This window comes from Pelobates fuscus, chromosome 13 (genome assembly GCF_036172605.1).
Source record: "Pelobates fuscus isolate aPelFus1 chromosome 13, aPelFus1.pri, whole genome shotgun sequence".
Taxonomy (NCBI): Eukaryota; Metazoa; Chordata; class Amphibia; order Anura; family Pelobatidae; genus Pelobates; species Pelobates fuscus.
The window spans coordinates 8,633,995-8,761,766 of NC_086329.1; the positions used below are offsets into that span (position 1 = coordinate 8,633,995).

Consider the following 127,772-nt stretch of genomic DNA (forward strand, 5'->3'; position numbering starts at 1 on the left):
GTATATCAGCACCCAGCTCATGTTGGGCGCAGTAATTACCCAGGCACATCTTCAGCAAGAGAGGAAGAGGAGAGAGTGGGTATACACATATACAACTGGATGCAGCTCATTAATGACACCCCCCACACCCAAAAGTCCTACATTAGCACAGATTTAATCTCAGACAACTTTAAACATCCATCAGCACCAGCTATTTAACATACCTTCCAAAAAGTTGAGGTATTTACTACAAGATGTAAATCGAAGTATGTGAAAGAACCTCATAGAATTCAAAAAGTACTCAGTAGTGTAATAATGGCTGTGATCAGGGCATCTAGATCGGGTCATTCCATGCTTGTGTAAGAGCTGTAAAGGTCTGATTCCAGTAACTGCACAGCATATCGTTGGTCCTGCATAGACAGAATTTTAGTTTAACAAGTTCAAATGAAGTATTGTGTTAAGTTATATCTGCATTGTTTTCTGTTGTAATGAAGACCACCTCTTACGGTTGACTTCTGGCAAAACATAGACTTTTGCAAAAGTCTATTTTAATTAACATTAGCAGAATACCAAGTTTCACAGTCCAAATTGTCGTGACTACTAGACTTGGGAAAATATTTATATGAGCATGTTCATTTGAAGATAATCCCTTTTGATCGCCGAACTAATCGATACCAAACAGTTTTACTTGTACAGGTAAGGTCGATGTTTGGAGATTCAGAATTGAATTGAAATTTTTGAATAATTATTTTAAAATTGGTTAACTCGGCCCATATAATAATGTGATCTATAAACACATTTAGTGCATTCCCTTTATTTTCCATTGTATTGCTCGCAATATTTACATGTAATGCTGCAGGTTTTCTGTGTCTCCAGCCAAATATAGCATTTATGATTCTGGCTGCTTGCTCCTTGACTGGGGGGCCTGTAGTTTGCATTATGTTTTCTCACCCTTATTGCACTCAGCCTGGATTTTTTGAAAGTAAGTCAGTTAATTTTACAGTAGAATGACTTTAAATGTTCTTTATGTCCAGATATTTTGTGCCTGTCACATCTAGATTTAGTGTAGGCAACCTTCCGCATTTCATGTAATGCTGGCAAAGCATCAGGGGAGATGTATTCCTCTGGAGTGCTAAAGGATGCCTACCCCTGTGTTAGACTATATTGGTATTAGTGATTGTTTAAGCTTATTCAGCTTAAAACGGAATGCCCCCTCCCCCTCCTTTCTTTCTTTGCGTGGAGGGAGGGAACAGCTCAAACTGAACGCCTGCCATTTCTTGATTTCCTATTCATGCTGGTAGGACTGATCAATAAATATCTTTGGTCTCAAAAAGTATATATAAAACAAATATATAAGCAACCCTCACCCAAGTGGGGATCAAATTAAACTTCTATGTACTATTGTTAGTAGTATCATTACAGTATAGTCTTTTTTCATCCACCATGGATAAATCAAGAGTAAATGACACAAATTGTATATTCTGATTATTGGCAGTGCTAATCTATACTTTTAGTTTTACATTTCTATAGAGCTTAACGTATTCTACATCACTTTGCAATATTAGTTTAAACCACTTAAAGATTTAGCCAAAGCCATTGATTTACAGCCATGAAAACAATTATTCCCTTGTGCCATGCCCCCTGCTTATATGACCTGTCACTTTTTGGTTGTGGAGTGATTCCTGGAGTTTGTGCCTTTGGGGCATCTCCAAGTCCACATGCAAACAGCGTGCCAGTTGTCCATTCTAACCATAATTCTATGTTTTATTTATATGGAGTTGCTATAAAAACCTTCAGCATCCATATGAAAAAAGTAAAAGCTCAATTGTATTCGCTGAAAAAAAATCACATTCTAAATCTTTAGCAACGTGTTCGTATCCAGGAGTGCAGAGACAGCTGCAACTTATCAAGTGTAGGGTCAGTCCAATATCTATCAAACCACATCTGCCATTTTTTTTTTTAAATGTTTCAGCTCCTCAGCATAATACATAGATTGATTGATTAAATAATGTGTTTTCATTGGAACACATATACTGGGCTTGCATAGTGAATGTTTAATATATCCATTGTTCCCCCTTGGCAGGTGCAATGAAATGAATTGTCAGTTAAAAGAAAGCTCCCCCATCAGGAGTGGCAGAAGTTCTTGGGCACAGTTTTACCTTAAAGGGACACTATAGTCACTAAAACAACTTTAGCTGCAAGAGATCCTATAGTGCCAGGAAAAAAAACAAACAGTTTTCCTGTCACTATAGGCTCTTGGAGAGACACCTTCCCTCAGTGCTGAAGGGGTTAAAACTTAACTTAATCCAGCATCGGGCTCCCTTGGCACTGGTAACCTCTCCTCCCCTGCCGACGGCCAGAGGCACGCGCATTCAAACCTGCCCATAGGAAAGCATTACTCAATGCTTTCCTATGGGGATCTTATTTGACGCTGGAGTCGGTGAAGACGTCCGGCGTCAGATAATTGCAATTTACTCAGTGTAAATCGTGGAAGCGGTCTCTAGAGCCTGTCAGGGAGACAGCCACTAGAGGCTGGATTAACCCTGCAGTGTCTCTAAAACTGCTATGTTTTCAGCTGCAGGATTAAAACTAGGGGGACCTGGCACCCACACCACTTTATTGAGCTGAAGTGGTCTGGGTGCCTATATTGGTCCTTTAATGAAGCAGTTTGGTATATAAATCATGCCCCTGCAGTCTCACTGCTCAATTCTCTGCCATTTTTGAGTTAAATCACTTTGTTTATTTAGCCCTAGTCACACCTCCCTGCATGCGACTTACACAGCCTTCCTAAACACTTCCTGTACAGAGTCATCTAATGTTTACACACTTCATTAATTGCAAATTCTGTTAAATCTAGAATGTATATCCTGAACTTTTAATAGCGTGCTCCTGTATGTAACTAAAGTTCAATTTGCAGAACAGGAGATAAAATGGTTTCATTTCCAATCAGATGTAACTTCCTGTGAAAGTTTCTGTTTTCATGCAAGCTGCGTCCGTCACAGCCAGGGAAGGTGTGGCTAGGGCTGCATTGATAAACTAAAGTGGTTTAACTCCTGAAGTCTCACTACTCAATTCTCTGCCATTTAGAAGCATGATCTATACAAACAAACTGCTTCATTAAGATGTTTTAGTGACGATAGTGTCCCTTAAAGGGGTTAAATACTTTAACCCCTTAGTTATCCGTCCCCCCCCCCCCCCCCCCCCCCAGCACTCTCTTCCTCAGTCCTCCACAGTACAGAATGGATGTAACACACATCCTATCACTGGCTGTGCATTGTGAGTGACAATACATAACATTACCATCAGCCACCAAAGCAAACCTAATACTATACGTCAGCCAGGGAAGAAGAGAGGATAGGTGCATGGATGGACAACTTCAGGATTAAACTATTTGAAAGCGGTGCCAGTAGCAGGTAGTGCGGTAGCAGGTGCCTTTTTCATAAAGGAGTGGTAATCGCTACAAACTACATACAGAAACGAGAGGTAATAATTATATTAAAAAAAAAACTAAACCCCAAAATAACCACCACCATATCTGGCGATGATATGATGTAAGACTCCTGGTCATTTTTTCTGTACATATTTTGTGTTGCGAACTATGAATGGAGGGCCACCCCTCCTTATTTTTATTTATTTTTTTTTAAACTGTGTATGCTATTTAAAATGCAATAAACATGAAGCGTGTCCGTGTCTGGATTACCTGCTATGTGATATTATCTTTTGGGTTTAAAGGACATTCAAAGACAAAACTACTTTATTTGTTCAATTAAGTATAAAGTGTCTGAAAAATGACAGCGATAACTATGCAGTCTTCATTTGTATGTTAAAGATTATTTTGTGTACATGTACATTCTCTTATCAATTCAGAGGTTATCATTTATCTCATGTTTTTACCAGTTGTGTGACAGGGCTGTGTGCTTATCACTGGCATATAAACATTTAATCTACCTGTGAACTTTTGTAAATATTCATTAATGAATGCAAAACCCACCTCAAGTTGACACTTGGATTCCAGCACAAAGGATGTGAAGAAAGTTCTGGGCAAACTGGGGGTCTTGGCTTTTCTATAAGAGTCTAAAGTGGAATCACAAAGTACTTGAGCCATGCAAACGTAGCATGGGGGTACATGCAGAAGCACCCAGGTCGAATATTAAAGAGGAGAAATTTACTCAGTACTACTTTACAAAGGCAGAACGTCCACTTAAGGACACATTTGATGGTCAACCAAACCTGCTCCAAAAAGTTACTTCAAATACTACGCTAAACTCATGGCCAATATAAGAGATGTCTCCAAAAGTAGACGTTACTTTCCCAGAAGAAGAATCTTGCTTAACATAAATGCAAGCAGACAAGAAAGAGTATGAAGTGGAATTGTGATGTTTTCTGGATTATCTCCGAGAAGAGTAACAGCAGAGTGTTCGGAAAGGAAACGATACATTAGGAAGGCAAAGTGGCAGAGCCCCCCAAAAAAGGTGTCGACAAAATGCGGTCATTGGTTGTTTGTTTTTTTGTGTGGCAATAAGTTTTTCTCTATTTGAATGTTCCTGAAGTCACCATCTACCTATTACGGTTTATCCTAGTTGTCTTCTCCCAAGGTCTCCCTCCCAAATAATATATCTTTTCTCCGTCTTTCTTCAGACACAAAGACTTGCCCATTTCTTCTTTTCTATTTCAAGCTTGCTCACCAATCTTATTCTTGCTTGCTTCCTTTCTCTGGCTACCGAGTCCTCTCACCATTGTGCTTCTCAATCTCGCACCTACTTTGACAGAAGCTCCCACCACCTAATGTCATGTCACCCAGTCAGAAAAGTGTCTAGATGGCAATGAGTAGCAAATCTAAGCACACCGCCTTTGTGAATTGCCAATGGTTATGTAGATAGAATACAATTTGGGTCATGCTTTCCATTTGTTGGGTTTTTGTTTGGATGGGAAGATGGTGGTAAACCCTTTGTATGCTGTCTACTCTTGCATAACAGGAAGTCACTAAGCCTATTCAAAGTAAATATGCTTCAGACACCACCCCCTCCCCAAATTTGGCTGATTTATTTATTGTATTTATATTTACACAATGTTTCCTATTTGGGGAAGATGTAGATTCTTGTTGTGCAGAATATGCTTATGGCGAGAGACAAAACGCTTTCAGTGCTTTTTCAGCACTATGAAAATAAAATAGGACGTAAGCCGCGTTGAGAAAAAAAAAAGCTCTCTGTATCTACACAATATTTAAAACAAATGCTTTTTTTTTTTTTTTGGTGTAGGTTAAAAAGCAAACACAATTTTAAAAAGTGTTTTGTAACAGGAAAAGATTTTACCCAGAGCCTCATTCCAACGAACACGTATTTAATGTAATTCTAATATTATAAGCCACTAAACTGCTAACCGTGCACTTTGCAAAGAAATTGTTTAAAATCAATTCAGTGTTTTATATTTAAATTTCAGATTTTACAGAAAAGTTTTAATTTACAGGATATGGTTCCGGTTAACCTATCTTATACATCAGTTAATGATTTCTGCTTGTTCTTATGCTAACTGACCTCTGTTATCACTTCTAAATAAAATCAATTTGCAGGACATTATTGTTGTTGTGTGAATGCTATCTTTAACCAAAAAATTGTCATGAAAAGCATATTTTAAGGAAATTGCAGGCACCATAACCAATGTGAACCAGCAACCTAACCATGTTTTTAAAGGGAAACTATAGTGCCAAGGTTTTTTCCTGGCACTATAGCTCCCTACAGTATCTTCCCCCTCCCACCCCCCACCATGTGGTGCAAAAGAGGTGACTGTGACTTACCTGATTCCAGGGCTGCTGTCCGTCTGCACTGTTTCAGGCTCTGCCTCCACTTGAATTAGATAGATGTGAAGAAGGTCCAGACCCTCCAGGAAACTGTTGAGGCAAAATTTCAAAACACAACAGTAAGCTTGAAAGACAAGTTAGGCTGAAACATTGCTAAGACACACATGAATACGTGTACAGTATAAAGGCAAGAAATTGGTAAAACAATTTGTGCCAATAACAAACGTGACTATTCACAAGATCAGTACTCACGCAACCGGGATGTGTGGTCCATTGTAGTAAGACTTTTCCTATGGGGGTTTTGGGTGACACTGGATGTCCTCATGCAACCAAAACTCACCTAATGAACCGGAAGTCTGGTCTGTCTGATGGACAGCCATTAGAGATGGAGTTAACCCATAAATGTAATTACTGTTTTTTACTAAAAACAGCAATAATTACCAATGCAGGGTTAAGGGACCTGGGACAGTGCATCCAGACCACTTCAATGAGCTCTAGTGGTCTGGGTGCCTAGAGTGTCATTATGAGTTAACCTCATAATGGCCGAGGTTTTCCTCAGACTGGGCATTCGTAACGGAGACCATTTTGGATGTTTTACTTTTGATTCTAGTCTTTGTGTTGGATAATGAGAAAGCATGACATTTTTTAAAAAGATATATTGTATTTTTTAAACTTTTCTCTAAAATGGTACGACAACACAGGGTATAATTAATATTAAAAAAATACATATGAATTATTAATAAACAAAACTGAAACTTAGGAGCTATATTTCTTTAACTACTCAATAGATTAATGTATTCGTCCTGATTGTATTCTGTTTAAAGGGACACTATAGTGACCCAGATCACTTCAGCTCAATGAAGTGGTCTGGGTGCCAGGTCCCTCTAGGGTGAACCCTGCCTGATGTTAACTGCTCTGTTTACATTTGGGGTTAAGCCAGCCTCTAGTGGCTGTCTTCCGGACAGCCACTAGAGGTGCATCTGGGACGCTGGATGCTTTTAATGCTTCCATCACACAGAGCGTCCATAGGAAAGCATTGAAAACTGCTTTCCTATGGACACTTTGAATGCGCGCACGGCACAGCCACGCATGCGCATTCCGCTCCACTGACGTAGGCGGGGGTGGAGAGGTAAGGGAGCCCGGCGGTGGAAGAAGGTGAGTAACTTAAGGGTTTTTAACCCCTTCAGCACCACGGGAGAGGGAACCTCAGGGTACTATAGTGTCAGGAAAACCGATTTGTTTTCCTGACACTATAGTGATCCTTTAAGGGAACGCTTGAGGCACCATAACAACTTTATCAGAACTTAAGTTGTTATGGTGTAATGAGATTCCTACTACTGGCTAACTTTAAGGGGTTAAATTGTTCTTGCCTGGTTTAGCTAATACACTGGAGGGATGCCAGGGCACTTCTTGCCATTACAAACCAAAACCACTACACAAAATTATTTGTTTTCCCCCGATACTTTGAAATGATATATCCTGAGTACAAACACACTTCTGCAGTAACATTGAAACAACAGATACCAGACAATAACATTTAATGAGCTTCAATTTCCAACAGCAATTTTGACCGAGGGAAGCAATCAATAGATTACATTTCCATTCCTCTGATCCCCAATCAATAGATTTTAGCAGCTGGGATCCAGGAAATTAGATTTATTCTGAACACATTTTAAATATGTTAAAACCACCTATCCTTCTCAATGTAACCAAAATATTTACTCTGCCTGCAAATTGGCAAGTGTACATTTTGTGATGGGCTGGTTGTTTTTGGTTTTTTTTATCAAATGAAACCTTTTAATTGATGTAACAATAGAACATTGGATTAGACCAGACATACTGATACATTATGGAGGTTAGTGTCGCCAATAATTAGGTGTGTGTCCATAATTCTGTCGGGCACCTAGGATATCTTTCAGTGCCAAGTTATTTGCCCGGTAACAAAAAATAATTCTACATAACATTTCTTTTAGGCATATATGTCAGTGTTTGGATACAAATACAAAAACAATTCTGTATGGCTTGCTGTTAAGGAATAAATAATTTTAAAATGTGTACATTGACACACTACATTTTATTAATTATTTACAAAAAAAAAATACTAAAGGGATAAAAAAAAAATGTAAATATTTACATAGAAAATATAATAGCATTGTTTTCATATAAAAGGCGGCTGTGATTTAGTAATCTGAATGAGATGGACAGAGATTGCTTTCTGTGTCGGTTTAAAAAAACTAAACCGAAAACAGGTCCAAAGCAAAGTTGAAGGTAAGTTGTTAAATTTTAACACAAAATCCATTGGTATTTATTGTTACTATTCCAGTCACAATCCATTTTACTAATTGTTCAAATACATTTTGTAGCTTGGAAATTGCTAACATTAGCAAAACCTAAGTGGTGGCTGCAGTGGCATACTAAAGGGGGGGATGGGAGAGGGGAGAAGAGTGTCAGCGGCTTAGACAGCCTGTTGACGTGGAGATAACCTGCAATAATTGCATTGGAGGGCTATCAAAAACTGCTATAATTAGAACTGCAGAGTTAAGGGTTCTGGCACACTGCACCCAGACCACTTCAATGAGCTGAATTGGTCTGGGTGCCTATAGTGTCCCTTTAATTGAAAAACTTTGCAAATTAGAAAAAAAAGGAAAGACCAAGTGGTGGTCGGTATCAATGGAAGCATGCAGTAGCAGACCATTTACTTTATATTTAGCTGCCAACATTTACTGGCTGATGTCATTAACATTGCATAAGGGCTGCTATGCACAGATAATAAGTCCAATGTTGGAGGGAAAAAATAAGATTTAATAAAGAAATTGTGCATGGTTTGCAGTTTGACTTTTTTTTTTTGCAGTGTGGGAATTTACAAGCAAGTTTGTGGCGCCATCGCCGCATCAACGGACATATATAATCATACATAGTGCAACGTATCTACATGCCATGCCTGTATACCACTATTTTTAGTTAGGATAAGGTAAAACAAGATGGAGTAGCTTTAGATTATGTTAGTGATGCAATTGCATAAACATGAGGAGATAAGCTCTAAGGTATCATTAGGTGAAGCGTAGACCAGTATTGAGATGCAAGTTGAGTAAAACAGTACACAAGCTTCAGTTATAAAGATATCCTGTTACTCTATTACCGTATATACTCGAGTATAAGCCGACCCGAATATAAGCCGAGGCCCCTAATTTTACCCAAAAAAACTGGGAAAACTAATTGACTCGAGTATAAGACTAGGGTGGGAAATGCAGCAGCTACTGGTAAATTTCTAAATAAAATTAGATCCTATAAAAAATATATTAATTGAATATTTATTTACAGTGTGTGTATATAATAAGTGCAGTGTGTGTGTGTGTGTTGCAGAGCCTTGGTGGGGGGTGGGCAATGTTATTATTATTATTTTTAATTAGTTTAATAATTTTTATTATTATTATTTTTTCTTATATTGAATTATTATTATAATTATAATTTTTTATTTTATTTTTATTTTCGTCCCCCATCCCTGCTTCCTAGCTGGCCAGGGAGGGGGGCTCTCCTTCCCTGGTGGTCCAGTCGCATTGGTAGTTCAGTGGGGCGAAGAGGGGGGCTGGCAGGGAGCACTTACCTCTCCTGTCAACTCCCTTCTCCTCCGCGCCGGTCCGTGCAGCTCTTCTGTCAGCTCACACTGTAAGTCTCGCGAGAGCCGCATTATGACCCCGCGGCTCTCGCGAGACTTACACTGGGAGCTGACAGAGGTGCTGAACGGACCGCCGCGGAGGAGGAGAGAGCTGACAGGAGCTGCAGGAGAGGTAAGTAACCGCACACAGCCCCCAGTCTGTATTATGGCAATGTAAATTGCCATAATACAGACAGTGACTCGAGTATAAGCAGAGTTGGGGTTTTTCAGCACAAAAAATGTGCTGAAAAAAAATCAACTTATGTACCTTATATACTCGAGTATGTTTTTTGAATATGGTTATTAACATAAAGATCAAAAGTCACTTCCCAGGAAATGTAATAGTTTTACTTATCCATATATTAAACATATATGTATTTGTGAGATGTGAAAGGAAATAGTTTTAAAAAATCCACACCTCTTTGACCTGCAGATGCGTGCCTCCAACTTAGCTCCCTGTCAATCATTGTTATAAGCTCCGCCCTTTACACCTGGCAGTCAGTATAGAGAGAGCCACCTCCATCTTGGCTCCCTGCCAATCATTGTTATAAGCTCCGCCCTTTACACCTGGCAGTCAGTATAGAGAGCCACCTCCATCTTAGCTCCCTGTCAATCATTGTTATAAGCTCCGCCCTTTACACCTAGCAGTCAGTATAGAGAGGAGAAATTAAACAATCTTTCTATTTCTCCTTCTCATTTGCATTGTGTGCCCTGCCTGTGCCTTGTCTGAACTGGATTATGCTGTAAGTTGCTAAATCTTTTATAAAACTTTAAATGAAAACAGAGCATCTCATTGAAAATCACCTACAACCTATTTTTTCATGTTTTATTTGCTGGGGTACCTTCCGGTGAATTGACATTTCCACTTTAATTTGCATTCTCGCATAATATGTGTGCTTGAACATCACCAGCACTTTATTACAACTTCTGTGATTTTGTGATCATAGACACATTTTTCCAGCGTTTATGTGTACGTACTAATCACTGTTCTCAAACAATCAGCAAATATTAATACAAATGTTGGGTGTAGCCATCTTACCTGTCGAGCCATTGTAATCAGGAAGATCTGATTTCTGCCAAAGGAGGAGATCACTCTTACATTCAGCTTCTGTGCTAGAAAAGACAGATAATTAATAAACCACACGTAATATAATGCTTAATACGTAATAATACCTCACGGATATGGAGAGAGATCAGATTCTCTTCTCATACCTATTACAGGGTATTCAATTCCTCAATCCAATATAATTCTTCATTCTGTCTCCTCGTCTCAGACTTGCCATTTCATCGTCCACTTGAAACCTTGCTTAAACACCAGATAATGCCACAATTCCATGATATCCTACTATTCCATTATCCTACGTATCAGCTGCCCAGACCATAAGACTTACCACAGGGATAACGTAGCTTTTAAGGCCAATAGCCAGATTTGTTTATTGGAGTTTAATGGGACAATTTGAGGAATCCATGTATTTGGCAACATGAAATGAGTCAAATGAATACATAATATAAATGTATGGCACAGGCTAAAGTAACTGTAAATTAGAAACAGAGGAGATTAACCTCGTGATTACAGAGTGCTCAGGACTGGGACGCCATGCCCCCAGATATCACAAGAACGGAGGACTTAAAGAAAAATAAATAAATGAAGGCCTAACTCTTCGATTATCCTATCAGAACAAACTTTCATTTTTTTTATTGTTTATCTTTCTCTCCGTATGTTTATTTTTTTTATTGGAACGTTATCCTCTGTTCGTACTTACACCTCTGACGTGCCTAGGGCTGCACCATTCCTGTGAAACTCCCTCCTCGGCTCCGTTAGACTCTCACCCAGTTCCTTATAAAGATCATTAAAATCCCACTTATTCAGGAAAGCATTTCAACTGTTAATAGCTTTCCCTCCCCGCACTTTGGTAATCCACCCTGCTTCCTCACCTTCAACTTGTCAGCCAATAAACTTATCCTTCACTACAAAACTATTGCAGTAACCTACGTTTCCCATATATGTAATACATTCTACCCTTACCTTTAGTGACACTTCACCTCTAGAATGTAAGTATATTTGAGCAGAGCCCTCAACACCGTCTGCTCCTGTGCGTCAACTCGTCTTGTTGTAAATACTTGTCTGTTAGTTAACACATTGTACAGCGCTGCAGAGTTTGTTGGTGCTTCATAAATAATAATAATAGAAGCTGGGCTTAACGAGTCTCTGTGCTTTGTAAAGCGATACATTGGTTGATAAATAGATTAGCCTTTCACGTCTCAGAATAGTTTATTTGTCTTCATTATCATCTCATAATTAATTTCAGTTCATTATTACCTGTTTAATGTTTAGTTTATCTGTACGTTTTGGGAATTAGTGTGTCTTTGAAAGGGGGATTGATGTAAATCCAAAATATTAACAAAATGAAGATACAGATATTTCTCTCCTTGGAAGCATGTCAAATAAATCCTTGTCTGTTTAGAGTTGGGACAGTTTCCCAGTAACTACCCACCTGAATTCTCTTTTTACTGCGCTGTACAGTGTCCATTACCGACAATTTTAACATTTATTGTCTCCATGTTCAGATATGATCTAATTCTCTCCCTAAATTCCTGTCACTTTTTATCCTTTTATTAAATTTGGCAAATTAAAACAATCAATAAAATCTACAAAATTTACATTGATTGGCGCAATGCAATCCGTAGTTACGACTGGTATCCAGTACTGGAAGTGTCTCTACACCCACACTTACTTGCCATTTGTAATGTTATTTTTAATGGGAAAATTGCACACCTTTTCTATCGATTTGTGCCATTTTTGAGGACGTGCGTTTGTCATTCAAGGATACCTTAAATTGCAGCCTAAAATAATTCCCCAAACTCAGGAGAAAGGAACAACGAGAATGGAAATATATTGGACAGAAAATGAAAGGGGGGGAAAAAGGAAACAGAGGAACCATGGTCTGATTTTGCAGAGAGATCTTTTTAAATTGATTTAAAGGTTTATACGCTAATAAGGGGGTCAATGCATTCATTCTTTCTTGCCATTTTCTTTTAGTAATCTATTTACCCTCTATGTTGGGCTATTTGTAGTCCTAAATATTCAGATTTTTACGCAGACCCTCATTGGTCGCAATCCTTGCAGAAGACAACAGCAGAACAACAGGGCTGCATCGTAAAACCCATATTACATTATAACAGATAATAAAACATTACTTTTTAAAACATGAGACGAAGAGGCAGTTTCTACACAAAGCTCTTGTTATATATTTCAATATATGTCTATTCAACTCCTCGTGATCCTTAATCCCCAACCATCTGTTCAAACGGAGAGCATTCATTAATTTTGGCAAGACTGCGCGTTATTTGTACGCTGTGACTACTGATACCGGAGAAACTGACGGAAGCCAAGCACAGAGAGATGGACACAGGTTTCTTCAGGAAGGAAGAGATTCTTTATTGGATCACCGATCGGGGCTCAGAGGGACTTATGTCACCAAAATACAACAAGATCTGAGCCCAGAACTGACTGTGTAAATGCATGATATAGACATATAGCTCCTCCTATAGTTAACTCTACCCACATATATTCTTTACACAATCAGCTGAACAAAGCCTAACTTCCCTAACTTGTTAGACCACATGGCTCACCCAGAACAATGGAGGAGGGGGGAAGTGTTTTCAGTTTCTGCATTCCTGCATTTGCTCAATACGGTGTTGATTGTATCTTAGCTACGTGAAACTAACTAACTGATACAACATTTACACATATGCCACATGGCAATCTTGTCCTAGTAAATTTATTTTTACTGAGATTCCACCACATTCCCCCCTTTGATGCTTCTGATATTTCACAATTCCAGATGCATCACTTAACCATAGTTTGCTTACACCTCAGGTTGCCATGAATCAGAACAGACCTCGTAAGCATCTTAGCATCCTTACAAATTCCTTTAGCACTCCTCATTCTGATTCTCTCTGGGCTAAGGGTTCATACTTGCAAACAGCCATTACATGCGCAGCTGGTTTCCTTTCTGTCGTGCTCTCTATGACACTCTGTATGGACCTAATTACCAATGGAACCAAACATGGTAGAAAGAGACACACTATAATCAACATGACTCCTCCTACCAATGTCTTGATCCCTCCAAGCTGCTCGTACCTACTTCCAAACCAACTACTAGAATTGTACCCGTTCCAGGCTTAAGTCGGTACATGCGTCAGTTTAGCCATGTGGCTTGTGAGATCAGCCACTGCCTGCCCTTCATCATCTATGTGCAGACAACAGTTGCTGAGATTGAACTTTCCACATACACCTCCTTCTATTTGCACTGGAAGTGAATGGAGGACTTTATCAACAGCCCAACTGGTTTACCTGGTAAGAAGGCTATGTGCTTTACAGAGGAATCCATAATTGCCTAATGGTAGAATGAGGCTTGAATCCCTGTATTAGAATACAATAACACTTCATGGGCATACAGTTTGGCTGTTAACCAGTTCCCTCACATATTACATCCCTCCTATTGGCAATGAAGCGCGCTAAGGTAGCCAGTGCCACTCATTATCTTCCCAGCTACCTACATTCAAGGATGCTAGCTTCTTTTTATGATTCACATCATAAACTTTAACTCTCAAGGTCTCTGCTGTTTCAATTGGCAACAAGAAGAAGGATGGTTTGAGCATACCTAATACACATGCCCCTTCCCAGTCCTGTGGTAACTCCGAATATACTTTCTTACCACAGATCCAGTACAAATTTGCTGGGGCTCTCCAGGTAGATGTGATGGATAGGTCAAACCACACATCCTTTAAATTGGCGTATCTAGCAAACGGGTTAGATGGTTCTGAGACATTTGAAGCCGACCACCAAGTTGTATTCTTTGTATCATCATCATAAGCTTTTTGCCCTAGACAAGTTAATTCTCCTACAGAAGTATTATACATCATTCCTTTCCTCGCTATGCAAACATAACCTATGATGGAGGTCTTTAATCTCCACTCAGATTTACCTCTAACACTCATATGATAATTGGCTTGTGTAGATATTAATTGGTCAACTGCCTCAGAACCGGACATTACCTCCTTTGCTTCCCAAGGCCATTGGTCTCCCATGTTAGTACCTCCACACACATAGCAGTTGGTAACATTAAGACTACCGGCAATACTTTCGGCTAAATCTATGAACAGGTTTTTAGCATTATGGGGGATCTTATTATCTATACTCATCTCTTCATAAAAAGAATGGTATACTTGATGAGTTTGGGAGGTTACCGTATCGGTCTCTATCCCTATAAATAATATTGTCCCAGGATCTAAACCCGTCCCATATATTTGGAACCCAAATAAGTTACCGAACCTATCTATGAATCGTTCAGGATTATTTATGAGTATATGGACTGGGTTACATTCCCTAGACTTACAATATGGCTTTGTAGGCAACTTAGTAACAATCATATCCTTATCTACTGTCAGTCCCCAAGTTGCCCACCCCACACAAGACCAATATGGGCAAAAGTTATATTCCCTATCTGGGCATCTCGGACTTACATACTTGTTTTTACTACTGGGACAAATATATTTATCATTAGACCCATACGTTCTCTCCCACTTAAGATCCCCACATACATTCCACGGCTTTCTACCACTTGATATTGCTTTACAAGCATCAAATAGCAGAACACCCGAAGAATGTACGGTTTCTAACTCAGTTTTATTTATTAGGGTCCCCTGAGGATCTCCATTCCTGAGGGTCAACCAAATTGTACGGGGTTGATACTCCGGATTGAAGCACCTAGGTTCTCCTACTCCTAAATGGCATACACTATATTCTATACCTAGATATATACACCTAGACACATCACCTTTACACTCATATTGTGAATGCCAAATTAGGGTCTGGGAAATATGATTACCTGTCTTAGTAGTCTTAATGCAAACCTCACAGCTAGGAGTGTCGGTACCTCTACCTTCCTGAGTATAAAAAGACACAAAAATATACATTATCAAAAGCACTTCTTTCGACGTCTTCATCCTCAGTCTTCGTCCGTGCGATGGCACCTCAGCTTCCAGGATGTAAGGGCTGCAGGGAATGGAGTTCTGCTCGTCTTCACAGGGGTCCCTTCGAGACTTTCCTGGCTTTTAATAACACATTGGTGAGCGGACAGGCATTATTATGGCCGTCAAAGACACTCACTTGTAGATCTTTGTTGATGTTCCCTTTTAACAATATTATCTTCGCAAAAAAAAACACTTTTAATCCAACTCGGTCACACGCTTCAACTGGATCTTGCAAGGATTCTCTGGATCTATGGTAGCTTGTCAGGAATCTGCCGCTGGTTTTTTTACCCTAGAGTGATGAATCCACGGAGTCACTTCTACAACCTTTACAACTGTTGGGGTAGATAAAAGAACAACATAGGGACCTCTCCACTTGGAACCTAATGGAACAGTGTTCCTTTTTTTTATCCACACTTGATCCCCTGGATGGTAAGAATGAACAGGTGGATAAATATTCACAGGTAATCTATCTTGTACCCATTTCTGTACCTCCTCCATAGTTTTACCCAACTCTACAACCTGCTGCCGGGTAATTCCTTCTCCCAACTGACTCAAATCCCCCGTTAAGTTACCAAGTATGGAAGGTGGATGCCCATACATAATTTTTCAGCAGTACCCCAGAAACAAAAGAAAGCATCTTTGAGGTCTAGGAAGGTATAGTAGGTTGCCCCACCTGGTATTAAAGCAAGCAGATTATAGGGGATGGGTACCACTGGGTGTATATTGACTACTGCATTATTAACTGCGTTTAGATCTTGTACAGGATGATACTCATCTGATCCCGGCTTCTGAACAGGTAATAATGGAGTGTTCCAAGGGGAGGTACAGAATTTTAGGATGTCATACTTTGCACACTTATCCACATAGGTTTGTATATTTTCCTTAGCCCTCTATAATATATGGTACTAACTAAGGCTAACAGGATATGCTCCAAGCTTTGATTCAATGTGTATTGGTGGAATATTGCGAGCAAGTCCTGGAGGATTATTCTCTGTCCATATTCTTGAAATGTCAAATAAGGATTCATCACTCTTAGGGTCTGTATTTGTTATTATAGAGTAGAAGTGCCATTCTTCTTCCCTTTGCACCGATACTGATATTATGCCTGGTGATCTATTAAACTTCAGAGACGTTGATCCGTTGGGTTTAAAAGTTATCTGGGCTTGAAGCTTTAATAATAGATCTCGTCCTAGAAGCTGAACTGGACACTCCAGCATATATAGGAACTGGTGCTTAACCAAATGGCCTCCTAGAATACAAGTATGACTCCTGAGAATTGGTCTAGCAGCGCTTTTCCCAGTAGCTCCTATCATAATTATAGTCTTCCTGAAGGAGGAGCAACTAGGTTAGTTACCACAGAGTACTCAGCACCAGTGTCAATCATGAAAAAGCTCCTCTTTCCCTCTATTGATACATCGACCATAGGCTGCACTTGGCTAAAGGGGGATGGAGCCCAGTCGGTATCAATAGTCTTCCATGACAGTGTCAGCCAGACTGACAAAATCTCTATCTTCTCTATCCCTTAATCTCTAGGTAGGGGAATAGTATACTACTGTCATTCCCTCCAAGACTTTCTCTATAGCCACCTCTGTAACCATCTCGTAACCTTCTCTCTTGTCTTATCTATAACTTGCTTTATATTCCCTCTGTGGGCAGTCACTTTTCCAATATCCTTCCTCTCTACAATACGCACAGTGATTCCTACTTCCTCCCTTACTCAGGCTATTCTCAACTCCTCTATTCACCTCCCTTCCCTGTCTCTCTACACTTATGATAGCTACAGCTAGCATATCTGCCTTCATCCTCATTTTACGTTCTTCCTCCTGCTTTGTTTCAATCTCCCTGTTCATATACACCTGAACTGTGATATGGACATTCCTACAAATCCCTTTAACTTTAGCAATTTTCTTTTGATATCACCTTGGGTCTGGCTGACAAATGCTGAGTTGTTCATTCGAGAGTTCTCAGGGGCCTCTGGATTAAAAGGAGTATATAAACTATATGACTCCAGCAATCTCTCATAGAAAGCATTAGGTTACTCGTCTGCTTTCGTAAAGGAATTATGGGTCTTCCAATTAAACAGATCAGTCATGGTGAACGGGACATAAACAAATACAGGGTCTGCCAACTGTAATTGACCATTAATATCAATGTGTGGTGGACCAGGGGTAAGCTGCAGTGGCATTTGTAAATGTCAAAGTTGGAGGGCACCGGTCATTTGTCAGGTTAGGGTGGGACTTAGATAGGGTTGTTTAGTCATAGGTTCCGGTCGGGGAGTGGTGAGGTAGGTGGAAATGGATAAATTAATTTTACTGGTCAGTAACTTGGTTAACAAAATGTTTCGGACAGGGCTAGGAGGAGCCTGACCAGTAACCAAAAATGGTAAAAGTGTATTCCAGCGTCCTATACCATTGACCATTTCATCCAGTTGTATTTCAAAACTAATTTACTGTTACTAAAGGCACACAAGGCTCAGTAATTATAGTGTTATGTCAGTGGTTATGGTGTTTTCAGTGATTATGGTATTATCAGTGGTTATGGTGTTTTCAGTGATTATGGTATTATCAGTGGTTATGGTGTTTTCAGTGGTTATGGTATTATCAGTGGTTATGGTGTTTTCAGTGGTTATGGTATTATCAGTGGTTATGGTATTATCAGTGGTTATGGTGTTTTCAGTGGTTATGGTGTTTTCAGTGGTTATGGTATTATCAGTGGTTATGGTATTATCAGTGGTTATGGTGTTTTCAGTGGTTATGGTGTTTTCAGTGGTTATGGTGTTTTCAGTGGTTATGGTATTATCAGTGGTTATGGTGTTTTCAGTGGATTCAGTTACTGTTAAGAATTCTCCTCACAATTTTGACTGCTAATAATAAAACTGAATACAAAGAACCAGTTGGGGGGGTAGGTAGGCACAGAAAAAGGAGGGGACAGGCATCTGAGAGCCAGAGACAATTAGAGCACAGGGGGACATACCAGCTGCACCAGTTTTTGCTAAAGAATTTAGTTGATGGATGGTCAGATGGGTCAGATTCCATTGGGGATGGACAGACCAGTTTTGATAACCATCTAGTAACACAAACTGTGTTAACAGTCAAAAACTGGTCATTCTCTACTACATAAGGTAGTCCCCAAAATCACACACATTATATCCCTTTTTAAAGTTATTTAGCATACATTCTAAGGGATCAACAATCTTTAAATTCCGGCGCTGCCATACTTAGCAACGGAGCGTCTAATTCAAAGAAACACAACAAACACACCTCCAACAGTCACACTCGTTTCCCTGGCAACAGCGCCATGTGGCACAGTTACTAGGTCAAACTCATACAACAAAACATACAGGGAATTCCCGTACACACACAGCTGTTACACCAGTCACTAAGTAACTAATATTATGCCCTTTGGCGAAACTATACAGTCACCCACGCTATAATTCTCTATATATGAATTACCCGTCTATAACACACCCCAGTAACATCGTCTTTTACAAATAGCGGTTACAGTACGGTTAGCATAAGTCAAAGCACAATTTAAGGTCACAATACAATTATTAGTGGTTATGGTGTTAAACATGCATTAGACGACAATGATTAGTACTTATATACAGTGTCAGTAAATATACAGGGTTATGGTACCGTGCACTATGATACAGCAACACACTATTAACACTCTCGCTAGACGGCTGAGCTCGCGCTATCTAACAAGATATACACTTTACTAAACAATCTTTAACACATTTACAATCCCAACTAAACTATTGGCCAGTACCTTGAATGGACTACCTAAAACTATATACACCCGTTTTGGTTAGCCACACTGCCCAAGCACCACATATAGCGAGCTAGAGGACCGAATTTACACAGACGCCTCTTAGTCGATTACTATCAAAAATCTAGTGGGTTCCAAATTTACACGCCTTCCCACTTAGCCAAGATAGGTTGAGAGCTAGCGAACCGAATTTACACAGACGCCGCTTAGTCTCCCGGTCCCTCCGACCTAGCGAACGTAATATACACCCTAGAACGCTAGTCTAGACAAGACACCGGTGTCCGGCTAGGGCTATTTACACCAGAACCCCGCCTGACTAACCAAATCAAACGGTCTTACTAAAGAGCGTTCGATTGAGCGGTGCGCCTTCGCTCCTTCCCTCCGACAGAGGGGGCAGATTCCATACACAGATTTAAACCCCTTTTGGGCCTACCGCACAATCGGTATACCCCTAGTGGGTCTGCCGTCTAAAACAGCAGTTGTCTTACCTCCTCGTTCCTGAACCTGGGTTCACACTCATCGACGGGGACACCCCAGCACTTACTACGTAGAGGCCGATGATCTCCTGGACAAAAGACCAGTGGCGCCGAGACGAAGGGAGGTCCACGCAGAAGTTCAGGGGTGCAGCCGTAGAGAACGTGGGCAAAGATAGACCGTCTCACGCCTCTGCTTCTCAGCTACCGTTGAACGATGAGCTTCCCGGCCAATGCACCAAATGATACCGGAGAAACTGACGGAAGCCAAGCACAGAGAGATGGACACAGGTTTCTTCAGGAAGGAAGAGATTCTTTATTGGATCACCGATCGGGGCTCAGAGGGACTTATGTCACCAAAATACAACAAGATCTGAGCCCAGAACTGACTGTGTAAATGCATGATATAGACATATAGCTCCTCCTATAGTTAACTCTACCCACATATATTCTTTACACAATCAGCTGAACAAAGCCTAACTTCCCTAACTTGTTAGACCACATGGCTCACCCAGAACAATGGAGGAGGGGGGAAGTGTTTTCAGTTTCTGCATTCCTGCATTTGCTCAATACGGTGTTGATTGTATCTTAGCTACGTGAAACTAACTAACTGATACAACATTTACACATATGCCACATGGCAATCTTGTCCTAGTAAATTTATTTTTACTGAGATTCCACCACACTACGAGCAATGATATGATACGTTCAGACAATGTAGGATTTGAATAATGGAGATGGTTTGTATTGTGTGGGGGAGGGGGTTTGCCAGTGTCTGTAGAGTGCAAGCAGGGGTCAGCGACACATTGTCCTATCCAAAATTTAAATTTATACAAGAAAGTTTGGGCGAGAATGTATCGGCCAAAGTGATCGAGGGACCGGCAGGCACACCTGTACTCAAGTAGGGTTATTTGTAGGGGTTGTCATGGTTCCAAATATTTAGAACCAGGCATGTCCCATTGTACAGCGCTATGGAATCTGATGGCGCTATATAAATAATAAAATAATAATAATAATAATGTCATATGGCTACATGCGCACAATCCCAGATCCCTACGCACATTTAAATAACTGGAGGTTTTTAGGATCACTCCAATAGCCATTAAAGTGTAAGCTCACCTGCGACGTCAAGGCAAAACCTCTTAGGTGAGTCCAACACGAACAATTCACCTTGCTGTCTTCAGCTAAACTGTAAAATCTCTAATGAGACAGAAAGGGGTATTTTTTTATTTTTTATAAACCCCTTAAACACATTATTAACCCTTAATAAGACACAGGGGTGGATGGCAGCCCTGTAACACGGCTGGGTAATATAAAATCAAATACAAAGCATGCAGAACATAGCCCTGTGCCCAGACTCCCATTTATTCCGACAAAAAGAGCTGCTGTCAAACATTTTACAGTGTGCTAAACACGGCATGAAACCAGTATATAGTCAGGCTCGATACAACGCCGACTGTGGAGTGATTCTCTACTCTAGTGATTAGCTCACTCCTAACAATATGGTTTATACATATCTATATTATCGATATTAGCTCTATCTAACTGGGCCGTAATGATTGGATGAGAGAGCTATCTAGTTAACGGAAAGTGGGAGAGATTCTAGATACATCTATCTCTAGGGACTGCTACAATCAGCCTTTATCTTTGTATTTACAGAGTACCTCCGAGTACTTTTATTTCATATTTACATATATATAATACACAATGTATACATTACTGTTGTGCCTCACCTGTATATAATAATGGACTTCGGGAAATTCCCCTTGAGCATTACAGGGGGGATTTCCCAGAGATATAGAGGTGATGTGTAGAACGGTAATTTTTTTTGTCTGCACTGTAGGGAGTTTTATCAGGTTTGATTTCACCACACACCCTATCATGGGCATGGGTAACAGGCAAACTAACAAACTTTCTGATGGTTTCGGTCAGTTATCGAGTATAATATTTGTTCTGCATTATGCAGTTTGATCCTTTTAATACAAATCTCTCTGTGACCTGCCAGATGTTGTGGTTATCTTTTATCTTTGTTATATATATATCGCTTGCATTCTTATGTATGTTGTGAGATTTGTCAAGCCTTACTTTATGCCATTGTTAGTAGATAGACCCTTCATTTGCAATCGGATTGAAGGCAGACTGTACATCGTTATAAATCACCACTCCCAAGAAAACCTGCAGAAAAGACAAAGTTCACAGTGAGTTTATGGCAGGACAGGAGATCTATTACAGAAATGTAAAGACATATCATCCAGCGAGCGAGAAGCCAGGACGATTAACCCAGGACAGGGACAGGTAAAGCTGGAGGCAATCTAAGTCCAGAGGACAGTGTGGGCTGTAAGGTTTCGCAAGTTGGGGCTGAGAAGCACAGGAAGAGGGAGCAGAGATCCAAGGAACACAGGGTATGGTCACTGGGTTTACAACCAAATAACGGAGGACTGGACTCTGGGGCTGTGTTTTTTTTTAAAGCTGAGACACATCAGTAGTGGGTGTGCATCATGGAGACACAGAATAACCTCGGTGTTAATCCATGATCCAGGTTGAGTTGGCATCACACTAGTGCGCATGCATGGTCTGCATTAATATGGGCATCATGGCACTAAGGTCCAGCAAAAAAAAATAAAGGACACAGGCGCCATGATGACGAATATGTTCGATACTAACATGGCCACTGGGCAGCATAGTGGATCCCCACACTTCCGGTCACGATAAACATATTGAGAGAAAAGTAAAGAAGACCTCGAAGTAGTGACATTCACAAACATCATTTTGTTTTTTGTAGTTTTTATTTAAATGTATTAGGGGAAACATTTTATGTCTTTTGATTGTGTTGTTCCTTTCTAATTCTTTCATTCTGCCTGTTATTTAGAGCCATATAAACAAAGCACACGGGAATTAGTATTGTTCCCGTATATCATACAGGGTTTGTTAGAAAGAAATGTTTGTCTTGTATACCTATTGTACAGCGCTGCGAAATATGTTGGCGCTATATATATATAATTGTGATACTTCCTTGCTGATGGATATTCAGAGATTTTACAATAACCCGTACCACCCCTCCTCATGATGCTTTCACACAGTGATTGGTGGTGTTCACTTACAAGTCAACGGTTGACTTATTTGCTCCGCATAAACGTCTGGCTGCAACAAAATCTACAGCATTTCTCCGTTCGAATGATGGATCCATTTGGAATTCCCATTCAGCATTATTTCATTCTAATTTCATGGGTAGAAATGGATTTTTGTTTTTCAAACTGAAATCTCAAAGTTCTGCCATTATTCACAGCAGTTTATTTAGCTGCCATTTGCCAACACTGCACTGGAAACATAATTGTTAAAATGTTTTCTCAAGAACACTTTGCTGTTATTTCAAAACCTATTGATCTCTGTATAGATTGGAAATCTAGTTGATTTGTCATGGATAGCGCATTTACTCGGCGTTCGGACAGATGATCTTCATCGGTTTCTCTGAAATATTCACTAGAATATGTCAGTGTTCTCTGATATACTGACTGCTGAGACAAGTATACATTGTATTGAGGGAGCTGGAATAGGTGATGCTGAAGTATACAAAAAAAACCCTCTAGTTCTTAAAGATAAACCTTTTAAACACAATATTTATCAATAAACATGTTTTAACATGCGGGAGACAGAATATATGAAATGACCATGTATTGAGGGAGCAGACCCACAAACTAAGGGAAGAAAGTTATAGTAGGACGTTTTTGCCATAGGCCCGTCAACGTCCCATAGATATAACCAAGACCTCATTCAGATCCAAACTCTAAGTAATTCTAATAACTGGGGAGTAAAGTTAATATCTGTACTACTAACACTACTAATAAATATAATAATAAATAATAGAAAAACTATTTTTGGCACCTTGACCTTATATACTGCTCCTAATATATGCCAAATATTTATGGCACCCAAGGAGTTGGCAGATCGCTTTTAATAAACTATTCTTCACTGCAGACAGTTATACTTTGTTGATTGTGATAAGATAAAAAAAATTATAACATTCACAAACAAGGGGGCGGGGCCGGGCCGCCGAGCCGAGCGGTCGCATGAGAGACCAGCTCCCGCACAACATGGCTTAATAGACCCGTTAATCGCCGGTTATGGAAGGAAATCGATGCTCAGCATCCACGTACCTCAATGCACGCGGGCTACCAGAGCCGAGGAGAGGCTTGCCGTTGGGGTTCTAGTCCCTCGGAGGAGAGGTCCCCGATGCACCAGTTGGGGGCCTGCCTGGCGGTGAGTGGAGTGGACGGCCGCCACTCCACTATCCTGCCCAACGGAACCCGACAGCCAAACGGAACACCGGCGGATCCGGTCCCGACCCCCCCCCTCTGGACCGGGGGGGTCATCCCGGTCTCAACTGGAGGATACAATGCAGTCCTCAACAAAGCCTGCAGGGCGAACTCCAAAGGCCCCAATCCAAAATGGCCGCCGCACTGACTAGCCGATACGCGGCACCCAGAGAAACCCCCTAGCTACCAACAAGGGGACTGAGTGAACCCCTGGCCCCAGCAACACCTGTAACCAGCTACCAGAGCCTACCTACCCGAGACACCTGCCTCACAACCGGGTCCCGGACAAACAAAGGCCCACAAGATGGCGGACCTGCGTCCAGAAGCACCACGAGGCGCCCGGACACAGAGATATTTCACGTCTGGCTGACAGGTACATTCCGACATGATACACACCCACTGCCAAGCGAACACCGACCACCACATAGACAAGGCATTGGATGAATGGGCAAGAAGCTCCGGACTGTCTCATGGCACGGGCACTGATGGCACTGCAGCCCTGGTATATCCTAGCGGACACCCGACGAGTTCAGGCTCTCCTGTGAGCCTTTGGGACTGACATATGGACAGAATCCTGTCTGATAATCTGAGCAACAACATGCAGAGTTTCTCGGGTCTGTGTCCTGCCCAAAGGTGCAGCCCACCCCTGAGAGACCCACTTCGGATGGCAGGACTGTCACTCTGCACTGCCCACTCAAACCCCTTGTAAAACAAAGTGGTTAAAAATATCACAAGATTCTTTGTTTATGTTTACGTTATCGACATCACTATATATCAAAATAAACAGCGGAATCTAATGCATACTTAGTATACCCACTTGTTAGAATGACTACTCGCCCTAGCCGGGTTAGCATTATAAGACAGAGAAGCAATGTTTTCAATTAACCTATATAAATAATCTTCTGTCCTTTCATGTTATTCTGTCTTACCTACAAATGCCAATAATTATGCATATAGTGTTCAAATAGTATTTGCAGATTCAAAGAACAAGGTGGCTACTTCTGAATTCACTACAAATAGGCACACTGCTTAACTTAAGCTACTACCTAACCTAATTACGCTAGCATGTTTAACTATCTAGCGCTCTGTACCCGCACTACATGCATTGTAGACTAGAGCAGCTTAAGGATACTCGTGTAGCTGCTTAAGGCAGATATAGAACGCTCTATGTCAATGAGACACTGTTTGAGCTACGCAGCTAACTGTTAAGCATCACTTACCCATTTTATTTCACTTAACGTCACTTACTAGAGCTTGCCTCACTATGTTTATTATTCAAGTGATATACTATTATCTCTAATGAAGCATGTTTCTTTAACTTAAAAAAGTGCAATTGTCTCTCATGCCATGACACTGTATACAAATGTTTGACCACATTAAGCTTGTAGATGCTGTTGTGGCGCTACCAGCCTGTATGTTACTTCTTTGTTGCACACTAAAATAAAGAATTTAAAAAACATTCACAAACAAAACAACATACATTGAATTTATAAGATTAGAAAAATAAAGCCCTAGAATGTTGACAGATGTGAAAGTGTATATATAGTATGAAACAGTGATACATGAATGCAGTATCTCTGAGTGCATCTCTCAGGACTATCCAACTGTCCTGATTTTGGGTTCCTATCCAATCATCTGGATTTTGTTACTTAGTGTCCCCAGATGTAGGCAACACAGCGAGAGCACATTATTAGACGTGCTTTTGCTGTGAACTGGCACGAGGAACCTGACCTTCAGCAGGACTCTCTGCAAGGTCTGTAGGTTTAGGGACGGCCCCACCCTTTCCCTTGGGCATTGCCAATGATGTGAGTTTCGTCACTAGTGATGCCCCCCCATGGCAAGAGAAAGCTTACAGAGAAGCATATGATGTGATCTGATTTATCTTTCATATAAAAACGAAAACAGCATCTCAGGAAAAATGATCGACATGGGTTACAAGTAATTTAAGTGTTTTATTTAATGGTGTAAACGTTAGATAAGCGACAGTTCCTCTGCAAAAAAATACCTTTGATGTGAAATTTGTCGTCATGATGAAACGTAGCGGCCTACGTAGGGCAGCAGGATACATTATACATTGTTAGAATTGTTATATAGTTATGTTTGAAAATAGTTTTAGAACATAAAATCTATTTATAAAAACAGTCACTTGCCAGTTCTAAAATCATTTTATGTTAAACAGATAAAAAATCACTGCACATTGTGTCTCTCAATCATTTATTTACACTTTTTTATGTCTATTCCATTTTTTGCTTGCGTTGCAGCTATGTATTCTTGTCGTTTATTATCACATGAGAACGTTGAAGTGTGGGTTTTACAGCTCTTTATATCTTTTATCGCTTTCTCCTTCATGAAGTCGTTTCAAACTGTAAGGAAACGTCAAGCCTCACTGTCTGCAGACAATAAAACATTCAATAAAGCGAATCATTTCCTGGAAGGTACGCGACTTCCCAAGGTGACAAGCGGAGTCTAGTTCAGGCGGACATGTTATTCTTCTGGATACCGTTGATGAAATGGATCAATGGTTCCTGCTTTCTAGTAACAGTCATTGAGTTGTAAACTCTAAATGTATAATCACCATTAGGCTGTATTCAATTTTTTTTTTTTCCGTTTAACCCCTTAAGGACACATGACATGTGTGACATGTCATGATTCCCTTTTATTACAGAAGTTTGGTCCTTAAGGGGTTAAGTATTTTATCTCATATTGGTGGGGTCCTGGGGGCTTCCGATATACTGACCGGGTTATTTACTGATGAAGATTTTTTTTCTTCTAATTCAGTTATTCAAGCCAAAACCACCTGGAATTCACTGAATACCTCTGCGAATGTCAAACTCCTTAGGATAGCATTTTAATTAAATGAATTGTGCTTCACCACTCTCCTATGGCTAGAGTCGAATATAGAGGGGAGGCCTGGCCGGATTGATGATATAAAGGGTCTCGGTGGGGTGCGATGTGTATGGATGCCAAATGCACCACGTTGCAGCCTGGCTTGGTTTCCATCACAGCCACAAGAAAGCTTTTAGTGCCATCTACTTGTCGCTCATTGTTACACAAGCTTGCCGTACTGCTTCTCTCTGCCTGCTATCGGTTCCATTGTACGTATAATATCTGGCTATCCCTGTGTTATAGATCTCCCAATAGGAGTCACATTAGGCTGTGCTCCTCACTGCTCCAACCACCAACCAACTATTTTCAGATCATTTCTCCTTAGGTTCGCTTGAAACCTCTGTACACATATTTATTTATATCATGGTCAGGAGTGAATATTTCTCCTTGTGAGATTATCTTATGTATAATATTTTACACAGGGTACCCTTACCTTGCATTGCTCCAGCCGCCCAGCCCCTGAGAGGTTTCAGTCCCATTGTGCAGCGCTGCGGAATTTGTTGGCGCTTTATAAAGAGTAATGATGATAATATCGGGTCTCTGTTAGGAAGGGATCTATGTCATTTTCTTTCACACCAATAGATGTATTTGTTCATCGTCTGAAATATTTATTCATAGGGTTATTCTCAAAAGTACGAACTATTAGTAATTGATGGCACATTTTAAGTTAAAATAGGCAACCATTAATTCTAATTACAGTGGTTATAGTGCTTGAGTCCCCTGGCACCAGCCCCCATTCATTGTTAAACCATTTCCAAGGGCCAAGGCTAAAGAAGCCCTTTTAAAGTATTTGCGTAGCTAAGGATACTGGGAGTTATAGTACAAACCACTTACAGAGGGATTGTGTAATCCATCTTGGTTTCAACATCAACAAAATACTGTTATCTAAACAATAGTAGCGGTCAGATTAATATCCACTCATTATTTTACTTGTTGTGTCTTTAAAATAAAATATAAAAATCATACGAGTTTAAAACGTAGAGGACGTGCACGTTAAAATGAGTTTCTACCAGGATTTATTACAACTGCACAAAGAAAGCTCCATTGATTCTCCTTCGAGGTGACCTTACAGAGCTGACTTTGCTGAATGCAGGATTGGATTTCTATTTAATGGAGCCACACAGATACGAACATCTCCCCAACATGCAATTCCAGTTAAAGCCAATGATACACATCACGAAACGTCAATAGAACAAACCAAAAAAGATTTTTCGGGAAATGTAAATTCATGTCACACATTGATTGGATTTTTTTTTTTCTTTGAGAAATTTGTATGAATGGGTGTAGACATAATAAAAGGACATTTAATGCGGAAGTTATAGGTTATGGTTTTTAAATGAAACATGATTCTCGATGCCAAAAACTGCTTTTGAAATGTCCTCTATTTTAAGAAATGGATTAGATTAGGGAACATTAAAGGGACAGGTTTCTCGTCTAGCGTGATGAGATCTATCTATCGGTCGGTCTATCTATCGGTCGGTCTATCTATCGGTCGGTCTATCTATCGGTCGGTCGGTCTATCTATCGGTCGGTCGGTCTGTCTATCGGTCTGTCTGTCTGTCTATCGGTCTGTCTCTGTCTGTCTCTGTCTCTGTCTGTCTGTGTCTGTCTCTGTCTCTGTCTGTCTGTGTCTGTCTCTGTCTGTCTGTCTCTGTCTGTCTGTCTCTGTCTGTCTGTCTCTGTCTGTCTGTGTCTGTCTGTGTCTGTCTGTCTGTCTCTGTCTGTCTGTCTCTGTCTGTCTGTGTCTGTCTGTCTGTGTCTGTCTGTCTGCGTCTGTCTGTCTGCGTCTGTCTGTCTGCGTCTGTCTGTCTGCGTCTGTCTGTCTGCGTCTGTCTGTCTGCGTCTGTCTGTCTGCGTCTGTCTGTCTGCGTCTGTCTGTCTGCGTCTGTCTGTCTGCGTCTGTCTGTCTGCGTCTGTCTGTCTGCGTCTGTCTGTCTGCGTCTGTCTGTCTGCGTCTGTCTGTGTCTGTCTGTCTGTGTCTGTCTGTCTGCGTCTGTCTGTCTGCGTCTGTCTGTGTCTGTCTGTGTCTGGCTGTGTCTGTGTGTCTGTCTGTGTGTCTGTCTGTGTGTCTGTGTGTCTGTCTGTGTCTGTCTGTGTCTGTCTGTGTCTGTCTGTGTGTCTGTCTGTGTGTCTGTCTGTGTGTCTGTCTCTGTCTGTCTCTGTCTGTCTCTGTCTGTCTCTGTCTGTGTCTGTCTGTGTCTGTCTGTGTCTGTCTGTGTCTGTCTGTCTGTCTCTGTCTGTCTGTGTCTGTCTGTCTGTGTCTGTCTGTCTCTGTCTCTGTCTGTCTGTCTCTGTCTGTCTGTCTCTGTCTGTCTGTCTCTGTCTGTCTGTCTCTGTCTGTCTGTCTGTCTGTCTCTGTCTGTCTGTCTCTGTCTGTCTGTCTGTCTCTGTCTGTCTGTCTGTCTCTGTCTGTCTGTCTCTGTCTGTCTGTCTCTGTCTGTCTGTCTCTGTCTGTCTGTCTCTGTCTGTCTGTCTCTGTCTGTCTCTGTCTGTCTCTGTCTGTCTATCGGTCTGTCTGTCTATCGGTCTGTCTGTCTATCGGTCTGTCTGTCTGTCTATCGGTCTGTCTGTCTGTCTATCGGTCTGTCTGTCTGTCTGTCTATCGGTCTGTCTGTCTGTCTGTCTATCGGTCTGTCTGTCTGTCTATCGGTCTGTCTGTCTGTCTATCGGTCTGTCTGTCTGTCTATCGGTCTGTCTGTCTGTCTATCGGTCTGTCTGTCTGTCTATCGGTCTGTCTGTCTGTCTGTCTATCGGTCTGTCTGTCTATCGGTCTGTCGGTCTGTCTGTCTATCGGTCTGTCGGTCTGTCTGTCTGTCTGTCGGTCTGTCTGTCTGTCTATCGGTCTGTCTGTCTGTCTATCGGTCTGTCTGTCTGTCTATCGGTCTGTCTGTCTGTCTATCGGTCTGTCTGTCTGTCTATCGGTCTGTCTGTCTATCGGTCTGTCTGTCTATCGGTCTGTCTGTCTATCGGTCTGTCTGTCTATCGGTCTGTCTGTCTGTCTGTCTGTCTGTCGGTCTTTCTGTCTGTCTGTCTGTCGGTCTGTCTGTCTATCGGTCTGTCTGTCTATCGGTCTGTCTGTCTATCGGTCTGTCTGTCTATCGGTCTGTCTGTCTATCGGTCTGTCTGTCTGTCTATCGGTCTGTCTGTCTGTCTATCGGTCTGTCTGTCTGTCTATCGGTCTGTCTGTCTGTCTATCGGTCTGTCTGTCTGTCTATCGGTCTGTCTGTCTGTCTATCGGTCTGTCTGTCTGTCTATCGGTCTGTCTGTCTGTCTATCGGTCTATCGGTCTGTCTGTCGGTCTGTCTGTCTATCGGTCTGTCTGTCTGTCTATCGGTCTGTCTGTCTGTCTGTCTGTCTATCGGTCTGTCTGTCTATCGGTCTGTCTGTCTATCAGTCTGTCTGTCTGTCTATCGGTCTGTCTGTCTGTCTGTCTGTCTGTCTGTCTGTCTGTCTGTCTGTCTGTCTATCGGTCTGTCTGTCTATCGGTCTGTCTATTTCTCGGTCTGTCTGTCTATATATTTGTCTGTCTGTCTGTCTGTCTGTCTAAGTTTAGTGAGTCTGAAGGAAATTAAGATTCAAACATTTACAAAGATCATAGAACTATAACACAATGAAAGATGCATCTTAATTAAACCCCTTTCGACAGACACATAATATTTACGTATTCAACTAAGGGGGGCGGGGGGATGGGAGCTGGGAGTACATGGGTTGCTAAAAGCCTTCACAGTCCACAAATAATAAGAACTGGCCTAATGCTCAAAAATGTGGAAAACCACTGAGTTCTCTATAGGCCTTGTAATTATTACTGGCACATATTCCATTTTGTCTTGATGGTTGGTGTTTGGTTGTTGGTGCTGTTTCATTACTGTATTTGGCGACATTCAATTTCTCGTCAAGTTTTGGGGTGTACAGTCATCGCAGTATCTTCCAGTAGGATGCGATACAACTCTTGGAGAAAACATTCTTCAGCTTAAATTGTTATATTACATGTGAAACAATGGCTTTGTCCTTAGATACATACTGTAAATTGTCCCATTGTTTTTTCTCTCTCACAGAATATATAAGAAAGAAAGAAAGAAAAACATAATTGAATCTGTTACTTGCAGGGACCAGATACATTGATACATTTATAAGCTCCCTCCCTACAGGATCCCTTTTTTTGAAACATAGAAGTTTCGTCTCTTTGTTTATTATGGGTTTGAGCGCGCTAATTACTTTAAGAAATAATAGAAATTAAACAATGCACCTGGTAAAAGTCTGACACTTGTTTTCACTCTTACTAAACAAACCCTGGAATCGAACGGATAATAATATTAAATACACATATTGATTTTAGTTTCGAGAAAAATCAATGCGGCTGCTTCACACACAGTCTGGCAGACATTTTTGTTATAGTTGGACCATAAACTATTAAGCGATCATATGCTGAGCGTAGACACAAACAGCCAGAGATCGGCACAATATTACCGTTTTAATTTAATTTCCCACAGTTAATAATCTGCTACATGTTACTACCCGTCATTAATCCACAACGGTACAGAGCCGATAACGCGTCTATGTCAGCCTGCCAGTCTGCGTAACGTATAATAAATGGGGGTTCAATGAGTGGAAAATTATCTCATATTTAACAGACGCAAAAATTAGATAATGGTGTATTCTTTCGTGTTTTTGTAGCCAAACTCTTTGATTACAGTGACCGCTCCCTATATCCCCAAGTGCAGAACCTGAATGTTTCTGAACTACAAACGTTTGGTGCCAGCCCTTCCCAGTACTGTGGACTTTGGATCGATCCTATTCTCAATTTGGACAGTCCCTGTGTTGCTACTTAGAACCTAAAAGGTTCATAGAGGTGCTTGTTTCTATAAGGAGTTAAGCTCCTGCACTCCAATTAGAAATTATTTGACAAAGGAACCATTTTTCACAACTGATGCTCCCAGGTCCCAAGACATTTATTATATATATTACACATACAGTATAGACACACACACACAGACACACAAATCTTACTGAATCCCTAATCCATTAATTCTCCAATTCCTATCCAGCACACACAATCCTACAACAAACAGCTCAGCTTGGCAGCTATCACAGCAGTCAATTAATATTCCATTTTTTGCAAGTTCGCAGTCGGGGACCTCTGCTTTGTTTGACAAACCTGTAGCAGGCCGGAGTTTATATTACCTGCCCCTTCTGTGTTCATTGGGTACAGGGGATTGCTTATTTGCTTTGAGTTCCAAATTAATCATCTTCATTCATCATATTAATTACCTAAAAAGCACCGTCCGCAATTAGTTCTGCATGTAATTCATTTTACATTAATTATACAAGACACCTCTTTTAATAACGGTTTCTGTGTGACGTTTATTTAATGCATGCGGACTGACGAAAGTGGTGTAAAACGATCAAACTCTTCAATATCAGGAAAATCTACAAGACTCTGCAAACGTCTCATAGTCCGTTTAAAAAAATACAAAGGGATCTCCTCCTTCAGAAATGTAACAATTTATGAATCGTTCACATACTGATTTAGAGGGAAATTATTTTAAAATGTTATACCCAAGGTGTCAAAACGGTGGGGGCTTCCCCTCCCAAATGTGAGGTTCTTTAGCAGCGAACCCTTTTGCCCGGCAGAGGTTAGATGTAAAAACAGTAGTGTAGATAGAAACTTGGGAGAATGACACTGCCTAATTCCCGCACCTCTATCTACATGGAGTGCTAGACTTCTGGCCAACACTGAATGAAGGGGCCAGGCAGATAGTGCAACGGTCATGCTGTCAGAGAAGCAGCCAACCAACCTGCAAGCAAACCAGTTAACAAGCCCCACCACCAAGGGTGGGGGCAGGAGCTAATGGAAGTTACACGAGGGAAAGGAAATCTAAAAATACAAGGGGTGGGGGAAGTAGGACCAGAAATACGAGGAAGTGAAGCTGTAAAAAGAGGAGGATGTTGAAATAGAGCCATAGACACAATGGGTAGGTCACGTGAAGAACTGGGGTAATCAGATTTTATTATGGGTTTAAGCCTTGGTTGTCCTTCAAAATCAGCAACAAGTCTCATTATGGTTTGTTTTTTAGAAAGCAAGCGATATATTTATCATTAGTGCAACGTGCTGATTTGAATATTTTATACTGAAAAATGATGGTAGATTCGCAAACACTTCCAGGTATTTCTAAAGTGATAAGTTAGAAAAGCTGTGACGTAAAGCTAACTGTATGGACACAATCTCCTTAGTAAAAGTAGGATTCTGCAAAGCTCTACGATCTGCGACCTCCAAGGTTCACATACACGAACGTGTCCCATTGATTCGTACAAGTAATGGGAGCAAAGGAATTTCTCAACAATCAATCACTTAAAATATTAATAAAGATTAGCTTTTATTTGCTTTTTACCTCAATAGTTCCACACGGAGACCCACATCCCATTTGTTTTTTTGACACATCAGTCATTACGACGCTGAATAAAACGTAAAATATATTTATCCCAGACAGCCGTTAAACATGTTCTATCGAATCATTCCCAATTGGTGGGTTTTCTTTCTGATCCAATTAATTTACATTTAAAGTCCGGAGCGAACATAGTTGTTGTGAAACTCCTACTTTGTAACGAGATCAATATCCCATTAAAACCAGGAATGATTTTGTGTAATACATATCGAGCGGAATCATTGATGGCAAAATTTGGGAAATAAAGATTAGAAGAATTAAAACATAATTCTGAAAAAATAACCTGCTTTCTCCCAGTTATACGCCTTAAAGTCTCTTTTAAAAAAAAACTAAAAAAAAAACTGTCATTTATTAAAAATTAAAAAGATTACTTGTAATATCTCATTACCTTGTAATTAATGTATTCATCTGCTGCCCGATCCTTGTTTGGTGTGCCCACCATTCTGGTCAGAAGCCCCTCTTGTCTGCTAAGAGTCCATGCATGATGTAATAGTCCGAGACCACCCCAGATTGCATTTCGGAGATGCTCCGTACAGGATCTTTGAACCTACACAAACTCTTATATTAATGAGGTGGATAAGCTGTGAATAAAAGGTGCTTAAAGTCGAACAGCCACATATAACGTGTGAGCCAAGAGATGCTCTGAAAAGGGGTATTTAACTTATGTGTGTTCATTAATAAACAATACACAGATACTATAATATAAGATTTAACCACTAGTGATAGTAAAAGCAATTTTAGCAATTAATGATTTGTAATGATTGCTACATGCATGGGAACAATTCCTTACTATTTAATTCCATCTACCTATAGATTTGTATAGCGCATTAAACAAATGTATTTCCTTGACACCATAGCTCCCCCTATAGTGCCCCCTTCCTCACACCCCCTTTCCCATTGTGTTGAAAGGGTTAAGAACCCCTTTATCACTTACCTGATTCAAGGGCCGATGTTCCTTGGTGCAGGTTCAGGCTCCGCCTCCGCTCCGCGCTCACATCCGGACTACCCTATAGGAAAGCATTGTATAATGCATTCCAATGGGTTTTGGGCGACGCTGCATGTCCTCATGCATAGTGTGTGGACGTTCAGCATCAATTAGGCGACCAAAAGTTGCCTAACGACCCGGACTTCCCCCTAGTGGGTGGCTGGCAGACAGCCACTAGACACGGAGTTAGCCCTAGCAGGTAATTATTGCAGTTCTTCAAAACCGGCATTAATTACCACTGCAGGATTTAGGGACCTGGGACACGGCACCCAGACCACTTCAATGAGCTGAAATGGTCTGGGTGCCAATTGTGTCCCTTTAACAGGGTGAGCTCGGCTTCCCACACTTTCTCAGATGTTACAATTATTATTTATTCTTCTGTAAAGTTTACGCAAAATCAAGGCAAAGAAACCCAAAATGGTTAATTAGCAGTATTGCAGGATTTATTTGACCTAAAAGTTACAATTTCCATGCCACCAATTCTTTAAAAATCCTGGTTCAGTGAATATCCCCGTCCTAGAATTTAATAACCTAGAGCATTCAGAGTTTTCAGATTATGAGCTCAGTTTACATTTTCCTTAGTCTATTAGATTCTCGAACAATGAATTTACGCACCTGAGTGATTGTGCCTCTGGCATAACGTTTTGATATAATCGGACTGGCATGTGCAATTCTCTGCAAACCTTCAGCTAGCATTATAAGGCAACGTCTCCTCTGAAACTGTTCAAGGGAAAATCATTTCTTTTTACATCAAATCTGCGCTACGCGACCTTTTAATGACTTTATTTGTAGCGTTTGTTAATTTCTGCAAAAGGCACACGGACCATTGCATTTTATTAAAAATAAGATATGTTTATGTAAACACATCTGTTGTAGAAGGTGCTACAAGTGTACATTTCTTGTACAGACCAGTTGTTTGTCTCGTGTTTGTAACTGGATGCACAGAGTTACAATTATTTAACAAAATCAAGCCAACGTGAAGAAGCCATGTCTGAAAAACAAAGTACACCCTACCTAACTGCTTCTATTAAGAGGCTAAGTAGCAGAAAGGTGCTGTCATATATCCTTGATTAATTAGCAGGCGTGCCCACCAAAGCCAACGTTTAGCAGTTTGCTGGTGTGGAGCATTCGGGTGAGTGTTAACACAATGCCATCAGCAATGACCTTCGAGAACCATCAAACTGGGCAGGGTTACAGGGCCATTTCCAAACAATTTAAAGTCCGTCATTCTACAGTGAGAAAGATTAGTCAAAAGTGGAAAACAATCAAGACCAATCTACCAGGAGTGGGCGTCCCAGCAAATTCACCAACGGTCAGACTGTACAGGCCTCAGTTAGCATGTTAAATGTTAAAGTTAATGACAGAACAATTGGAAAAAAACTGAATACGCATGGTTTGTTTGGAAGGGTTGCCAGGAGAAGAAGTAAACATGGCAGTACAGCTTAGGGTTGCAAAGTTGCATCCGAACAAATCACAAGACTTCACAAGACTTCTGAAACAAAGTCCTTTGGAGAGATGAGACCAAAGTGGAGATATTAGGCCACATTAAACAGCGACACGTTTGACAAAAACAGCACAAACACCTCATACCAACTGTCAAGCACGGTGGGGAGGGGTGATGATTTGAACTTGTTTTGCAGTAACAGAACTTGGGAACCTTGCAATCATTGAGTCGACCATGGTTTCCTTTGTGTATTAAAGTTTTATGGAGTCAAATGTGACTCTCCAACAGCTAAATCTTGCCGTAGTACGGTCATGCAACAGGACAATGATCCCAAGCACAGCAGCAAATCTACAACAGAATGGCAAAAAAAAAAAGAATCAAGGTGTTGCGATGGCCTAGTTAAAGTCCAGACTTCAACTGATTGAAATGCTGTGGCGGAACCTTAACCCCTTAAAGACGGAGGCAATTGTACACGATCTGATCAAAACAAAATGTAGACGAAACCTGGAATTTGAGCTGTATGTCTGTTCAACCATAATTTACCTCCTTCATATTAAGTACCCCCACACTTGTTATATATCATATTGTTCAGAAGAAACAGGGCTTTCATTTTACATGAAACAGAAAATGAATAAAATCTAAAAAAGTTCTTCATGGCATTTTAACTGTTCATGTCTCACAAGTACAACAGTACCCCCTATGTACAGGTTTTATGGTGTTTTGGAAAGTTACAGGGTCAAATAAGGCGCAATACCATTTTCAGTTTTTACACATTGAAATTTGCCAGATTGGTTTGCTAGGTCTATGTTGCCTTTAGGACCCTATGGCACCCTAGAAATTAAAATTAACCCCAAAAATTGACATTGACCTTAACTCAGTACCTAGTTGAAGCACCTTTGGCTGTGATTACAGCCTCAAGTCTTTTTGGTGTAACAAGCTCTGCACACCTGGGTTTGAGTAGTTTTTACAAGGTTGGACAGACATTTTCAGGTTTCTCCAGAGATGTTCAATTGGGTTCAAGTCTGGGCTCTGGCTGATCCATTCAGTAGTTAGAAGTAAAGGTATGGTGAAGAGATAGCACATTGATTGTGCAGGTCAGAAGATGCTGGTCAGATAGATGAAAACGTGTGTTAGAGAAGTTGGTGGTCCATGACGGGACCACAGCTATACACCATAGGATAGGGAGGCAGGTTTCAGTCAGAGTCAGGGGGTTTAATGAGCAGGAGATAAGGAAATCGTGAATGACAGATTTGATAGTATTACAGACTGAGGGTGTGTTGCAAAGGGCACAGTGAGAGGACTGGGATGTAGTGGAGTGACAGTGTGTAATAAGAGATACTCCGTTATCCTGGTGGGTCTGATGTGTGTTACTGGCTTGTGTTTAAGAGACTGAGGCTGGGAATGATTAGAGGGATGGATAGGTCTGGTGATATAAATAGTGTGGCTGAAATATTGTATGTCTAAACTCAGCATACAACTTAGCATTACTGTACACAAATATAAAACAGGTGGAATAGAAAATTGTGAGAAAAGAGAAAACAACAGATAAAGGCGGATGATGAGTGACTGAATATGCACCTTGCAGTAGGGCAGGATTTCCCATTAAGCAGAGTAGGTGTCTGTCTGCCTGACCACTAGGGGGTACCTGCTTCAGCACTTTTGAGCTTAAACAGGCTGATGGGGGGATATAAGTATCAGGAGCCTTGGCCAGTGTCCTCTATAGTGCAGTCAGCCTTAATAGCAGTTAGAGGGTGTAATACTCAGTGATCCTCCACTGTCTGTGTGTGAGGCTGGACAGGAAGTGGAAGGGGTCACTTCCCATCTGCCACTAACAGCCTCTCACACAGGAAGTGCCTTGCAGGAGGAGCAGCGGAAGGCCTGAGTGATGCACACTGTAGAACAGCTCCTGCAGCTCTAATATCATCAATCTGACTGGGCTACAGAAGACATAGGGGGGTGAGGACTTTGTCAATGACCCTTCAAACTACAGAAAACAAACCCTTTAGCTTAATCCTATGCTTAACCCCTTAAGGACCAAACTTCTGGAATAAAAGGGAATCATGACATGTCACACGCCATGTGTCCTTAAGGGGTTAACTCATTATGAAAGCTAAATATCTCATGTGCCCCAAATACTAATTTAACCCCGGTCTAGCTCTAAACCCCAGGGGGTGCCTTAGAATGTTGTGCCTGCAGGCACCTGACATGTAAGTCTGGCCTTGCCCTGCAGTGGTTCTGTAGCCTTGTGACTATAGTTCTCAGGAGTCCTTCGTTTATGTGTAAATAGGTCAATTCTCTTCTACAATAAACACTTTTCTCTTCGGTGGTTTTTATCAGTAATTTTTCTTTCACGTTAATTTCTAGCTAATCAGGTTTCTTTATAGTCGGTGAGTATGCATTGCAAACCAAATTGGACCTTTAAGGTAGTAAATGCTGATTTAGAATAATTCCCAATTTCTCCCATAGTCAGAGTGCGTCTATTTTATCCTAATCAGGTTCTTAGTTCCCATTTCATTAATAAGCCATTTAGCCGCATTGCAATGAGACTCTCCGTAAACCTGTACCATATGTCTGGACATTAGGAGATTTCTTCACTAAATTCTGAAATGAATTCCTAATTAGTTAATAAACAAAGATTGGGAAAATCCAGATGACTGAATTTTGTAGACAGTGAGTTCCGGTCATGACATGGGCAGACTACCAGCGTTCTGCAGAGAGAGGGCTAGTGATGTCAGAAATATGTGGCTTTGTGATATTGCCACAGTCATGCCAGACAGCAGGGCAGCGCTTAATGTGGACACAACGAGAATTAAAGGAACACTATAGTCCCCTAAATTACTTTAGCTAAATAAAGCAGTTTTAGTGTATAGATCATTTCCCTGCAATTTCACTGGTCAATTCACTGTCATTTAGGAGTTAAATCACTTTGTTTCTGTTTATGCAGCCCTAGCCACACCTCCCCTGGCTATGATTGACAGAACCTGCATGAAAAAAAAAACTGGTTTCACTTTCAAACAGATGTAATTTACCTTAAATAATTGTATCTAAATCTCTAAATTGAACTTTAATCACATACAGGAGGCTCTTGCAGGGTCTAGCAAGCTATTAACATAGCAGGGGATAAGACAATTTTAATTAAACAGAACTTGCAATAAAGAAAGCCTAAATAGGGCTCTCTTTACAGGAAGTGTTTATGGAAGGCTGTGCAAGTCACATGCAGGGAGGTGTGACTAGGGTTCATAAACAAAGGGATTTAACTCCTAAATGGCAGAGGATTGAGCAGTGAGGCTGCAGGGGCATGTTCTATACACCAAAACTGCTTCATTAAGCTAAAGTTGTTCAGGTGACTATAGTGTCCCTTTAAAACTAAAATTATTATGTGCGCTCGTTTAAGGTGGTAAGTAACTTTTAATCATGGCTAGTAACTATAGATCTGAAATGATGAGCCTTGTATATATTATCATTACACTTACAAACCCCCACACACAATCACACTCAGACACACTCCACAAACAATCACATTTAGACAATTCCACACGTTATCACACTTACTTAGGCTAGTGAGACAAAGGGGGCACTAGCAGTTCCTATTTACACCCCTGCAGGGCCTTGCACTTCAGACCCCTAAAACATTTTACTTTGCTTGAGTGTTTCTTAAAACCCATGGCAACGAAAAATGAAATCTTACTTAGCATAATATTTCTAATCATTTCCTTCCCTTTGAACAAACCGCAATAAGGAAATAAAACTATAAATAAAATGTATCCCCATCTGCTGGTTAATTTCTTGTTTCACTGTTGAAATTGTTTTGTTCAATGCCCACATGAAACCAACAGGAAAGTCGGATTGCTCTCCCCTGACAATCAGGACAGGCCACGTGGCCACAACATGCTAATATATAGACAGATCTTTCAGCTACAAGTGTTTAATTTAGAGTATCTGGAGAGCAAAAATGATGTTCTACTAAGAGGTTCTTTTCAAAGTGTTGATGTTTACTGGAGAGCATTTTTTTTTACATAATAAAACACATATAGGAAGAAAGTACATTTTATTTCATAGAGAATTATGATAAATCCACCGTAGAACACATTGTTTAGTATTACATACAATTAGTTCACCTTATTATTAAAAGAATACAGTAAATTCACAATCATAATATCCTGTAGATTCCATCTTAAAAACATAGCCCACATCCGCCCCTTTCTTACGCAAAATGCTACCAAGGAGCTTGTCCATGCTCTATTAATCTTTCGCATGGCTTATTCTAACCCTCTCCTAATAGGTCTTCCCACAAGTCATATTGCCCTGCTACAGTCTGTAATGAATGCTGCCGCCAGACTGATTTTCCTCTCCTGTCGCTCCTGTCCCCTCTGTCAGTCCTTCAATTGGCTTACTGAATCCTATAGGAGTCAATTCAAGGTACTAGCCCATACCTATAAAGCACTGACCAATTCTAGCCGCTCTTATATCTCTTCACAGAACCATAGGTATGCCCTTTCTCGATCTCTCCGCTCTCCTGTCCGCTGCTCGCACCCGTATGGCCAACTCACACTTGCAGGACTTCTCGCGGGTGGCTCCCTTCCTATGGAATAGCCTGCCTACCGCCATCAGACTCTCTCCTAGTCTTCAATCGTTTAAGAAGTGCCTTAAAACCCATCTCTTTAGGAAAGCTTATGGCCTCCCAGAGTAACCTCTACCTCACATACCTGTCTCTTGCTCTCTCCTAAAGGGCGGCACTTTACTCTCTCCTCCAGCTCTGTTTCACTCCCACCTTATTTGATTGCTATTTCCTGACCTAATGTGTTTTACACCCCACCTCCTACAGACTGTAAGCTTGTTTGAGCAGGGTCCTCTTCAACCTATCGTTCCTTTAAGTTTTCTTGTAATTGTCCTATTTATAGTTAAATCCCCCCCTACAGAATCTGTTGGCGCTATATAAATGGCAATAATAATAATAATAATATAGACAAGAACGGCAAAATGATGCCTGAAGGATCCAGGCTGAGCGGACGTGCTACACATCAGCTCCCACATACTCAAGTACTTTTCGGGGATAATCCCCCCAAAAAATAGCACAACCGCAAAGCTGTGAGGAGATATCATGTCTGGGGCACACGGGGCAATAGACCGACTCCAAAACCAAGCCTGTACCCCACCGGGAACCCGACAAAGTGTCCTGAGGCCCACCGGAGATCGAGCGGCGGGGAGGCGGACGCTCCCTGCGCTGACTGACCTGGATGGGGACCCCTTGGGGCTTTCATCTCCTACCCCCCCCCCCTCTGGACCGATGGGGGTCATCTCGGTCCGTAACAAGAGCCTGGAGAGGTGACTTTGGGCAAAACCTACAACCCGAGGTAACAAAGCACCATGATGGGCGATCACAAGGCGCAACCAAAATGGCGGCAGATAGTGCACCACGCGAGAAACCGGAACACCAGGCAGAAGTGCCAGACTATGCAGACAACCTAACTGCTATCTTCGAAGCCTTCTGGGCAAAATTGGAACTCCGAACACGGCTGAATAAACCGAACAACGAGCAACCGAAGCAACCCAACCACAAGCGACTTACCCCTAAACTGCACAGAGCCCCAAGATGGCGCTGCAGACGGAGAGGCCCTCCGCCCGCAAGAAAACACGCAGGAAGAAACCAAGCACCAGACCACAACCAAAGAGTGCCGCGGACCCCCCACACACCCAGCAGCCATCCCCACTCTTCATCTGGGAGGTGCAACATAGGAGCTGCAACACGGAGGGTCAAGCACTTGGCTGGTAAGGGCAAGCATACAGGGGCAGCCGGGAGGACCCCCAACAGCGTAGGGGACCAAAACGGCACCCCCACGAAGCCACATGGACTGGTTCTCGCACTCCGCAGCACAATTCCACCCTGTGGGGTGGGCTGAGCAATCGCAAGGACATTTGCAGCACTTGCTGACATAGACTACCACTAGTTAGCGAGAGCGTCAAACTGTCATTCCCAGGGGTTATACCAGTATATGTTTCCTTTGCTATACACCATACCATGCTCCATAGTCGCTGCTACTACGGCCCATTAGACTGATGGGTTGATTTAACTCACAGATGACCCTACCTAGCACTTACAGTTCAGCCAAACGTGAATTGTTAAGCTTATATGCCTATAACTGCCAAATATACTCACCTGGCAATCTGGGTAATATGATTTACTTTAACTCCAAGCAACGTAACACAAGCAACAGTTACTACTAATATTGTCACCCACTTGGTTTAGCCTTAAAATCAACTGCCATATAGCTGATACCCTTGATTGTTAACATTGTTACCTCTTACCTTTGCACCGACTCAGGAGCTAAACTTTGACCTTTCGTTAGCCTGCATTAGAAACACATCTTCCATGATTCACCCAGCTTGTTTATCATAAACTAATATGTCTGTTTTCTCCTGTAGTCCCTCAGATCCTAAGCTCAAACTTATGTATCAACCTGTTTACTTAAACCTTAAAAATGTGCAGTTTCTTCATGTGTTACGACAATGTATTTACCTGTGATTTTGCTATATGTTTGTCATGCTGTCGTGGCATCACAAGCGAATATGTTACTCTATGCACTATGAAAAATAAAGAATTAAAAAAAAAAAAAAAAAATGATGCCTGAAGTTCAATTTACAATCATTTTAAAGGCTATGCTGCCATCTAGTGTCAAAATGTAAATATGCAGACAGCTTTTATGGGTTCTATGGATTGTAACAGGCTCATCTTTTGCTTTCTAATAATTTATTTCCCTTTTCAAGTTCTGCCTTTCACCCTATTTATTGTTAAAGTAGAAAGACCTGCGAAGAATGATACAGATTAACCACAATTCTACATCGCTAAATCAGGTTATTAACTAAGCTCTAATTTTGTGCTATTCATATTGTGAAAGCTAAAATTCTAAGCTGTACTCGACAATGCAACGAAAAAAAGAGATTGATTGGGCCCCCGAAACAGGGGAATAAGAATAGTATAAAATTAAATATATGTAATAAACATGCAGAATATGTAAATATAAGCCAGAGTACCCCACTGTCTTAACAAATCACTGTTTAGTAGATTTATCCTTAATTAAAACATTTAATAATTCATTTTCTTCATTGTGGTTATATCTAAACATAGATCTCTCCCCCAAATTAAATACATGTTAAATACATGTTGAATTGGGAGAGTAAGCTGGGTGGGGTATATACAGTAGATGAGTGGCGTAACCAGGGCTGGCCTTAGGTGCGAGCCAATCTTGTGGCACCCCCCTCGCCATCTGTGTTTGACCCCCTCTAGACAATTTCAGGCACATTCACAATCTGTCGCCTGCACCCTCTTCAACAAAACCCTGCCCCCCTTCATCAGTCCCCTTTATCACCAGCTCCCTGCCCCATTTTATCACCAGCGCCCTGACCCCTTCACCAGCCCTCTGCCCCCCTTTATCCCCAGCTCCCTGCACACCTTTATCACCAGCTTCCTGCCCCCCGTTATCACCAGCTTCCTGCCCCCCGTTATCACCAGCTTCCTGCCCCCCGTTATCACCAGCTTCCTGCCCCCCGTTATCACCAGCTTCCTGCCCCCCGTTATCACCAGCTTCCTGCCCCCCGTTATCACCAGCTTCCTGCCCCCCGTTATCACCAGCTTCCTGCCCCCCGTTATCACCAGCTTCCTGCCCCCCGTTATCACCAGCTTCCTGCCCCCCGTTATCACCAGCTTCCTGCCCCCCGTTATCACCAGCTTCCTGCCCCCCGTTATCACCAGCTTCCTGCCCCCCGTTATCACCAGCTTCCTGCCCCCCGTTATCACCAGCTTCCTGCCCCCCGTTATCACCAGCTTCCTGCCCCCCGTTATCACCAGCTTCCTGCCCCCCGTTATCACCAGCTCCCTGCCCCCCGTTATCACCAGCTCCCTGCCCCCCGTTATCACCAGCTCCCTGCCCCCCTTTATCAGCAGCTCCCTGACCCCCGTTATCACCAGCTCCCTGCCCCCCTTTATCACCAGCTCCCTGCCCCCCTTTATCACCAGCTCCCTGCCCCCCTTTATCACCAGCTCCCTGACCCCCTTTATCACCAGCTCCCTGCCCCCCGTTATCACCAGCTTCCTGCCCCCCGTTATCACCAGCTCCCTGCCCCACTTTATCACCAGCGCCCTGACCCCTTCACCAGCCCTCTGCCCCCCTTTATCCCCAGCTCCCTGCACACCTTTATCACCAGCTCCATGCCCCCCGTTATCACCAGCTTCCTGCCCCCCGTTATCACCAGCTTCCTGCCCCCCGTTATCACCAGCTTCCTGCCCCCCGTTATCACCAGCTTCCTGCCCCCCGTTATCACCAGCTTCCTGCCCCCCGTTATCACCAGCTTCCTGCCCCCCTTTATCACCAGCTTCCTGCCCCCCTTTATCACCAGCTCCCTGCCCCCCTTTATCACTAGCCCCCTTCAATAAAACGCAATCGTTATATATAAACAAACCAAAAAAGCAATAAGGACAAGCACCTACATTAAAGGCTGCTGCTCCCTGGATCCAGCTGTCAGTTTTCCCACTCTGCCGACTCGCCGACTGAAGAGCACCTGCCGCCCTGACACCCACTGAGCGGATCCTTCTGACGTCGCGCCCCCACGCTCCTCCTCCTGCATTCCAATTCGGGCCCGTTTGTGAGTGACCGACTGCCACCTGTCGCCCCTGTTGCCATGGTGCATTGTGCGGTCGCACAGCTCGCACACCCCAAAGGCCGGCCCTTGTTACAGTCACACACAAAGGCAGACAGTCAGACACAGTTACACAGGCAGATGGTCACACACACACACAGACAGTCAGACACTGTTACAGTCACACACAGAGTACAGTCACACACACACACACTCAGGCAGACAGTCACAGACAGCTTACAGTCACACACACACACACAGGCAGACAGTCACAGACAGCTTACAGTCACACACACACACAGAGTCAGTCAGACACTGTTACAGTCACACACACACACACACACACACACACACATGAACACACTCACAGACAGTCAGACACTGTTACAGTCACACACAGAGTACAGTCTCACACACATGAACACACACAGACAGTCAGACACGGTTACAGTCACACACAGAGTACAGTCTCACACACACATGAACACACACACAGACAGTCAGACACTGTTACAGTCACACCGAGTACAGTCAGACACTGTTACAGTCACACACAGAGTACAGTCTCACACACACATGCACACACACACAGACAGTCAGACACTGTTACAGTCACACACAGAATACAGTCAGTCACTGTTACAGTCACACACAGAGTACAGTCAGACACTGTTACAGTCACACACAGAGTAGTCAGACACTGTTACAGTCACACACAGAGTACAGTCACACACAGAGTACAGTCAGACACTGTTACAGTCACACACACACAGACAGTCAGACACTGTTACAGTCACACACTGTTACAGTCACACACAGAGTACACTCACACACACACACACACACGTAGGCAAATAGTCAGACATAGTCACAAATACACACAGGCAGACAGTCACACACAGAGAAAAGTCACACACAGAATACAGTCTCTCACACACATATAGAGTACAGTCACAAACACAATTACCTCTTTCCCTTATGGCTGGAAGGGAGGAGTGGAAGCAGGGATTCTTTTCTGTGCAGCAAGTACCTGGAGCTTCAGTGAGCTGCAAGCCCCGCCTCAGCTGCCTTTTAGCCCCGCCTCCTCCATGTAGTAAGCCCGGCCTCTTTACTTTCATAGTCCCCTATGGGAAATAATGAATCCTCCACCTGGGGACTTCCTTTAGCTCCCCCTGCACTCACCCGGCCATGTGTGAGCTGTGTCGGTCACATGGCGCCCCCTGCTCCATGGCGCCCTGTGCGGCCGCGCAGCTCGCACGCACCTAAGGCCGGCCCTGGGCGTCACGGTTTACTCACACAATGTATTAAATATCCGGAATCCCATTAGAAGTTCATTTATAGATGGTACTTAACCCCATCTAAACTTTTTAGATTACACCTTAGCAACACGAACAAATGTTGGAGGCAATGTGGTCAAACAGAAACATTACTTTTTTTGGTCATGCCCGAAGCTTAAAAATCATAAATGAATTCAGATTGCATTGAAAAAGGGCTTGTACCCGAAACGTTTGCCTGTCTTTTATGTCCTTCAGATAAATGCTTGGTAGCACATTGGTGCACACTACGACTGCAAGCGCAGACCTCATATTTTCTGTTTATTTGGTTTACGCGGCTGGAACTACAGCTGGAGGATCTGCAGCTCAGGAGAAACTGTTTGTATTTTCAATCCTTTTGGTATTGCAATTACCTGTGCCTCTACTGCTTTTCTCAAACACGGAATTTAATGTGACTTAATCCAAAACACTTCTGGAGTCAGCTATGCCGGCGACATCGGAAATGACTAATTTATTCCATCAGTGAACGAGATTCTTCTGTCTGTATTGGACAACAGACGTTGTGAATTAGCACTTCGTACTCTATCAGAATCGATATCTATTTTTAGACATGAATGGACGATACGGGAAGATAACACCAAGCGTCAATATAAACTTTGCCCGTACTCCCCACCTGACTGAATAGTTATTAATTGTTTTGATAAAATATTTACCATGTATAACGATCTATATGACATATTGCGTTGCTTATGTTTAATATATTTGTATCTTCATCTTCATCTTTATTTTTATGATAAGCTAAGTAACTACTTTCTTAAATCTAAATTACTGTTAATATTCCCCAGTTTCTGTTTGTTTTTATTCTTAATGTATGATTGACAATGCCATATTATAGATGTGTACAAATTTCTTAAAAATCAATAAAAAAATATTTGAACAAAAACAGGTCTCTTGTCTACAACCTTAGCAAGCCCTCCCCTTCTAACCCCGCCCAGACTTTCTGTGGCTGTCCAATCAAACACTCCCAATGCAGCTCAATGAGAAGTCTTTGCAAGGCGGGTGGTCTGAAAAATTGCTGCATCTTGAGTTTAGCTCCAATGACTTAAAAAAAACTGGACGTTTGATTGACAGCAGGGGGTGGGGAGGGGGGGGGGGCTAATTTATAAAAGTGCCAATTTGTATTGAAATCTGTACTTTTTGAAAAATGAAAAACAAAAGAGGACACACTTCACACACCAAGCTTTTCAGCACGGTAAAATTCTATATTAAGCATGAAAATAGTATTTTCTGTTTTATGACTGTAAGCTGCATAATCTCCCGGTATTGGCCCTTTGGTCGGGTGCCATGTTCCTGTATGGTTAATCCTGCAACTGAGGACAATGCTGTTTAGCAGGAATGGTAACGTGTTCATTGCAGGGTTAACATGTCTCTAGTGGCCTCTAGTCTTACTGATAGTCAAACAAGCGCTTCTGCAGCTCTAACAGGGTTAGATTCCGTTTTAGATCACTGAGGGCATTTGACTGACGCAGAACAGTGTTTTGCCGCGTGTGCATTAGCCTCCCATTAGCTGAGATCATCAATCTTAATGATCTCAGCAAGGTAGGTGGAGCAGCACAGAAACCAACACGCTGGATGTATGGTTAGTAAATCTCACCATTTTAACCCTTGTAGCGCGGGGAAGGGAAGCCTACCAAGGTATTGCAACACTATAGCATTAGGAATGTTTGTCTCTACTTCTAACACTATAGTGTTTTTATTTTAGTTTTGCTTTTGTGCCAGTTGTTCCAGTGAGCTATAGTATCTCATTCATCTTAAATTCTCCGTAGAAACATAGAATGTGACGGCAGATAAGAACCATTCAGCCCATCTAGTCTGCCAAATTTTCTAAATACTTTCATAAGTCCCTGCCTTACCTTACGTCTAGGACAGCCTTATGCCTATCCAGTGGCGTAGACACACAATCTATGGGGCCCCGGTGCGAAACTAATCTGTGACCCCCCCCCCCTCAACTCTCCCCTTCCCTCCCCCAATCTGTGCCCCCCATACCCCCTCGACACATACAGACACACACACACACAAACATACATATACAGAGACACAGACACACACATATTTACAGAGACACACACACAGAGACACACACACACAGAGACACACACACACAGAGACACACACACAGAGACACAGACACACACATACAGAAACACACACATACATACAGAGACACACACAGACACACACACAAAAACAAAATGTTTCCTACCTTTTGTGACTTTCCCTGGGGTCCAGTGGGGGCTCAGCCTGTTGGGAGTCAGAGTTCCCACTCTGACTCCCTCGTCCTTCCTCTTGCGCGGGATCTGATAGCTGGGAGGAGTGACCGGGGAATCGCTTCCTCCCAGCAGTGAAGTCATCACAGCTGAAAATCCATCTCCATCGGGTGGCCCTGACAGCATGGGCCACCCGATGGACCCCTTCATGTGCGTCCCCGGCGGTTTGCTGCGTGGGCCCGGGCCGCAAAACGTGGCAGCTGGTACCCGGTCGCAGGGGTAAGCCACTGTGCTTATCCCATGCATGCTTAAACTTTACTGTGTTAACCTCTACCACTTCCGCTGGAAGGCTATTCCATGCATCCACTACCCTCTCTCTCAGTAAAGTAATACTTCCGGATATTATTTTTAACCCTTTACCAATCTAATTTAATCATCAAATAATTCAACAACACATTTAGTTCCACATACCCTCTTACAATCACCCTGCAATAGCACAACAAATCCATGGAGCTTCTATGGGGCAATTTTCATAGAGACCATATATTTAAAGATACAGAACCACATATATTCTTAAAAGGTGAATCCTTATACAATCAAGGCCAGGAGTCTCACAATACTGAATGAAATATATTCTATCAAGGCCTCATTCTCAAGCATATACATTTGTAAGTAATTTGTGAGTCCACGTATAAGGACATTTGCAAGTTGCTGCAAATTACGGTCTCAAGATTTTCCTTTTTTACACCCATTAGGAAATGTCTGTCATTACATAAACTACAATATGACCTTTTTACAATAAAATAACATTTCTAAAATAAAAATGTAGTGGAGCCCTATTCATTATTCTGTGAGGATCAGACCAAAGTGTGTATTAAATCCACATGATGGACTACCGGAGAACCGTATGCGTCCGATGCCGAATTTGCACAGAATTCACATTAGCCAGCCTGCAATTCTTGTTGTGGGTGGCTAATGATGACCCAATGATGCGGCCAGAGGTAGAGTTGTACCTACAGCAGAAAAGGGGTTAAACTCTGTATGTGCATTGTTGCATAGAGAAATGGTGTACATACAGACTAAGGGTGCCATGATCACTTCAAATCAGTAAAGTGGTTATGGAGCTTTGTGTAGCCCTTTTCAATATTATTCATGTATAACTCAATGCCCAAATCTCATGTCCCAGTGTGGTCTTTCTTCACAGAGACCTGGGTTACAAAGTCCACGCATTTCACTTCCCTTTCTTTTGCTTCTCAAGACCCGAAAAAATTCTCATAAATCGACTTGTATTTCAGTTTTTATAATTCTGCTCAGATTTACAAACTGTTAGTAAAATGTCAAAGAACAATCAGTGTGCTTTTTGGAGGGGGACTCAAGTTAGACGTGTAACCTTAGTATGCCTATATTCCCTTAAACTTCGTTTCAATGTTTTACTCTCTAGTTGACTCATCAATAGAAGGAAACCTGCAGAGCTTAACGCAATCTTTCTCTTGATCTATTCTCATTTTATTTATGCGGTTTCTATGCATTTCAATCACAAATTAGATCCTGACTAAATGATATAATTCCGCACATTTTCTGCACTCTACGAGATTTCACGCGATTTACCCTTTTTACCACTAGAGGGAACAAGATGTTTAATTGTAACAATTTTCTCACTTTTCAGTCTGTACGGAGTGGTTTGTGATCTGTAAATGAATAGCTGCTACAGTATACTATGGCAGAAAAGGAATTTTATCTTTTTCATCTTTTCTTAACCAAGCAACCATATATATTTCATGAACTGCCTGTTATACGAACGGGCATATCATGTCTTGGGATCATGTACTGTGAGAGGGACGGCCTCATAATCAACAAATACCTGTCTTGGGCTGCCTAAGGTTGATGGGAGTAACACCGCTATCTTGTATCTCTATAGAATGTCTTATTTGGCTAGAGGGGTGGGAAAATGATGGCGGTAGCTGTAGACTGCAAACTAAGTACATACATAAATAATATTATACAAGATACATAACAGCGAGGCATTTGGTTAATACTTCCCGTTCCTGGTTTAGGATATCCAGAATTTTTTGATGGCATTATTTTCCCTTGATACAATATGTATGAATATATACACACTAGTAGAGGGCTAGGCAACGTTCGGCACTCCAGATGTGGACAACATCACCCATGACCTAATGCAAGCAAAGCATCATGGGAGATGTAGTCCACAATATCTGCAGTGCCCAGTGTGGCCTAAGTTAACCCATAATGAACAGTGAATGAGGAAAGATAATTTAGATCATGATAGAGTAAGTGTCCCGCTTTAAGGTACCACTCTTAATTTCATGGAAAGTTACAGTTGGTCAATAACTTATATTGTCTGTAACATGCTCGGTCTAGTAGGTAAAGCCTCTTAGACATTTATGTTTTCCAAATCCTTCAACCAACATTTACCACTTGAATAATTTTACAAACACAGTTTAAATAAAAGGTTATGTGAGTGTTTCATGTCGTAATGTATCTATTTAACACAGAAACCTGTTCGAGTATATAGCCAGGGTCATACAGGGATTGAGAAATAGGAGCCGGTTCTTCAAAAAAAATGGAAAACCTAATTTAAGCTTCAGAATTTGAGAATAAGAATTAGAATTAGGACAAGGGGGTTTAGGAGAGTGTGAGGCATAGGTAATGGCGTAACTACTATGGTCGCGGGGATCCCTGCTGAGTCCGGGTTAGGACAGGTCCGTCCAAAAAAAGACTATTTTTTGAAAGGTTTTAGAACTGAATTATCTGGAAATGAAGCATCCCTTCAGAAAGTTTAGTTTTTTCCAGTAATTCGTCTGTTGGTCTGATTGTCGTGTTATCAGTATCATCACCTTCCACAAAGTGTGCAATTTTCTTCTTCTTCTGCGTACTCGGACAGGAGAATGTTTGAAGGGCCAAGATAAGTTCTTTGCCTTCTTGAAGTTTCTGCCAGTGATACAGATATCACATAATAAGATTTTCAACACAAGTCATGCCGCACTTGCCCTGATATCTGTATTGAAGAAGTGGTTGTCTGTCAAAGAGACATCTCCCTAGCAAATGTCATACTGAGATATCCCCAAGCAGTGTACAGTTTCACCAGCCTCATCATGTTCAAAGATACTTTGTTTGGTGTCACAAATGTCCAGCTGAAGCCCTCACTAAGATGGAAACTTGCAAGACGTTCCGAAACCTTTGGGCTGACACTATTCATACTTCTACTCTTGGTCAAAGAAAAGCTGTTTAGATTCATCAGGTACATCAGGTACATCACTTCTGACCATCTGTCTCTATTTCTTGCAGTATCTAACTGCTCTTATATGTACAATTAGAATCTAATTATTCACCCCCCCCCCCCAGGAACAAATCAAAGAAAAGCAATTGAAATAGCTCAACACAACAAATGCTTCAAGCTTTTTATATATTTAAAATAACCCAGCACATGTTTCAAACATCTCGGTATATAATGTGTGGAGGTTGTTGTTGCGCAATGGTTTTACCCTGTTTTTGAATACATAGTAACTCTTTCAAAACATACATAGTCCAGTATATAGACTATGACTATCGAACCAAACAGAGCTTTATTTTCTAATTCCCAGTTTTGTCTGTCTGAACAAGAAGTTTAGGCAGTAACATTTTTTGCCACAAATTTTCCACGTTAAATCTAAAGCAGGTTGTTCTCAATTTACTCAAACCTGCTCTCTATTCTGACACCAAAAGATTAACGAAGTCCAAAGTAAAGAGAAAATATCACTGCAGGTTTCTATTTTTTTTTTTTAAACTCTGTTTACTGTTTAAAGGGATGCTATCTCTCTACAACTGGACCACAAAACACTACACTAAGTCAAGCAGGCTTTCGAGTGTAGGGTACTTGTGAGCCGTTATTAGCATAGTTCAGATAGTCTGTACTCGGGTTGGTGAGGCATCAGATTTTATTTGCTAAAAGTCTCTGATTTCTGTTTCGATCATGCCACCACAAGAAGATAGTGCGTTTGCAGAGCATGAAGTTAGTGGCTCTTCAATAGAAATAGTTCCTTTTGGTAGAACTAATTTATGAAACTTGACCTAGATTTACCTCCTCTCTTACGCAAGTTGTCACTTTGTCTTTAAATTTGTTTTCTATATTAATATTCCACTCATCATAATTTAGAGAAATGTTTAATAGCATGGGCTTTATGAGAAGACAGGCGGGATAACATATGCAACATAAATGCTACAATAAGCTACGGTATAACTACACTGGTGTGTGGAGTCTAGATATCACAACGAGCACACACATCTAGAGTTAACCAGTTTCTATAAAACATTTTTTTTTTAATTTGGCATAAGAAAACACCAGTTCAATATATTTTTCTTGGTTTAAAAATTTGCTAAGAATTCTCTACCAAATTCACAGCTTATTATTCACTCGTTTATAGAACAAGCTTTTTTATGGGGTGTAAAAAATATGCAACAAGATTTATTTATTTTTAATTTTTTTAACAGTAACCTGCAATCGATTTACATTACAAAATTTAGCTGAAAGTAGCAAAACTGGGTTTAAATTCTTCTCTTTAGTTATTTTACAATTATGCTGTTTCAGCCTAAATTGTCTCTAATTTGGGTTTCATTCCATCACACGGCACACTGTTTAGTAAACAAACTCTAGCGTATAAATCCCGTGAATCGGTTTTACTACACCACTCGTTATACCTGTGTGTGCTAAAATGTATTCACGTTTAAAAGGATTAAATAAACGTCTATTTCAGATAAGAGTTTGTTGTTTACATAATTTGCAAGTAATTACCATGTCAAGAACAGAAACAATTTAATTATATTTTTAATGTTATTTGGTAGAAAAGGGTAGTTTTATAGTTCAAAGTAAAGTACAGTAGAAGTCTAGATACTGATTAGAGTTCTGATTTTCTCCCCAATGATGCAGAAATACCCCTGTGGGTTAGTTTATAGTCTGTGTGAGCACTGTGTAATCTAACCAACAAGATTGATCCAGGTCAGGTATTAACAGCTAAAATGGATTAAACAAAAGGCATTCCCCCTTGTTATAAGAAAGAATAAAACTTCAAAGATGGGATTTGTTCCTGTTATGACAAAGGAAGTGGATTTGTAAAGCGCCTCAAGGCACATCCCTGTGTGACTTTCAATTTACTTAACTCAGAATTACGAGGTTGGGGAGAAAGAGAGAAAAAAAAAAACGTCCCCTGGCCAGATCTTTAGGTTAATAAGATAAAATTTGAAATATTTGTCTCATCGTTTCAAATACAGATGAATACTTTATACTTTGATAATATGACAAATGACAGGCTGTGAGACCTTTATGTAACGTGTTGCTTAAAAACCCTTCTAGGCAAAGTCTCTTTATTACTATTTTAATGGCTATTGTAAGTGTTTTTATCATATCCCATAATTTTTTTTTTTTTAATTTTTTTTTTCTTGTGCATAAGATAACATACAATCTTGCAGAACCACGACAGCAGATGCAAGCATTTCAACAATATTTATGTACGTGGCAGAAAAACAGCACATTTTATATATATATATTGGGAATATCAAGCTTTGATGCATTAGTAAAACATAGTGTTAATGTCTAGCTACACAAGCGTATGATAATTATGGGTATGCTTAGAGTTATAGGTGTGTGGCATAGCAGTTATGAGGAGAGTAATCTTGGTACTTCGTTAAGCAGGCTGAGATATGTGTATCTGGAGTACGTATGAGAGGTTAGAGTATGCGCCTAGATTGAGTGTACTCCTATGGCTATCGCATGGTACATCATAGGCTTAATAGAACATAAGATTAATAATGCAAACAAAAACGTAATATAGTAATATAATAAAATAAGAAAATCCCCTAGAGTCTCCCAGACATGAGTCTTTCTCCATTCGAGCCGGCTGGTGGAAATGTATGCCCCCAAGTTCACGGTAAGGCTCAGGGTGCTGCGTCCGGTCTCTCCGTCAGGAGACCAGAGGCTCGATTCGCCCAGGGTGGTTTATCCAATGCCGCGTTGTGGCTGTGTAGTGCCCTGCTGCGGGTACACGTGGAGCCGCCTAGCGTTGCGGTGATCTATCGTGTGTTGTTGGGGTTGGCTGACTGAGCCGTGCGGCTGGAGTATAGTCACCCCTGTTGCGGTGGGTACTTGAGATCTTGTGCTCGGTCTCATCTGTTCCCTCCGTGTTGCTGCCTTGCGTGGAGGAGGTGAGTGTTTGACTCTCTGCCGCCATTTTGTGGCTTTGTTCCCTGCTGGAGCTACTCGTTGTCGCTGGGGATCAGGTGGCAGCTGTCGGGTTGAGTGGCTTTCCGACGGTAGTTGGGCACTTTGTTGAAGTCTGTGCTCCAGCTTGAGCCAGAATTCTTGAAATATGCGGTCCTGGTTGGACACATGGTTGTGTTGCACCTCTTGGTTGTCTGAGGGCCACCTGGTCTCCGCCATTTTGGTGTGCCTCTCATCTCTCCGGCTAACCTTTCTGTTATTACCGCCGTGTCGAGGAGGACTACCGGGGTGGACCGGGATTACCCCCACCGGTCCGGGGGGGGGGGCTCTGGGGTGCCCGCCCGTAGCAGTCGGTCTTAAAGGCAGCTCCAGACCGGGAGAGCGGCCGCCTCTCCCATCCGTCGCCCGCCAGGCCGCATACTCTCGCGGCCATATCTGGCTGTCTGTTGTCCGCTCATGGGCCGCATCACCGGTTCACCACGGGGACTGAGGGCTGGTAAGTCGCTTAAGGTCTCAGTTGAGGGTTGTTTGTGGTCAAGAAGTGCCATTTTAACTTAGCATAGTGAGGAGCTCTAGCAAGGCACGTCTTCCCTCCATGACAGTCAGGCCCCGCCCCCCATATCTCATAATTTTACCTGGGATGGGCACAGTCTGCCTAATTCCAAAACCTTCACCAATATATTCCCTTCTTTGTTTATTATTCCTTGCCTGGGAATTGCCTAGGGGACAGTACACACTATAGTATTAATTTGATTTGTACATATATAAATACATGGTGACAATTTGGGTGAAATGTAGCTTTTTTATGACAAAGCAAAATATAACAAACTACAGTTATTCCAGACATTTTTGTTGGTTCCCCCTTTCCTTCGGCTCTCCATTTTCAAGATTAATTGTGGAATGGGAGTTTTCCTGCCCTCTGTGGCATGCAGGGGAACTATGTTGATTGGGTTTATTTAAGATCTGAGCCTGCATTGCATTGTTTGACACCACCAATTTAAATGGTGTATTTAACCCAGTGAGTTCACTGCACACATTTGAGTAGGTTTTTCCAGTGCTCAATTCACTGTATAATAGTTATAAGTTTTTAAGTCATCAGATTCCTCAGCTTTTAGGAAAACAATGAGATTTTGGGATAGATGGCGCTGTAGTGAGACTGGCCAAAATTATGTTTCAGGAAGAGAAAATTTACTTTTGTTTATAACCTTTGTAGCAGTTGGTTACATCCTCCAGTTTCCTGGTCTTTCAAACTCTGGATGGAAGATTTTTAGAACAATTCACTTACTGACAAACACATATGTAGCGGAACCCCTTTTTGGCTGTCCCATCTGTAACAGATGCCACTGTTTGGCATCTGATCTGCATCAGCCACTTACCATGGTACCTGAGAACCTCTACCCTTTGTTTTATTGCCATCATCCACCTTGCCTTGCACTTAAAGACAAAAACTGTTTCTGGCCCTTTAATTGTGTAGTGCAAAGAATGGGTACGTTTGATATGGCACTTCGGATACAGCCGAAGTGCTGAAGTAGTCGAAGTGGCCGCCATTAGACAATCGAACACGTGGCGGCGGCCATTTTAATGCAGTCGAACCTGGTCGATCTGTAACCTTCCCCTGCCCTTCGACACTGCGGCTGGAGACCAAGTCCCGTTCGAAGATTCGAACAGGACTTTGTCATTTTGGCGTGAAATAGACCTACATTAGACTATTGAACACTGCTAAAACGCGCCCCCGGTTCCACTTCGACACTTCGACAAAAGTCGAAGTGAGTTCAACGATTCGAATGCCGCCTTCGGATGGGACTTTGTTATTTTCAAGGCAGATATAGACCGACTGCACAGCCTGAATCTGTGGAACTGTTTTGGGCATGCAAACAGGCGTGTGGTCGGTCCAAAGAGACTTTTTAATATTTCTGGAACCACTGGACGGATTCTCACGAATTTTTAATATGTTGTTCCACAAGTTATGTTGTTCATAAAAATTTAAGTTTTATTCATGTACGATGTAAAATGAGAACGTTATTGTATAAAAATTATATAAGTTTTGTATAAAGTTATGTATAAAAATTTACGAGTTTTAGCTTGGAGATAACTGAGTAGATACAGTAAGAAACTCAATTATCTCCCAAGCAGAGGGGAGGGAATCTGTGGGATGTAACCATTGTCTCATTGGTTAATGCCTAATTGTCTGTGGGCGTCTCTCTTGCAGGGGAGCACTGCATAAAAGCAGAGTCCCTGTCATCCAGTCATTGGGAGTGCTATAGGAAATTGCCTACTGGAATTACTACTCTATGAATTTATAATACTTGTTCCTGAGCCTCACTGGGATCTTAAGTGGAGAATAGCTGTGGAATATCAGCTCTCCGCTACAACATACGAGGTTTGTCCATTCAAAAGTCCAGCCATTGGTAATATTACAAGAACGGTTTACATGACCCAAAATTACATTTACCTTGGAAAGGAAGGGGATTTCAAACCATCGATGCGATTCAGGTAAATACAACAGGGCAGCTGATGGGGTTTGAAACAAAGGATTTTGCAGAGCGTTTTGAACAGTGGAAGAGACGCTGGGAGAACTGTGTGAGGTCCCAAGGTGCCTACTTTGAAGAGGACTGAGGAGACACTGTTCTATGTACAATGTTTCTTGTATCTTCGTCAATAAATGTCTCTTTTTCATATCATATGGCTGGATACCTTCTGGATAGAACTCGTATACATGTAGAGTTGTATGGAGACAGATATATTACTATATCTATACTATGACTAGATATGGGAGGGAGTGTGACTTGTTATAAGAAAGGGAGATGTTTAGTTAAAATAATAGGTAGCCAAGGGGACTAGTTAGGTGGGATGTGTGGCTTGCTAGGAAGTATGATAACTAGTTAGGAGGAAGGTGACTTGGTTAGTAGGGAGGATTGATAACCATGAATGGACAGTAGTTGACAGAGCTGGTGGGTGAGGAAGTCTTTCAATCTAGCAGGAAGCATGGTGACTAGGAAGGATGACCGACTCTGTGAAAGACTAACTTCATGGATATTAACAATACAAAGCTCCATACAGACACAAACACTTTAAAGATATAAAGTGGAAATCTGGTCCTTGGGACTGGGGCCAGCTACGCATTTCTTCCCCACTGGCACTCTGTACAACCGGGTCCTCACAACGATTAGCGAGATGTCAGTGTCAGGATTACGAGATGATCCAGCACGTAGAATTATATCACGCCTAGGACTAATAGGTAACATCTTACTGGGCCTTAGAATGGCTGGACTTAACGTACCAGATAATAATGAAAATACTTGCCGAGGTCGGGGACACAGAAGGAGACACAACGATGAGGGAAAAGTCAAGAGTCAAAAGTCAAGAATACCAGAACAGGGAAGTCAAAATGAAGCCAAAGTCAATAACCAGAAACAAACATCAGGAATGCACTCTCGGACAACCACTAACGGAAACCACGACAGGGCAATGAGCTGAAGAAACAGATGATGGGGAAACAAATTGGTGTAGATCTGCAGCGGCTAGCGGCCATCAACATGCTACAGGGGTCAGACATATTGACGCATGGCCGATGAACGGCACTACCACACTTGTTGGCAAGGCAATCACTATCGATGTCGCAAGGTGATGATGAATATGTTACAGCCAGAGGGTTTTTAGATCTTTGTGCCCATTGAGGGTCCATACACAGGAGGAGTTTACGGTGAAACAGACAGCTGACTCCCCTGTTATTCTGTCATACATAATCACAAACTGAACCAGGTTATGCCTGTAAAGGATTTACATTGAAGATGCTGGCCCTCCTTCCTCAGACACTGGCTCAGAATATCTAGGCTAACTACTATGTAGTATTGGCTAGAATATGCAATTCATAAGACCGTTTTTATACATTTGTCATTTTTCTTCTAGGTAAAGAAGATGGTGGTTAGCAGAATCTTGCATTGAAGACTTTCCCTTGGGAAACGGTCTAACAGATTGACACACATTGACTGGAGTCAATATACTGTTTAATATATTGTGAATTGCCATGGTATGACAGATTGTTACCTTAGATGATAGACAGGTGTGTGTGCATGGGTGTTCTTCTGTAATTACTTTGGCCAAGGACCTTAAGAAGTCACACCTAATGGACAGAGTCCATTCAAATCTTCTGAAACTCTTCTAAATACCTGACATTTTTGGCCCAGGGAACCGGATGCAAAATTACCTACCAAGGGTCCGGTTGGACTGTTGTGATAAAGTTAATCTTAACTTATAAAACATGTGATTTATTCAGGGGTACCCAAACCTTTGCACTATACATATTTTGCATGACATTCTGCAGATATTGTGGAAACACTGGGGTTCGAGGCTGCTGAGTCCAAAATAGTTTTCAGTGTATTTAGTTAATCTAATGGGGAGGTTCACACTTTTTGGTATCACTACATATATAACTCATTTTAGATAGACAGACAGAGAGACAGACAAGCAAGTTAATAGATGGGCGGATGGACATACAAACAGTTTTGTCTATTAGTAAACCATTTTGTAGATCTGTTAGTTCGGCATGTTCATTGTTGAGCAAACTTTACATCGGTGTAACCTTGTTAACGTCAAGGAGAGGAGTCATAAGACTTTCAGTCACTTACCTGATAACTGTAATCATGTCATAGGAGTGTGCTATTATGGGCTTTCCTTTGATTTTCTGCGATAACTTCAAAGAAAGGTTAACTGTTCTTCAAATTATGGTGGAGTTGAGGATATTTTCAAATTGAGGAAGGATATGTATAGAAAATATATATCTTTGTAGATTTCATTTCATATTTAGTTTTTTTTTTTTTGCACATGTACCAAAATGTTTGCACCCCAATAAATGTAAGCAGCAAATCTAGGAGATTGTTTTTTATATTATTTTGTTAAAAAATAATCTAATTATTCATTACACTTTGAATCTGTTTTAAAGGTAGACTGGAACCATCTGTAGAATGTTGTAGTGGTCATACTGCACAGAAAATTTTCAAGACATTACCTGTTTTTATTGCAGACCGAATATATATAAAAAATTAGCGATCAACAAAAAAATACACTTTTAAATCTTAACTTTAAATTTCCATTATGTTTACTTTTAGTAGTTTTTTGTGTGACACTGAATTACTTTGTTAAATAACCCCAATATGTACCCCAATATTTAACATGATACATATTGTTGCTTTACGTGCTGCAGACCATAGTGTTTAGTGCATATCCTACTCTGGGACACCTTTGACCTAAATAAATGATCAACGGATGGTTTTACTTTCCAATCTTGAATCCATCCTGTCTTCCACACGCTGCAGGTATTCAGTGCTGAAGGATGCAAAGCAGCCCCAGAGCGTCACAGAGCCACCACCATGCTTAACTGTAGGCAGTTAATTTTAATTTTAGCGTATGCTTCATTCTTCTTCCTCCAGACATACCGCTGATCTATTGGGCCGAAAAGTTCTGGTTTTGTTTCATCCCTTCACAGAACAGAATCCCAAAACTTCTGTGCCTTATTTTTATGATTTTGAGCATATTGGAGCATACCAGGTTAAGGTAGTGTAACCACTGTTCCTTCAACTTTAAACTTGCAAACTATGCTTCCAACGGTGTCTCTAGGAACAATCCGTGCCTCTCTTTTTATATCCTGTTCCTTGTTTGTGAATGATCTCTTTTCTTATCTATGTGGACCATTTTTTTGACTTAGCCACGCAGTAAAGGTCTTTTGACTTCTTACATGCAGTCAAACGTGACACTCAACAATCCCCTAGCCAGTTCAGGTATTTCAATCGTTCCAGCTCAACCACACCTGGTGCAAGTAATGAAGACAACACCTGTTTTGAAATATTTGTGCTGATTTTAGGTATTTAGGGAGATTGAATAATTTTAGGACTGGAAAAGTCATTATAAGTTTCCTTTTCAATTGAATTTTGGGGAATCCACTTGAAGCATTCATTGTGTTTAACTATTTCAACTGCTTTTGTTTGATATGTTTATTGCAAACAGCTAAAAGTCTATAAATTTTGACAATAAACCTGCTTTTTAATTGGGGTTGTATAATTTAGATTTTTTTTAAAAAAATCTTTAGTTCTGGATATGCACAAATTAACAAAGAGTCTCGTAAAGCCACAATAGCATGTACAAGAGCGTCCAATAACACAAATTAAACACGTTGCTTAATAAGATGTACATTCAAGAATGTTGCGTTATATGACATTTTGTTGGTACTGTACAATTTGGCAATTGGTTAGAGATATCAAGCCAGGTAAACTGAGTACACATTAGTAAAAAGGAGATTAAGCTAGGGTTGCAGGCTATCCTGATATGTCTAGCTATTAGATAGAATTTTAGTATATATGATGTTATACAGGTCCGTCATACTTGTCTAGTGAGGAGGAAAACAATAAAGACTTTGCTTGATAGGCATTTGTGTGGCTTTGCTGTAAAAAGCAGGAAGATTTATCGATAGGAGCCTGCTCAGAGTGTGTATCCTGACATCATGTAAAATGCCCTTATGTGTAAATGAGAGAAAGTAGACATGCCTAGGTATTCAAGCGTAGGTACTGCTGTGTCCTCATTCTAACAGCCGGGGTAGTCAAGCCTAGGCATATAATTAAGAAGATTAATAATTAGTTTCCATAAAATGACAAAGGCTGTCTAGTGCGTATAGTGAGAGTCAGCATATATCGTACTGAGACATATAAAACGTGTTGAACAAGAGAAGCTTAAACAAGAATAAAAGACAATATAAAACCACAGAGGTCCATTAGTAAGAGTCATGCAGCCCCCTGGGTTCAGCTCTTCGAGACCGCTGGCATGGGCCCACAGGCAAGCCGGCTGGGTCCTCTGTAGATGGCTCTCTCCCACTTCTATTAGGGTGTAATGCTTGTGAATTCCCGACATACAGGCAGGTCTTGCAAGTGCCTCTCTGCCAGCTCCAGACACTGCATGAGCCTACCACATGTGCCCCTGGCTCGTCAAGTGGCCAGCAACAGAGATCTTAGCTTGGATGTTGCGCCTGAGCCTGTGGTGTGAGGATTGTCCTCTGGTGGTCAAACGCCCAGGAAGGTATCAGTGGGGACAAGTGCACGGAAGTTGGGCTATCCGAAATGGTCCTGCTGATCTTTGATGCATGTGTGGGAGCTCTGGTCAGCAGATGTTATTGCTGTTAGGGCTGCCTGCGGATAGACTGTGCGGCCTTGCCCAGTGTGAGCCACGAGGCCGCCATGTTGACATGGAGGTATGGGACCAACTTGGTAGAAGGTGTCGGGGCAGCATTGCCTGCAGTCATTGGGTCCTCCACGACCAGATGCTTGCAAGCAGCCGCTCTTACTTGGCAGCTTATTTTCCCCTCCTCATGTGCCTGCGCCATGTGGTCCTGTGACCATCTTAAAGGGTAAGTCAGCGTGCCCTGGTGTAGCAACTCTGGATCAGCAGCGCAGCCGCCTTCTCTGTGGGGATCAGGATTACCCCCGCTGGTCCAAGGGGGAGGGTGAACAGGATCAGGAAGGCATTAGGTGAGACGTAGTGTAGCATTAGCTGGGGTGGGTAGCTAGGCATTGGCCATCCGCCCCACTCCCCTACCGGGTAGGCCTCAGTCTTCAAGTCCCGGAGTCTCTCACCAGGACCCAGAATCGCCCAATATCAGGCGCTCCCGCTGCCCTGGGACACTCCAGAGCCTTGTACCATGGATTTCCAGGGTGTTTTCAAGCTGTGTAAAGCAAGTATCTAGCCAAAAATAGCCAGTTTCCTCAGGAGCCATGGTAAATTGCAGCCTACTAGCATGGCCGCACGGCCCCGCTCCCCCCAGGGTTGTATAATTTTGAAAACAACTGTAAGAAGAATTAAATTGGTTGGGAGCATTACTAGCCACGCAGCGGATCTGAGGCGGATCTGAGGCGAGAAGATGGAGCCCCCTCCATTTAAAACTAAAGTATAACAGTAACCCTCCAAACTTAGAAAGAAATGTATTTAATTTTAACTCATGCATGTCACTGAAGAATAAGCGTTGCACGTTATACCCTGTACAATATACCTTATTTGTACTGAGCAGTTCCAACATGTTATCTGCGGAATACAAGGTAACAGGTGTCTGTATTGAGAAATAATTTAAATATTACTGGTCACGTTGTAGTGTGTTGTTTAGAAATAATTATATCCATATCACAGACAGTAAATAATAGATGTACTTTCTCTAACATTATATTCATGTTCTGTTTTAATACGGCAAACTTAGAAGTAATTTAATCTCTTAGCAAACTGAGCTAGCAGGGGTTCTCAACATAGAAGATTGTGCGTTATTAATTCTAGGCAGTCTTCGTCTTGTACAATTAGTCACTGTTTGCAGCTGGGAATGTTTTATTAGTTTTCTATAGCAGTTGATTTTCCACAGTTTTCAATGCTTAAATTAAGCAGTATGAACGGCTTCGTTCCCCCTTCAAATTTATTTCCCACAAAAAAATACATGCTTCTGGCTATGTCAATTTTCCTTCTGATTAAAGAGCCAGCATGCAATTAATAACTTAATGCATTTTAAAGTACTTTTTGGAAAAGTAATTTAAATAGTCAAACCTGTATATTTAAATTGATTGTTGAAGAAGATTTAAGTCACATTCCTGCAAATCACAGAACCTTACAGAGAAAAAAAAATGAGAAGAGACTGTGTTTGTTCGACTGTAGAGCATACATTTGTGGCAAATAAACTAAACTTATCTCTTGCTACTGAGGACAGTTGTAACGTGGAAGAGTAGACACAGTAATGTCTTCATATTCAGGTTTGTTCCATCAAATGGGAGCTTAAAATGACTTGTTATCTTTAAATTGTATAGCTGGGACAAGTTAGTCTCTATCTGCATGTCAAAGGGAGCTTACTAATCAAGAATGAAATTTGTTGGAGTGTGTTGAATTGTGTTGAATTGTTAAATATCAGCATTCTGCAGTCTAAGTATCTTTATACTTTTTTTTTAAGTTGCTGGGTGGATGACCAGCCAACGGCAGAAGGTGTGATTCGTAAATTAGCGCACCTTTTGAAGTATTTTAATATCTATAGTATCTTAGGTATGCAAGGTATACACAGAGATGTGTCCCTACCTCGTGTGCTCACGCTATTAAATTGTATAGTTAGTTAATCAAAACATCTTTTAAACTGTGTGTGTGTGTGTGTGTAATTGTGTGTACGTGCATACAGCAGTCCAAAGGGTCGGGTGGGGACTTGTTTCCTTTAGATTCTAACTCTTAATTTTTTTTTTAAATTCTTTATTTTTATTGTGCATAAATGAACAAATCATCCTGCATTGTCACAACAACAAATGCAAGAAACATGTTAATTTCACAATGAAACAGGCATGTAAGGTATTAAACTAAGAGCGGTGTTGCTTTGTTTCATTTCGCTGCATCAGCACTTTTTTATGTTAAAGTGAAAGTACAAGAGATAACTGCTCCGGCATGTAGTGAGATGGCTAGAGCACGAGAATTACATGCATGTTCTGTGTGTGTGGTTGTATGATTCAACCGGTATGTACAGTCGCTCATACATGCGGGTTGGGTGAAAACCTGTATATAGTACCTGCTCAGAAACACGAGTGAAGGAGAGGTAGTAGGTACCCAGGAAACATTATAAACGATTTACGATACGGTGCCCACGAGGAGTATTAATCCTAAGATTTTGGTCAGGCTAGGTGTCTGGTAGGGCATAAAAATCGGGTAAAACAAAAAGTGTGCATGCTTCACTATATGACCGTATCTTTAAAAGGCTTTGGTAAAAATAGGGAGAGTGCAAGAGAATAACAACTGTAAACTAGGTTTAGAGGTTTATAGGCCCAGTGAAAGTCGTGGGTATCGGCAGGGGGCTTAAATCTAAATGGTATTGGGACTCATACAGGAATATCTAACTCGGAGTCACGTATGTGAATTCAACTGTGGGTATTTTGGACTGAACCTGCTTTTATGCGCTGCATGATTAGTCCTTATAGTAGTCCATGTGATTCAGCCCAAGCCAACTCTGGAGGCTTGGGTCTGGAGCCCAGTGTGGGAGCCGTGGATGGGCTGTTGCTGACCACCGTCCCGGTGTGAGACCTCCCTTGCCTCCCTGATGCCGACATGCCGGTCGTCCTTGGAGGGGATCTGAGTTTGGGCGCGCTGCTGTATGCTCCCGGTCCCGGGTGCCGCCGTATGGAGTAGGTGAGCGTTTCGGGTTTTGCTTCCTCTGTGCCGTGCCCGCTTGCCATTCTTCGGTCTCCTCATACTGTGTGTCGTGGGCCGACTCCAGCTCCCGCCGTTCGCAGGGCCCGGTTTGTCTGAGGGTGGGTATCTCCGTTCAGCTTGCTTCTGCCGCTCCATTAGAGTTTGGTCTAACTCTTAATTTGACCCAAAAGCTATGTTTAATTTATCAGTCCATTAGTAAGGGGACTCGCAGAAATGGATGCAAGAAGTTGAAGCATATAACAGACAGACAGATTATTAAGTGCACATTCAGGTTTTATATCTCTGTTATTCTGTATCTGCTATTACTTCCTCACAGTGTGTTATGGTCTTCAACCATGTGCTTGTCACGTGCCCTGCACAGACACCTCCAATACTTGTTACACTTGGTCTTTATGACTACTTACCTTAGTCTGCATTAGGGTTGTGTTTTGTGCTTCACAGTAGGCCTGTCTGAATATTGGAGTTTCTCCTTGTTAACTCTTTGAGATTGTTCAGAGCACCAAGTTGGTATGTATCTATGACAAAATAACACCAGGGATGTGGATCTGCCACCTCAGACAGGGATCCTCACTGAGACCAAGGTCATGCTATATTTTCCCAGCTGGTCTCAGTGCACAGGCCAATTTGCTTGTGTTTCCTCCCCTCTGCCCATGCAGTCTCCTCCGAGGTAGGTATCATCCTCTCTACCCATGCCTCCATCTCCTAGGCATGTATCGTCCCCTCCATCTCCCAGGCAGGAATCTTCCCCCAGCTTGTGCTGCATCCTTTCAGGTGGGTATCGTCCCCTCTACCTGTGCTGCATCCTTTCAGGTGGGTATTGTCCCCTCTACCTGTGTTCCCCCCAAGTAGGCATCATTCCCCTCTGCCCATGCTGTCTCCTCCAAGATAGGTATCGTCCCCTCTGCCTTTGCCCCCGTCTCCCAGACATTGTTCTCTCTACCCATGCTGTCTCCTCCAAGGGTAGGTATTATCCCCTCTACCCATGACTGGACCACGGATATCCTGAAGAATATACAGGCCCAGTCAACTGTGTCAAATGTTGCATTTGACACATTGTGGACAAAATGACAACCAATTAATGTATAAAAAGGTGCGTAGGTTGCAGCCCACCTCACTTAAGTTTCGTTGTTCCCAGAATGACACAACCATGATCTAGTAACAATGCTGCATCCAAAAATATGCTCCCGTGCTTTAAGCAATGAAACGGATGCATCTGTATAGGAGCGAGGCCTCGTTTCCCAATGGAATGGACATGGCTGCACTCATGCGGAGGCCAGAGCAGTGGAACCTTGAGAAGATGGACGTGGCAGAGCAACTTTTGGATTGAGGTTCTTGAATAGACGCGGATGCATACAGTTTGTCACCAGAGTCTTAGGATTGTGGTGTAAATAGGTTTCTTAACACTGACAGCCACTACAGAGTTCTTCCACAGCAACTACAGGTCATGTGATGTTAAATATCAAACATCACCAAATTCCGATCGCAGGGAAACATTGGATTTAGTGCTTTGTTATGAAAAGCATTGGTTTGGATGAAAAGACGAAGATGAGATAGCCCAAGTATGGATCTGGATATACAAGACTTTGTTGTTAATATATATATATTTTATTCCTTGAAGGAACTGATGTCATGGATAAAAAAAAAGCCTGGAAGCCACAGGCAATGGGCTGGATAATATTGATCTTTGATATACACAAAAAATAGGTGGAGCTGTAAAATACTTCCCTCTCTTCAAAATACAGCTGACAAAGCTGAAACAGAAACAGAGGGAAACACAATAGTGCAGATAAATCTTTTAAAATATAGAGTAAATCCAATATCTGTAGATAGCACACTCACAAAAATAGAGCCATAAAGTAACCTGGCTCTGGTCTGGATATCAATAGGATCATTTAAGGGAGATCTAAACCCCACTCCAGATGATGGAAAGGATTTTAAGTAGTAAAGAATAATAAATACTTAAAAATTCGATAAAAGTTCGATAACACACACCAACTGAGGAAGCCTATTAGGCAAAACGTGTTTTGGTGACTATTGGACTTTAATATATGCTTTTGGTTTTTATCTAACCTGTTTTTTGGAATAAATTATATACTTTTATAGAATTTCACTGTAATAGATTGAATAGCAGTTAGTTGTCTGCAAGCGTCTGTGTGTCAGGCCTACAGCGTCTACTCTGCCAACCTCTGCCAGTGCACAGTGCCACTCATATCTGGTGTCACAATAGTGTGCATTTAAAAACAAAAAACATTTTTTCACTGTAATAGATTGAATAGCAGTTAGTTGTCTGCAAGCGTCTGTGTGTCAGGCCAACAGCGTGTACTCTAGCGTGCATTTAAAAACAACTTTTTTTTCACTGTTATAGATTGAATAGAAGTTAGTTGTCTTCAAGCGGGTGTGTCAGGCCTACAGCGTGTACTCTGCCAACCTCTGCCAGTGCACAGTGCCACTCATATCTGATGTCACAATAGCTTGCATTTAAAAACAAAAAAAGTTTTTGACTGTAATATAATAGCAGTCAGTGTCCTTCATAAGTGTGTGTCAGGTCTACAGCGTGTACTCTGCCAACCTCTGCCAGTGCACATAGAAACATAGAATGTGACGGCAGATAAGAACCATTCGGCCCATCTAGTCTGCCCAATTTTCTAAATACTTTCATTAGTCCCTGGCCTTATCTTATAGTTAGGACACAGTGCCACTCATATCTGGTGTCACAATAGCGTGCATTTAAAAACAAAAAAGGTTTTTGACTGTAATATAATAGCAGTCAGTGTCCTTCATAAGTGTGTGTCAGGCCTACAGCGTGTACTCTGCCAAGCTCTGCCAGTGCACAGTGCCACTCATATCTGGTGTCACAATAGCTTGCATTTAAGAAACAAACATTTTTGACTGTAATATAATAGCAGTCAGTGTCCTTCAAGCGGGTGTCAGGCCTACAGCGTGTACTCTGCCAACCTCTGCCAGTGCACAGTGCCACTCTTATCTGGTGTCGCAATAGATTGCATTTAAAAACCCAAAAACTTTTTTCACTGTTATAGATTGAATAGCAGTTAGTTGTCTGCAAGCGGGTGTCAGGCCTACAGCGTGTACTCTGCCAACCTCTGCCAGTGCATAGTGCCACTCTTATCTGGTGTCGCAATAGATTGCATTTAAAAACCCGAAACTTTTTTCACTGTTATAGATTGAATAGCAGTTAGTTGTCTGCAAGCGGGTGTCAGGCCTACAGCGTGTACTCTGCCAACCTCTGCCACTGCACAGTGCCACTCATATCTGGTGTCACAATAGCGTGCATTTAAAAACCCAAAAACTTTTTTCACTGTTATAGATTGAATAGCAGTTAGTTGTCTTCAAGCGGGTGTGTCAGGCCTACAGTGTGTACTCTGCCAACCTCTGCCACTGCACAGTGCCACTCATATCTGGTCTCACAGTAGCTTGCACGCATAGTACCACTAATTCCAAACAAAAAATGACAGGCAGAGGCAGGCCACCCCGCAGGGGCCGTCGTGGTCGTGGTGCTGTGATTCCCTTTTGCCCTAGAATAATGCCCAGTTTTCAGAGGCCACGTACCCTGAACTTGAAAAGTTCTGAGGACATAGTTGACTGGCTAACACAGGACACCCAATCTTCTACAGCTTCCGCTCGGAACCTTGACGCACCATCCTCCTCCAGCTTAGCTTCGGGCACCTCTCAATATACCAATCACCCGCCTGCCGCCACCACCAACACTAGCACCACAGCCGCTTCACTTGGTATGTCAGAGGAGTTATTTACACATGCGTTTGAAGAAATGAGTGATGCGCAACCATTATTGCCAGAGGATGTAGATAACAGGGATATGTCTCAGTCAGGCAGCATTACACACATGGACGTACGGTGTGATGATGATGATGTTGTACCCGCTGCTGCTTCCTTTGCTGAGTTGTCAGATACAAGTGAAGAGGTTGATGATGACGATGCGTCCATGGATGTCACGTGGGTGCCCGCTCGGCAAGAAGAAGAAAAGGGCTAAAGTTCAGATGGGGAGACAGAGAGGTGGAGGAGGAGACGAGTTGGAAGCAGGGTGAGGTTGTCGTAAGGAGCTATAGCATAGTCAGACAGCATGCATTGGCACCGGGGGTCAGCCCGACAGCACGCCAATCAACGCATGCTGTGTCCACCACCAGAATGCTGTCATTGCAGAGCTCAGCAGTGTGGATTGTTTTTGTGTGTCTGCCTCTGACAACAGCGATGCCATTTGCAACCTGTGCCAAAAGAAACTGAGTCGTGGGAAGTCCAACACCCACCTAGGTACAACTGCTTTGCGTAGGCACATGATCGCACATCACAAACGCCTATGGGATCAACACATGAGTACAAGCAGCACACAAACTCAAAGCCGCCATCCTCCTCCTGGTCCAGCATCGTCAGCCACATCAACCACTGCTGTCCTCCTTGCCCCTCTCAACCATCCGCCACTCTGTCTCTCGCCTTGAGCAGTTCCCGCTCATCTGCCCACAGTCAGGTGTCTGTCAAGGACATGTTTGAGCGTCAGAAAGTCACCCCCTTGCCCGGCGTCTGACAGCTGGCTTGTCTGAACGATTAGCCCGCCAGCTTTTACCATACAAGCTGGTGGAGTCTGAGGCGTTCAAAAAATTTGTAGCTATTGGGACACCGCAGTGTAAGGTACCCGGACGAAATTTATTTTCACAAAAGGCAATCCCCAACCTGTACTCGATTGTGCAAAAGGAAGTAATGGCATGTCTGGCACACAGTTTTGGGGCAAGGGTCCATCTGACCACTGATACCTGGTCTGCAAAGCATGGTCAGGGCAGGTATATCACCTACACTGCGCATTGGGTAAACCTGCTGACGGCTGCCAAGCATGGAATGCGTGGCTCTGCAGAGGAGTTGGTGACACCGCCACGACTTGCAGGCAGGCCTGCTGCCACCTCCTCTACTCCTCCTACTCCATCCTCTTCCATAACCTCCTCGGCTGAGTCCTCTTCTGCTGCTGCGTCTTGCTCCACATCAACGGCACCCCCCCAGCTCCCAGGTACTATTCCACATCCCGGATACGGCAGTGTCACGCCGTCTTGGGTTTGACTTGCTTGAAAGCAGAGAGTCACACCGGACAAGCACTCCTGTCCGCCCTGAACGCACAGGTGGAAAAGTGGCTGACTCCGCAGCTACTGGAGATCGTCAAAGTGGTTTGTGACAACGGAACAAATTTGTTGGCGGCACTGAACTTGGGCAAGTTGACACATATGCCGTTCATGGCACATGTGTGTAATCTGATCGTACAACGCTTTGTGCATAAGTACACAGGCTTACAGGACGTCCTGAAGCAGGCCAGGAAGGTGTGTGGCCATTTCAGGCGTTCCTACACGGCCATGGTGCACTTTGCAGATATCCAGCGGCGAAACAACATGCCAGTGAGGCGCTTGATTTGCGACAGCCCGACACGTTGGAATTCAACACTCCTAATGTTCGACCGCCTGCTCCAACAAGAAAAAGCAGTTAATAAATATTTGTATGACCGGGGTGCTAGGACAGCCTCTGGGGAGCTGGGAATTTTTTTGCCACGTTACTGGACGCTCATGCGCAATGCCTGTAGGCTCATGCGTCCTTTTGAGGAGCTGACAAACCTAGTCAGTCGCACCGAAGGCACCATCAGCGATATCATACCATTTGTTTTCTTCCTGGAGCGTGCCCTGCGAAGAGTGCTGGATCAGGCCGTAGATGAGCGTGAAGAGGAAGAGGAAGAGTTGTGGTCACCATCACCACCAGAAACAGCCTTATCAGCATGCTTGCTGGACCTGCGGCAACGCTGGAAGAGGATTGTGGGGAAGAGGAGTCAGAGGAGGAATGTGGCTTTGAGGAGGAGGAGGAGGAGGAGGAGGAGGAGGAAGACCAACCACAACAGGCATCCCAGGGTGCCCGTTGTTACCTATCTGGTACCCGTGGTGTTGTACGTAGCTGGGGGGGAAGAACATACCTTCATTGAGATCACTGAGGAGGAGGAACGGGAAATGAGTAGCTCGGCATCCAACCTTGCAAATGGGGTCTTTCATGCTGTCGTGCCTGTTGAGGGACCCTCGTATAAAAAGGCTGAAGGAGAACAACCTGTACTGGGTGTCCACGCTACTAGACCCCCGGTATAAGCAGAAAGTGGCGGAAATGTTACCAAATTACAACAAGTCGGAAAGGATGCAGCATTTGCAAAATAAATTAAAAAGTATGCTTTACACAGCGTATAAGGGTGATGTCACAGCACAACGGGAATCTAACAGGGGAAGAGGTGAAAGTAATCCTCCTCCTCCCACGACTACGCCGGCAAGGACAGGACGCTTTACAGACGTGTTGTTGATGGAGGACATGCAGAGCTTTTAAAGTCCTACGCATCGCCACAGCCCTTCGGGATCCACCCTCAGAGAACGACTCGACCGACAGGTAGCAGATTACCTCGCCTTAACTGCAGATATCTACACTCTGAGAAACGATGAACCCCTTCACTACTGGGTGTGCAGGCTTGACCTGTGGTCTGAGCTATTCCAATTTGCGATAGAACTTCTGGCCTGCCCCGCTTCAAGTGTCCTGTCAGAAAGGACCTTCAGTGCAGCAGGAGGTATTGTCACTGAGAAGAGAAGTCGCCTAGGTCAAAAAAGTCTAGATTACCTCACCTTTATTAAGATGAATGAGGGATGGATCCCGAAGGGACTGACAGTGGGCGATACATTCGACTAAAAAAGGCCTGATGAGATGAGCTTCCTTGGGCTAAAAAAAAAATGGTCCACACGCTGCTGTATTTTAGCTCTGAATGCCGGTTGACTTGCGTGACTTATCCGCCACCAACTAGGGTTCAAGCCGTAATGTTTTAGGGCACTTTCTGCCTGGGAAACAAACATCAATTTTTCTGGCCGTCGCTGCACCAGCAGCGGCTGCAACAATACCTCATTTTTCAGACATGTGTACATGCCTAATTTTTCGGGCCTCTGGTGCTGCACTGTGGCTTCAAAAACCAAACCAAAAAAAAAGGCACATAACAGGGATTAAACTGATAGGAATAGTACTACTTAACACACCACTCCTATTTGGTGGCACATTAGATTGCACGCGCAGTGCCCCAAATTTGAAGTAGGAGGACCGACCAAGCATCTTTTTCTATCTCCCGGTTCCTAAAATCGATGCCAAATACACGTCCCCTGATAGGGCGCCAGCTCGTTATTCTCTTGGGCGCCAGCTCGTTATTCTCTTTTTCACTTCACTAGGGACACTTTACTGCACTATGGGCACTTAGACCCACTCTTTGTCTTGCACAGTGTTATTCCTAGCCAGCATCTGTGATGGGAAATCAGGCAGTCATCTAAACATTTAGATTGAGCTTTAGCTTAGAACACCCTTGAAGGTGTTTAAGGAGATTAGGGCTAGTTTAGAGGATTCTTCTTAGACCTCTCTGAGTCTTTATAGCCCTTCTACCTATCCAGCATTTCTGGAAACTAGCCAAGAGAAAGGGTGGCTGTGTGTCTGTGATACATTTAACTTTATATCACCTTATTGACACTTTTTATGACAGCATCACTCCGGTCTCCATACTCTCTGCCTATACCCATCTATTTAGAGGGAATTTCCTTGCCCCTTGCAATATTATAAAATACGTAAAAGTATTACCATTATTACACAATTAGCCACTATAGGGGAATGAGTATAGTATCCCTTTGTTATTTATAAATGATACAATAAAGACTTTTGTCCATTACTCAATTTACTTTAACAAAGGGTACTAACCACGGTATTAGGAAGCATTACTCTGCTTTCCATTTCTCCCTCTATTAAACACCTATGCGCACTAGGATTTGCAGGTATCACTTTATTATAGTTGTCTAACCTTTTCCTATGCCAGTTTTAGATCTCCTTCTTGGGAGATTTTTTCTTTTTTCAGTTTATTAGCATACCTGGGTACAAGCCCTCGGTGGGGCTGGCACCACCACCTGACCACATTTCCTTGTTTCTTCCACTCATACCGCTTTTTCCATCTTTGAAGGGGTTTGGCAAAACAAGGAAATAGTCCTCTACTCATAACAGGGATTAAACTGATAAGAATAGTACTACTTAACACACCGTATAATAACGCAGAGAGAGGCAACGCAGAGAGAGGAGTCTGAAGAAGAGGAGTCAGAGGAGGAAGGTGGCTTTGAGGAGGTGGAAGACCAAACACAGCAGGCGTCCCAGGGGGCTTGTTGTCACCTTTCGGGGACCCTTGGTGTTGTACGTGGCTGGGTGGAGGAAGAGACCTTCAATGACATCAGTGAGGACAAGGAACGGGACATGGCTAGCTTGGTATCCAACCTTGTGCAAATGGGGAGTTTGCGGTTGTGCAAGTAGACTGTCTGTGGTTGTTTGCGGTGCGTTAAACGGGGAGTTTGGTCTGTCACTGTGAAGCCGGCGTAACCCTTACACTACCTGATCAATACAACATCATACAGTAGGTCCCCCCATTATTTTTATGGCCCCCACCCACCGCTCACGGGTGGGGGCGGGCGGGAGGGAGGACAGTAGGTCCCCCCCCCCCTTATCCTTATTTACTGAATATTCCCCTGTATAACAATGTTTGGCATTTAGTGAATATTCCCTATTCTGCTCTGTGTCAGTGTGTATCAGGGTCTCTGAGGACAGGTGTCAATCCATATGTCAAGGTGTTAATATGTCATATGTCCGGTGTCAATCCATATCCATTGTGATTTAGGAATGTTAGGTGATTTATGCCCTTTATGGATTAAAACTAGACTCTGCATCAACTGTGTAATTTTCCATGGGAGTTTTGCCATGGATCCCCCTCCAGCATGCCACAGTCCAGGTGTTAGTCCCCTTGATACAACTTTTCCATCACTATTGTGGCCAGAAAGAGTCCCTGTGGGTTTTAAAATTCGCCTGCCCATTGAAGTATATAGCGGTTCGCCAACGTTTGCGAACCGAAAATTTTGTGTTCGCGACATCACTATTTACATCACGAGGAGACATTACACAAGCAGGAAGCCGTGCTGCCTCTCAGGCTGGTTGAGAAGGAAGCACATGTTTCTCCTAAACATTACAAGACATTGTGTATCATTCAAACCAACGCTGATAATTTGATAAACATATCCTGCATATAGCTAGGCCTAACACTCATCAACAAACCAAAATTCATTTAAGAAAACAATTGTTTGTGAGTTAAACATTTCCTTGAGGAAGCCATCAGTTCGTCAAACCAAGGAATTTAAATGACCAGACGGGTGTCTATTAAAACTTTAAAACCGCATATTACAGTTTTCATTCTTCTCACCTTATTTATTTTTATCGAGTCGAAAATGTTAAATGTTAAATTGTGCCTTTCATTTTAGTATTATCTATACAATATTTTAAATCCATGAAAAAGTGAGAACGACTTATCTAAACGCACTTCTAATATGGTCTTTGAGCTGGATGGTATAGATGGCTTTTTTTTTTTCTGGAGAGCTTGTCGATCCAGAATTGAGAGTTCTACAAATGTGCTTCGTATTTCTTGGGAATATTGCCGGATTATATTGCTGACAGTGAGCTGATACACCATGACAACTTTAATGTAGTTATTCAAGCAAGCAGTCTGAGTAGAGAAAGGACGGTTACGGATTTATGTCATGGGGATCAATGGTCCCTGCATCGAGAACGTGATGTCCACCAGCTGAGAACTCCAATTCACTTAGTGCAACATGAAAGGACAGCTGTGTTAGCTTGATAACATGAAATTAATGAAATAATAGGATTGCTCTGACTATTGGGTTTTTATCACTAAACAGTGAATCCTAGTGATTTTTACCGTTTAGATCAAATTAGCTGATCACCCATTTATTCCTGAATTTTGCAGTTTGGTTTTCACCACAATTTTGATTTGCACCGTATAAACCCTGATGTGATTAAACATTTATTTTGATGAATGCCAACCTTTTGGAAACCAAGAAAAAGGTTTTTGTTATTATTAATTTTTTTTATACCTCGTTAGATCTGTTTATGTGTGTGTGTAATTAGTAGTCGTCATTGAACAAGCAGTATAAAACAAACCAAAATACAAAATTGACATAATAAAAAAACAAAACTAAAATAATAAAAAAATAAAAAATAAAAACAACTAGAGAGGTCAGGCTTCAGGTGCTCCAAAACTACTTGAAAACTACGGAGCATATATAGGACTTCTGTATCAAAATGAAGTCAAACCCTACCTGACAAATGTTTCCCTGAAGAAGTCAACACACTAGCGATAAAACCGATCAGAAGCATTTAATAATTTTGGGATTACTATTACTATTTTACTTTCTCATTTGGGGGGAGATGGTTGTGAGATTTGCAGAGCGTTGGTCGAATGTAGGACTCTTTTCTTGGGTAAAAGGACCTCATCAAAAGAAGCCTCACCAGAGAAAAGACAAGCAGTAGTAAATCCCACCAATAATGGCTAATGCAATTTATAGCACATATATTAAGTGGCAAAAATGATTTACAGAATATATAATATCAAAGGCTCAGCAGACATTTCTTGAAACAAATAGTGGCCGAGAGACAGAGAGAGAGAGAGGGAGACAGGGATATTTTGGTGGCTCAACTATCCTGGCAGTATAAGATGTTAAGCGTGGATTTCACAGCAAGCCTGTCTACATCAAAATTAAAATTATAGAAAATATGAACAACTTGTCACATGAAAGCATTAAAAAAAACTAATTTATAGAAAGATAGGCTGCTTCATTTCTGACACCATCTGGCAAGTCTTTAAATAACCTTTTACCATTGCAATATAAAAAAACAAATATTTATTTGGTCTCCTCCTACTGTGTTTGAATCAGTTCCAAACACAATCAGTTGGTGGTCGTTCAGCCCATTGCTAATTGTGTGGTGTAAATTAAAATAAATCCTGCAATGCCTTACTGTCCCCAAGCAGAACAAACAGAAGGTGTATATCTGGTGTAAAATACGAGAAAATAACATTTGCACAACGTGTTTGTTTATGTAATTAAAATAAACAATTACATTAAACCAATTTTGTTATAAAAAAAAATGTTTCATTTCAACTTGAAAACTAAATTAAGCTAAAATATCTCTTGGAAATAGGACAAAACGTGGAGTGTTCTTGATTTTTAAAAAATATTAATCATGCATGTTCTAAAATAAATCACCTGCATCATCCTAATTAACATGTTAATGAGGTTGCAATGAATATTTTCCATACGGGCATCCATCCAGAATATTTTCAAGGTTTAATTGTTTGACACTATAACATATAGGATAAATGTTCACGTAAGACGTTATTATATCAGGTAATTGCAGAAGTATTTTATTTTTTGAATTTGTAGAATTTCGTGTCATTGAAGGTACCAGTTTGAACACTCTGGAAAGGTTACTAGTCACCGGTTAATTATTTTAGTTTAAAACATACACTTTGCATGCTGCTGACCATTAGTATTTGCTGTATTATGGAGACGATGCATTAAAAAAAATTAAGCATAATCACGGCACCTTAGCTTGTCAGCCACCGGCCCTCGACCCCATGGCCACCTGCTGCTCTTAATACTGATACCATTACTGTCACTCATATGCTTTGATGTTCCATGTCTCTTTAAAGGACCACTCTAGGCACCCAGACCACTTCAGCTTAATGAGGTGGTCTGGGTGCCAGGTCCTTCTAGGATTAACCCTTTTTTTTATAAACATAGCAGTTTCAGAGAAACTGCTATGTTTATACTGAGGGTTAATCCAGTCTCCAAAACCTCTAGTGGCTGTCTCATTTACAGCCGCTAGAGGCGCTTGCGTGCTTCTCACTGTGAAAATCACAGTGAGAGCACGCAAGCGTCCATAGGAAAGCATTGTAAATGCTTTCCTATGCGACCGGCTGAATGCGAGCGCGGCTCCTGCCGCGCATGCGCATTCAGCCGATGACATCGCAAGGAAGAAGGAGAGGAGGAGGAAAGCTCCCCGCCCGGCACTGGAGAAAGAGGTAAGTTTAACCCCTTCCTCCCCCCAGAGCCCGGCGGGAGGGGGTCCCTGAGTGTGGGACGAGTATGTTTTCCTGGCACTAGAGTGGTCCTTTAATTATTGTCTTTAAAAAAAAAAAAGAAGAAAAAAAAGATGCATGATCCTAGTATTGATCGTTCATTTAGCACTAATGTTATATGCGTTTTCTCTGTCAACCGTTGCCTTCATGAATATTATGCTCCGCAAAAATAAAGTTTTTCAAAAATAATAAAGCATATAAACATTTTTATTTAAAAAAATGCCCTGGTTTGCTGCAAACCTGCAGATTCCTCTACTGACCAAGAAGTTGTTGATTCATTGAAGATACAGTTTAGCATTCAATCTATTTTTTATTTATGAAAAGCAAGAATTAAATAACTGTATAAGTTAACAGAAGATGTTAATTGTGTACAAGTAGTCAGAACATGGTTTGACTAGAGATGACATCAAATGAGCATCGACTGTAGCTTTAGCGATATTTACCTGTAACTATATCTATAAAACATTTCAGGGATACGGACACTGATAGATTTGGAGTTTTGTTTTGGTCGGACCTACAATTTGTTGGAATTTGGGCCAATAGGGTGATTGGTCAAATTCCCCAATATGAGCTAAAATGTAGTGGAATTACAAATCAACTAAAACGCGCAATAGCTCAGCATATTTGTTTTGCTTCGGGATTCTGAATTCCACCCATGCAAACAAAGACTAATGATGAGAAAAAAAGGTAATTAATGGTTATTGGACAGTCACTAAACGTGGATTTTATTTACAGATCACGTGATAAGTGAGCAACAGAGGGAAAACAAGGAGAGGCATAAATAAATAAATAATCTATTTATTATATACTAGCACTGCAAAATATATACATAATATTTAGATTTGGTTCATCTTTTTTTTGGTACCGAATTCCTGCCAAGCTGAACTGACATATGGTTGAAAATTGACCTTTACAAAACATTTCTTATTTTAAGAAAAATAGTTAGGCTGAACCATATTTTCTCACCAAGTCTAGAAACTGGCATAAATCTTGTGCCAACACCAACGCAAGGAACATACTTCGTCCTTTTCATCTTCTTGAATAAATCAGTATCTTCAGTATCAGGGCCGAAGTCACCTTGCCCCTACATTTCCTTAATAGAAATGTGTTTAAGAAAATTGATTATGGGGAAGTTGGCCCAACACACATGATATTGATATATATATATATATATATATATATATATGGGGATGTGTGTAGGAATTTATTGCAATCTTGGTTGGCATTGCTTCTACAGGTATTGTAGCATTATTCTTCACCTTCGTAGTACTTTGCTTTATAGATTTTTCCTTATACTATTCCAGATTTCACAAAGGGATACTTTGTTCTAGTGAATCTATGCCGTGTTTTTAGCTAGGGTCTCTGACTCAGGACCAACAAAAACAAGTTATAGGAGCTCCAGCTATATTCCATTACATCATTGTTACAAAGGACTTACAACAAACATGTGAATGGCCGACACAGGCTAGTATAGTAACACAATTAAATAAAGTCACTTAGGGAGCTTAGTGTGGTGATAGCCAAACTGCTATTTTATAATGTTTCCGGAATCGGACTATAGCTTGGAGGAAAGACAAGACAGGGGGGATATGATAGAAACATTTAAATACATAAAGGGAATCAACACATTAAGGGAGAAGGCTATATTTAAAAGAAGAAAACTACCACAAAAAGAGGACATAGTCTTAAATTAAAGGTGCCAATGTTTAAAAATAATTTCAGGATGTATTACTTTACTGAGAGGGTAGTGGATGCATGGAATAGTCTTCCAGCTAAGGTGGTAGAGGTTAACACAGTGAGGGAATTTAAGCATGCATGGGATAGGCATAAGGCTATCCTAACTATAAGATAAGGCCAGGGACTAATTAAAAGTATTTTGAAATATTGGGCCGAATGGTTCTCATCTGCCGTCACATTCTATGTTTCTATGACTCTTAAGGTATTGTTATGCACAAAAATGTGTATTCATTCATTGAAATAAATTATATTTTGCAAGGGATGATAAAACCACGGTAAGACCCCACCTTGATTATGCATTGCACATTTTGGCACTGACTTTAAAGAGGGATATTCAACAATTTTGAAAAAGTGTAAAGGCAGGCTACAAATTAATAAGGGGAATAGAAGACTTTGGTTTTGAATAAAGGTTATAAAAAATAATTTGTTTCTTTAGAGAAAAGACATCTGTGAGGAAATGTTTTTTCTTTACAAATATATTCAGGACCAGTATAACAGTACTGTACACAGAACATTTACTAAGGAAACAAAATGCAACCTATCGCCTCCTTCACCCAGCTACTCAATATGGGAGAAATTAATAGAAGACATGGCTAGTAAAGCGATGAGTTTCCTAGTCCCTCCAGAAGAGAGCGGAATTCGGTTAAAACATGGCTATTAGAGTGGCTACAATTAATGCGCAGGGGATTAACTCACATTTTAAAAGATACACGATATTAGATTACATGAAAAAAAGAACATATCCACATTGGGGCCCTCCAAGAAACCCATTGGACCATGGAGGACAAGCATAAATTTAAGTTGAAAAGTTTTCCATAGTTATAAGTGCAGCCCTAACAAAAAAAGGGGTTGCTTTTGTCTTCTCGAAAGATATTGCTTTGAAAATGAATCAAGTTTTGGATAGTGAAGGCAGATGTATTATTTTATTATGTGAAATCAATAATCAAAAATACATGCTAGCCAATATATATGCACCAAATACATCTCCAATTGCTTTTATAAAAAAAAAAGTCTTGTATAAAATTGAGCGTTTTAAAATAGGTCAGGTTGTAATTATGGGACTTTAATTGTATTTTAGACCCAGATTTAGACAAAAGATGACTGGAAAAAAAATACGAAACAGGAACTTAATAAATAATGCTACAAGATTCTTGGAAGTTTTTAAATGGCATGCTTTGTTGGATTGTTGGCGGATCTTCCCCCCCAACGAAAAAGATTTCTCGTGTTTTTCTAAGTATTTTAACTCATACTCTAGAATTGATTTGATATTAGGTGATAGATCTGTAGCAAAAGCCATTAAAAATATTTTTATTACTAAGACTTCATGGTCCGACCATAACCCGATAATTATGGATTTAGACAATCAGATTTATCCTGGGTAGATCAGCAATTCATAACACTACAAGACTTATAGACATTCTAGACTTCATACAGGCAACTCCCTTGCTGAGTGTAGGCATATCAAATGGTATAATGCTGATAGCGGAACAAAGTAGACTCCTCAGACTTCAAACCAAAATATAGAAAATTTAATATACTCTCATATATAAAAATATAATTTTGTAAATTAATAATCAATCTTAAAAACATATAAATGAATAAGTAAATTGATGAGTGATCTTAAAAGCTATACTAAAAAACATATCAAATCGAAATCAACGTTTAGACCTCTTGGTTGTAAAGTTTTCAATCTATGGATCCAGAACCCCTCTCTTTTCCTAAGTTTTAACATAAAGTCACCCCCTCTCTCATCTAGAGCTACCTGTTCTATAGCTATAAAATTCATATTATTAGTAAAAGATGGACAAGAATTACAGTGTGTGGGGACTGAATGAGTGGTGATTTTTTTACGTACATTATTGTAGTGTTCTAAACATCTAACTTTCGCTTTTCTGCCCGTCCTCCCCACATATTGTGCCCCACAGCCACAGGATATTAGGTACACAACATGTGAGGAGGAACAAGACAGCTGGCCATTAATTTTAAAGACTTCACCTGTTTGGTTATTTCAATAATTTGGAAAAATTGTCTACTAAAGAAACCAAAAAATGGTGGGAAATTTCCTTTTTAGAATCATACTTAAAAGAAGGATTAATCCCAAGGGGTCTAAGACTTGATAAGAGACCAGCAAATGGCTTGGAAAAATCTAATCACGCTAGTAAATGGATTGCGGCTTTGGAAAAGTGCTCATCTATCCTAATGGAGACCATCATCGAATTTGAGAAAGAAAATTTACAAAGTGTTAATGCAGATATTGAGAGTTTGGGTCAATTCATGTGAACTAGACAAAAACTCTAATGATTTCCTAAGAAAAGAAAAAATACTATCAGAAAGAATTGAAAAATTGGATGATAGGATAGCTGAAACAAAAAATAAAAAATATCAACGAGACAAAGATGATAAAATTAAAAATCTCCATAACATCAGGAACAAAATGAACAATAGGCCTTCATTTAAAAATAATGGAAAATTTTTAAAGAGACCAATTTTTAATAGAAAATCAGAGAATAGATGCCAGAGAGATACATACGCAAAAAAAAAATCAGAGAATAGAAGCCAGAGAGATACATATGCAAAAAAATGACCAGATTGAGACACCACGACACCATATACAGAGAGAGAGTAGAGAAAGACGTAGGTCACAAGATATCCCTCAAAGAAATAATAGACCTAACCCTTTCCCATCCACTAACGATGGAAACAATTCAAGGGATTTTTTAGGGAAGGGGCGAGACCCAAGAAGGGGAGAAATAACCCAATTCTTCCAACCGAGATCACAAACTCTCAGTTTATGCAACAGATATGCCCCACTAGAAAGTCCCAATACTCCAGGGAAAAGGAGGAGAATAAGTGGGAGGATGGAGCCTTAGAGGAATTAGGCATTTTTAACATATCTAACTGCCCCCTTTCTCCTGAAGAGATTTCCCTTTTATGTAAAGGACTAAAATTTGCCCCCAGTGAACCACCCAATCCCTTTCAATTGTATATAGACACCCAAAAATTTGTTAGGAAACTATGTTTAAAGAGGTTCTTCATTAAAAAAGAAATAGAAGGTCCCTCTTTAACTACTTATGATACGAAAAAAGACCCGATTTTGAAGTTTAAACCTAAATCTACGTTTTTTCCCAATGATAAAGGCTCACAAATTGAGGCATTTCAAAAAATGGTAAATAAAGATTTTGAAACATTATGTAATAATAACAAAAAAAAAACAAATGGAGTAATTTGACAAAAGATGAATCCAAAAATTTAAAACACCTTAAAGATAGAAAGGACATAATAATCAAAAATGCCGATAAGGGTGGAGGTGTTGTGGTGATGTCAACGGAATATTATTTAAAAGAGTCTGATAGAATTTTAAGTGACCAATTAACTTACTCTACATTGATAACGAATCCCAACATTAGTTTTAATAAGATTTTAAAAAGGATTTTAGAAACAGCAAAAGAAAATAACTTAATTGATGAGAATATTTTTTAATTTTTGTTTATAGAATCACCTAGAGTACCCACGTTTTATTTCTTGCCGAAGGTCCACAAATGTAAAAAGGCCCCACCAGGTAGACCAATAATTAGTGGGATTGATTCCCTCACTTCAAGACTTTCAGAATTTATTGATTTCTTTTTACAAAAATACGCACAGAATGCACAATCGTATTTAAAAGACACTAAGCACCTTATACAAGAATTAAGATCTATTAGTTGGCAAGAGAATTTCATGTGGGTAACCTTAGATGTAACCTCGCTCTATATGGTTATTGAGCACTCTAAGGGAATTGAAGCCGTTAGACGAAATCTTATTCAAGATGAGGAAATTGACCCTAATTTTTGAGAATTTTTATTACAGTTGAATTCATTTTAAGTCACAGTTTTTTCAGTTTCAATTAAAAATTTTTTCTCCAACTCAATGGAACCACCATGGGCACCAAGTTCGCGCCAAGCTATGCCAATATCTTTATGGATAATTGGGAGAAAACAACTATATGGGATAACAACCCCTTTGGCACGAACTTGGTGCTATGGAGAAGGTACATTGACGATATTTTAATCATTTGGCAAGGGTCGGATTCCTTGTTGACTAATTTTTGGGATTTTATTAACACTATCAATATGGCCCTCAAATTTACCCCCAACTTTGGGAAAGAAGCTATAGATTTTTTGGATCTCACTCTATATATTGAGAATTCTGTGATCAAAACAAAAACATTTTTCAAGAGCACTGACACTAATAGCTATATAGACAGAAACAGTAGCCATCACCCTAAGTGGTTGACCGGAGTCCCTAAGAGTCAATTCACTCGAATTAGGAGAAACTGCACGGATAAAAATATGTATTTTAGACAAACAAATATTTCAAAAGACAGATTTTTAGAGAAAGGCTACTGTGAAGAATTCCTAGATGAAGAAATCATTAAAGTTGGCAGCAAGGAAAGGGATAGTTTACTCCAAAATAATAAACACGAAAAAGGGAACTCAAGCTTTGAATTTGCTTTTAATACTAAATACAATTCTAGGGCTTTCGATATACAACGAATTCTCAAAAAACATTGGAAACTTCTTTTAGAAGACGACTTCCTTAAAGTAAAGATTCCAGAATACCCCAAAACCATTTTTAAAAGGGGAAATAATTTTAAAAATATTTTAGCACCTAGCACTTTTCGGAATAAGGGTTTTGTCAGGAGATCTAATAGTGGATTCCAGACTTGTGGTAACTGCAAAGCGTGTGGTCATTCCTATAAGACTTTTAAAGAATTTAAAAGTAACCAAACAGGTGAAGTCTTTAAAATTAATGGCCAGCTGTCTTGTTCCTCCTCACATGTTGTGTACCTAATATCCGGTGGCTGTGGGGCACAATATGTGGGGAGGACGGGCAGAAAAGCGAAAGTTAGATGTTTAGAACACTACAATAATGTACGTAAAAAAATCACCACTCATTCAGTCCCCACTCACTGTAATTCTTGTCCATCTTTTACTAATAATCTGAATTTTATAGCTATAGAACAGGTAGCTCTAGATGAGAGAGGGGGTGACATTATGTTAAAACTTAGGAAAAGAGAGGGGTTCTGGATCCATAGATTGAAAACTTTACAACCAAGAGGTCTAAACGTTGATTTCGATTTGATATGTTTTTTAGTATAGCTTTTAAGATCACTCATCAATTTACTTATTCATTTATTTGTTTTTAAGATTGATTATTAATTTACAAAATTATATTTTTATATATGAGAGTATATTATATTTTCTATATATATTTTTACATATTTTTAATATATTTTTATATATCCTTTTTATCAAATTTAACTTTTACACGGATTATTGTTGGGTTTTTGGAGTTACATGGATTGGCTATTCATTGTTTATCATTTATTGTCATTCATTATTCTGTATGGTATTTTTATGCTATTGTAACATATGTTTTTCAACATGCATCTATTTCTATATATATATAGAAATCAATTTGTATGATATATCATTTTAAGGATTTCATATAAACGCTAAAAGGTTAATGCTGAATACATTTTGGAATATAATGTTTTTATTTTTTAAGTGAAGAGTAATGTGTGTCCCAAGATGTATTAATTATATAGTGAACATTCTTCTATGTGTCTAATTTTCGGTTATTTTGTTACATTGTCCATAACTATGAACGTTTGGGAGGCAATAAAAAAGAATGAAGTCAATATTTGTGCGTGCTGGAAGTCCGTTCGTAAATGGAACGAATGATTGGAACACACACGTTTTACGTAATGACGCACGGAAGAACACGTGACATTTCCGGAACTCACAGCTGCCGTCTATGATGCCGGATGAGTTTTTCGGCGGAAAAGGGCGGCAAGTGGGATTTAAAAGCCAGGAACAGTTCGGAAGACATCAGATTGACTCCACTTCGAGACGATACCCCTGAGGAAGTCTGGATCACCGGACGAAACGCGTAGGGTTGGGCCCCTGTGGAACTTGTATTATTCTTTATTTATGTTATTTTATTTCTTTGTTATAATAAATTTATTCTTTACCAAAGAAAGTCATCTTCCGTTCTTGGAGCAGCTATGTGCCTGAACTACACCTTCAGTGTGTAAGTGTGACCTATACCAGCGCTATTATTAGTCTTTAAAGTCTGCACTTATTGTTGCATTTATTTTTTTTCTTTCCACATGCCCTTTGGTTTGCAGTCTGAGGAGTCTACTTTGTTCCGCTATCAGCATTATACCATTTGAAATGCCTACAATCAACTAATGTGTGTGAGTGCAACCTTGAATTAGAGACATTCACTTATTTAGAATTTATTACCCTATGAGTTGTCTCTATTTTCCCCTTTGTAGATATCTATTTTGTATATAATTTTTGTGAGGACTGGGAGGAGTCCTTTATTTTCTACTTTGTGGGAATTACATATAGGTAAAATTATCCTATATATTTTATTCACCTAGTGGTGTTTAGGGTTTTCCATCATAAAGGGTATACTTTTTTGTTTTGCTATATTAACTCCCTTGCTGACCATTTCGTTAGATGCAGAAAAAGCCTTTGACCGGGTTAGCTGGGAGTTCCTGAGGTCTTCATTGTCAGCATTTGGACTGGAGGGTAGGTTCATTGAGCATATAAAAGAATTATATACACATCACCAACTGCCAGGGTATTGGGTGAGGGTTTTGCGTCTGCCTGGTTTCCGTTAACTAACGGAACTAGACAGGGGTGCTCCTTATCCCCTTTACTTTATATTTTATCTTTGGAACCGTTTTATCTTTGGAACCGGAATCTTTGGTTTTAATCCCAACTCAAGTAACATCAAGGAAAATATGAATGCCGACGATGTAGTTTTAATATTACAAGAGCCGGGCCAATCAATAACACAATTATTAAAAATAATAGATGAATTCTCCAAAGTATTGGGATATAAATTAAATACGGATCAAGCAATCATTTTGCCTAGCAATATTTCTAATGAGGATAAAAATAAAATTACAGAAAAATTCGATTTTTTGGGGGGCAGAACATTCATTTAAGTACTTGGGCATTGAAGTGAGCTCTGACCCAACTAGGATAATTATATGTAATCTCCTCTCTTTAATTTCCCAAACAAATAAATAGCTGAAAGGGTGGAAATCGTTGAAATTCTCCAGGTGGGGTAGAGTAAACATTATTAAAACATACATATTACCAAAATGGCTTAACATGATGAGAATGATACCACTCCCCATCCCGGAGAGCTGTCTAACGATGATCCAACATGCATTTTTAAAATTCATATGGCAGGGGAAAAAAAAACAAGAATGGCCAGTAAATGTCTAGCTTTGAAAAAAAGAAAAAACACATGGGGGGTGTGGGTTTTCCATTAATCCAACATTAAAAAGCAAGTTTCCTATTCCATAGCATTATTACACAAATGCCTTTATCCAAGAAAGAACGGTGGTATGAGGTTGAACAGGGTCTTACGGAAAATATTGAAATGTTAAAATTTTTTGGTTTGTGCGTCTAACTTTGGAGTCTAACTCTTTCCTTCTCAAGTTGGGTTCTGGAAGTATTGTGGTTAATTCTATTCTCAAAGTGTGGCTACAGATTAAAAATGATATGAAAGAAAAACACATAATTAAAGCCTTACCTTTTAAAATTCTTATGTATAATATTAAAGATCTAAAATTAGACTGTTGGATCAATGTGGGTATTGAGAAAATTGCAGATGTAATGGTAGGTCCTAGAATCATGGCATTTGAATTTACCAGAGAAATTTTTTTCTTTACCACTTACTGAACATTTTAATTATAGAAGGATCAAAAAAAATTGAAATATTTTTGCCCTGCAGTAAATCTGGAAATGTATGAGGCTTTAGGGAAACTTATTACAGATGAAAAATCTTTTTTTTTTTTTTTTTTTTTTTTTAAATGTGCCAATATTCTGAGAATGTCTGAACCACCTCAAATATTTCCAGCACTTAAAACATGGGAAAAAGATTTAAATAAAATAATTTCAGGAATAGAATGGACTTATGCATGAAACTTAGTTTTAAAAACTATAACGTGTTTGAATTTAACAAAATTACAATTTAAAATTAGTAATATACTCTATTTAACCAAAATGTATCAGAATGTCTCTGATGAGTGTTGGAGATGGAAGGCCGGTGGAGGGGATTTCATACATATTTGGTGGAAATGTGATTTAATTCAAGTTTACTGGAAGAATTTACAAGCTCAGAATAAAGTATTACAGAAGTAGACTTACCTTTTAGCCCTGAAATATTTTTATTGCATTGGGAATTAATGCCAATAAAAGTCTGAAAAATTTCCTTATACATATATTGGTGGCAGCAAAAATTCTTGTTGCCAGATACTGGAAACAAGAAATACTGCCCAACTGTTTTTTAATAAAAAAACAAGTACTGTTTCAGTTAAAGATGGAAAAGGGATTAGCTAATCAACAAGATAAATCTAAGGAACATATTGAAAATGGCCAGATAAAATCACTCTCTCTCCAATAAGCACATTTGGTAGAGGTGTTTTGTGATCGTAACGCCCGTGCAAACTGAATTTTACTATTGTTGTGACTGTATTCCACTTCCCAATTACTTGTAATAATAGATAAGAGGCATTGTTAAGGTAGGACTAGAAGAAATTCATCGTTTAAATGTTCGTTTAAATAGTCGTATGTAAATGTGGGTCGTAGATTGTGGAATTGTTACATGTGTTAAAAGTATGTTCATTGTGTTTTGTATGTGTTTTATGGATTAAAACCAATGAAAACCAAAATAAATAAATAAGATATTAAAACCGAGAGCTACATTGGAACTACACTCAAGGTACCTGTACACAAACCTAGAATGGTTAAAAAAAGGCTATGGTTCCCCAAAAAGTAAAGCCAAGGAGGTGACCGGATCTATTCGCCTTGATTGCTACCAATGGCACTTGATATGCAAAGTTGAGTGCCCGAGACTGCTCTTTGGAGGAGGGCTCTGATGGAACATGAGTCCATGCGCTCCACTTCCTGCTACTGTCTATAGACCTGCTCTTCCACTGTGGAACTTGCTGTATGGGGGTGTTCATGTGCAGTTACTTACCTGGCTTACTTTAATTGTTAAAGTACCTGGAGTATTCACTGGTTCTAGCTTCCAGCTAATGACGGGTAATGATTGACTTTCAGTCAGAGCTCGGTAATGCGATTACAATGGGTAATTTCCAGCCTTGGATGCCCCTTCAATAATTTTCCGATAAAACCTCCAGAGTTTAATGGCTTCCAGTAATGAGTCTGTTTATTTACAGCTTAAAGTGCTGCCCCCCTCTGGTTGTTTTGATGGTTAACAGGATAGTAATGAATATTAATTGATTATATTCTTCAAGATGGATATCTGGAATACCAGCGGTCACAGCTTCACAGTGAGTCCTGTGATACGAACGTAGTTACGAGAATATTCAGAGAGACCAAACAAATGTTTTGTTTTTATTTGCAGCAGTCCGTACAGTCAATAAATTAGAATAAGCAGGTAGTGTTAACAATTGATTTCATGGAATATTCAAGCATTCTAAGCAATATTCTACCTAACAATGTCTTGCTTTGTTTTATATCCTCTAAACAATATTGTTTAATTAATATTACCTGAGTGCCACAAGACTGCCATGATCACATGACTTCAGTGTCATGAGTTTTTATTGAATTGTCACCATAATTTATATGTAAGGAGCATTTGGGTCAGTCCCAAGAAGAAAAAAAAAGTTTTGTATGTTAGTTCCATTTGGAAGGGTGTCCTGTGTGGATTCTTAGGGATCCCAGCCACAGAGTTGTCGTACCTGTTGGCTGGCTGCATGAGCCCTCAAGCCCTGGGATAAATCAAGAGAGCTAGGCCTGAGAGCCGCAAGTGCCTTTGTAAAGGCAATAGAAATCGCATTGCAGGCAGAGGTGGATACCTGCCTGGAAGAAGGGCTGCAGTAGAATAGGCAGAGGGGGCGATACCTGCCTGGAAGGAGAGATGCAGCAGAATATGCAGAGGGGACGATACCTGCCTGGAAGAAGGGCTGCAGCGGAATAGGCAGAGGGGACGATACCTGCCTGGAAGAAGGACTGCTGCGGAATAGGCAGAGGGGACGATTCCTGTCTGGAAGAAGGGCTGCAGTGGAAAAGGCAGAGGGGACGATACCTGCCTGGAAGAAGGACTGCAGTGGAATAGGCAGAGGGGACGATACCTGCCTGGAAGAAGGACTGCAGTGAAATAGGCAGAGGGGACGATACCTGCCTGGAAGAATGGCTGCAGTGAAATAGGCAGAGGGGACGATACCTGCCTGGAAGAATGGCTGTAGTGAAATAGGCAGAGGGGACGATACCTGCCTGGAAGAAGGGCTGCAGTAGAATAGGCAGAGGGGGCGATACCTGCCTGGAAGGAGAGATGCAGCAGAATATGCAGAGGGGACGATACCTGCCTGGAAGAAGGGCTGCAGCGGAATAGGCAGAGGTGCCGATACCTGCCTGGAAGAATAACTGCAGTGAAATAAGCAGAGGGGACGATTCCTGCCTGGAAGAAGGACTGCAGTGGAAAAGGCAGAGGGGACGATTCCTGTCTGGAAGAAGGGCTGCAGTGGAATAGGCAGAGGGGGCGATTCCTGCCTGGAAGAAGGATTGCAGCGGAATAGGCAGAGGGGACGATTCCTGTCTGGAAGAATGGCTGCAGTGAAATAGGCAGAGGGGACGATTCCTGTCTGGAAGAATGGCTGGAGTAAAATAGGCAGAGGGGACGATACCCGCCTGGAAGAATGGCTGTAGTGAAATAGGCAGAGGGGACGATACCCGCCTGGAAGAATGGCTGGAGTAAAATAGGCAGAGGGGACGATACCCGCCTGGAAGAATGGCTGTAGTGAAATAGGCAGAGGGGACGATACCTGCCTGGAAGAGTAGCTGTAGTGAAATAGGCAGAGGGGACGATACCTGCCTGGAAGAAGGACTGCTGCGGAATAGTCAGAGGGGACGATACCTGCCTGGAAGAAGGACTGCTGCGGAATAGGGAGAAGGGACGATACCTGCCTGGAAGAAAGGCTGTAGTGAAATAGGCAGAGGGGACGATACCTGCCTGGAAGAATGGCTGTAGTGAAATAGGCAGAGGGGACGATACCTGCCTGGAAGAAGGACTGCTGCGGAATAGTCAGAGGGGACGATACCTGCCTGGAAGAAGGACTGCTGCGGAATAGGGAGAAGGGACGATACCTGCCTGGAAGAATGGCTGCAGTGAAATAGGGAGAGGGGACGATACCTGCCTGGAAGAATGACTGCTGCGGAATAGGGAGAAGGGACGATGCCTGCCTGGAAGAAGAACTGCAGCAGAATAGGCAGTGGGGACGATATCTGCCTGGAAGAAGGACTGTAGTGGAATAGACAGAGGGGACAATATGTGCCTGGAAGAAGGGCTGCAGTGGAATAGGCAGAGGGGACGATTCCTGCCTGGAAGAATGGCTGCAGTGGAATAGGCAAAGGGGACGATACCTGCCTGGAAGGAGAGCTGCAGCTTAGTCGGTGGAAAAGCTCAGAAGGACCACAGTTAAGCTACAGCGACTGGGGCAGAAGAGCGGCAGTTTTCCCCAGTTCCAGTTAGGAAGCGGTCCTGGGCGTCCTTGCACCATATTACACTATCCAGAACGTTGTTTGAAATCACGGACTATAAAATACTCTCTCTCTTTTGAAACATCTTAGAACACCTGTTCCACACCAAACACCTTCTTAACTAATAAAGAACCTTGGAAGACACAGACGTCACAAGTTAAACCTGATACATATTACATAAAATGGGAGCACAAAATGGTTTCCAATATTCTAAAATCATTTTCTATATCAAACATTGGAAGCTAGATTTGAGATTTGTGCATTCAGTTTCAAACAAATTTGTCCAAATTTTGGGGAGATTAACGTGTCGTCTGAATTCCATAACTCCAACAACACCATAAGGACATATCATGAAATAAATGACACACACAGCGTACTGGCAATATTTGTTTGATTTGTGACTCAGAGTTCTGTCCAATGATTGAAGAGATGTTGGATGGGAAAAAAAAATGATGATTGACGACAGTCACTTAATCTTAAACACATTTACATATGTAACAAAAGAAGTGACAAGTGAATAGAATTTTTTTTTATGTGGTCATTGTGGTTGGAGTCTGTGTTTCATTTTTAAATTGTGTACATACGGATATATTTTAGAACGCGGTCAGAGGTGTAACCCCATCAACATCTAATCATAAGTATGTGCTTATCTATGAGTGTCAGTCATTGGCTGAGGGTGGTCAGCTGATGTTCTCAGCCAATGAATAGCCATTGGGACGCGGCTCTGCAGAAGCCACGTGCTCGTCAACCAAGATCAGAATTAGACTCTGTGCCTGGCGACCCTGGTAAGAGGGTTAATCATTGCTAAACAATTTGCCCCGCTAACGGGGAACAGTGCCAGGGTACTCATTGCATCATAACCACTACAGCCGGCTGCATGGAGTAAAACTTTAAGAACGATAGCAGTTGTTCTTTGATTGAAGGTAGGTTGATGCAGTTTTCTATACTATATAACGAATGTATGAATTCAGGTAAGTATCTTTTCCATCATTGTGATAAATAAAGAGCCTCATGATAGATATATTTAGAATTGTATTTTATCTCTGAACCTACTTTCTCTAAAAAAAAAGGTGAGAACGGGAACGGGGCATATTCCACATCCCTGTGTGAACGAGAAGGAGATGCACCATAGTCTATCCTCTATTTAAAGCGCAACAAGGTAATTAGGTGATACATTCTGGATGTACTAAGTATACAGACATATATTCAGCTAATACGGTTAACGGAATGACTCATTAAACACGCCACTCTGGCTTCCTGATGGAGGCGAGTTACATTGGGGACCGATAACTCGGTTCCACTTTATCTTTCCAAGAGATCTGCTTTAATGGGACATCAGGGAGGAATATATTCAGGAATGAGTATTCTCTGTAAACATTAAGATTAATCAATGAACTGTTCATGCGCAATTAATTACCGCCTGCAAATTACAGCGCAAATCAATCAGTTCCTGTGTGATACGCACTTTGAGGGTACAATGTCTGTTAGTGTCTGGCAACTTTATCATATATGCTGGGAGGTATGTGGCAGTGCACCCTATATATTATTTCTAACTACAACATTCATTAAAAATATTACACACTCATAAAGCACAAACAAGACAAGAATCCCGAACACAGCTGCAATCAGAATCCGTTGTCTGACCTACTCACCAACCTTTAACACCCCACAAACAAAACGTTAGCTTCTTTTCTCATAGTTGCTGTGAATTTACTCATGAAATTTGACGGAATTTGAAAACCTTTATTGAAATAAATATTTGCCCTTTTTCTACAATATTTCTGATCACATTTCATGGTATTCAGGATTCGATGTAATGTCCTTATCATATTTGTGTGTACATTTGAAAATGACTTACTGTGAGCTTTCTTATTTAATACAGTGCCTTGAGCGGTAGTAAGTTAATTATCTCTCCTTTTGGTATTATAAATGGCTGCTCAATGACACTGTCAGTAAGTGGAATGATCCAAATTACTTTAATTATGGAGTAATTGCACAAAGTGATGGTAATTAAATCTTGATCAGTTTAAGTAAGTGCGAGAATTAATTGCTCTAACTTGGAATGCATACCACACCGAGAGGAGTTGCCGTCTGCTTTAATTAACACAACAGTTTAGTTCTTATCATAAATATAATGCAGGCAGTTAATTAGTTTTCTGTTTTCCTGTCACCTTCGAGAAGGTAGGACAGAGAGCATGCTGGGAGAAGATCCTTTTTTCCCTAACAAGATGACATCAGTTAAATCCCGGGTGAGCATTTTGCAGACTTATCACTGTTGCCTGTATGAATATGCAATTACAGTTAAATTGTATCTCGCATTACACGACTGTATAATAGTTGCGGCTATTGTTGCTGGAGTAAGATTTATTTTTTAAACCGTGCGGGAACTGGATGCGGAGAATTGCGGGACCAGCCCTAATTATGGAAGTGATTAAAATTTCTGTGACGAGGAAAAAAAAAAAAAAAAAAAGGATCTTATCGTCTTCAGCCACATTCTTTAAAAAAAAAATAAAAAAAAAATCCTTTAAGCATTTTGTTAAGCTTTAACACAGGTTATAAACCTATATGTATTGCCCTGAGCGTTTCACAGACACGGCCAAGTCTAGAGCAGATCTTCACTTGTATCGCCCAAATAACCTCTTTAAGGAGAAACAGAGCGGTCACAAGGGATTTACCCAACCAAGGCACTGGAAGAGTTATAGGGAACACTCCAAGCACCATAACTACATCAGCATGCTTTGCTAATCATGGCCTGACACAGGGCTGCACTCTTTGGCTGAAATCACTCAGATGACACTCTGAACCAATGAGAGCAGACCTGCACAGTGTTGCTTAGCTCAGGAGGATCTGGAAGCAGGCGGTGTGTCTGTGGGCACCCAGAGAGAGTAAGGTAAGTTGTCAATTAGTTCTTAAAGTGGTTTGACAAATTACTCTTTAAGGCACAATGGTCCTCCTGGCAACATAACCACTACAGCAGGCTCAGAGTATTCCTCTGTAAATTAGCATCTTTACTGAAACTAAAATTCCTGAAAAGTTACACCATTTTGATTTAGATTTCCTGCCATAGCAAGGAAGCCCCATGGAATTGGTGAGGTTGTTTTGGGCATGAACTGGGACTATCCCCAGTACACAGGATGGAGGGAGGACGCCATTTGCCAGGCTTTTTCCATGAGTAAAAGTGAAGTATAAGATACACTCATGCTTTTAAAAAAAAAATAAAAATAATAATAAATAAAAAATCTTATTACAGAATATATAAGAACCAATTGATTTGCTCATTGTCTCTCATTACATGCTAAACTCTCACTAACCTCAGCATGTTTTTTTAAAAATAGCTTTTATTATGGTTAGAAACATCTACTGGCAGCTACTGAATCTTACAGACAGAATTCTCTCCATCCAGTATCCACCGACTCATGTACCTAAAGGACCTGGTCATCGTATTGCCCTGCTGGTACTGGGTGCAGTGTGCGTCTTACTGAAAGTTAATACAAAACGAACGTGTCTCGCACATTCTATCAAGAGAAAGTCCAGATTCTTACAGCTTTTAATTGGACAATTTATAATTTTGTACGTTCGTAACATCTCTATTCTCCCGCAAGGTTTTCCACAAATAGAGGGCAGTATCAATACAGTATCATATTTTCGTTTTTTTCATTCCTTCTGCTTGGAATTTGTATCCCTTTCGATTTGCCAATAGGAACAACCAGGATGACAGTTTAAACTGCAGAAATTATATGTACCCCTTGTTTCAGGTACCCAGTAATGGAACATTTGGTTCTGTAAGTAACAGATTGATTTAATAATTTAATATAATTGTAACACAGGTTGATAAACCTCTCAGATATAATAAACCAGAATTGTAAAATCAGTTTAGTTTTGATATCCCTGTACGTCACGAAATTACGAAGCGAATAATGGAAACTACAAATGTAAAGTATTTAAGACTGCCTTCAGCATTTTATATTTCAATTTTGAATTAATTTGATTTGATGTTATAATCTATTTTTAGGTGTTAAACATGGCCCTCTTTCTCTCTACCTTAAAAGGAAAAATATATTTTCATATATTCCTAAAAATACGTAATTTCTCATTTAACCCGAAAGCACATTACAGATCGTGGTAGTTCTACTAAAGACACAAATGTGCATGTTTAGCATTTATTTTGTTTGTTTCCTGTTACTGTAGTGAAATAAGTATTAGACCATTTTACGGGATTAAACCTCGCTAAACTAAAACAGATTTAGACGGTTCATGACCTCTATGGTTTAGCAAAAAGGGATCAGTTTAACCTGAAATGTGTTAATACACAACTAGAAGGAATCCGTATGAGAAGACAAACATCATAGAATGGATTATTTCTTAATAATCTGACAGTATTAAAAACAACATTAAATGCATTATCCCCCATTATAGGGACCTTAGATGGAAGGTTTATATTTATATATTTATTTGATGGTAAAACATATGTTATATTTTTCTATCAAGTGCAAAGGGCCAGAGAACGGAACAGACAGATTACTGAAGTTACGAGTCGAAAGTGCTCATTTATGGCTCTATACATATTGCATTAGATCTAAGTAAGCATACTGCCTATCTACTGACCCATTTAATTCAAAGGGTATATGTGTGGCTTCATAAATAAAATGTAATAATATATTTCCTCATTGTGACTGAACAAATAAAAGGTTTTCTGCATATACGTTTCAGTCTCTACTTGTTTTAAAAATACACAATTGAAGATTCTTTGGTCTCTCAATGTCGTAAGTTAACCTATGGAGCTCTCCTTAATTTTTGTTTGATTTTTTTTATGCAAAAAATAAATTTTGGTGGGATGCAGTTTTTTCTCCATAAAATTGGATAAAAAGTAGAAACATAGAAACATAGAAATGAGTGATTGGATTCTATGCAAAGCAACAGATTAGCTCCAAAGAGTCTACAAATTAGGAAATGAAATGAAGTAAAATAAAGGTCATGTATAAAATGTATGGAAAAGACTATTCTAAAAAACACCATGTTCACCGGGAACTGGTTATTAAGAGAAACACCATGAGCACAGGGTCATTTTAATCCCGTGGAGTTTTTTGGCCTGTTATTTTTAAGCTCTACAAGTGAAAGAATGTCACACTCACCATGGATACTTAGCATTAGAAGATCCAGAGGATATATATTGGCCATGTTACGAATGTCCCACCACCGTTGGATATAAGAAGGGAAAGAAAAATATTGAACACTCCTATTTCCTGTTACATGACATTCTATAGTGATTCTATAGGGACTGTTATAGCTAAAAAGATTGAATGTCTAGTATACAATACCCAAAACCAATAATACACCACTACAAGTGGGTTTGAGGTGGGCCGATTCAAAATGAACGTTTTGTATTGCAGCACTTTGCTGAAGTATTTTCGTGAACGGTATGAACTTCAAACTAAAGACATTCAGCATCTTCCTATCAGTTGAGCATTTGGGCTTCTAATCTCCAAGTATTTAGAGGAGTAGATGCACATGCGATTATGCTCTGCCCTTTTGATTTTCATTAAGAAATTGAAAGAGCCTTTTAACATCATGTTTGTTAGCACCGCACGTCTTGAAAAATAACCACATTTCGTCTGTTTACTTTTCCTCAATGTTGGAAGAAATGAGGAAGACGGGCAGGTTCTATTTTAGTTACAATTATGGAAGGACATTTGCTAGAGCAGTTATTGATTTACTTTTTACACCAGAAGTAGACAGACATTCTCAACATGTACCCAAAAATACAAATATGATGATTGCTCTGTATATTTCCGTTATACTAACAGTAACTTCAGAGACTGTTCTAGGAAAACAATTTCTGCAACTGAAGGAGGTGAGGAGATAAGCTGCAAATTTATATTTGGTTTTAGTTTCCTTTAGAAATTAATGATATAATTATCAAATATTTCACTTGCTTTCGAAAAAAAAACGATCACAGAAGGGGATAAGATATAAGAGTATTACAGTAGCAAAGACACAACCAAAAAGTGAGAATTTGTAACAGTTTATAATCCTTTTCAAAATATATTATTCAAATCCTTCAAATACAATATGCTGGTAATTTAAAATGATGAGCGGTGATGCAAGCACACTTTATGTGTTACAGGTATCTTGCAGGAGGGACATATGCACGGCAAGGTGATGAAAGCGATATATAGAAAAATAGTTTACGTTTCCCTGGCACGTTATGTAGGCATTTGTGTAGGATTAGTGAATTTTGTTTTAATGACCAAGCTTGATGGAATTCACATTCATTTTATAATTTATTGACAATGCTGATAGGGTGTACAAGGTAAATATACAAAGGAAAAGATAGATGAAGACTAAGGGAAGACTAGATCAGATCTGTGGATCCCAGTCTAATTTGATATTTTATTGAGGGTGACGGTGTCTTTTCCCCTTTGATGTCAATCAATTTAATCAGCTGGTTTCCACCACAGAGATACATTATCATTATGTGACAACTTCGTAGTGCATTTCTGTTGACAGCTCCAAAGCAACCATGTGTATGGTCATTAAATCTATGCATCAGAAAAAAAGAGTGAAGTAATAAAAAAAATCTCAAAAATCTCAAAAAAAATCTAACAGAACCCGGTGTGTTTTAGAAATGATTCATTTTGGTTGCAAATAGGGGGCTAGGTCAATTCCAAAACTATCGGTGAAAATGTTTCAGTAGACCTGCAATCAGCTCGCTGGAGAATTTCATTTTTTTTGAACACTAGATTTGAAACCAAAGTGACCTCCCCAACGTGCGGTAAAATAAATTGGCCACATATCTAGCTGGTCAGTCAGATTTGAGTAATTTAGTGTCCATCACACACCCTTATTTCCATCCTTGATGTAATAAAAAAACAGGTTGCAAATGCATTGGCAATGTAAATGTAGAAGAAAAAAAAAAAAAAACGTGAGCATATTTGTTCATTTTTGTATTTTTCATATCAAAGAAGCAAAAAGAAAAGTCTAACTAAAGCTTAGAGCTAATTGAACAGTATTTTCTTAGTTAAATTTGGTTCTGGTACATTGTTTTTGTTTATTTACAATAACTGTGCTCATTCAGGTCTGTAATGACACTGCCACGGCTGAACAGAATCTGCTTTAAAAATTAGTATCCAAATAAAGTCTCACAGGAGTAAAAATGCAAAAATGCATATTAAAAAAAAGCACTTGACTAATGACTAAGGATTAGCCAACTCGGTTTCTTTATGTCATCAACCATATTTCTCATGAATTTCTAGAAGTTAATTTTCATTATTTTTTTTTTAAAGTAACCTATTTACCCATGTGATCAGAATACATTCTTAGGGTTCGTAAATGAGTGTTGCAGGAGAAAAAAACAAACAAACCTCAATCTGTATTTACATTTTTGAAAGTGGTGATAAAAATGTATTTGCCTACTATATTACTTTGTGCAAGAAATAATATAAAAACCCATTTTGTGTAGACTTATTAAAGTATGTTGAATAAAGTATAGGTAGTTTTTTTTTTGCAACCTAAACATGGATTCAATACTACGGTCATCAAAATACAGCCATAAAATCACCTCCAGGAGAAAATTCTAATTCAGCTAAGGACTGGGTGAGTTCCACAGATTTACAGACTGGACAGGCTGTAGGACAACCTTGCACGTCCAAGACCTGAACTCCGGTTGGTCTTAAGAGCAGTTCCTTGGGAATGTTAAAATAAAAGCAGAGACTTATGTACGCATGTTGCCCAATTATTTTAACTGCTGATGCAGGCACCTGCACCTTGACTGTCTACACACATCACATACATTAAATATAATAATAACTAGTATTTTTTATAGTGCCATTCTCACAGTGAGACTCAGAGCACTTGTCAGTGCAAGCTCTCTGAAGGAACCGAATCGGCAACTGAATAATAATAGATATTATTACCCAAATTGACAGTACTCATTTATCGACCTCGGAAGGATGAAGGGCTGGGTTGACCCTGCCGGGATTTGGACCTGTGACCTTGTGTTTTTGAACAGGCTTTGTAGTCAGGAAATTTACCAACTCAGTTTTCTCTGCATAGAAACACAAATATTTGTATGCACACAAATGACACATAAAACACACTACACTTAATACACAAGATCCAGCTTACTTATCCCCTAAATAGTTAGCAACCTCCCTAATTGCATAGAAAGGGCCTCACTTGTCACACCCTTGCTATCCTATGCTTAATGGTCACAGAGAGACTGACACCCCGCCACGACATTAGGTGGCAAACATTCCCCTCACGCCAACACTTAGGTAGAGCCTCTCAAGCTGCTTGGCATCTAGTGAGGGCTCACCTGTCACCAATTAGTGAATCATTTCGCCACTTGGCACTAGCTAGCCAGCCAGTAACATCCCCGGTTCTAAGTGGTATTGTTGCTGGTTTTCGGTAGGTCTCAAGTTCCTGATGAAGGCGACGCTATTTCAGTCCCCAACACACCGGCCAGGTCTGCTACCCCTACATGCAAATGCGACACAGGTAGCCTAGCCTCCATCAGGTCATGGACTATACCCCACATCACTGCCGAGCTACGCAAGCACAGCATCCCTTTCCTAGCTACAGCCAGGAAAGCAGAGCTATTCAGCCTTATGCGGACGATATAGAGGCAGGGGAGGGCTCAAGTAGCTCTAATGACTCCAACCTCCACTCGATCACCTCACTGGTGTCCCCAATGGGGCTAATCAATGATAATCTGGAGAGACTGGAAGCTCGTAGTCTTCCCATTACAGCTGCAGCTCCCCTCACGGATGTACTTCCAAACACGGCCCAGTTACAACCGGGTAATAGTGGACCTGCTGCTTCCATATCACACGTTATCAATCCAGCCAACATGGTACCATCGAATCTAAAAAAAGACATCCTGGAAGGCAAATACGTTAATCTTGTCTCCCTTCTGATTGCCTCCCAGGATGTCGTTGAGAATCGCACTTATGCATAAGGGGAAATATCGGTAGTTCTGAAAGCAAGAGGCCCTAGACTCAGCAAGAAGCTGTCTATCCCAGATTTTGTGATTGTTTTTGGTATCTATAGGTATGTTTTATGTTCGGTTCACTCACATAGAAGGGAAGAGCTGGACCTCTATATGCACAAGCTGGTTGACCTGGGCAACAAATACAGTGGTGCGTCCTTTTATGACTACCACCGGTCATTCACAACGAGGTTGTCTGCAGCTCTGGCCCAGTACAACGTCAGTACAGATTGTGCAATTTGTGCTTCTGCCGCACATTTGGCAAATTTCTGTCCAGTTTCACCGGATGTCACCTCCAGCACGGCAACCCCATGCACCTCGAGGGTTGATAAACAGAGCATAGATAAACTAGGCTGCCCGATTGTATACCTTGGCAAGTCACAAATTGTAACAACTTTAATGAAGGATTATGTGGTTATAGTGCCGGTCGTTTGTTGCATGTGTGCTCTCACTGTTTCAGGGCTCATGCGAAAACAATGTGCCCTAATAAATTGCATTATAAAACATACTTGACCTCAGTTAATGTTGGTATGCTAGCTAGCCTACTGTCCACACATCCTTCAAAACACCTCGTGGAGTTCTTGATAACTGTTTTTTCCCAGGGTTTCCACACAGGCCTTATCCACATGCCAGCATGGATAGTGGAGTGTAACAATCTCCTTTCAGCCATGGCCAAAACTGAGGCAATAGAGGTGGTATTACAGCTAGAGGTTGAGCAAGGGTTCTTACTAGGGCCCCCTTTTTCCAACTGGAGAACTAATCCTATTGGTCTAGTCTCTGGGAAAAACTTGGGCAAACAAAGACTGATCGTAGATCTCTCAGCACCGCACTCTTCAGGGGTCCCAACCCTTAACTCAATCCCGCCAGAAGAATTCTCTTTACAGTACACCATGCCATAAACGCTATCTTGACTGCAGGCAAGGGGGCCTGGCTCAGCAAGACAAAGCCTTTAAAGTTATTGCCCATTCACCCGTCGTTATGGTACTTGCACGACATTAAATGGAAAGACCTGTATTATTTTTTCACTAGACTTACCTTCTGGTCAAATAGTAGTCCTAGAATTTTTGATACTTTCATGGAGACATTGTATTGGCTCCTCCTGAATATGCGCCGGTGCCATACCGTCATCCACTATCCGGACGATTTTTTATTTATGAAGAACAATTCTTACCCCTAGAGCAGCCCGGGGAAAGCAGTCACGTTATTTAACACACTGGGGGTACCAGTCTCACCAAAGAAAACAGATGTCCTGACACCTTTATTAATTTCTTAGGGATACGCCTGGATTCGGTGGCCATGGAAGCTAGCCTTCCACAGGAGAAAGTCACTAGCATCTGCCACGATATCAACCATTACATGCTTACCGGCTCCTGTAACTGAAAAGAATTGCAGTCACTGTCGGGCTCCCTGAACTTCGCTATGAGGGTCATCCTGCAGGGTAGAGCCTTCAACTCCTTAGCCTACTCCCCACATTCCCTGATGACCTAAGCCGTATCTCCTTTAACGTCCTAGCCATGGCAGACCTACTTATGTGGAAAACGTTTCTAACTGAAACAGGAGAAGCATGTTTCTCCTGCAGGTTTCAGTATACTCCCCGGTCATTTGGATGGATGCAACAGCAACCACGGGCTTCGCAGTCATATATGGTGGCGAATGGCTCTGGGGTAATTGGCCAGTGGAGGTACTAGGAATACAAGGTGTGAAGAAACTAGCATGTTATTCTGGACTTTTGTGTTTTATTGGTTTGGTAGCTATAACTATCGAACACCGACCATCCCCCTGGCTCATTATATTCAAAAGAAAACCGTCAATTAAGCACTCTTCCTGTGTGGCCGCCATTCGTATAGTCGAACGCCACGTGCAAGAGAAAACGGTGGCCATCTTGTTCGCACAAAAGGAGGCAGCGGACTTGGTCGCCGAGTGTCTGGAACTAAAATCGGACACTCGACGTCCCGAACCCCGGTCAAAGTAAACGAACGCCTGCTTCCTTTTCTGAACAGCCAGGAGAGCGCTGTTCGGTAGTTTGATTCCCACAAACCAGGGGAACAATCGTTGCTATGAGCCAGGGGGTTCCATTTGTGCTACTTTTCGAAATAGACCTACCGCACAGCCTAAACTCATAGAACGGTTTATGGGCAGGAGCCTCGTGTGCGGCCGGTCCAAATGGGACTTCCATAAAATGCCAAAACCCCATAACTGATCTAGGTGATTTTTGGATATGTTGATCACCCAGATCAGGGCTATCAGTGGATATATTACATTCATGGGGATTTTGTGTGTTTTGGGGTACTTTTCAAGTTTTATGAAAAATGTGTTTTTTCTGCCTGGAGATAATTGAGTTATTACGTTATCCGACTCAATTATCTCACAGACAGAGAGGAGGGAATTATCTGTTTGTCTGTGTCACACTTGTCATTGTGTTATCATTGTTTGTAAACTTTGTGTCCCTGTACCCCATAAGGTCCATTTGGGAGTGCCCCTTGCATGGGGACTTACATAAAAGCCACTGTGACACCCATTAAAATTCATTCCTGTTGTACCCTTCATGAAGTCTAGGCTCATGTTTGGGTAACTGTCTACTTGCTTGGAGAAACTACTTGGATGCTGCATTAATCTGGAACCGTTCAAATCTACACCCGAACTGCAGCTATAATCACTCAAGCTCAGCAGTTCGGGAAGAAATAGGCAAACAGGGTATCTACTGTACCAGCGTTCGTACCAGAAGGGTTCTACAGGAACTCAGCTCTTTTTGAGGTATACCCTATTGTGGTGGCAGCGGTGGCTTGGGGCCATTTGTGGTCAGGCAGAACAGTTCTGTGCCATTCAGACAATCTAGCGATTTGCCATATTATCAACAAAGGCCGCTCATCTTCGTTAGTGATTATGAGGTTCATTAGGAAACTGACGTGGCTAGCGGCCTGCAATTAGTTTTACTTGGTGTGCTGACATGTCCCAGGAGTTTTAAACACGGCAGCTGATCGATTATCTCGCTTTCAATGTTAGGCTTTCAGAGAATTCCTGCCCACTGCTTCACGTCTGGCCACAGCAGCCCCCCTGTTCCGGGAACTAATCATGGACTAGTCGAATTACTACAACATAGCCAGACCTTAACAAAAATGGCCCTCTCCGCTAACACTCATACCGCATATGAGAGGGCATTTTGCTTATACAGGCAGAACATCACCTGGTTTGCATGTTTGAAATAACATCCCTGGTGGCGTTTGCCACTTTTTGCCACCTCAAGTTAAAGCTATCCCACAACACAATTAATTTATACCCGACAGGCATCCAGCATCATATGTACTCCACCTTCCCCAACTACTCTAGTTTCCTCTCCTCATACCTTATTAGGACCATACTTAAGGGCATATCCAAGCCAACGGACCTACACCACAACAATGGCTACCCAGCAACCAACAGTTGTTCAAAGATATGTCTGATCTACTAGACTAAGCCCCTTTCGAACCCCTCACCAACTCAGTCATAAAAACCGCCATGTATCTGGCTTTTTACGGCTTCCTGAGGCCAAGGGAATTCACCATCAGTGGGCAACATAACGCACATATCTGCCTCCGGGTCTCCTTCCTTGGAAAACATCTAGATCATTACATACTTACACTACCTTTAACCAAATCGAGCCAATCGGGTTAACCTGTCCACATACCATATTACCCCAAGAAACAATAGCTGGTGCCCGGTGAAGGTATTCAATTCCTTCCTCCTCACCATACCACATCTCGCCTCTCGGCCACTTTTGTCACTTCATGTGGCTATCCTCACTACGTCTAAATTCATGTTATACATACGCTTATTGTTATCAAGGCTATGCTTGAACCCTGGCAAGTATTCAGGACATTCATTCAGGATAGGGTTCGCCTCTACGGCATCGAGCCAGGACATTCCAGTCCAGATCATTAAATCACTAGGTGGCTGGAAGTCCTCAGCATACACAACGTGCATACCCCAACCAGTACAGGAAATGTGAAAGGCATTCGTATAAATGTCTTCTTAACTGTGACTATGTTGTATTATGTTCTTTTTCAATAAATGTATTTTGCGCATGTTATGTTTCCCTTTTGCCCACTTTTATTACTGGCCTACAGCATACGTCTGTTTCAGCACACCTCAACCGACTTGTTCCTATCTCAAGTTCTGTGACACCAATCTCACTTAAGTCACAACCGATGTAGCCGTGAACAAAAATATATATATATATAAATCTTCAAGTAGATAGCACTCCAAGGTCTTGGTCCAAATATTAAAACATAGCTTTTATTGCTTACATTACAAAAATCAACGTTTCAGTTTGATTTAGCAAACTTTCACCAGGATAAACAGAACACTGTTACCGCAATCATTATGTACCATAAAACAAAATTACTTTACCTCACCCCACCATAGTGTGTGTTGCTCTGAGGACGCCTAGGCCAGAATGCATATGGGATGCGGCTGCGACATGTGCACGTCATCACGCGAGCGCCCACGCCGTGATGTCCCCCGGACGCATTATTCTAAACAATTTAAATCAAAATCAAATTATGTGCCCATCATTCTAAAAGCTATATATTTCCAAAACACATCACAGAAATGTATGTCTTTGCTATTTAAATATGTATCACTTACTTTATACATGAATATGTAGCACGCACAATTCTGAATTAAATAAAATAAGCTTTAGAAAAAAAAAATTATAATTAGACTTCAAGCATACATATATCTACATTATTTTAAATCTTAAGCGCGGATTTAGACAAAAAAATAAGGGGAAAAAAAACCAAAACATTGTTTAAACGTGAATATTTCACACTAGTAACTACTTCTAATGTTGCGTTTGAGCCCTCTTATCCAGCATGTTAATTATTAGATATTTTATGGAAATTAATTAAGTGTTGAAAATATTATTCGAAGACAAGGCAGCAATTTGTAGAATGTATAATGGATTTGCGCTTCTTACTCTTATTGAATGTTTAGCATGTCTGTCATGCACTTGAACTGATGTACTGTACTTTGTTGACATTGTTACTAGCCAAAAAATTTAAAAGGCCTGCCAAATAACCTTGTACCTATGAGGATTCAAGTTAATTTGGCCAGAATGGACAAGAGAGGATGAGAGAAGCCTAGAGAGAGGGGGCACAGTAAAGATGAAAGACTTGACACAAGGCCAAAGAATGTGGCTTGGATTGAGGAGTCAAAGAGCAGATGATGAATTAGAGGTTAAGAGGGTGGAGAAGAGGATAACATTTGAAAGTCATAATTAGAAACAAAAACAATTAAAAGATTACATTTTATTTTCTTGGCAATACTGATATCAACCTAATATGGCTTAACATCGGGCAGTGAAGTTTCTTTTAGAAGCACCAGAATGGCCCAGGAGCAATATTTGAGGGCAATGTAGCATCTACGGCTTATTCGAATATTTAACTGGCAAACTGGAAATAAATGATGCTTATCGGATAATATATTTTATGAAATGAAACCCCAGCATGTACCATGTATAACATTCACCACCAAACTTGGCTTCAAATGGGACTTTTATTCAAGACAAAGCTGAACTTTTATTGGACTGTTTTTTTTTTCAACACAGTATATTCTCTCTCTCTCTCTCTCTCTCTCTCACACACACACACACACACATTACAAACAAGATTTTGTTCATTTTAGTGGTACTCTCCATTGGCTTAGCAACATTTCGCATGGGATGGATTTTGGGATGGGATATTCTGTTTAGAGTTCAGTAAGGTATTTACTTAGACCCAGTCAAGTCGATGCACTCCCTCCCCCAAGATTACCGCTTATCCCACCATCGGTTGCAGATCTACATTTAATGTGTCGAGTGTGTTTGAATATATATATACATACATACACAGTGTTTCTTGGCACTCACTCTTTCATGTGTATAGTTCAATTTAGCCTGAGTGCAATCCCACGTTGAAAATATATAAACAGAAATAAAGAGATGCACTCCAAGGACTTGGTAGATGAAAAAAGGGGTAGTTTATTCCAATAGCTATAGCATTTTAAAATAGCCGATGTTTCGACCCGTTCGGGTCTTGCTCAAGGACCTTGAGAAAGACCCAAACGGGTCGAAACGTCGGCTATTTTTTAATGCTATACCTATTGGAATAAACTACCCCTTTTTTCATCTACCAAGTCCTTGTAGTACATCTCTTTATTTCTGTTTATATATATATATATATATATATATATATATATATATATATACACACACACACATACACATATATACTATATTCTATATGTCCTTGGCACTTACCCCTTTGTATAATTCTTCAATCTTTGTGCCTCGGTGCAACCACAATGTATTCCACAAATTGAGAGGTGCACTCGTAGGTCTTTTTCTAAGTGATTCCTTTATTATATTTAATGCATCAGAAAGTTGTCTGTCCCAAACAATGTTTCAACACCAAAGGCCCTTAGGGGTTGCAACATCGATCGGGACATACAACTTCCTGATGTATTAAATATAATAATGGAATCACTTAGAAAAAGACTTACGAGTGCACCTCTCAATTTGTGGAATATACACACACACACACACATTAAGTGACAAACACATTCATTACTAGTCACAATTCCATAAACACATTGTTATATTCAGTAAATGCATTCCAGCAATATTTAACATACATATAGTCCTTAATATCTTGGCTGATAGAATTTGTTGGCAACGTTTTCAGCTGTATACAAAATATATCTGCTCTACCCAGCCCTCTCTTTTCCCCCCTTGGCAGTAACGGCCCAGCACCACATACTCACTCGCCTCATCAGGGTCCTGCAATCTATAATGCTTCTCAATGGCTTGAGATCTGACTCAGTGACCTCCCTTTACATGTACCCAGTGACTGCAATTATCTCTCTGTCCATCACCTCCAAATACCAACTGCTACAATTTGTCTTACTTCCCCAATTTATCCCTTACATTGTAATCCAACAGGCTATCAAGCTTAGTACATTGTGTAAAAAAAATAAATAAAATAGTTTCAATGTTTCAATCTCTTTCCTTTTGTTTTGGTCTTTTACCCCAATCGCACAGAGCTGCGGAATATTTTGGCACTTTATAAATGGCAGTGATAATAAAATACGTAATTTTTACATTTGCTATCATTATGCCTCACACAATATATATATATGAAAAGTTATGCTCGTTAAAGTGACACCAAGGAACATTAGGCATGATGTGCGCACTTTAACATTTACTGATAAATACGTAAAAATGAGTCTTTTAATCCTCTAAAAAACAAACACTCTATAATATTCTGTGGATTCTTCAAATCTAAAGGGAAAAAAAAATGTAACCGCCACCGAAATACCACTAGAGTATGCTAAAGTGTCACCAAACCAGCTTTGTTTTGTGGTATAATTATCTTTCTGGGTAAGGTTTCTAATCCTTCGCTCAAAAAGATCAAAGAGTTTAGTGTCCAATTTAAATGCTGAATGTGATCTGTTCCAATGTATAAAACCCTTTGTTTCTGCTATAAAATTGTATAAAGTTTCAGTTAACTTGATGGCACCGCTATATCAAAAGCAAAAGTAGCAACGTTTATCCTTTACCTTGTGTGTCGCCCTCAAGATATTGTAAAAATATTGGCTAATATTGCCTTGCGGCGGTTTTCTTAAAGGGGCTCTCTAAACACCTGAACCACTATAGCTTACAGTAGTGATTATAGTGCCAGGAGTCTCCCCAATTTGTTGTCAAATCATTTTTTAGCAGTTTAACAAAAAGTGTCTAAAGTGTCTGTGTCTACACATCTGTCATTGGCTGGGAGTACACATTCCACCAATGAATTCCATCCAAATTTGTAACAAATTGACATGTGGAAATATATGGAGAGCAAAGGGCTCTAACAGGCAACTTGGGAAACCTCAGTTTGTGCTGGAGAACAGCTTTAGTAGCTTGCTAGCACCATGCCCAGTATGTAGTGTAGTAGTTATGGTGCCTAGACTGACCATATAGAAAAAATACAATGTAGCATATGGGATATTAGATCGCAGTCTGGAATTCATTAACTCGCAATTTCAAATCAGCAATACTGATTGTCAAATAATTTTCAGCTTTGTAAATAAGCCTCATTACTGATTATTGATTTTCTATTTAAATCACAATATATAACTTGTACTTCTATTATTAGGTGGAAGCCCAAAAACTAAATGAATAGGAGTAATGGGTAAAATATACATAATTGATACCACCGATCATGAAGCTTATACCTTCCCGCACGTAAGAAGTATTATAGGACCAGCCTCATTGCAAAACCAATATAGCACGCTAAGAGGTGATACAAAGCACTGTATGTAAAGACATTACTGAGGGTTCCCCAGGAATCAAGATTATCTCCTCGGCAATATTCCGCTTTCCAGATGTTCATGATATGAAAGCCACAGCAATTCTCTTTTGCAATTTGGGATTACTCTTTAGATTTGAACGATCGTTCCTGTGTATGTCTTGCAATGCATCGTGTAGTAACCAATGTGTCACAATCATTGCAGCGGTTATAAAATTAGGTGAATGCCAAAGAACCCTATAACTAAATATACATGTGACCACTTGCATGCAAAGGTCGTTTTCCAATTGTATTAATGACACGGAGGCGAGTATTATGCTACCTCTTTCTTAATTTATTCCTCAGCAGCAAAGAGAAAAAATAACTTGAAAGAGAAAAATGAATAATATAACATATACAACCAACTCTGCCTAGTAACAGGGCAGCGAACCAGCATATAGGAACAGTCTATAAAATGCCTTGATGTAGCCTCCAACTTCCTCTTTCTTTGCTGCTCCTCACGTGTACACGTGGCTGGCGTCTCCCCAGTGGCACGGCTCCTTTCACTCCTACTTGCTTTCTTTCTGTGTTTAAGGTACTGTGTGTGTGGGTTACTCAACCCCTGGGATAAGTTTTTTTCTGGCGGTTAGGTTCTGTTAGCAGTCCTTGGGGTCCTGTTGCCAACCACTCTCCCTGGGATTAACCCCTTGCTGCCTGGGCCTACAACCCTGCATTTTTGTGCATTTTTCCTGGCCTGATTATGGAGACTAGAGGAGAAGGGACTGACAGCCCCATCTACCCCCTCATGGATCCCCCGTTACCCACTGCTACAAGGGAGGCTGGCCTGACACCCTCTCAGGAGTTCCAGGCTCTCCTGGACTCCACTATGCAAAAGGCCCTGGCCTCGGCTATGGGGACTGTGTCATCTTCCCAGTCTCATACGTTGCAACAGGCGTTCATACAGCCCCAGGGACCTACAGTTTTGCCCACCTCCCAACTTGTTCTGCAGGCTCAGGTGGGCCGTTAGGCATGTTCCAAGACCAGGCACGTCTCTCCTACCACACTGATGCAGGTACCACCTGTCCTGACTGCCGCGCCTCTGGCCGTCCAAGATGGCGCGTTGCCACGCAAAAGAGCCGCTGGCCAGGCAAAATCAGGCAGAAACTGGAAACGGGCGCGTGCCCAAGATAATGATGGGTCAGATTCCGACCGGAGTGGGGAGACTGGGTCGGACGTCCCCGACTATGCCTCCTAAGCAATTTGTTCCTGGTGGCCAAAAAGTGCGGGGGTGTTCGCCCGGTCATAAACCTCAAACACCTCAACGCCTTCCTCTGTTATCAACATTTCAAGATGGAGGGAATTCATTGCCTCAGGGACCTTCTCCGTCCAGGAGATTGGATGGTCAAACTACACCTCAAAGACGCCTATCTGACCGTACCCATGGCGTGGTAACATTGGGACTTGTTGCACTTCACGTGGCGGGGACATCGAAGGCGGTTTACCTGTCTGCCCTTCAGACTATCTTCTGCACCCTGGTGCTTCATGAACATAATGAAGCCAGTGGTAGCATTTCTCAGGTCTCGAGGCATTAGAATGATAATATATCTGGATGACATCCTGATCATGTCCTCTTCACCCGATCAACTCCTGCACCATTAAGATTGGATGGTACACCTGCTAGAGGACTTGGGATTCCTCATAAATTGGGTGAAATCCTTGGTGGATCCTGTGCAGAAGATCAAATTTCTGGGATTCGAAGTCGACTCTGCCTTTCAATTTCTGTTCCTCACGGAAGCCAAGCTAAAGGCAATCAAGAGGGAAATAAAAACGCACGTTTCGGACCTTCTCCCTCTCCATCCATCAATTGGCGCAAGTGATTAATCTGCTGGCCTCATCGATCCACCGATATTTCCAGGCCCCCTGCAATACATAGCATTGCAATGACTGAAAGGGTCTCATCTCCGGGTGGGCCATTCTTACGAAAGCGAACTGAGCCTGGACAGAAAATCATGGGAGAAATTGGTATGGTGGCTGGACCACATGGAAGCATGGAACGGTCGGGCGATATTCGGCACCGCTCCGGATATAGTGATCGAATCGGATGCCAGCCTACATGGATGGGGGGCTCGTTGCGGGAATGTATTCAGAGGTGGCTGATGATCCAGGGACGAATCCGGGATTCACATCAACTGCCTGGAATTACTGGTGGGATCCTTCGCCATACGCAGTTTGTCTCCGACCTTGGGAAATTGTTGGATACTGCTCCGCATGGACAATGTGTCCGCGGTCCTGTATTTCAATACTCTAGGTGACACGAAATCAAAACAACTGGCAAACCTGGCAAAAGACTTGGCCTCCGCAACAAGGTGTCGTACCTGTGCAGGCAGGATTGCTCGCTGGTTATTGTAGTTCCACTGTGGCAAGCCCAGCCCTGGTTCCCTCGACTTCTGGAGATGGCATTGGATTTTCCACGTCTAATTGCAATGAGACCGGACATACTTCTGGATCCGGATGGGAACTCTCACTATTTGGTGGACCAGGGCCTACTCCAACTTACGGCTTGGTTGATTTCAGGAGTCCCTGGTCAGTCGCGGACATTCCGCAAGCAACTGCGCGATTCTTGGACAGTGCCTGGGCACCTGGAACTAGAACCGTCTACAGTTCCGCATGGCGCATGTGGGCTGGCTGGTGGGTGGGAAGGTCGTTGGATCCAGTTTCTGCCATTCTGAATGAAATACTCAGTTTTTTTACTACGCTTTTCGAATCTGGATTGGCTTACCGTATGATTAATGTCTACCGTTCAGCTATTTCGGCTGGGCACCACGGGCTTGATGGATCACCGATCAGACAAGATCCTTTCGTGTGTAGATTATTGAAAGGTATCCGTTTCTCTAGACCCCCGAGGGCCAGATATTCATCATTCTGGGATGTCATGGTGGCACTCCGATTTTTGGATTCATGGCTTCCTCATGAAGAGTTATCTCTGAAACATTTGTCTTGGAAACTGGTCATGCTTCTTTGTTTGCTCTCCAGCAAAAGGATTTCGGATGTTAGAGCTTTGGACTGGAATGCAATATCTTTTACTAATGAGAGAGTGTCATTTAACATTTCTCGGAGGACTAAGTCCGCTATGAAATCAGTTTCCTATCCAAGATGTTCTGTTCAACCTACCCTGTGCCCGGTGGCTTGCCTTCGAGTTTATCTGGATCGTACCCTGAAGTTACGTTCACCCGATTTATGCCGACTGTTTGTTTCGTTTCGGGCACCTTTCCTTCCAGTCTCTCCGACAACGTTAGCTCGCTGGGTCAACGATGATCTCTCTCTAGCAAGGATTGATACCTCTATATTCTCGGCTCATTCGGTAAGGGGGGCCATGGCATCCAAAGCCTCTAGGATTGGGTGTCTTTTGGACGACATTTTGAAAGTGGTGGATTGGTCTCATGAATCGACCTTCCGTGATGTTTATTTCCGCCTGATTGACCAAGTTTCTTCTCTCGTTTGGGCTCAGCTTTCAAACTAGCATAATAGGAGCCTCCGGGTCATTAATAAAATTCCAAGATTTTACTAGTTACATGACGTAAAGTCATGATTTTATTAATGACACGGAGGCGAGTATTATTCCCGCCTGCCCACCCGGTAGGTTTCAAGTTTTTTCTGAATGGTTTGTGTGGAAGCTCCTCCCACCACACGGTAAGTGACAATTGGTTGATTTTGTTATGTTGGGATGTCATGCTATTTTCATATATCTATATATCAAATGTGTGGTTCTTTGTGTTTTGTTCACACTTACAAATGACGAGATATTCTGAATGAATTGCATATAGATCAGGAGTCTGGATTTTATCATTTGTTTTCTATGTTTCCACAGTTTGATTTCGCTCTGGTGCTCTGTTTTCCTTTATTGGTGACTGTTTTTCCTGATGTGGATAGTTTCTGGTTATTTGGTCTTCGGTTCTGAAGGCAAAGAAGAGGAAGTTGGAGGCTACATCAAGGCATTTTATAGACTGTTCCTATAAGCTGATTGGCTGCACTGTTACTAGGCAGAGTTGGTTGTATATGTTATATTATTCATTTTTCTCTTTCAAGTTATTTTTTCTCTTTGCTGCTGAGGAATAAATTAAGAGTAGCATAATACTCGTCTCCGTGTCATTAATAAAATCATCATGTAAATAGTAAAATCTTGAAATTTGTACACACTGGAGGCCTGTGTTTAAATGTCCTATATTTTATTAAGAACCATCATGGATTGTTATAACACAGGTAAAGCTTTCTTACACTATCATAACATTAACATTAACATTAAAAAATGAGAAAAATAAGCAACACACAATTTCAGTTTTCCCTATTAAGATTTGTACGCAAGTGGAACTTTAGAAAATATATCGCAAAACAAAATAATTAATTTAGCAGGATCATTTTATTGCTCTGAATGTTACGCAATGTTTAGCAGTTAGAAGTCATATAATACATTAAGCCCTTTGCTATTTATTGCATTTGGAATGCGTGGCTTAATAGTGGTTGCCAAACCTGCCCTACACAATATTCTTTAAAAAAAATAATAAAAAAAATAACCAAATATACACTAATCACAGACACTCATAAAATACTCAGGTGTTTCTGGAATATTTGGAATATTCTGGAATACTTTTCCAGAGCCAATATATTTGGCAATAACTGAACATGCTAACAGCAATCCCACTCCTATCACTTTCAGCCAGCCTAGTACATTATAGTAGATTATTCATGTTCTCACCTCCCCGCCTTCAGCAGAACTCAGCATGCAGGGATGCACAGAAAGGGGTGACATGAGGTGAAGATTGGCCTGTTGGTTGGAGTTTCTGCATGAGGAAGATGCATAAAAATAATTTCAGGAAGTATTACTTTACAAAGAGGGTAGAGGACGCATGGAATAGCCTTCCAGCTGAAGTGGTAGAGGTTAACACAGTAAAGGAGTTTAAGCATGCGTGGGATAGGCATAAGGCTATCCTAACTATAAGATAAGGCCAGGGACTAATGAAAGTATTTAGAAAATTGGGCAGACTAGATGGGTCAAATGGTTCTAATCTGCCATCACATTCTATGTTTCTATAGAAAAAAAAAAACAAAGGAACTCGAGCGCCACAATCACTACTGTAATTACCAGCTCGTATGAAGAATCCACATAAAAAGAAAGCAAAAAATTAATATTAAACAAAACCTTTAATAAACATAAGCTAGTATTAAAATAGACAAACACATACACATGGAGAAGTGGCAAATAATGCAATAATAGTGCGAAAGTGCATACTCCTAAATGGCAGAAAGATATCACCCGATCCTCTGAATACAGCTTAGTCCACAGAATTCCTTTGGGCCCAAAGATTGGAACCTGACTACTACTGTTGGACCTCTGGGTTCGTGTCCACCTCGCCTGTGCTCAGCTCGACGCGTTTCATCTAAAGTGACTTCTTCAGGAGCTTGTAATTCCCTGTGGTCTTCTGCATTTAAACACGCATGCACAGAGACCCCCGGGCGTGGCGTCATACGACATGACGCTCGGATGGTGTCCGCATTCCACCTCGGAGCTCATACAGCTTTGATACTATGCACAAACAAAAAACCCGAACAGAAGAACAAACTGTTAGGAGATCTACAAAATATATCATATCAGGACAAATCCCTAAATATATATACCCTTCTTAAATACTTCGGACACATACCATCGCTAATTTAACCATGTAGTCTAACATATAGTAAATTATTTGTAAAATTTGACTTTTTACTCAGAGGCTGCCTGCACTTTAACCCACACTCACTAATATTTTACTATGTCTACGTTTCTATGCATTCAGTGACTGGGAGAGGTACGTTAAATAACATCGGTAAACTAGAAATATGTTTAACATCGGCTCTAATAAATCGACAAACAATAATCGATATATCCCTAGTTTTCACACATACCACGGTAAGATTCTTCTTCTAAACAGCAATACCCCCATGTATACATCTGAGAGGTTTATGGGGTGATGAAGGATTAAAAAAAAGACACAGATTTCTTATAGAATATATAGTACTATACACCCTGTTCTAAATATTATGCAAATTATATTTCTCATTTACCTAAATAATTGATTTAACAGTCAGCATAATTCTTATGTTATCAACTATTAAGAGTACAATTCAAATTTTATTGAACAAACCTCCTAATGATAAGTTTTTTTTAATTTTAAACTTACAATGCACTGTTCCAAATTATTACACACAGTACGTTTCAAAACACTTTATAGGTTGTAAAGAACTGAAAATTGTCATTTGTTGTGTTTGCAGCATATTTACTGAAATCAAAAGCTATTTCAATCAAACTTATAACATTTTAACTTTATAAACATTTTAACAGGTCACATTACATTTTAACATAGGACCCCTTATTTGATAGCAGCTTCACAAGTCTTGCATCCATTGAACTTGTGAGTTTTTGGACAGTTTCTGCTTGAATTTGTTTGCAAGGTGTCAGAATAGCCTCCCAGAGCTGCTGTTTGGATGTAAACTGCCTCACACCCTCAAAGATCTTTTGCTTGAGGATGCTCCAAAGGTTCTCAATAGGATTGAGGTCAGGGGAGGATGGAGGCCACACCATGACTTTCTCTCCTTTTATCCCCATAGCAGACATTGATGCAGATGTATTCGTTGCAGCATGAAATAGTGCATTGTCATGCATGAAGATGAGTTTATTACGGAAAGCATAGTTCTTCCTTCTGTACCAGGGAAGAAAGTGGTCAGTCAGAAACTCCACATACTTTGCAGAGGTCATCTTTACACCTTCGGGGACCCTAAAGGGGCCCGACCAGCTCTCTTCCCATGATTCCGGCCCAAAAGATGACTCCACCACCGCCTTGCTGACGTTGCAGCCTTGTTGGAACAGGGTGGCTGTCCACCAACCATCCACTACTCCATCCATCTGGACCATCCAGGGTTGCACAGCACTCATCAGTGAACAGGACTGTTTGAAAATTAGTCTTCATGTATTTTTCTGCCCAATGCAGCAGTTTCTGCTTGTTAGCATTGGTTAGTGGTGGCCGAATAGAAGGTTTATGCACAGTTGCAAGACTCTGGAGGATTCTACACCTTGATGTCCGTGGGACTCCAGAGGCACCAGCAGCTTCAAATATAGGTTTGCTGCTATGTAATGGTATTTTAGCAGCTGCTCTCTTGATCCGATGCATGGATCTGGCAGAAATCTTCCTCAATGTGCCTTTATCTGCACGAACCCGTCTGTGCTCTGAATCAGCCACAAATCTCTTAATAGTGTGATGATCACGCTTACGTTTTCGTGAAATATCTAATGTTTTCATACATCGTCCAAGGCATTGAACTATACCACTCTTTTCGGCAGCAGAGAGATCCTTTTTCTTCCCCATATTGCATGAAAATGGTGCTCTGCTTAATAATGTGGAACTCCCTCCTTTAGTAGGTTTTCCTTAAATTGGGCTCACCTGGCAATCTAATTATCACAGGTGTCCGAGATTGTTTTCAGTTTTCATTGCTTTCACTCAAAAGAGCCCTGAGACACAATGCCATCCATGAGTTAAACTGAAAAACTAAATATTTCATCTTTGTGACACAAATAGAATTTGCATAATAATTTGGAACAATATTTTCAGTGCCTCTAGCTACAAGGGGGATGGACTCATTACCTATGAGATTATCCAAAGTGATTGTTTCAAAGGTGCTAATTAGGAAGAAAAATTATTTTAAATTAGTAGGTAGGATCCATTCCCATGGGAGAACCTTGTTTTCTGTTTCTACAAATCAAATTCCTGAAGGATGTTATGTTGTAGTAATAAGCACAGTCAGGAAAGAACTAGAGAACAACACCTGAGCCATACAGACTATACAACGTGTTGCTCAGCCCTCGGGAATTCTGAGTCTTACTACCTAAACACAGATTAACAATTTAATTTACTTATCACTCCATTAACACATTCACAAATATACATATTTTACATTGCAGTTGCTTGTATGAAGCAATAAAAATAAATTAATCTTAACAGCAGGGCTTATAATTCAATTACGGTACTGCGTTGTTGGTTTTATTGTACCCAGCCTTTGATTTTGGCCTGAGGCTTGCGACATGAAGCAATTTGGCTTACTAGGTTTTCTCTAAAGAAAAATATTAAACACACAGTACCTCCGAGAGATCTCAATTGATTGTCAGTTACTTTAAACTTGCATAGACATCAAATAGAAACAAGAGCAATCCCTGCTCAGTAGGGTGTAGTATGCAGCACTTGCCCTATTTGCTCTCGTCAAATTTTCATTTGGACTGAACGTCTATGTAGTCTTAGGATAAAATGAACGCAATGTCGTTATCACATTCTTCTCCGTATATAATGTATCAAAAGTAGGTCTCACTTAAATTATTATTATTATTTATAAAGCACCAACAAATTCCGCAGTGCTGTACAATGGGTGGATTAAGACACGTGACAAGTTAGACGCACATGAGGGATTGAGGGCCCTGCTCAATGAGCTTACATGCTAGAGAGAGTGGGGTATAGTAACACAAAAGGTAAGGGTAGGGTAGAAAACTAGGTTGTTATTCACTGGGTGCTTTGGGGGGGAGGAGAGAGAGATTGTAGCCATATTAGTCCAGTGATGTAGATGTAAAAAAACAGATACAATTATAATTTTTTTAATCACAATTTTTCGGGATAACCTCCCTTTCTCAAGTCTGAAGCATTTCTGAGCAAGACGACAACATAGAATTTAAAGATGAGTTGTGATACAGGGGTTAAAGCGACATGAGTGCAGATAAGACACAGGTTTGTTAGAAAATAGACACCATTCTTGCAGAGGGTCATAAATATCTTGTGTGAAGATCTTAGAGTGAGAGGGAGAGAGAGAGGAAAAAAAACAAGCAGACAGCGCAAAAGATGGTGCTAGGAGGAGGGAGTAAAACAATATTAATAAAACAAAATAAAAATAATAATACCTTGTATTAAGAATGCATGAATTTCCATCCAAAAGTTACATGATATGCATGAAGGCCTATATCCAGCATACACACATACTCACACTCACCCATGTACATATACACAAGTAGTGAATATGTACAAGTATACACAAGTACAAGTACATACAACAATATACTTATAAAATAAACCAAATGCCCAAATATATGTACATGTACACCTACACAAACATCCACATACAAGCACCAATACATGTACCTACACATACATAGAACCATATATATGTATATGTATCCATATACCTAATCACATATACATACATGCATGTATACACACAAACACATATACATACATGCACATGAATAACACTTGTGAGTTTAGTGTGAAGGATGGTGCTTCAAAAACAATGTGATAAATAGCTGCTCTAAAAGACCCGTGAGGGGATACCTTCCTACCCTCACCACAAACGTATAGCAGAAAAAAGATTAAAGTACATACACATGAACTCATATACACAAATATAAATGCAGTCACATATATAAGCATACATGCATAGGAATATAGGAAAGCATAGGTCTACACATAGTACTTTGTATATTGATAGAATAAACATATTGGAATGCGTTTTAAAGTGTTGATACATATGACCTAGTTTGGCCCCTAGTTATGCAAGAGAGATACAAACTACTAAACAAGAAAAGGACCCAAGAGATCCAGGTTTTAGAGGATTTGGTAAATGTAAAGCCTGCCAGACTATGAATTTGGCAAAAAACACGTCTTTTGAGAGTAACATAACAGGAAAGGAATTTCCAGTTAGGACATGGATTGCTTGCCGCACGGACTTTGTGGTGTATTTACTGCAGTGTCCGTGCGGCAAGCAATATGTGCGAAGAACCAAATGGTGCTTTAAAGTCAGGATGTTGGAACATGCCAAAACCATCAGGAACATCAGGGGAAAAAAATCATTTTTTTTGTTCATCTAAATTAGCACAATTTATTTTGTATACATCACTAACATTTATTTTAAAATTATTTTATTTAGATTTAATATTTTGTATTCTGTGGAGTGGTATTATATAACCACTACTTTAGACCCTATCAGTTGGCAGATGAGGAAATTAATTTTGAATACATAAAAGTAATAATCCTGGTCTACATTTGGTTATGGAGTGATAGCATCTAACCATTAACCATTTTGAGCCGGTCAGGTGGGAGAATTCAGATGAACAGGAATAATATGGAATACACAACGTTTATTGACACTGTTTGAATATTATAGGGGTTGTAACCAAGTTTATTTATGATTGAGATACTTGGTTTCCTGTAAAATAGATATTTGCAAATTAACCCATTATGTTTCAGACACAATCTGGGACCTTGTGGTCAATAAAGTTGCATTCAACATTTGGAACGCACGGAAGAAGGTGGTGGAACGCAAGCCGCAGGAAGTAAGAACACGGATCCACACAATGTCGATTGCATCATTTCAAACAGCTGATGAGCTTAACAGGGGAGAAAATGGATTGGAACAGGAACTCCCCCCAGCACACCGGAGGACATCAGAAATCACCCTATTTAACCCCTTAAGGACCAAATTTTCTGCAATAAAAAGGGAATCATGACATGTCACACATTTCATGTGTCCTTAAGGGGTTAATGGAATGGGAACAGGGAGTGGGTAGGACAAAATACTGTTACTAAGAATGTTTTATGATTGTAACTGTATAAGTTTTGGTCCCTGAGGAAGTCTCTGTGGAGAAGAAACGCGTTGGACCAGTGACCTAGTATCTTTTTTATATTTTATACCTTTTTATTGATAAGTAAATCCATTTATACCTACCAACCTGATTCCTGATTTTCGTTTTGGAGTATAATCAACAATGGTGGATCCTGATCTCCCTTATAAGGGAAGACAACCTGAAGGCTATTTTAAAACTGGGAGTTCTAGATTTAGCAGGGGCATTGCTTCATATGCTATAACAGTGTTACACTATTGTTTTGTTATTTTAATTATCAGATATACAGCTGTATCCCATATTGTCTGTACTAGATCATTTTTGTATGAGGTCACCAACAGGGAATGGACCTTGGGAAGCTGCACACATAAGATAAGTAGCTTTATCCTTATTATACACATGTATGGTGTGAAGGGATAAGTTGCCATCTGTTTATGTGTATGCACATGTGAGTGTATGTGTGTATGACTGGGTATGCTGGATATAGGCCTTCGTGCATATCCTGTAACTCTTGGATGGGAATTCATGCATTCTTAATATAAGTAATTGCTTGTTTTTTTCCTCTGTCTCCCCCCCCCCCCCTCGCTCTGATCTTCACACAAGATATTTACAACACTCTGCAAGAATGGAGTCTATTTTCAATCAAACCTGTGTCTTATCTGCACTCATGATGCTTTAACCCCTGTATCACAACTCATCTTTGAATTCTATGTGTGGTCTTGCTCAGAAATGCTTTAGACTTGAGAAAGGGAGGTTCTCCCAAATGCTTGTCATTAAAAAAATTCTGTTAGTCCAATAAAAAAGGTATTACAATATGCACATTTTTTTTTTTACACACACACAAAGACAGTTGCAGGACAAGAAACTGGGTGCAGGGAGGAAAGCTATTAATAGTTTTCAATAATTTTTTTAAGGAATGGATATTGGGTGAAATTCTAATGGAGAAGGGAAGTGAGTTCCACAGGAACGGTGCAGCCCTAGAGAAGTCTTGGAGGTGAGCATCAGAGGTGGGAGTATTAACACAGAGGACAGAAGTACGCCTTCAGCAGAGTGTAGGGGCCTAAACAGTACATATTTGTGTTTTGTTTGGTGACATATTATAGACAACTGAGGGGCATGACAATGGACTCTAATATAGCCCCTTTATATAGCTCTAATATAGCCCCTTTATATAGCTCTAATATAGCCCCTTTATATAGCTCTAATATAGCCCCTTCTTGGGTGGGCTTGAAGCCGGACACGTGTATGCGCACCATCTTTTTGTTGCTCATGGTGGAGATTCATCGATGACATCTTTGGCATATGGAGTGGTACCAGAGAAGAGTTGTATACTTTATTTGCGGTCGCTTGGAGCGGTCAGACCACGCGGCAGGAGGGGGTTCTGTGGGGCTCGGCGAAGGTAAGTAATGCCACACATAGAAAGAGAGTAGCACATACTATCCGTAACACTAGGGAATCTTAAGGAAATCTTTTCCAGAGATCCGTGGATTCCAGTCCCCCTCCATTATTCTCCTACAAGAGACCACAGAATGTGTGTGACAGGTTTAGGTGTATCTAAAGTCTAAACTCTGCGTTATTTATCTACGTACATATCTATGTATATGGCACTTTTCCGTACCATAATTGTAGTTCTTATAACTCTGTTATCAAGGAAGATATATTGTTCCATCCACTCACAGGTAGATCCTATGGAATTAAGTGCTTTTTCCACATGCAATCCACCTTTGTGATCCATGTACTTAAATGCCCTTGTGGTCTTCTTTATTTAGGAGAAACCACGCTGAAGGTTCGAAAAAGGCTTAATAAAACATAAACCTACTATTAGAACAAAACAGACAGAACATACAGTACCAGCCCATCTTAATGACCACTATCATAATGTATCCCAGTTACACTTTCAGGTCATTGACCATGTCCCACTCCTCAGGAGAGGTGGCAATCGATTCGGCCTATTAAAAATGAAAGAAGCCTATTGGACCTTGTGGACAAAATGGTACATGTATGTTCTATTATACTCGATTACATAATTGTTTCATAATTGTTTCTGTATTTGTATTTAGGCTACCGGAATTCATATTATATTGCATAGAATTTTGTTTTAATTTTAATTTTATTTTTATGTCTAATCATGTTTGATAATGATTTCTTTTTGGACTTAAATATATGAACTTCTTCCTCTCCAGTACGCTTGGATTTCATGTCATATTTTATTTTTATGGCACTTCACACCACATTTCTTTTATACTAATTGATTAATACCATGTGATTAATAAGCCTTGTGCTATAAATACACACACAACTGCCTTTATACTTTATGCATGATTAAGGCTCTAAGGAGCCGAAACTACTGAAGTTACCTACCCTCTAATAAACGGTGCCCACTTGAATCCTGGAGTGCTGCCTGTTTTCTATGCTCCTTGGGACATACTTGTGTATTAGTGAGGATAGGTAGGTATGAGCATTTGTAGAGATTTGTGAGTACCAGAATTTTAAATTGAGACCTATATCTTACTGGAAGCCAATGCAGGGACTAATAAAAGGGGGGAGGCTTGGGAGGTGCGGGCAAACAGGAAGATGAGCCTCGCCGCTGTATTCATTATACACTATAATTGGGCAAGCATTGCAGTAATCAAGGCAAGAGAGCATAGCCGCATGGACCAGCACCTTGGACTCACCCTTTGTTAGATAAGGGCGGATGCGCGCTATGTCTTTAAAATGGAAGCAACAGGATTTGGCAAGTGACTGGACTTGAGCGGTGAAGGAGAGCTTGGAGCTGATGAGTAGGCAGAGAGCCTGCAAGGTAGAGGTGAGGGTAGTGCTGTTGACTTGGAGGGAGACAGACAAGGGAGTAGCAACTCTTGAGGGAGGAAAGACGAGAAGCTCTGTTTTGGACGGGTTAAAGTTTAAGAAAGTGAACAGCCATCCAGTTAGAAATAGAGAGGCAGTCAGAGACATGAGTCAAGAGGGGCAGAGACAGAAAGCGAGAGGACAGATAGGTTTGCGTACAAATATCACAAGGAGTCTGCAACCAATTAATAGTTAACGTTCCGTCTTGCAGAAAACAAAGTGCAACATTTAATTACAGAATCACACCAATGTAATTATGTTTACTCACGTTAGACAATCATATTAATATTTAGCAAAATACAGAGTTCTCTACTTCAAAACCATCTTTAAAGTCCGTGCAACTTTTTTTATTTTTAACCCCTTAAGGACCAAACTTCTGGAATAAAAGGGAATCATGACATGTCACACATGTCATGTGTCCTTAAGGGGTTAAACACGTGACTTGGGGAAAATAATGAGGATTTCATTACAGTATATGAACACACACATCACATAAGCTTCCCATAATAGTACAGCACCCCATTTTTTGGCAGGTCCTACCTAAAATTAATAATGGCTGCTCCTATGAGATTAGACCACTTACCGAGACATCTAGACTCTGTGTTCTATGTATTTCTTGTATGAAATGGTTAAAAAACATGAACATTTTAATGTTCAATTCCGATTAAATTAAACAATTTCTTCTATCCCTGTATACCCTGTTTAATCCACCGTGAGAAGGCAGGCTTCTCATTAGTTGAATTATATCCCAAATATAACTGTGAATATGTAACTTGACATGTGAGAACTGACCTGCTGTACATCTCTACTCAGCTATGGTCCAATCCTAGTGTGCTCAGAGGATCTCGCTTGGTGAATCACAGATTGTCACCGTGTTATGACTGCTGCAAATTTAATATATAACCTAAGAGTTCCACTGCTGTAACAGTATTGGTGGAACTTTAGGTAAAAAATTGACCTCCCTATAAGAGTAAAAAAAATGCATTAAAAAAATGCTAAAAGGAAAATAAGAATATACTTTCCTTCAGAGTATACTCCAGAAGAACTGTTTAATGAGGCTGTCTTCCAAGCAAGGGTTTGTGGAATAAAATGTATCCACTAATTCTGATCACCGCTTTGTAAATTGATAGTAGCCATACTGTGATCAAAGTTCACGGGTTCATAAATGGTCAGAAGCTCAGCTCTCCCGGAGAAGAAGAGTTCAGATCTAGTTGTGTGCGCGCCATATGTACAAAATAGATTGTACCGCTTGTCTGAGTGACAGATACGAGGGACTGTCTTTACGATTTGGCTGTCCAATTTTTACAATTTGCTACAGTTCTAGGCCACGTTCAGAGCAGAGAGTAGGCTCAGAGTACTTTTTCTGTACCATCAGCCTTTCAATCATGCAAAGTTGTGATGGTGTTTAGCGAAACCCTCCAAGATTAAATGTGTTTTACTTGTTTTCCAAAGAAACGTGCTCTTTCCTGTTTTAGTTAAAATTAATTTTAGAAGGCAGGAACAACTTGCTGTATCCCTGCCAGTAGTTCAAATGATAATCGTTTTTCAAATCTCATTTCCAACAATCAATAGATATTTGCAATGCACACCGAGCTTGGCAGATTCTTACTGTGCATCACGGTAGCATTAAATATCTGCATTTAATATTCTCCACAATATCAAATCTGTCAAAGCTAATCAAACATCATATTAAACACAAATCTAAAAAAATAAAAATAAAACTGAAATACTATTCAAAAAGATTTCAATTTATTTTAGCTTTAGTTTCAGCTAATACATGCATTGTCCATAAAAGTTACAGGTAGACTGATTTTATTTCCAGTCGGAAACCACATTGATGATGCATTTTTTTTTTTTTTTTTAAACCATAAACATAATTTTTTTGGTGTCAAACTAATTGGGGATATTCGGTGAATTAAACTGTGGATTTTTTAATAAACAGGTGAGAGCATGTGGGGTTGAGCAAAAAAAATAAAAAATAAAATGATTTGCAGAACCTGTCTATGTCCTTTGCACTGGAAGATGATCCTAGTGTAAACGTTTACCCTTCTCCATCTTTCAAGAGTATACAGAGGATCTTACACAGTGTGGCCATCTAGCAAACCTAGTGTGGAGTAGAATGAAGGTACCCACCACTACCCTACTAACATCTGAACCTGCTATTGAATAATCCAAAGGTTTGCTGGTTGCACCTACTGGGCAAAAGAAGAAATTAGAAAACCCGGATACATTTTGCCTTTGGCAACTTTACATGCAACTCATGGTGACATGATGTGTCATGGTTTTCTCTTGTGGTGATCCAAGATCGCATTAGATTCGGGTTTATATTTTGTCTTTTCAACCTCGGCTTGTACCTCGACCGTTCTCCAATTTTGTTTTCCTTGAACCTTCGCTTCTTCTCGATTAAATTTATCTCGGTCTCCCTGAACTCGGCGTATTTTGGACTATTCTGGTTTTCATTAGGCCTGGCCACTCCAAGGTATGGCACTATGCCTCTATGACTTTCTATGTCTACCGAACTTATATATACTTAAGTTCTGAATTTTGGGTTGAAGTGTGTAGTGACCGCCTGGCATAATACGATCACTTTAAGCATTTAAATTGGCCTTTCTAATGTATGCCAATGACTCATGATTTCATGCACAAGTGCCAGGTTGCAAAATCAGTATTCAGGTAACAAAACTGAGCTACGTGTAGTACGCTAGTAACCGCAGTATGATGTGTTCATAGGTGCACATGCACACATTACATATATGTCACATACAGATACTACTAAGAAATCTGCTCCTATCGGCTGTTTTATGGTATTGGAAATGGAAAAGATCTGCAATCATTACTGGCTAATCATTACTAGTGACCACATTTCCCCACATTTTCAAGGAATTCATTTCCTATGATGTCTGTAACTGTGAAAAGGGTCCAGCGTATTAAAAGAGATGGAGAACAAAAAGGGAAAATATATTTAACTATATACACACACACACAGCACTGAAAGGTCCTACACTCAAACTGTGAAACTCAATGTGACCAGTTAGATTGGACATATTGTTTGAAAGCCGCCTACCTTTAAATTTTACCAGGATTCGTCAATACTAAATGTTTTGGTCTGAAATATAAGTATCGGAAAATTTGTCAGACAAGAGCTGGATAAGGGGCTGAATTTTGTGAAGCCTCTCAAACAATGGGCCATTTCTAGGTGGGGCACAGCGCGTTATCGTTCAAACGGAGGAATCACAGGAACGTTTACTCTTCATAACCCCTGGAAAAAAGAGGGGTAGTCAGGATAGTGGGCTTCGAACCGATTAGGACCTGATAATTAAAGAAAAGCAACACTGGTTAGACATGGAACAAGTCCACACGCCAGAGTTGTAATGGTTGGGAGATACCCTGGGGCTTAAACCCTGTAAATACAAAAAGAAAGGTGGACTAATGGGTGGTAGATAGAAACAATCTGCCTCCCAAAGAGACCTGGTATCCTTATGAAGAAAGCTGCTCTGCAGTAAATCAATATATAAATAGGGCGCAGAGAGCAAAAACAAAAAACTATTTAATAATCCCTCGTAGGGGAGAAACTAAAACAAACGTGAAAAAATAATAAATGTAAAATAAGATTAAAAATGGAATAGTGTATCGACTAGTCCACAGAGAGAGGATATGGTGATATAGTCAGAGATTAAATTATCAATATACATGTAGCAAAGTTGCTAAATATTGTTACAAATGATAGAGGAGATAGGATACAATAAATGTAGCAAACTAGGAGCCCTTGGATGCAAAATAAGTGAAGTCTTTAAGTAGAAAGTTAATTGCATCAAAAACAAGAATAGCAAACTAAATCTGCAGCATTGCAAAGTAAGCCAGTGGTCTGAATGACCAGTGGTACCGATGATAGTTTTACCTATAAAACTATAGGAGGTTTGGGGGAAGGAGTCCCTAACATAGCAATGATAATAAACTAGTATCCAATCCTACCATCAGATAATTAAGGATAGTCAAAGAACCAAAATGATCCTAAGTTGAAACTGGCACAGTCCCCCCCCTAATCAGCACTGCCCCCAGTAACTGGCACAGCCCCCCCCCCCATAATCAGCACTGCCCCCAGTAACTGGCACAGCCCCCCCCATAATCAGCACTGCCCCCAGTAACTGGCACAGCCCCCCCCATAATCAGCACTGCCCCCAGTAACTGGCACAGCCCCCCCATATTCAACACTTCCCCCAGTAACTGGCACAACCCCCCCCCCCCAATCAACACTGCCCCCAGTAACTGGCACAGCCCCCCCCTCCCTAATCAACACTGCCCCCAGTAACTGGCACAGCCTCCCCCTCCCTAATCAACACTGCCCCCAGTAACTGGCACAGCCCCCCATAATCAGCACTGCCCCCAGTAACTGGCACAGCCCCCCCATAAACAGCACTGCCCCCAGTAACTGGCACAGCCCCCCCCATAATCAACACTGCCCCCAGTAACTGGCACAGCCCCCCCATAATCAACACTTCCCCCAATAACTGGCACAACCCCCCCATAATCAACACTGCCCCCAGTAACTGGCACAACCCCCCCATAATCAACACTGCCCCCAGTAACTGGCACAACCCCCCCATAATCAACACTGCCCCCAGTAACTGGCACAACCCCCCATAATCAACACTGCCCCCAGTAACTGGCACAGCCCCCCATAATCAACACTGCCCCCAGTAACTGGCACAGCCCCCCCATAATCAACACTTCCCCCAGTAACTGGCACAACCCCCCCCCCCCCCCAATCAACACTGCCCCCAGTAACTGGCACAGCCCCCCCCTAATCAACACTGCCCCCAGTAACTGGCACAGCCCCCCCCTAATCAACACTGCCCCCAGTAACTGGCACAGCCCCCCGCCCCCCCCTAATCAACACTGCCCCCAGTAACTGGCACAGCCCCCCCTAATCAACACTGCCCCCAGTAACTGGCACAGCCCCCCATAATCAGCACTGCCCCCAGTAACTGGCACAGCCCCCCATAATCAGCACTGCCCCCAGTAACTGGCACAGCCCCCCCATAATCAGCACTGCCCCCAGTAACTGGCACCGCCCCCCCATAATCAACACTTCCCCCAGTAACTGGCACAACCCCCCCATAATCAACACTGCCCCCAGTAACTGGCACAGTCCCCCATAATCAGCACTGCCCCCAGTAACTGGCAGAGCCCCCCATAATCAACACTTCCCCCAGTAACTGGCACAACCCCCCCATAATCAACACTGCCCCCAGTAACTGGCACAGTCCCCCATAATCAGCACTGCCCCCAGTAACTGGCAGAGCCCCCCATAATCAACACTGCCCCCAGTAACTGGCACAGTCCCCCATAATCAGCACTGCCCCCAGTAACTGGCAGAGCCCCCCATAATCAACACTGCCCCCAGTATCTGGCACAGCCCACCATAATCAGCACTGCCCCCAGTAACTGGCACAGCCCCCCCATAATCAGCACTGCCCCCAGTAACTGGCACCGCCCCCCCCATAATCAACACTTCCCCCAGTAACTGGCACAACCCCCCCATAATCAACACTGCCCCCAGTAACTGGCACAGTCCCCCATAATCAGCACTGCCCCCAGTAACTGGCAGAGCCCCCCATAATCAACACTGCCCCCAGTAACTGGCACAGTCCCCCATAATCAGCACTGCCCCCAGTAACTGGCAGAGCCCCCCATAATCAACACTGCCCCCAGTATCTGGCACAGCCCCCCCATAATCAGCACTGCCCCCAGTAACTGGCACAGCCCCCCCCCCCCCCATAATCAGCACTGCCCCCAGTAACTGGCACAGCCCCCCCATATTCAACACTTCCCCCAGTAACTGGCACAACCCCCCCAATCAACACTGCCCCCAGTAACTGGCACAGCCCCCCCCTCCCTAATCAACACTGCCCCCAGTAACTGGCACAGCCCCCCCCCCTCCCTAATCAACACTGCCCCCAGTATCTGGCACAGCCCCCCATAATCAGCACTGCCCCCAGTAACTGGCGCAGCCCCCCCATAAACAGCACTGCCCCCAGTAACTGGCACAAACCCCCCATAATCAACACTTCCCCCAATAACTGGCACAGCCCCCCAATAACTGGCACAGCCCCCCCATAATCAACACTGCCCCCAGTAACTGGCACAGCCCCCCATAATCAGCACTGCCCCCAGTAACTGGCACAGCCCCCCATAATCAGCACTGCCCCCAGTAACTGGCACAGCCCCCCATAATCAGCACTGCCCCCAGTAACTGGCACAGCCCCCCCATAATCAACACTGCCCCCAGTAACTGGCACAACCCCCCCATAATCAACACTGCCCCCAGTAACTGGCACAGCCCCCCCCTAATCAACACTGCCCCCAGTAACTGGCACAGCCCCCCCGCCCCCCCTAATCAACACTGCCCCCAGTAACTGGCACAGCCCCCCCCCCTAATCAACACTGCCCCCAGTAACTGGCACAGCCCCCCCGCCCCCCCCTAATCAACACTGCCCCCAGTAACTGGCACAGCCCCCCCCTAATCAACACTGCCCCCAGTAACTGGCACAGCCCCCCCGCCCCCCCCTAATCAACACTGCCCCCAGTAACTGGCACAGCCCCCCCCTAATCAACACTGCCCCCAGTAACTGGCACAGCCCCCCCGCCCCCCCCCTAATCAACACTGCCCCCAGTAACTGGCACAGCCCCCCATAATCAGCACTGCCCCCAGTAACTGGCACAGCCCCCCATAATCAGCACTGCCCCCAGTAACTGGCACAGCCCCCCCATAATCAGCACTGCCCCCAGTAACTGGCACCGCCCCCCCCATAATCAACACTTCCCCCAGTAACTGGCACAACCCCCCCATAATCAACACTGCCCCCAGTAACTGGCACAGTCCCCCATAATCAGCACTGCCCCCAGTAACTGGCAGAGCCCCCCATAATCAACACTGCCCCCAGTAACTGGCACAGTCCCCCATAATCAGCACTGCCCCCAGTAACTGGCACAGCCCCCCATAATCAGCACTGCCCCCAGTAACTGGCACAGCCCCCCATAATCAGCACTGCCCCCAGTAACTGGCACAGCCCCCCATAATCAGCACTGCCCCCAGTAACTGGCACAGCCCCCCATAATCAGCACTGCCCCCAGTAACTGGCACAGCCCCCCATAATCAGCACTGCCCCCAGTAACTGGCACAGCCCCCCATAATCAGCACTGCCCCCAGTAACTGGCACAGCCCCCCATAATCAACACTGCCCCCAGTAACCAACGCAGT

The 127,772-nt window shown here is 41.2% G+C and overlaps 1 long non-coding RNA gene across 1 annotated transcript; it reads right to left on the reverse strand.

Moving 5' to 3' along the window:
* Positions 1-5,786: 5,786 nt before the first annotated feature.
* On the reverse strand, positions 5,787-103,188 carry LOC134583008 (uncharacterized). Its single transcript, XR_010086298.1, has 4 exons — positions 103,087-103,188; positions 21,797-21,886; positions 10,471-10,544; positions 5,787-5,866 (listed from the first exon to the last, which is right to left on the reverse strand). It is a non-coding gene; the product is annotated as an uncharacterized LOC134583008 (long non-coding RNA).
* Positions 103,189-127,772: the final 24,584 nt, after the last annotated feature.